The 144,179-nt window shown below is 37.2% G+C and overlaps 11 protein-coding genes and 1 long non-coding RNA gene across 12 annotated transcripts in view; 5 read left to right on the forward strand and 7 right to left on the reverse strand.

Moving 5' to 3' along the window:
• Positions 1-47,485: 47,485 nt before the first annotated feature.
• Positions 47,486-53,936, reverse strand: LOC114526040. Its single transcript, XM_028547534.1, has 2 exons — positions 53,860-53,936; positions 47,486-50,049 (listed from the first exon to the last, which is right to left on the reverse strand). The coding sequence occupies exon 2, from the start codon at positions 50,030-50,032 to the stop codon at positions 47,702-47,704; it is 2,331 nt and encodes a 776-aa protein (XP_028403335.1). The 5' UTR covers positions 50,033-50,049; positions 53,860-53,936; the 3' UTR covers positions 47,486-47,701.
• Positions 53,937-57,469: 3,533 nt separating this feature from the next.
• LOC114526026 lies at positions 57,470-62,660 on the reverse strand. The gene is made up of 2 exons (XM_028547521.1): positions 62,533-62,660; positions 57,470-61,020 (listed from the first exon to the last, which is right to left on the reverse strand). Exon 2 carries the CDS (start codon positions 61,010-61,012, stop codon positions 57,785-57,787), a length of 3,228 nt encoding a protein of 1,075 aa, XP_028403322.1. The 5' UTR covers positions 61,013-61,020; positions 62,533-62,660; the 3' UTR covers positions 57,470-57,784.
• A 2,624-nt stretch (positions 62,661-65,284) lies between these two features.
• On the reverse strand, positions 65,285-66,217 carry LOC114525911 (uncharacterized protein K02A2.6-like). Its single transcript, XM_028547370.1, has one exon. The coding sequence runs from the start codon at positions 66,215-66,217 to the stop codon at positions 65,285-65,287; it is 933 nt and encodes a 310-aa protein (XP_028403171.1).
• Positions 66,218-71,094: 4,877 nt separating this feature from the next.
• On the forward strand, positions 71,095-72,209 carry LOC114525966. The gene is made up of 2 exons (XM_028547433.1): positions 71,095-71,519; positions 71,805-72,209. The coding sequence occupies exons 1-2, from the start codon at positions 71,115-71,117 to the stop codon at positions 72,027-72,029; spliced, it is 630 nt and encodes a 209-aa protein (XP_028403234.1). The 5' UTR covers positions 71,095-71,114; the 3' UTR covers positions 72,030-72,209.
• Positions 72,210-72,224: 15 nt separating this feature from the next.
• On the reverse strand, positions 72,225-74,535 carry LOC114525912. The gene is made up of 8 exons (XM_028547371.1): positions 74,354-74,535; positions 74,159-74,232; positions 73,761-73,961; positions 73,574-73,648; positions 73,109-73,491; positions 72,881-73,023; positions 72,567-72,744; positions 72,225-72,484 (listed from the first exon to the last, which is right to left on the reverse strand). Exons 1-8 carry the CDS (start codon positions 74,378-74,380, stop codon positions 72,225-72,227), a joined length of 1,341 nt encoding a protein of 446 aa, XP_028403172.1. The 5' UTR covers positions 74,381-74,535.
• Positions 74,536-74,618: 83 nt separating this feature from the next.
• On the reverse strand, positions 74,619-76,534 carry LOC114525977. Its single transcript, XR_003687286.1, has 3 exons — positions 75,681-76,534; positions 74,810-74,844; positions 74,619-74,685 (listed from the first exon to the last, which is right to left on the reverse strand). It is a non-coding gene; the product is annotated as an uncharacterized LOC114525977 (long non-coding RNA).
• A 21-nt stretch (positions 76,535-76,555) lies between these two features.
• LOC114525978 lies at positions 76,556-80,679 on the forward strand. Its single transcript, XM_028547452.1, has 4 exons — positions 76,556-77,024; positions 77,742-78,065; positions 78,338-79,186; positions 79,564-80,679. The coding sequence occupies exons 1-4, from the start codon at positions 76,578-76,580 to the stop codon at positions 80,557-80,559; spliced, it is 2,616 nt and encodes an 871-aa protein (XP_028403253.1). The 5' UTR covers positions 76,556-76,577; the 3' UTR covers positions 80,560-80,679.
• A 204-nt stretch (positions 80,680-80,883) lies between these two features.
• LOC114526038 (ATP-dependent DNA helicase Q1-like) lies at positions 80,884-83,147 on the reverse strand. Its single transcript, XM_028547530.1, has 2 exons — positions 82,381-83,147; positions 80,884-82,260 (listed from the first exon to the last, which is right to left on the reverse strand). The coding sequence occupies exons 1-2, from the start codon at positions 82,983-82,985 to the stop codon at positions 81,429-81,431; spliced, it is 1,437 nt and encodes a 478-aa protein (XP_028403331.1). The 5' UTR covers positions 82,986-83,147; the 3' UTR covers positions 80,884-81,428.
• Positions 83,148-83,912: 765 nt separating this feature from the next.
• LOC114525914 lies at positions 83,913-94,543 on the forward strand. The gene is made up of 6 exons (XM_028547372.1): positions 83,913-84,155; positions 89,272-90,791; positions 91,960-92,359; positions 92,612-92,850; positions 93,878-94,109; positions 94,491-94,543. Exons 2-6 carry the CDS (start codon positions 89,280-89,282, stop codon positions 94,541-94,543), a joined length of 2,436 nt encoding a protein of 811 aa, XP_028403173.1. The 5' UTR covers positions 83,913-84,155; positions 89,272-89,279.
• Positions 94,544-105,661: 11,118 nt separating this feature from the next.
• Positions 105,662-111,122, forward strand: LOC114525915 (the record flags this gene model as incomplete). Its single annotated transcript, XM_028547373.1, has 4 exons — positions 105,662-105,686; positions 106,237-107,921; positions 108,150-108,166; positions 110,609-111,122. Coding segments are annotated over exons 2-4 (2,208 nt in total), but the record flags the coding sequence as incomplete, so codon positions are not given.
• Positions 111,123-118,144: 7,022 nt separating this feature from the next.
• Positions 118,145-128,711, forward strand: LOC114525948 (serine/threonine-protein kinase 38-like). The gene is made up of 13 exons (XM_028547410.1): positions 118,145-119,276; positions 121,534-121,617; positions 122,035-122,158; positions 122,888-123,005; positions 123,406-123,442; positions 123,875-123,977; positions 124,309-124,370; positions 125,168-125,285; positions 125,835-125,867; positions 126,199-126,289; positions 126,631-126,726; positions 127,139-127,236; positions 127,729-128,711. The coding sequence occupies exons 1-13, from the start codon at positions 119,169-119,171 to the stop codon at positions 127,842-127,844; spliced, it is 1,188 nt and encodes a 395-aa protein (XP_028403211.1). The 5' UTR covers positions 118,145-119,168; the 3' UTR covers positions 127,845-128,711.
• Positions 128,712-134,724: 6,013 nt separating this feature from the next.
• LOC114525916 (interferon-induced very large GTPase 1-like) overlaps positions 134,725-144,179 on the reverse strand; it is an 11,624-nt gene continuing 2,169 nt past the window's right edge. The window contains exons 2-5 of the mRNA XM_028547374.1: positions 140,959-141,415; positions 138,544-138,704; positions 137,056-137,145; positions 134,725-136,250 (exon numbers count right to left, since the gene is read on the reverse strand). Coding sequence (XP_028403175.1) covers positions 134,725-136,250; positions 137,056-137,145; positions 138,544-138,704; positions 140,959-141,415 — 2,234 coding nt within the window. The remainder of the gene's footprint in view (positions 136,251-137,055; positions 137,146-138,543; positions 138,705-140,958; positions 141,416-144,179) is intronic.

Genomic DNA, 144,179 nt, shown 5'->3' on the forward strand with positions numbered 1-144,179 from the left:
AATATCACCGGTTAATAAACTGCCGATAATCAGCATGAAACAAAAAACATCTTTCAATTTAACTTTTTCGTTTAGACCATCATTGAAAAGTGAATCATATATCTTCAAGTTCCTAAGTAACAGTAAGTACTTCATAAAGCTATAAAAATCTATTATAGTGCATTTGACGATGATATATATATTGAAAGATAACACTGAGAAGCAACGTAAAAAATCCAAATATAAACAACCCACGCAATATAGATGGCGTAAGCTGAAATTCACTCTTTCTATACCCGGCAACGAGCTCGTAAAGTTTTACTGTTTATTTAAATTGTGTTCGTACAATAAGAAACAACACACAATGCAGACCATCAACGCTAAAGAGGTTATTTTCCGTAGTCACGTTATTTCGCACCTCAACGCTTTATACTCGCAAAAAAGAAGATGGTGCAAATTGCAAATAAGGAAATTTGACTGCAAACACCCCTACTTCTTCTACGCAAATGTCTTGCAGCCCTATCAACCTTTCATTTGGGTATACAAATATACATTTTAAGAACGTGGCTTCGATATATATTAACTTCGATTCGATATTTAGAGAAAATCTTCGTTTCATTAAGAGAACATTTCAATGAAGACTGTCCAATTTTGCTCCTTATAATATTTAGATTAAATTGTTATAAATTTCTAGAAACCAGAATGTCCGGATTGCCATGGGAAAGCGAGGAAAGCCAAAACTACATTCGAGCGGAATACATTGTCACTGATGCTGTAAGGAAGGAATTGAGGGATTTCTTTATTCATGAATGGAACAAACGTTACCAGGCTTCTCTCGGAGCATGGGATGACACAAACGTCTGTGGTAGTCAGTTGTTTAATCTCGAGAAAAAACGAACAAGGCCAAATAAGTCCATGCTTCAGTCCAAATTTCAAAATGGAAATACAAATAAGTGGGATTGTACTGTACTTTTTGATGCAATTCTTTATTCCAACTCAATCGGTTGTAGTCTTTGTACAACAGAAAAGACTGAAATCGATATTCTTCGAAAACTGCGAAATGAAATAACTCATAATATACCTGACAAAACGCTAACTAACAAAGACTTTCAAACCATGACAACAAAAGTTGAGAATGCATTGGGTGCATTGGGACTGTCAATCAACGAGGTCGTTCGAATAAAAAACCTGTTTGCGTCATTTACAATTCTTCCCCCTGAACCAGCCCATGAAGTCGTTTACCGTTCTGACAAGATACACGAGATAAGAGAAGACATTGAAAAGTTGCGTAGTGATAACGATGGCAAACTTACATATTTTTACATCTCTGGGAATCCAGGCAGTGGAAAATCTCAACTCGCCAGACAAGTTTGTGAAGATATTTGCAAAGATGTTCATGCGAAGGACGAAGTAATGTTTGTAATGACATTGAACGGAAAAGATTTAGATTCTCTTTTTTATTCATATGAAGATTTTTGTCGTCGGCTGAATTGTAACGAGAGCGCATTGCAAAGTGTTTCAGGTTCATCTAAAACTAAAGAAGAGAAAATAAAAAATTTAAGATCGCAAATATCTTGCAGAATTAAAAATTGGAAAAAGTGGTGGATCATCGTAGACAATGTGGAAAATCTAGAACTCATATCCCCACTACTGCCTCTGAAAGGAGACGAAGTTTGGAAGGACGGCCAAGTTATATTAACAACACAAAACACAAATGCAGTTCCACAAGACAGCATCAACTAAGCATATCTCACTTATTCATGGAATGAATGACCAAGAGTGTCGTCAGCTGCTTCTCCTCTTATCGGGTACCGAAGTCGATAACCCAATACTAGATGAGATGGCGGAGAAGTTAGATCGCCAACCACTGGCAATGGCTGCGGCAGCCATGTATATGAGAGAAGTAACCAATAGTTGCCCAGATTTTTCTTGGCGAGATTATTTACGAAAGCTTGAGAAAGGTAAAAGGGGGTTAACGGAACAACGTCTTCAGCAGATAAATTCAGCAGCATATTCGTCCACCATGAGCACAGCAGTGCTGTTAGCTGTTGAAAAATGTGCAGAAAATAACACAATCCTTGAACATGCTTTCAACCTTTTCTCTTTGATATCGTTTGAACCACTACCACTTGATCTTGTTGTAAAATATGTTCAGCAGCAAGAAGATTTAGAGGCCGAGGATATTATTCCGACATTAAAACACTGCTCGTTGTTTGTTAAAATTTGTAAGGATGGTGATATCCGCCTTCATCGTGTTGTTCATGAAGCTGTCAAAACACTTTTCGAGAAAACTAAAGGAGATAATATTTCCGATACTGGTTCAAATAAGGAAGAAAAAAACACAAATATTAGAAAGTTATTCCGACGTTGTAAAAACGCTCAGTTATTTCAATGATAGAGAAGACCAAAACAAATTAATTCCACATTTGAAAGCATTTAAGAAAGAAATTAGTAATAACAGCATTTTACCTGATCAAGCGCTATACGTCATCAGTTTCGATTTTGAAAAAACTGAAATTTGCAGAATATACGATTTTTTTGGGGACACCATTGACTACTACAATTCGGACTATAAACTTTCCACTGAATTCTATCAGCTCGCACTGAAAATACGGGTAGAACATTTTGGAGAAAACCACACGCACGTTGCTACTTCATACAACAACCTAGGTTGGGCATGTATAACAGGATGTGATCTTGGATGCGCTGCAGATTATTATCAACGTGCGTTGGAAATTGAATTGGATCGACTAGGACCGAAACATACTAATGTTGCTATCTCATACAGCAACCTGGGTAATGTGTGTGAAAGTAAAGGTGATCTTGATCTTGCTAATGATTATTATCAACGTGCGTTGGAAATTCAATTGGATCGACTAGGACCGAACCATACTAATGTTGCTACCTCATACAGCAACCTGGGTAATGTGTGTAAAAGTAAAGGTGATCTTGATCTTGCTAATGATTATTATCAACGTGCGTTGGAAATTGAATTGGATCGACTAGGACCGAACCATACTGAAGTTGCCATCTCATACAGCAACTTGGGTGATGTTTGTAAAAACAAAGGTGATCTTGATCGTGCTAATGATTATTATCAACGTGCGTTGGAAATTCAATTGGATCGACTAGGACCGAACCACACTGAAGTTGCCATCTCATACAGCAACTTGGGTGATGTTGTAAAAAAAAGGTGATCTTGATCGCTAATGATTATTATCAACGTGCGTTGGAAATTCAATTGGATCGACTAGGACCGAAACATACTGTTGCTACCTCATACAGCAACCTGGGTGATGTGTGTAAAAGAAAAGGTGATCTTGATCATTCTAATGATTATTATCAACGTGCCTTGGAAATTCAATTGGATCGACTAGGACCAAACCATACTAGAGTTGCTATCTCATACAGCAACTGGGTGATGTTGTAAAAAAAAGGTGATCTTGATCGTGCTAATGATTATTATCAACGTGCGTTGGAAATTCAATTGGATCGACTAGGACCGAACCATACGGATGTTGCCATCTCATACAACAACCTGGGTAGGGTGTGTGAAAAGAGGTGATCTTGATCGTGCTAATGATTATTATCAACGTGCGTGGAATTCAATTGGATCGACTAGGACCGAAACCACACTAATGTTGCTATCTCATACAACAGCCTGGGTAATGTGTGTGAAAGTAAAGGTGATCTTGATCTTGCTAATGATTATTATCAACGTGCGTTGGAAATTCATTTGGATCGACTAGGACCGAACCACACTAATGTTGCTGCCACATACCGCAACCTAGGTGATGTCTGTAAAAATAAATTTGATCTTGGTCTTGCTAAAGAGTTTTATCAACGTGCCTTGAAAATTGACTTGGATCGACTAGGACCGAACCATACTAATGTTGCTATCTCATACAGCAACCTGGGTGATGTGTGTAAAAGTAAAGGTGATCTTGATCGTGCTAATGATTATTTTCAACGTGCGTTGGAAATTGAATTGGATCAACTGGGACCAAACATACTTATGTTGCTATTTCATACAACAACCTGGGTGATGTGTGTAAAAGTAAAGATGATCTTGTTCTTGCTAATGATTATTATCAACGGGCATTGGAAATTCAATTGGATCGATTAGGACCGAAACATACTAATGTTGCTATCTCATACAACAACCTGGGTAGTGTGTGTCTAAGTAAAGGTGATCTTGATCTTGCTAATGATTATTATCAACGCGCCTTGGAAATTGAATTGGATCGACTAGGACCGAAACATACTAATGTTGCTATCTCATACAAAAACCTGGGTGATGTGTGTAAAGTAAAGGTGATCTTGATCGTGCTAATGATTATTATCAACGCGTTGGAAATTGAATTGGATCGACTAGGACCGAACACTAATGTTGCTATCTCATACAGCAACCGGTGATGTGTGTAAAAGTAAAGATGATCTTGATCGTGCTAATGATTATTATCAACGTGCGTTGGAAATTCTATTGGATCGACTAGGACCGAACCATGCTGGTGTTGCTAACTCATACAGCAACCTGGGTAGGGTGTGTCTAAGTAAAGGTGATATTGATCTTGCTAATGATTATTATCAACGCGTGCTTGGAAATTGAATTGGAACGACTAGGACCGAACATCTTCATGTTGGTCTCTCATACAACAATCTCGGTACTGTGTGTAAAAGTAAAGATGATCTTGATCGTGCTAATGATTATTATCAACGTGCGTTGGAAATTCTATTGGATCGACTAGGACCGAACCATGCTGGTGTTGCTAACTCATACAGCAACCTGGGTAGGGTGTGTGAAGATGAAGATGATCTAGCTTGATCTTGCTAATGATTATTATGCACGCGCATTGGGTATTCAATTGGATTGACTAGGACCGAACCATACTAATGTTGCTATCTCATACACCGACCTCGGTGATGTGTGTAAAACTAAAGGTGATCTTGATCTTGCTAATGATTATTATCAACGTGCGTTGAAAATTCGCTTGGATCGACTAGGACCGAAACATCCTAATGTTGCTATCTCATATAGCAACATGGGCAGTGTGTGCGAAAGTAAAGGTGATCTTGATCGCGCTAATGATTATTATCAACGTGCGCTGGAAATTCATTTGGATCGACTAGGACCAAAACATACTCATGTTGCTATCTCATACAAAAACCTGGGTAGTGTGTGTTTAAGTAAAGGTGATATTGATCTTGCTAATGATTATTATTATTTATTTAAAAGAATTCACAGTCTGTGATTGGCTAAGAGCCATGTGTGAAATCGTCATATCCAACGTGTGACGTCATAACGTGTGATACGACCTTTTTTAGTGTGATAAAGGTGATCTTGATCGTGCTAATGATTATTATCAACGTGGGTTGGAAATTCAATTGGATCAACTAGGACCGAACCATGCTAGTGTTGCTAACTCATACAGCAACCTGGGTCATGTGTGTATAAGTAAAGGCGATCTTGATCTTGGCAATGATTATTATCAACGTGCGTTGGAAATTCAATTGGATCGACTAGGACCGAACCATGCTAGTGTTGCTATCTTATACAGCAACCTGGGTGATGTGTGCAAAATTAAAGGTGATCTTGATCGTGCTAATGATTATTATAAACGTGCGTTGGAAATTGAATTGGATCGACTAGGACCGAACCATACTGATGTTGCTATCTCATACAGCAACCTGGGTGATGTGTGTGAAAGTAAAGGTGATCTTGATCTTGCTAATGATTATTATCAACGTGGGTTGGAAATTCAATTGGATCGACTAGGACCGAACCATGCTAGTGTTGCTAAATCATACAGCAACCTGGGTGATGTGTGTATAAGTAAAGGCGATCTTGATCTTGGCAATGATTATTATCAACGTGCATTGGAAATTCAATTGGATCGACTAGGACCGAACCATGCTAGTGTTCCTATCTTATACAGCAACCTGGGTGATGTGTGTCTAAGTAAAAGTGATCTTGATCGTGCTAATGATTATTATCAACGTGCGTTGGAAATTGAATTGGATCGACTAGGACCGAACCATACTGATGTTGCTATCTCATACAGCAACCTGGGTGATGTGTGTAAAAGTAAAGGTGATCTTGATCGTGCTAATGATTATTATCGACGTGCGTTAAAAATTGAATTGGATCGACTAGGACCGAACCATACTGATGTTGCTATCTCATACAGCAAACTGGGTGATGTGTGTAAAAGTAAAGGTGATCTTGATCTTGCTAATGATTATTATCGACGTGCGTTTGAAATTGAATTGGATCAACTAGGACCGAACCACACTGATGTTGATATCTCATACAGCAAACTGGGTGATGTGTGTAAAAGTAAAGGTGATCTTGATCTTGCTAATGATTATTATCAACGTGGGTTGGAAATTCAATTGGATCGACTAGGACCGAAACATACTAATGTTGCTATCTCATACAGCAACCTGGGTGATGTGTGTATAAGTAAAGGCGATCTTGATCTTGGCAATGATTATTATCAACGTGCATTCGAAATTCAATTGGATCGACTAGGACCGAACCATGCTAGTGTTGCTATCTTATACAGCAACCTGGGTGATGTGTGTCTAAGTAAAGGTGATCTTGATCGTGCTAATGATTATTATCAACGTGCGTTGGAAATTGAATTGGATCGACTAGGACCGAACCATACTGATGTTGCTATCTCATACAGCAACCTGGGTGATGTGTGTAAAAGTAAAGGTGATCTTGATCGTGCTAATGATTATCATCGACGTGCGTTGAAAATTCAATTGGATCGACTAGGACCGAACCATACTGATGTTGCTATCTCATACAGCAAACTGGGTGATGTGTGTAAAAGTAAACGTGATCTTGATCTTGCTAATGATTATTATCAACGTGGGTTAGATATTCAATTGGATCGACTAGGACCGAAACATACTAATGTTGCTATCTCATACAGCAACCTGGGTGATGTGTGTCGAAGTAAAGGTGATCTTGATCGTGCTAATGATTATTATCAACGTGCGTTGGAAATTGAATTGGATCGACTAGGACCGAACCATACTCATGTTGCTATCTCATACAGCAACCTGGGTGATGTGTGTCGAAGTAAAGGTGATCTTGATCGCGCTAATGATTATTATCAACGTGCGTTGGAAATTCAATTCGATCGACTAGGACCGAAACATACTAACGTTGCTACCTCATACAGCAAACTGGGCAGTGTATGTGAAAGTAAAGGTGATCTTGATCGTGCTAATGATTATTATCAACGTGGCTTGGAAATTGAATTGGATCGACTAGGACCGAAACATACTAATGTTGCTATCTCATACAGCAACCTGGGTGATGTGTGTCGAAGTAAAGGTGATCTTGATCGTGCTAAAGATTATTATCAACGTGCGCTGGAAATTAAATTGGATCGACTAGGACCGAAACATACTAACGTTGCTACCTCATACAGCAAACTGGGCAGTGTGAGTGAAAGTAAAGGTGATCTTGATCGCGCTAATGATTATTATCAACGTGCGTTGGAAATTCAATTGGATCGACTAGGACCGAACCATACTGATGTTACTATCTCATACAGCAACCTGGGTGATGTGTGTAAAAGTAAAGGTGATCTTGATCGTGCTAATGATTATTATCAACGTGGGTTGGAAATTGAATTGGATCAACTAGGACCGAACCATACTGATGTTGCTATCTCATACAGCAACCTGGGTGATGTGTGTAAAAGTAAAGGTGATCTTGATCGTGCTAATGATTATTATCAACGTGGGTTGGAAATCCAATTGGATCGACTAGGACCGAACCATACTGATGTTGCTATCTCATACAGCAACCTGGGTGATGTGTGTAAAAGTAAAGGTGATCTTGATCGTGCTAATGATTATTATCGACGTGCGTTGAAAATTCAATTGGATGGACTAGGACCGAACCATTTTCATGTTGCTATCTCATACAGCAACCTCGGTCATGTGTGTAAAAGTAAAGGTGATCTTGATCGTGCTAATGATTATTATCAACGTGCGTTGGAAATTACATTGGATCGACTAGGACCGAAACATACTAATGTTGCTATCTCATACAGCAACCTGGGTCATGTGTGTAAAAGTAAAGGTGATCTTGATCGTGCTAATGATTATTATCAACGTGGGTTGGAAATTGAATTGGATCGACTAGGACCGAACCATACTGATGTTGCTATCTCATACAGCAACCTGGGTGATGTGTGTGAAACTAAAGGTGATCTTGATCTTGCTAATGATTATTATCAACGTGCGTTGGAAATTACATTGGATCGACTAGGACCGAACCATACTGATGTTGCTATCTCATACAGCAACCTGGGTGATGTGCGTAAAAGTAAAGGTGATCTTGATCGTGCTAATGATTATTATCAACGTGCGTTGCAAATTGAATTGGATAAACTAGGACAAAAGCATACTAATGTTGCTATATCATACAGCAACCTGGGTGATGTGTGTAAAAGTAAAGGTGATCTTGATCTTGCTAATGATTATTATCAACGTTCGTTGGAAATTAGATTGGATCGACTAGGACCGAACCATACTGATGTTGCTATCTCATACAGCAAACTGGGTGATGTGTGTAAAAGTAAAGGTGATCTTGATCTTGCTAATGATTATTATCAACGTGGGTTGGAAATTCAATTGGATCGACTAAGACCGAACCATGCTAGTGTTGCTAACTCATACAGCAACCTGGGTGATGTGTGTATAAGTAAAGGCGATCTTGATCTTGGCAATGATTATTGTCAACGTGCGTTGGAAATTCAATTGGATCGACTAGGACCGAACCATGCTAGTGTTGCTATCTTATACAGCAACCTGGGTGATGTGTGCAAAAGTAAAGGTGATCTTGATCGTGCTAATGATTATTATCAACGTGCGTTGGAAATTGAATTGGATCTACTAGGACCGAACCATGCTAGTGTTGCTAACTCATACAGCAACCTGGGTGATGTGTGTATAAGTAAAGGCGATCTTGATCTTGGCAATGATTATTATCAACGTGCGTTGGAAATTGAATTGGATCGACTAGGACCGAACCATACTAATGTTGCTATCTCATACAGCAACCTGGGTGATGTGTGTAAAAGAAAAGGTGATCTTGATCTTGAACCGAAGCATACTGACGTGGCCACTTCATACAACAACTTAGAACAGGTGCGTAATCTGCTTGATTTAAATTTGACGATAATAGAAATTGACGTATTTGCGGCGAGCAATAAATAATTATTGGATGTGGTTGAAACGTTCTTGGAACCTAGTTTAGTCAGAGAGTTCTGCCGAGAGAGTTTAGAATTAAATTATGAAGATTATAAAAATCTCTCTATCGCGCAAATCAAAACGGATTCAATAAAAATTATTATTGTGTTTTAAAATCAGGTCGATCTTCGACGTCAAACATTTGCTAAATTTTAAGCTGTGTCGTCTCTACGACACGGCTTAGATTTAGCCTTATTCATTGAAATATTCATTGCACTGACGCGCTTGGCGCGCGAGGAGCGAATCTATTCGCTCCGTAAAATTATCAAATTTTCTACCTTATTTCTGCGACTTTGTTGGTCAAATTTATAAAAGAATTGTGGATAGGGTATTCACCTTCAGGAAAGTGAACTTGGTTTGTTATAATTTTAAATATTTGCTCTGTATTTTGTTGAATTTATTTCTCAAATTAAAAGAAATTTCACAGTTGGTTTACAAGTACGCGCAACTGGACGGTTGAATTTTTGCGTGTGCATTCGACTACGTTACACGTTTGGGTGCGTGATTCTAAGAACGGTCTTACAAACTACGTTCGACTCAAGCGCGTGCGGAATTACGGTCATCTATTAAAATCAATTACAAGAAAAATTGGTGTTTTAATTTAACTTCTCGAAAAATGCAAATTAAAATGCCTAAATCCAGCCAAACGTTTACCAAATCAGCATCATTTTGGATCGTGTGTCTCCTGGCATCTTTCTGGCTTTCAATAAGATCTAAATCTGTTGTGAACATCATCAAAAATACTACAGGAAAAAATATTCTTATTTCCTCTGAACTTGCCATCTTGCCAGACAAAATGTGTTTCATCTGGGCTTCTACGCGTGATAGAAAGTTGCGAAAGTTGGCTCTTAGCTTCCAGACAAACATCGCTACGGACTGGATTTTCAAATATCTCGCAAATGTTCTCACGTTGTACTACTTATTCTTCTTGCTGGTGACATAGCAACCAACCCAGGTCCTACAGCTGATTCCCGTGTAACGACCAACTCAAAAATACCCGGGTTAAAAGTACTGTATTTAAATACCAGAAGCCTAAAAGCATTTGTTTATCCAACTGGAGACAAATCAGTAAAAATGTGTAAAATCTCGTTACTGCAACAATTGACATATAGCGGTAATTACGACGTTGTATGTGTATGTGAGACCTGGTTAAACAATTTAATTCTAAGCAATGAGATCTTACCAAATTATGGATCTATCTTTCGATATGACAGAGCTGGCAGAATTGGTGGTGGTGTTCTTGTTGCTGTAAAGACTGGTACACAAGTGAATCGCAGACATAATCTAGAACCTGATAATACGGAACTTATCGTGACTGAATTAATGAAATCTAACAACAAACCAGTCATACTTTACACATTTTATCGCCCTCCTGACTCTAAACCCGATGTCCTTCAACAGTTAAATGACTCTATTCAAAAAAACCCTGAATCAAGTCGTATTGTGTTAGTAGGCGATTTTAATCTACCATCAGTTAAATGGTCGTCTGATCAAAATACACCCATCAACACCGGAGGACCTGCTGAAAATGAAACCTTTTGCGAATTAGTAGACGACAACTTCCTTGAACAATACATACTTGGCCCTACCCATATTGCTGGTAATAAACTGGATTTATTGTTGTGTAACTCTCCTGAAATCATCGGCGAGGTCTCCGTTTTCCATCCTGAGACTTGCGGTTACCCAACAGATCACTACATAGTAGAATTTGAAGTCAAGCTGAAGTTTAAAAGAGCTAATCCAATAAAGCGCCGAATATTCGACTACGGAAAAGGAAATTTCGATGAGCTATGTAACTTCCTGACACGTTTTCCTATCAATGTTACCCCAACTGACAATATTGATGATGACTAGGAACAATGGAAGGATACTTTCTTATCTGCTGTGAGAAGGTACATCCCGATGAAAACTGTCAAAGACACAAATAGTCCACCAGACACCGCGGAAATTGGTCTAGGCTTAGCCGCAATTCTCGATACTTAGACTTCAAACTTGGTGAGGAAAAAGATTTATAAATATTCAAGAAAATATGTCTTGCACAAAAGATTTGAAGCTTGCTCACGGTAAAAACGAATCGTCTGAATTAATAACCTTGTGTATACTTTAAGCCTCAAAATGGCCATTTCACAGCGGTCAGTTGTGTATGATGAGCAGTCAAAAGATTGCAGAATGCGTATTCAGAAGAAAAATTGAACTTTTTTAAGATATTCAAAAGGTTTCTCTTTGATAGGGCGATACAGAAATGCACAATTGTGAACCAGCGATTAGATTTTCGGGTTGAAACGTCTTAAACACCAATTTCTGCGGTGTCAGTCCACCATGGATCGATAAAGAAGTGCGTCGTCTAATCCGTAAGAAGTACAAAGCCCTAAAGCAATACCGCATAAACAAATCTGCTGATCGAAAGTGTAAATTACGAAGCGTTACTCAACAAATCAAATACCTGATTCGAAGTAAACACCGAGACTATCTGGGTAAAATAGAAAGTTCGCTCAGTGACAACCCTAAACTATTCTGCAGTTACCATAAATCAATTCTTCACCACCGAACGGATCAGAGCAATGAAATAACATATAATGGTGTCACAGCCAAGACGGCGAAAGAAAAAGCACATCTGTTTAACACTTACTTTTCCTCAGTATTTCGTCCTTCTTCTACCACCTGCAACTACACGCCTCGAATTACTGAAAGTGAAGAGAACATCTCGGAGATAACAATTGATGTAGACGAAGTTGTGCAATTTTTGCGTGCCCTTGATACCTCGAAAGCATGTGGCCCCGACGGCATACCACCTCGCCTCTTACAAGTATGTGCCCTTGAAATTGCACCAAGCGTCTGTGAGTTGTTTAACCGTTCTTTGCATACTGGTCATGTTCCATCTGAGTGGAAATTCGCAAATATCACACCCATCCATAAAAAAGATCTTAAAGAACCGGCGGAACATTACAGACCAATATCTTTGCTGCCCATCATTGGCAAAGTTCTAGAGCGTTGCGTGTGCATCAGACTACATGATCATGTTAGGCACCTTATCACGAAAGCACAACACGGCTTTCTTAGACGGCGATCTTGCGTTACTCAACTTCTATCAGTACTACACGCTATCGGACAATCCCTTGACAAAAACGTTCAAACTGATGTTATCTATCTCGATTTTGCGAAAGCATTTGACTCTGTTGATCACCAAATTCTTCTCCACAAACTTGCTTCATATGGTGTGTCAGGCAAGTTATATGAATGGTTCGCTGATTATCTCCGTGGTCGTCGTCAAAGAGTAGTTGTTGATGGAGCTACATCAAATTGGGCGCCTGTTACATCTGGTGTGCCGCAAGGCAGTCTCCTTGGCCTTATTCTGTTTGTGTTATTCATAAACGATCTTCCCGACATATTACCAGACGAGAAATTGGCAGCTTTGTATGCAGACGACACTAAATTGTACAAGTCAATCACATCAGTACATGATTGTGAAAATTTGCAACAAGCTTTAACAGATCTTGACTGCTGGAGCCGTAACAACAACCTCGATTTTAACGAGTCGAAATGTAAGGTGTTGACAATTACAAGGAAAAAATCCCCACTGACGTACGCATATCACATGAACTCAAAGGAACTTACTCGTGTGCATAAGGAAAAAGATCTTGGTGTCATCGTAAATGACAACCTGTCATGGGACAATCATGTTCATACCATCATCACGAAAGGGAACAAGATGCTTGGGATGCTTAAAAGAACTTGCCCTCTACTGACTAATGCCACAGTGAGGCGTACGCTGTACTTAGCGCTCGTTAAGTCTCAGATGAGTTACGCTACCGAAGTCTGGTCTCCACCTACCATAAAAATAAGATCCAGAGTGGAAAGTGTACAAAGAAGAGCCACATCTTGGATACTGCAAGCTAAGCGCGGAGAAATAACTTACGCAAAACGGCTAATGACACTTGGTTTACTACCCTTATGCTACGACAGAGAAATAAAAGACTTAGTGTTCTTTTTTAAAGCGCTCTATGGTCATATTGATCTTGACGTGCATGCCTTTATTTCATTCGTCAACAATGGCTGAACGCGACTTAGTCATAATCCATCCCTCACACTCAAAGTTCCTTTCTGTAAATCCAAAACATTTCAATCCTCATATTTCGATCGGCTTGTCAAGTTATGGAACCATGTCAGCAAAATTCTTCCCTCCACCACCTTCACCAGCCTCTCCTCCTTCAAAAGATCTCTGAAAGCCACATATACAAACTTGCTTACGACAACATTTGACGTAGACATGCCATGCACGTGGACACTGGTGCGGGACTGCCCGTGCCACAAATCTTAATAAATAGTTGTATTAGACGGTTCCCATTATTGCGTTAGCTGAATACACCACATAATGCTTTGTGAGTATTATCATTTATATATCATTATACCTACTCTTGAATCATTCTTGTGGTGGTGTTCACGGTGTGTAGTGGGGGTCTACTTATTTATGGATATTATATATTTGTGTGTGTATTTGTGAACGTATTTCGTACGTACAGGGTTGCACCTTGCATCGGACTTCGCGTCCCGTTTGTGCATACTCCTTTTGAGTCAGAAACTTACTCGTTATACATAATATTAATAATATATGTAATGTACTCAATAAATATTAAAAAAAAAAAAAGAAATGTTGTAAATAAGGTTTATAAACTTTGGCAAACCACGCAATTTTTTTATCTTCGAAAACAAGATCAAGAATTCCATAAAAACTATAATTTGTAGATATGATTGATAACTACAAATATCGAATAATGATTAAACAATTATTGAATGAGGTTTAATTTCGCGATTCAGTCGCGAAAATTGCAAAATTCTATTTTTTCTGTACTTCGTATGCTAACATGAACAAAAACTGCAGGAAACTAGGGGGTTCATTTCTTCTGCAAACGTACAGTGATATACGTACAAACAATCCGTCGGGCAGAACGAAAATATTAATATGTACCATTTATTGACTAAATTATTCGGCAAGCTTCTCCCAAAATATCAACAAAAAATGCGAAAAGAAATGTGAACAATAAATAGACACATCCAAAATTAAAGGGTTTCAAACTAATCTATAAACAGGTCAAATAACTTAAAAGTGCTCTTCAAAAAATTGCCTTTCCATATAATTATTTTGCATTTATAAAACATAGTACACTGACAGAATTGGTGTCAACTGAGTCAATTTTGCATGGGTATGACATTTTTTGGTACGATAGAATGGTGCTACGACTATATGGTTAAAATTAATGCAAGAATACCTCGTTTATATCATAATTATTGCATGGGTAAAATTAGCATGATGCCGTTAAAGTGGCATAATGGGAGAAAGTTGCAAACTGTTTGAAAGTTTATAAATATGATCAAAGTCAAGCTAATGATTATGATATAAACCTGCAGTAGGAGTTTTTAGAACATTTAGGGCTAAATCATTTCGATGTGTGTAATTTTTAGATTAACCTGGCAATTGAGCGTAAAAAGAATTGTCAACAAACTGCTTCAGTTGCCGTAAAAACAAATGCAACGTCACATGAATAGAGGGGAAAATATTACCCTGGGAGTTGAAGCAAACGTGTTGAAGCAAACGACCAAGTTGAAGATTTAGAAACTGATATCAAGTTATATGGCAGCAGATCGCTGAAATCGCGAAAAATTGGAATAGTCGCAGTATGGTGGCACTCTTTATCTTTATTCTTTACTGCGAGAAGCTGCGCGGAGCTGTCAGTAATATATTTGATGCTATAAATGACCCGGTTATCTTTGATAGTCATGAAAAATTTAAATTTAAGTCTTCTCCCATGTTTTTTGTCAAATGTAAAATGTCCTGATATACCGTCATACTATTGTCGGTGATTTCAACAAAATGCCTAATAAAACATGCGACTTCTTAAAAGTGCTTGACCCAGAGTGCTTGTGATTCGGTTTTTCTTTTTATACCATAATTAGATCGGTGAAAATTGATAGTAGTGAGTTGTAAAATTAACGAATCTCAAAAGAGAATTATAATAATTAAAATGCAATATACCTCTTCCATGTAGGGATAAAAATGAAACGGGCATGTACAGAACAATTAAATATATAGAACTAATCACTCGCCCTGAAGTTTGAACATCTCAGTTTTCCCTACATATTCACGCACTCCGAAATTGTGTGAAAAATAAACCCATGACTTACATATATCAATAAAAGCGTCTTCTTGACGCATGAGTGCTTCCACAGGCGACTTGTAATTTTTACAGTGAGTCAACAACGTGATAGATCAAAAATGGTTGTTAATTAAGAATGAGGTAATTACCTAATGGGAACCGAAACGTTTAAATTTTGATGGCATAAACTTTGCTGTAAATTGATCCCAGTTCAGTAAAGTATTTAATCTATGTTTCGTTCTAGCACAATTGTTTCTTAAAAATAAAGTTACATAACTCTATAATTAGAATTTTTATAACTTCAAATTTTTCGTGGCTTTTTAGCAAATAACAATCTAAATTTGAACTTGTGAATAACACAACAAAATTTGAAAAGCGCTGAAATGGTGCATGGGCGACGGTTCCCTAATTGTTTTGATTGACTTGCCAATCAAAATTGCAACATTGCGTCACAATATTGCAGTGTTGTTCACAAGAAAACATCCGGTTTGACTATAAAGTTCCGCATAATTTAACAGTCATAACATGATTATTCACTTTTGCGTTACTGGGGAAAGACATGTGAATTTACTAAAATGCATTACGAAAACAAGGACGAGCTTTATTCAATAAACGACAATTTTTTTCATATTTTTGTGTTACCTTCTACAGGTTCCCGAATAACGCAATATAATGCAATATAATGGTTAGCAAGTAGCTAACGCGTTGCTGAAATGACATTAGAGAATTACTCACTAGCCGCAAACTAGCCGCACACAAGAGTAACGTGCTGAGCTAACAGGCAGCATAGCTAATAGCCACGCGAGATTTTTAGCTCAGCTATTAGTCACGCGAGATTTTTCGCTCAGCTAATAAAGAGTTTACGAGTCACGACGCGGCTAAGAAGAAGACGCCTTAGAAAGGCTTGGTAACAAACACGGACCAAGCCGCCTCGTCCTATTTTGTTCCTTACACTACGAAACACAACGCGCTCTGGTAAAAAATCAATTTAGGCAGGAAAATTTTGCTCTTTCAAAATCTTTGTTATGCAGGTTTTTGTAAGAGCGAATTTAAATGGGAAACGAACTTCATGGATGAACTTTGGGCTAAATTGCAGAATACCCGTCCACTAGTCATGGAAATGATGTAGCCACTATTTCACTGGATACGCGGATACGCAGTCGAAAATTGTAAAGCAATGAATAGGTCAGCGGTAATTCCATAGATTACGTAATATAAATGTAGGTATTACTTTAAGTGGATACGCGGATACGTTGGATACGCAGTCGGTTAATATTTTAAAGTTCATAGACCTTAAATCAAAGACGCTTCGTCGAGCATGCCGATTCCCGAGTAAAACTTAGACAATGTCAACAGATAAACAAACTCTGAATGATCATATATAAATTGGGAGTAAACGTCTTTACTTCTATTACAAACGCAAATTACTCATTTATATGTTTCGTCTATTGATGTTAAAGTTTCATGCAGTTCAGCCGCACGACTGCCATATGATACTCAAATAAACTTTATTTTAATAACTTAATTAATATTATGAAACTTATCAGACGCTCTCTGGCTGTAAACATTTATTTATTACAAATTGAACCTATACGGCTCATCACAAGACAATAACAACATTATAGTTTCTAACACCATTCTTACTTCATTCGCATCGCTATATTACAGTATGGATAATTCTTAAAAATTTCCATATATATTTTTTACATCTATAAGGAATTTCTCAAACAAGTCATTGCCTTTGTGTTCGTAACGCCACAAGAACTCAGCTAAGTGCGATGAGAACATGGATTTTCTTACGCCAAAATCAGGCATCTTTGCCTTCGCCTGTCGCCAATGACCTTCGATCTTGTTGGTGTGGTCGCCATCTGCATTTACGAATTCTTTAGAATGATTAACACACTTATGAACATACCCATGCTTCTCAAGATTCACATACGCCTTCAACAATCTGAGATGATTGTGCTACCTTCGGCTATGTGGCGCTGAATTAATGGCAATAAAGTTTTCTCGTCACGCTTTTCAACAGCGACCAAAAACATCTGCGGGATTCTTCTTCGATTCCTCCGAATACCCATTGTCCTTCAACTTTATGTCCTCTATGGTACTTTCTTTTCCCAAACTTACTCTCGTCGATTTGAACACTCTTTCCTGCACCCCCGATCTTGTCATCTCGCTCTAGAAGTGTAACTTCGCAAGTCTCTGGGCAAAAGCTGTCCCAATCTGCTGCCGTATGCTCGCTAACGTTAACTTCGTGCCGAATGTCCTCTTGGCTTACCCCTCTGCACCACCAGTATGTTAACTTAACGATTTCTGCAAGAGTCAGGTTGCTTTTTTCGAACCAACTGTCTTTTCGAATCGATATTTCAACCCTGTGTCGTTTCCCTTTGATTTGCCTCCTGCATTCCCACTTGAAACCGTCCGATCTGTCATTTGCGATTACCAATTTCATGATCTCATTGCAATGTCCGCATTTCCTGCTCGTAGCTATAAGCTTTTCATCCATAAGCCAACCAATCAGTCGATCTTTATTGCACAAAACTTCTTCTTTGAGACGGTCGTAGGTCCATTTACTGTTTTTGTTTTTCCGATAGCTCTCGTAGCTTTTTCCCTCGTCAAGGTGTTGTGTAGCAGCATCGTGTGTTGCTAATGCAGTCCATTCAGTTTGTGACTGTGAACTTGTCCTACACGTTTTCTTTTTTTTCGCACAGACTTGAATTCCCTTATCCATGCATGTGCTTTAGTTTTTCGGTTCTTGTTGTATAGCCGCGAGTTTCTCTGTCCAACTGTTTTGCTTTTCAAATGGAAAAATATAAAATTCAAAGAGTGTCAGTTTACAACTGCTGTGCGTCTATTCGTTGCCCACAGCGGCCGCGATCTCAATGTCGCACCTCGCTGACTTAATAAATAAAGTCAGCGGCTTACGTCATCGTCTTCAAAAGTCTCCGTTCTCGAGTATCTGCACGATATGTACTCGTTTTCATTGCTATTTACTGTGAACAGCGTTTTCATGTGTCTGTGGTTAATAAGCTGAGCGTATTCGACCGTACGTTATTAATCTTAACTTATTAGACTATTAGTGTTAAAACACAAGGTTTAAAAACACAACATTATACTTCCTGTGTTGAGCGCGTTACAAATGACTTTGAAGTGAAGTTAAATGAATTGAAGACACAAGAGTAAAAGTTTGGTAATTCCTTATCTTGGGAAACAAGGTGAATTTCTTGAGAAAATTCTAAATAAAAAGCTACAACGGTTTTGACACAACCACTCAAGCTCATTGTTATGTATCTCGTAGTAACGTAGTTTATAACTTTACGTACGTGTCCAGCTTGTGCTAAGGGGTATGTAGGAAAAACGGAAAGGAATTTCGGTAAACGTTTTTCTGAACACTCGTACCCGCTCAAAAATGCCGTCGCCAAAATGTCACAGAATGTGAACACGCAAATTGTATCCTATATCTTTACGATAATATTAATGATGATGACACTAACGTTTCTGGCAAACCATTTTCGTATTCTGATCACTTACAGATCGACTAATACTAAACTCCTTCAATCTCTGCAAAATAATAACTCTTACATCTTACTATACCTACAAACTTTACATATAAAGTTTCGTAAGCCGGAACTTAACAATGGGCTCAAAGCATCGAATAATTATTGTGATAATTCTCGCTTCTACAGTTGATTACGTCATCTTCCTGTATAGAGATCCTAACAAGCATGTAAATAATTTAGTCTGGTTTCACATGATTCTAAAATAGAGTCGAAATATAACCAACTGAACAATTGCGTCTTTTTTTACTTTATATCTCTAAACTTATTCTAAAAGAATTTTGTTTCCGCGTATCCACTAAAAAATAAAGCTACCTCTAGCTTGAGAATCTGATCTCTTTAAACTAACTGTATGCCTCGTTCTTTATAATATTAAACGACTGCGTATCCACGTATCCGCGTATCCACTAAAAAATAAAGCTACCTCTAGCTTGAGAATCTGATCTCTTTAAACAAACTGTATGCCTCGTTCTTTAAAATATTAAACGACTGCGTATCCACGTATCCGCGTATCCACTAAAAAATAAAGCTACCTCTAGCTTGAGAATCTGATCTCTTTAAACAAACTGTATGCCTCGTTCTTTAAATATTAAACGACTGCGTATCCACGTATCCGCGTATCCACTAAAAAAAAAGCTACCTCTAGCTTGAGAATCTGATCTCTTTAAACTAACTGTATGCCTCGTTCTTTAAAATATTAACGACTGCGTATCCACGTATCCGCGTATCCACTAAAAAATAAAGCTACCTCTAGCTTGAGAATCTGATCTCTTTAAACTATACTGTATGCCTCGTTCTTTAAAATATTAACTGACTGCGTATCCACGTATCCGCGTATCCACTAAAAAATAAAGCTACCTCTAGCTGAGAATCTGATCTCTTTAAACAAACTGTATGCCTCGTTCTTTAAAATATTAAACGACTGCGTATCCACGTATCCGCGTATCCACTAAAAAATAAAGCTACCTCGAGCTTGAGAATCTGATCTCTTTAAACAAACAGTATGCCTCGTTCTTTAAAATATTAAACGATTGCGTTTCCACGTATCCGCGTATCCACTAAAAAATAAAGCTCCCTCTAGCTTGAGAATCTGATCTCTTTAAACTATACTGTATGCCTCGTTCTTTAAAATCTTAAACGACTGCGTATCCACGTATCCGCGTATCCACAAAAAATAAAGCTACCTCTAGCTTGAGAATCTGATCTCTTTAAATTATACTGTATGCCTCGTTCTTTAAAATATTAAACGACTGCATATCCACGTATCCGCGTATCTACTAATAAATAAAGCTACCTCTAGCTTGAGAATCTGATCTCTTTAAACAAACTGTATGCCTCGTTCTTTAAAATATTAAACGACTGCGTATCCACGTATCCGCGTATCCACTAAAAAATAAAGCTACCTCTAGCTTGAGAATCTGATCTCTTTAAACTATACTGTATGCCTCGTTCTTTAAAATCTTAAACGACTGCATATCCACGTATCCGCGTATCTACTAAAAAATAAAGCTACCTCTAGCTTGAGAATCTGATCTCTTTAAATATACTGTATGCCTCGTTCTTTAAAATATTAAACGACTGCATATCCACGTATCCGCGTATCTACTAAAAAAAAAGCTACCTCTAGCTTGAGAATCTGATCTCTTTAAACAAACTGTATGCCTCGTTCTTTAAAATATTAAACGACTGCGTATCCACGTATCCGCGTATCCACTAAAAAATAAAGCTACCTCTAGCTTGAGAATCTGATCTCTTTAAACTATACTGTATGCCTCGTTCTTTAAAATCTTAAATGACTGCGTATCCACGTATCCGCGTATCCACTTAAAACTAATACCTACGTTTATATTACGTCTGTCTTTTACGTCATGTATTTCTTATGCCTTACAATCATATGCATTAGCTGACTGCGTATCCACGTATCCGTTATATTTAAAAAGCGTGGCTTGAAAAATTGCGGGGTATTCTGCAATCGCTCCGAACTTTGCGAGAAAGAACAGCATGATGAGTTTGTGCTTGAAATTCGTTTTTTATTAATTTCTGTAATTCTGGATATGCTTGTAAGTAATCGTCAAGTTCTAAGATAAAAATATGGACGCTACTGATGTATATTAAAAACACAATGTGATAATAAAACAAATTCGTTTGTACGAAATGTAACGAATGAATACCACAGAAAGTGTAGTTAAAGGAATAAATGAACCAAACAATAAAAGGTAAGAACTTAATTTCAAATTTTGAACGAAAAAATATTCCATATTCATTTGACGTTCGTAGCGTTGGGATCACAACGTAAAATTAACAAAATTCCGTCGTAGAATCGTAAAGAACGCTCGCTTCGGAATCACACAAGACGGGTTGGTCGGCTTGTCACCAAGCTCTTCTAACGTGCGTTTCTGCCCGTCTTCAATCGAACTCGGCAACTGCAATATGTAAGATAGAAGTTGCTTTAATTGAAATTTTGTCTCGTACTTGCATGAATTTGTATAAGATACAGCAATTATAATATAGCAGCTCCTTAGCTCCATGGTGTCTCTTAATCGTTTGAATGTGCATGTCCACTGTCATGTTTAGTCGTCTCAATAGTTTGGGTTATTACTAGCTATTCAATTATAACCGCAACTAGGTAATACAATGCGAGCAAAGACGTTGGTTCTGTAAGAAATACACTAAGCGGTCGTGTATACGTCAGCGATGGCTGGGGTATGACATTGCCCATGTGTGTATTATGCTGACGAGTCTCACAAGAATCAAAGTCAACAAGATGTCTGCAGAGAGGTGTGCTAATGTGGCTTTATGTCAGTGGTAAAGAGTTGTTCAATCCAATGTGGTGTATCTCAAGACGTTGAGCTGTTTGCATTACGTAACTCGAATTAACTTGGCACTCGCCGGCATTTGAAGAAGATTGAAATTAAATCTGTACGAATAGAAGATGTAGATATTAAACCTATAGCAAATGTTGCTTGGAATTTTAGTACCTGGTTTCACAACCACATGTCGATACATGTTCACTTCAGGAGGGTTTTGAGCAAAGCTTAAATAAGCAAAAAATTAGGACATCAACAATTAATCAGTGTTTTCAACTGATATAAGGATAAAATATATAATTAGATCTATAGTTCTAGTTACTAGTTACCTCTATACGTGTTCAATGGGTTTTTAAAATGCTTATTGACTTGTATGGTTTTTTTCGTGAGGACAGACGATTATACTTCCATTTCAAATGTATTATGAAACAGAGAGCTATAACAGTATTGAATAAATTTGTGTATAATGGAACGACGTCTTTCGTCATTGTTTCTATAGTTGTACTACATTCTCAAAACAATTTTGCTCATCAGTAAAGACCCTGTTACACGGTGCAATTTTTCTTGCAACTTGCAATGCAATTCTACTTTTGAGAGATGTATATTTGCTTGGGAACCGCTAAACTTTTGTGTTTATTACACTTTAGGCATTATTGTTCTGCAAGACTCTTCACTAATTTACATCTCTTAGAAGTAGAATTGCATTGCGAAGAAAAATTGCACCGTGTAACAGGGCCATAAGTGCAATCAGATTGCCAGGACATTCTCAATCCTTTTTATCCCAGCAAGGCAGAGCCACAAATGAAATGTGTTAAATTATAACGTTTCCTTCGAAACTCCGTTATTCGTGGAATGCATAGCTTCAGTGACCATGCAAATTAGCCGTCATAAAAGCGGAATTGTCATAGGATTGTTGAATTGTATCAAAGCAAGGCAGTCAGTTAAACATCTGCCATGACTTAGAATCGAACAATTATGAACATCAATTGAACTAAGTATAGGGAGCTACAAATTCGCTCGGTAAGTTTTTCAAAACAACCAAAATTTTGCATTCACTTTTGATCAATTAAACATCTGCCATGACTTAGAATCGAACAATTATGAACATCAGTAGAACTAAGTATAGGGAGCTACAAATTCGCTCGGTAAGTTTTTCAAAAGAACCAAAATTTTACACATAGCAGTGCATTATGTCGACTGCCGATAATCAGCATGATACAAATAACATGTTGCAATTTAACCTTTTTCCTTTAGAACGTGACTTAAAAGTGAAGAATATATCTTAAAGTTCCGAAGTAGCAGTAAGTACTTCATAAACTTATGTTATAGTACATTGATGCATGATTTGTTCAAGTATAAAACTCAGAAGCAACGTAATATCCAAATATAAACCACCCACGCAACAGATGGCGTAAGCTGAAATTCACTCTTTCTATACCCGGCAACGAGCTCGTAAAGTTTTACTGTTTATTACTCGGGCTACTGTGGTAGCCGAGTCTAGGTTTCGCGATTATTATTTTTATTTTTTATTTTTTTCGTTTCGCAGGCTTAGTCTTCCGCGCGGACAGTCGCGTATTTACAGACAATAGAGGGTATCAATATAGCTCAGTTTCAATGCAGTGTATTTATTGAGCCCGAGTTAACGCCTGCCGGGCGTCTTGTTTAAATTGTGCTCGCGCAACGAGAAATAACACACAAGGCACACTATCAATTTACGCTAAAGAGGTAATTTTCCGTAGTCACGGTATCTCGCAGCTCATGCAACGCTTTATATTCGTTAAAGAAGATCGTGCAAATAAGGAAATTTGACTGGGGAAACCCTCGTGTCTTCTAGGATAATTCAGGCACCTATACGCAAATGACTTACAGCCCTATCAACCTTTCATCTGGATACAAAAATATACATTTTAGAAACTGAGTTGTCATTTGTTTCTTGAATTGTGTAAGTGTTTTTATTGAATTCGAATAAGTTTGATATAACGACCAAACTTGGCATGCAATTCGCAGTCATCTGTGTAATCAAAAATTCCTGCTGATTTCCTCGCTTAGCTTTGAGAAAGACTTTATTAATATTTGAGGGTAAATCAATTATGAATTTTGGCACTTCACTCGATGCAGGCAAATTCCAGAGCTTTAAAGAGTCTTAATTTCGAGTGCAATTATACACACTTCAAATTCAAGCCAGGAACAGTCAATATAAAAAGAAATCGACATACACTTTTTTATTTAAAGAACTGATAGTTTCTTCCAAATTCCCATTTAGCCCCACGGACGTGAGATATTATTCCCGTTAAGTTTTCAGAACGTTCGCGGTTTGTTTATATCATTAAGGTTCAATCTTCAAGTTTTGGCAACAAAACTAACAATGAGAGTCAGGTTATGATGATTTGATTTCTAGTCGTGTAACATCGTTAAAATGATTTTTCTTTCAATAAGTGCGATCAGATTGAGAAAATATTCTCAATCGTTTTTAATCATATCAAACCGACGCGCAAAAAGCTTAAACGACGCCATATATCGTTTGTTTCGAATCTCGTTATTTGTGGAATGCATGGCTTCAGTGACCATGCAAATTAAATAAAAGCAGACTTGTATTATAGCAATGTTGAATTGTATTAAAGTAAAGCAACTTCATTCACTTTTGACCAGTTAATTATCATGTCATGATTCAAAATTGTTCTTGTGTTAATAATAAGTGGTGAGAAGTGCAAATTTGCTTCACACGTTTTTCAAAACGACCAAAATTTCGCACATACTAGCGGTTAATAAAGTGCCGATAATCAGCATGATACAAATAACATCTTTTAATTCAACTTTTTCGTTTAGAACATGATTGTAAAGTGAATGATATATCTTCAAGTTCCTAAGTGACAGTAAGTACTTCATAAAGTTATAAAAATCAATTATAGTGCATCTGACTATGATATATTCAGAGATAACACTCAGAAGCAATACCAAAGAAATCGAAATATCAACAACCCACGCAATAGATGGCGTATGCTGAAATTCACTCTTTCAAAATGCAATTCTACTTTTGAGAGATGTATATTTGGGAACAACGAAACTTTCGTGTTTATTACACTTCATGCACTTTTGTTCTGCAAGGCTCTTCACTAATTTACATATCTTAGAAGTAGATTGCATTATTGCATTACAAGTTGCAAGAAAAATTGCACCGTGTAACAGGGCCTTAAGTGCAATCAGATTGCCAGGACGATCTCAATCCTTTTTATCCCAGCGAGGCAGAGCCACAAATGAAATGTGTTAAACTATAACGTTTGTTTCGAAACTCGTTATTTGTGGAATGCATTGCTTCAGTGACCATGCAAATTAGCCGTCATACATAAAAGCAGAATTGTCATAGGATTATTGAATTGTATCAAAGTAAGACAACTTCATTCACTTTTGATCAGTTAAACATCTGCCATCACTCAGAATCGAACAATTATGAACATCAGTTGAAATAAGTAGAGGGAACAACAAAATCGCGCGGTACGTTTTTCAAAAGAACCAAAATTTTGCACATAGCAGTGCATTATGTCGACTGCCGATAATCAGCATGATACAAATAACATGTTGCAATTTAACCTTTTTTCTTTAGAACATGATTTAAAAGTGAAGAATATATCTTAAAGTTCCGAAGTAGCAGTAAGTACCTCATAAACTTATAGGAATATGTTTTAATACATTGACACATGATTTGTTCAAATATACCCCTCAGAAGCAACATAAAAAATCCAAACATAAACCACCTACGCAGAAGATGGCGTAATCTGAAATTCACTCTTTCATACCAAGGCGTGATAATATAACCGAAATTAAGGGAAGCTCCTAAGAATTTCTAACTTGTAAATTCTCGACGGTGCGTTCAATTACGAGGGGGGTAGTTCGATACCCGGAGACGAGTTTTTTAAATTTTACCGCTAATTCAAATTGTGTTCGCGCAACAAGAAATAACACACAAGGCACACTATCAGTTTACGATAAGGAGGTAATATTATTTCCGTAGTCACGGTATCTCGATCGCATGCAGCTCAACGCTTTATGTTCGTTAAAGAAGATTGTGCAAATAAGGAAATCTGATTGGGAAAACCCCCGTGTCTTCTAGGATAATTCACGCACCTATACGCAAATGTCTTCCGGTCCTATCAACCTTTCATCTGGATACAAAAATATACATTTTAGAAACTGAGTTGTTGTATGTTTCTTGAATTATGTAAGTGTTTTTATTCAATTCGAATAAGTTTGATATACCGCTTTTAAAACGACCAAACTTGGCATGCAATTTGCAGTCATCTGTGTAATCAAAAATTCCTGCAGATTTCCCCGCTTAGCTTTGAGAAAGACCTTATTAATATGTGAGGGTAAATCAATTATGAATTTTGGAACTTCACTCGATGCAGGTAAATTCCAGAGGTTCAAAGAGTCTTAATTTCGAGTGCAATTATACACACTTCAAATTCAAGCCAGGAACAGTCAATATAAAAAGAAATCGACATACACCTTTTTTTTAATGACAGTAGAATTTCTTTAAAAACCCAGTTAGCCCCACGGACGTGGGATATTATTCCCGATAAGGTTTCAGAACGTTCGCGGTTTGTTTATATCATTAAGGTTCAATCTTCCAGTTTTGGCAACAAAACTAACAATGCGAGTCAGGTTATGATGATTTGATTTCTAGTCGTGTAACATCGTCAAAACGATTTTTCGTTCTAAAAGTGCGATCAGATTGAGAAAATATTCTCAATAGTTTTCAATCATATTAAAACGACGCGCAAAAAGCTTAAACGACGCCGTATATCGTTTGTTTCGAATCTCGTTATTCGTGGAATGCATGGCTTCAATGACTATGCAAAATAAATAAAAGCAGACTTGTATTATAAAGTTGTTGAATTGTATTAAAGTTAAGCAACTTCATTCACTTTTGACCAGTTAATTCTCTTGTCATGATTCAAAATTTTTCTTGTGTTAATAATAAGTGGTGAGAAGTGCAAATTTGCTTAAAACGTTTTTCAAAACGACCAAAATTTCGCACATACTAGCGGTTAATAAAGTACCGATAATCAGCATGATACAAATAACATCTTTCAATTCAACTTTTTCGTTTAGAACATGATTGAAAAGTGAATGATATATCTTCAAGTTCCTAAGTAACAGTAAGTACTTCATAAAGTTATAAAAATCTATTATAGTACATCTGACGATGATATATTCAGAGATAACACTGAGAAGCAATGCCAAAGAAATCGAAATATCAAGAACCCACGCAATATAGATGGTGTATGCTGAAATTCACTCTTTCAAACCAAGGCATGATATTATAACCAAAAGGGAAGTTCCTAAAAATTTTTAATTTGTCAATTATTGATGGTGAGTTCACGTAGGAATTAGTTCTATACCCGGCAACGAGCTTGTAAAGTTTTACTGTTTTTTTAAATTGTATTCGCGCAACGAGAAATAACACACAAGGCACACTATCAATTTACGCGGCTAAATTGCAGAATACCCGTCCACTAGTCATGGAAATGATGTAGCCACTATTTCACTGGATACGCGGATACGCAGTCGAAAATTGTAAAGCAATGAATAGGTCAGCGGTAATTCCATAGATTACGTAATATAAATGTAGGTATTACTTTAAGTGGATACGCGGATACGTTGGATACGCAGTCGGTTAATATTTTAAAGTTCATAGACCTTAAATCAAAGACGCTTCGTCGAGCATGCCGATTCCCGAGTAAAACTTAGACAATGTCAACAGATAAACAAACTCTGAATGATCATATATAAATTGGGAGTAAACGTCTTTACTTCTATTACAAACGCAAATTACTCATTTATATGTTTCGTCTATTGATGTTAAAGTTTCATGCAGTTCAGCCGCACGACTGCCATATGATACTCAAATAAACTTTATTTTAATAACTTAATTAATATTATGAAACTTATCAGACGCTCTCTGGCTGTAAACATTTATTTATTACAAATTGAACCTATACGGCTCATCACAAGACAATAACAACATTATAGTTTCTAACACCATTCTTACTTCATTCGCATCGCTATATTACAGTATGGATAATTCTTAAAAATTTCCATATATTTTTTACATCTATAAGGAATTTCTCAAACAAGTCATTGCCTTTGTGTTCGTAACGCCACAAGAACTCAGCTAAGTGCGATGAGAACATGGATTTTCTTACGCCAAAATCAGGCATCTTTGCCTTCGCCTGTCGCCAATGACCTTCGATCTTGTTGGTGTGGTCGCCATCTGCATTTACGAATTCTTTAGAATGATTAACACACTTATGAACATACCCATGCTTCTCAAGATTCACATACGCCTTCAACAATCTGAGATGATTGTGCTACCTTCGGCTATGTGGCGCTGAATTAATGGCAATAAAGTTTTCTCGTCACGCTTTTCAACAGCGACCAAAAAACATCTGCGGGATTCTTCTTCGATTCCTCCGAATACCCATTGTCCTTCAACTTTATGTCCTCTATGGTACTTTCTTTTCCCAAACTTACTCTCGTCGATTTGAACACTCTTTCCTGCACCCCGATCTTGTCATCTCGCTCTAGAAGTGTAACTTCGCAAGTCTCTGGGCAAAAGCTGTCCCAATCTGCTGCCGTATGCTCGCTAACGTTAACTTCGTGCCGAATGTCCTCTTGGCTTACCCCTCTGCACCACCAGTATGTTAACTTAACGATTTCTGCAAGAGTCAGGTTGCTTTTTTCGAACCAACTGTCTTTTCGAATCGATATTTCAACCCTGTGTCGTTTCCCTTTGATTTGCCTCCTGCATTCCCACTTGAAACCGTCCGATCTGTCATTTGCGATTACCAATTTCATGATCTCATTGCAATGTCCGCATTTCCTGCTCGTAGCTATAAGCTTTTCATCCATAAGCCAACCAATCAGTCGATCTTTATTGCACAAAACTTCTTCTTTGAGACGGTCGTAGGTCCATTTACTGTTTTTGTTTTTCCGATAGCTCTCGTAGCTTTTTCCCTCGTCAAGGTGTTGTGTAGCAGCATCGTGTGTTGCTAATGCAGTCCATTCAGTTTGTGACTGTGAACTTGTCCTACACGTTTTCTTTTTTTTCGCACAGACTTGAATTCCCTTATCCATGCATGTGCTTTAGTTTTTCGGTTCTTGTTGTATAGCCGCGAGTTTCTCTGTCCAACTGTTTTGCTTTTCAAATGGAAAAATATAAAATTCAAAGAGTGTCAGTTTACAACTGCTGTGCGTCTATTCGTTGCCCACAGCGGCCGCGATCTCAATGTCGCACCTCGCTGACTTAATAAATAAAGTCAGCGGCTTACGTCATCGTCTTCAAAAGTCTCCGTTCTCGAGTATCTGCACGATATGTACTCGTTTTCATTGCTATTTACTGTGAACAGCGTTTTCATGTGTCTGTGGTTAATAAGCTGAGCGTATTCGACCGTACGTTATTAATCTTAACTTATTAGACTATTAGTGTTAAAACACAAGGTTTAAAAACACAACATTATACTTCCTGTGTTGAGCGCGTTACAAATGACTTTGAAGTGAAGTTAAATGAATTGAAGACACAAGAGTAAAAGTTTGGTAATTCCTTATCTTGGGAAACAAGGTGAATTTCTTGAGAAAATTCTAAATAAAAAGCTACAACGGTTTTGACACAACCACTCAAGCTCATTGTTATGTATCTCGTAGTAACGTAGTTTATAACTTTACGTACGTGTCCAGCTTGTGCTAAGGGGTATGTAGGAAAAACGGAAAGGAATTTCGGTAAACGTTTTTCTGAACACTCGTACCCGCTCAAAAATGCCGTCGCCAAAAATGTCACAGAATGTGAACACGCAAATTGTATCCTATTATCTTTACGATAATATTAATGATGATGACACTAACGTTTCTGGCAAACCATTTTCGTATTCTGATCACTTACAGATCGACTAATACTAAACTCCTTCAATCTCTGCAAAATAATAACTCTTACATCTTACTATACCTACAAACTTTACATATAAAGTTTCGTAAGCCGGAACTTAACAATGGGCTCAAAGCATCGAAATAATTACTTGTGTTTCCGCGATAATTCTCGCTTCTACAGTTGATTACGTCATCTTCCTGTATAGAGATCCTAACAAGCATGTAAATAATTTAGTCTGGTTTCACATGATTCTAAAATAGAGTCGAAATATAACCAACTGAACAATTGCGTCTTTTTTTACTTTATATCTCTAAACTTATACTAAAAGAATTTTGTATCCGCGTATCCACTAAAAAATAAAGTTACCTCTAGCTTGAGAATCTGATCTCTTTAAACTAACTGTATGCCTCGTTCTTTATAACATTAAACGACTGCGTATCCACGTATCCGCGTATCCACTAAAAAAAAGCTACCTCTAGCTTGAGAATCTGATCTCTTTAAACAAACTGTATGCCTCGTTCTTTATAATATTAAACGACTGCGTATCCACGTATCCGCGTATCCACTAAAAATAAAGCTACCTCTAGCTTGAGAATCTGATCTCTTTAAACTATACTGTATGCCTCGTTCTTTAAATATTAAACGACTGCGTATCCACGTATCCGCGTATCCACTAAAAAAAAGCTACCTCTAGCTTGAGAATCTGATCTCTTTAAACAAACTGTATGCTCGTTCTTTATAATATTAAACGACTGCGTATCCACGTATCCGCGTATCCACTAAAAAATAAAGCTACCTCTAGCTTGAGAATCTGATCTCTTTAAACTATACTGTATGCCTCGTTCTTTAAAATATTAACTGACTGCGGTATCCACGTATCCGCGTATCCACTAAAAAATAAAGCTACCTCTAGCTTGAGAATCTGATCTCTTTAAACAAACTGTATGCCTCGTTCTTTAAAATATTAAACGACTGCGTATCCACGTATCCGCGTATCCACTAAAAAATAAAGCTACCTCGAGCTTGAGAATCTGATCTCTTTAAACAACAGTATGCCTCGTTCTTTAAAATATTAAACGATTGCGTTTCCACGTATCCGCGTATCCACTAAAAAATAAAGCTCCCTCTAGCTTGAGAATCTGATCTCTTTAAACTATACTGTATGCCTCGTTCTTTAAAATCTTAAACGACTGCGTATCCACGTATCCGCGTATCCACAAAAAATAAAGCTACCTCTAGCTTGAGAATCTGATCTCTTTAAATTATACTGTATGCCTCGTTCTTTAAAATATTAAACGACTGCATATCCACGTATCCGCGTATCTACTAATAAATAAAGCTACCTCTAGCTTGAGAATCTGATCTCTTTAAACAAACTGTATGCCTCGTTCTTTAAAATATTAAACGACTGCGTATCCACGTATCCGCGTATCCACTAAAAAATAAAGCTACCTCTAGCTTGAGAATCTGATCTCTTTAAACTATACTGTATGCCTCGTTCTTTAAAATCTTAAACGACTGCATATCCACGCATCCGCGTATCTACTAAAAAATAAAGCTACCTCTAGCTTGAGAATCTGATCTCTTTAAATTATACTGTATGCCTCGTTCTTTAAAATATTAAACGACTGCATATCCACGTATCCGCGTATCTACTAAAAAATAAAGCTACCTCTAGCTTGAGAATCTGATCTCTTTAAACAAACTGTATGCCTCGTTCTTTAAAATATTAAACGACTGCGTATCCACGTATCCGCGTATCCACTAAAAAATAAAGCTACCTCTAGCTTGAGAATCTGATCTCTTTAAACTATACTGTATGCCTCGTTCTTTAAAATCTTAAATGACTGCGTATCCACGTATCCGCGTATCCACTTAAAACTAATACCTACGTTTATATTACGTCTGTCTTTTACGTCATGTATTTCTTATGCCTTACAATCATATGCATTAGCTGACTGCGTATCCACGTATCCGTTATATTTAAAAAGCGTGGCTTGAAAAATTGCGGGGTATTCTGCAATCGCTCCTATTTTCCGTAGTCACGGTATCTCGCAACTCATGCAACGCTTTATATTCGTTAAAGAAGATCGTGCAAATAAGGAAATTTGACTGGGAAAACCCTCGTGTCTTCTAGGATAATTCAGGCACCTATACGAAAATGTCTTACAGCCCTATCAACCTTTCATCTGGATATACAAATATACATTTTAGAAGCCGAGTTGTCATATGTTTCTTCAATTGTGTAAGTGTTTTTATTGAATTCGAATAAGTTTGATATACCGCTTTAAGGCGCTTTTAAAACGACCAAACATGGCATGTAATTTGCAGTCATCTGTGTAATAAAAAATTCCTGCAGATTTCCTCGCTTAATATATATGAATTTGGCTTCGATATTTAGAGAAAATCGTCGTTTCATTAAGAGAACATTTCAATGAAGACTGTCCCATTTGCTCCTTATAATATTTATATTAAATTGTTATAAATTTCTAGGAACAAGAATGTCCGGATTGCCATGGGAAAGCGAGGAAAGCCAAAAAAACATTCGAGCCCATTACATTGTCACTGATGCTGTAAGAAAGGAATTGAGGAATTTCTTTATTCAGGAATGGAACAAACGTTACCAGGCTTCTCTCGGAGCGTGGGATGACACAAACGTCAGTGGTAGTCAGTTGTTTAATCTGGAGAAAAAACGAACAAGGCCAAATAAGTCCATGCTTCAGTCTAAATTTCAAAATGGAAATACAAATGAGTGGGATTGTACCGTACTTTTTGATGCAATTCTTTATTCCAACTCAATCGGTGGCAGTCTTAGTACAAAAGAAAAGACTGAAATCGACATTCTTCGAGAACTGCGAAATGAAATAACTCATAATATACCTGACAAAACGCTATCTAATAAAGACTTTCAAACCATGACAACAAAAGTTGAGAATGCATTGGGTGCATTGGGACTGTCAATCAACGAGGTCGTTCGAATAAAAAACCTGTTTGCGTCATTTATAATTCTTCCCCCTGAACCAGCCCATGAAGTCGTTTACCGTTCTGACAAGATAAACGAGATAAGAGAAGACATTCAAAGGTTGCGCAGTGATAACGATGGCAAACTTACATATTTTTACATCTCTGGAAATCCAGGCAGTGGAAAATCTCAACTCGCCAGACAAGTTTGTGAAGATATTTGCAAAGATGTTCATGCGAAGGATGAAGTAATGTTTGTAATGACATTGAACGGAAAATATATAGATTCTCTTTTTTCTTCATATGAAGATTTTTGTCGTCGGCTGAATTGTAAAGAGAGCGCATTGCAAAGTGTTTCAAGTTCATCTAAAACTAAAGAAGAGAAAATCAAATATTTAAGATCGCAAATATCTTGCAGAATTAAAAATTGGAAAAAGTGGTGGATCATCGTAGACAATGTGGAAAATCTAAAACTCATATCCCCACTACTGCCCCTGAAAGGAGACGAAGTTTGGAAGGACGGCCAAGTTATATTAACAACACAAAACACCAATGCTGTTCCACAAGACAGCGTCTCAACTAAGCATATCTCACTTAATCATGGAATGAATGACAAAGAGTGTCGCCAGCTGCTTGTTCTCTTATCGCGTACCGAAGTCAATAACCCAATACTAGATGAGGTGGCGGAGAAGTTAGATCATCAACCACTGGCAATGGCCGCGGCAGCCGTCTATATGAGACAAGTAACCAATACTTGCCCAGATTTTTCTTGGCGAGATTATTTACGAAAGCTTGAGAAAGGTAGAAGGGGGTTAACGGAACAACGTCTTCAGCAGATAAATTCAGCAGCATATTCGTCCACCATGAGCACAGCAGTGCTGCTAGCTGTTGAAAAATGTGCAGAAAATAACAAAATCCTTGAACATGCTTTCAACCTTTTCTCTTTAATATCATTTGAACCACTACCACTTGATCTTGTCGTAAAATTTGTTCAGCAGCAAGGAGATTTTGAGGCCGAGGATATTATTCCGACATTAAAACACTGCTCGTTGTTTGTTCAAGTTTGTAATGATGGTGATATCCGCCTTCATCGTGTTGTTCATGAAGCTGTTAAAACACTTTTCGACAAAACTAAAGGAGCTAATATTTCCAAGACTGGTATTCAAAATAAGGACAGAAAAAACACACAAAACATTAGTAAAGTTATTCACGACGCTATACAAACAATGAATTACTTCCGTGATAGAGAAGATAAAAGCAAATTAATTCCGCATTTGAAAGCATTTAAGAAGGAAATGAATAACAACAGCATTTTACCTGATCAAGCGTTATACGTCATCAGTTTCGATTTTGAAAAAACTGAAATTTGCAGAATATACGATTTTTTTGGGAAAACCCTTGACTACTACAGTTCTGACTATAAACTTTCCACCGAATTCCATCAACTCGCACTGAAAATACGGGTAGAACATTTGGGTCAAAACCACCTGGACGTTGCTAATTCATACGCCTACCTGGGTTGGGCATGTATAACAGGATGTGATTTGGAATGCGCTGCATATTATTATCAACATGCGTTGAAAATTCAGTTGGATCGACTAGGACCGAACCATACTAAGTTGCATCATACTGCAACCTGGGTGATGTGTGTAAAAGTAAAGGTGATCTTGATCGTGCTAATGATTATTATCAACGTGCGTTGGAAATTCAAATGGATCGACTAGGACCGAACCATACTAATGTTGCTATCTCATACAGCAACCTGGGTGATGTGTGTAAAAGTAAAGGTGATCTTGATCGTGCTAATGATTATTATCAACGTGCGTTGGAAATTCAATTGGATCCACTAGGACCGAACCACACTGTGTTGCATCACATACAGCAAGCTGGGCAGTGTGTGTTTTCGTAAAGGTGATCTTGATCTTGCTAATGATTATTATCAACGTGCGTTGGAAATTGAATTGGATCGACTAGGACCGAACCATACTAATGTTGCTATCTCATACAGCAACTGGGAGTGTGTGTAAAGTAAAGGTGATCTTGATCGTGCTAATGATTATTTTCAACGTGCGTTGGAAATTCAATTGGATCGACTAGGAACGAACCATACGGATGTTGCTATCTCATACAGCAACCTGGGTGATGTGTGTAAAAGTAAAGGTGATCTTGATCTTGCTAATGATTATTATCAACGTGCGTTGAAAATTCAGTTGGATCGACTAGGACCGAAGCATACTTATGTTGGTATCTCATACAGCAAGCTGGGTTATGTGTGTGAAATTAAAGGTGATCTTGATCGTGCTAATGATTATTATCAACGTGCGTTGGAAATTCAATTGGATCGACTAGGACCGAACCATACTAATGTTGCTATCTCATACAGCAACCTGGGTGATGTGTGTAAAACTAAAGGTGATCTTGATCGTGCTAATGATTATTATCAACGTGCCTTGGAAATTCAATTGGATCGACAAGGACCGAACCATACTAGTGTTGCCATCACAACAGCAACGGCAGTGTGTGTTTTCGTAAAGGTGATCTTGATCTTGCTAATGATTATCATCAACGTGCGTTGGAAATTGAATTGGATCGACTAGGACCGAACCATACTAATGTTGCTTTCTCATACAGCAACCTGGGTGATGTGTGTAAAAGTAAAAGTGATCTTGATCGTGCTAATGATTATTATCAACGTGCGTTGGAAATTCAATTGGATGGACTAGGACCGAACCATACGTATGTTGCTATCTCATACAGCAACCTGGGTATGTGTGTAAAGTAAAGGTGATCTTGATCTTGCTAATGATTATTATCAACGTGCGTTGGAAATTCAATTGGATCGACTAGGACCGAACCATACTAATGTTGCTATCTCATACAGCAACCTGGGTAGTGTGTGTAAGAAGTAAAGGAGATCTTGGTCTTGCTAATGATTATTACCAACGTGCGTTGGAAATTCAATTGGATCGACTAGGACCGAACCATCCTAATGTTGCTACTACAGCACCTTGGTCGTGTGTGTCAAAGTAAAGGTGATCTTGATATTGCTAATGATTATTATCAACGTTCGTTGAAAATTAAATTGGATCGACTAGGACCGAACCATCCTAATGTTGCTATATATTTCATACGGCAACCTGGTGTGTGTGTGAAAGTAAAGGTGATCTTGATCTTGCTAATGATTATTATCAACGTGCGTTGGAAATTCAATTGGATCGACTAGGACCGAACCATACTAATGTTGCTATCTCATACAGCAACCTGGGTGATGTGTGTAAAAGTAAAGGTGATCTTGATCTTGCTAATGATTATTATCAACGTGCGTTGGAAATTCAATTGGATCGACTAGGACCGAACCATACTAATGTTGCTATCTCATACAGCAAACTGGGTGATGTGTGTAAAAGTAAAGGTGATCTTGATCTTGCTAATGATTTTTATCAACGTGCGTTGGAAATTCAATTGGATCGACTAGGAGCAAACCATACTGATGTCGCTAGGTCATACAGTAACCTGGGTGATGTGTGTCAAATCAAAGGTGATCTTGATCGTGCTAATGATTATTATCAATGTGCGTTGGAAATTGAATTGGATCGACTAGGACCGAACCATACTAATGTTGCTATATCATACAGCAACTTGGGTGATGTGTGTAAAAGTAAAGGTGATTTTGTCCGTGCTAATGATTATTATCAACGGGCTCTGAAAATTCAATTAGAGAAATTCGAACCGAGCCATACTGACGTGGCCACTTCATACAAAAACCTGGAACAGGTGCGTAATCTGCTTGATTTAAATTCTACGATATTAGAAATTGACGTATTTGCCGCAAGCAATAAATAATTATTGGATGTGGTTGAACGCCATAATTTATATTAAAGCCCCGTTTACACTACAATCAATTTATCGGCACGGCACGGCTAAAATTGGTACCCGTGCCCAAATTTATTAGTGCTCAGGCTACGAAAACAAAGGCCGGGCACTGATGAAATGGGCATGAAATAGCCGTGCCGTGGCAATAAATTGAGTGTAGTGTAAACGGGGCTTAAGAATTATTAAGGCAGATGTTGGCCAGCGTTTGCTTTGAAATCGTGAACGTGAAATCCCATCAACTGACGTTCTTGGTTCCTAGCTCAGTCAGGGACTTCTGCATGCTGAGAGAGTTTAGAATTCAATTATGAAGGCGTGACGCCCCGGTTAAAAATCTCTCTATCAAGCAAATCAAAACGGATTAAATAAAAATTATTATTGTATAATAATAGCTAAGCTGTGTCGTAGGGTTAATTCAGTAAAATATGTTGTAAATAAGGTTTTATAAACTGTGGCAAACCACGCCATTTTTTTATCTTTCAAAACCCGCTATTTTCTGGATTCAAGAATTCCACACAAACTATAATTTGTAGATATGATTGATATTTTGTATTTACCGAATAATGATGAAACAATTATTGAATGAGGTTGAATTTCGCCATTCAGTCGCAAAAATTGCAAAATTTTATTTTTACTGCACTTCATGTGCTAACATGTTCAAAAGCGGCAGGAAACTAGGGGGATCATTTCTTCTGCAAACGTGCAGTATATACGTACAAAAAATCCGTCGGGCAAAACGAAAATATTAACATGTACCATTTATTGACTAATTATTCTCCAAGCTTCTCCCAAAAAATCCGAAAAGAAATGTGAAAATAAATACAAACATCTAAAATTAAAGCTAATCTATAAACAGGTCAAATAACTTAAAATACTCATATAAAAAATTGTCTTCTATATATTTTGCATTTGTGAAACATAGCTAACTGACAGAATTGGTGTCAACTCAGTCAATTTTGCAAGGGTATAACATTTTTTGGCACGATAGAATGGTGCTACGACGATAGGGTTAAAATTAATGCACCAATACCTCGTTTATATCATACTTGTGCATGGTTAAATTAGCATAATGCCGTAAAATTAACATAATGGAAGAAAGTCCCAAACTGTTTGAAAGTTTAAAATAATCAGGGCTGAATCATTCCGATGTTTTTAATTTTTAGAATAACCTGGCTATTGAGCGTAAAAAGAATAGTCAACAAACTGCTTCAGTTAGCACAAGAAGACGTCGCCGTAAAAACATTTGCAACATCGCATGAATACCGGGAAAAATATTATCCGAAGAGTTGAAGCAAACGTGTTGAAGCAAACGACCAGGTTGAAGATTTAGAAATGATATCCTGGCAGGAGATCGAAGGAATCGCGAAAAATTTCAATACTTAGTAAAAACTTTATTTATGTACGTTGGCCTTTGTCAGCAAAGCGCTGGTTTCCACGAGGAGCGTCATACAGCTTTTTACAACTTTGAAGTAAGCCAAATAGAATAGAATCAAGAAATTCAGCATATCAGTGAGCATATCAAGCCGCACCAAATCTACGACGTGCTTCTACAGCCTCTATATCATGCAGCAATAGGAATAAAATTTAATTCTTTTTGACCTGATGCTTTGGCATTCTTTATCAAATTGAATCTAAAATTTTGGTTCGTGTTATGTAACTGTAGGAACAAACACAGCTTCTCTTTTCCTCCGCCTCGCAGATTTAGTTTATCCTAAGCTCGTGTTGCTGGCAAAAATATGTGCAATATGCCCAAAATTATTTCTACAACGCTTTCTTTCGCTGCACTGATAGACGTTTCTATTCATGTTATAAGATTGACAAACTGCAGCATGCTGGCACTCTTTATCTTTAATCTTTACAGCAAATGAGAACCTTTTTGATTATTACAGATAGACTTAAAAATCTAATCAGAGAAACACATGAAACTAACGCGCGGAGTTGTCAGTAATATATATGACGCTATAAATGACCCGGTTGATATTCATGAAAAATTTAAATCTTTGCCTTGAAACAGAGAAAGCTGGTCATTAATTATTTCTCTTCTTCTCCCATGTTTTTTGTCAAATGAAAAAATGTCACGATATACCGTCATACTATTGTCGGTGATTTCAACAAAATGCCTAATACATGCAACATGTGACTTCCCACAAGCGCTTGACCCAGAGAAGATTTGTGATTCAGTTTTTCTTTTTATACCATAATTAGGATAATTGTAGTTAGTGGTTGTAATTGATCTCAAAAGAGAATTATAATAATTAAAATGCAATATAGGAATTGTAAACACTTCCGTCGTTATTATTGCAATCACGACTGATTTTCAGATTTGTTTTATGAACAGTCTTTTCCCTCTTCTCTGCAAGCATGGTGGATTATCCAAAAATATTCATTTTCATGGCTTAATCACTTCCATGTAGGAATAAAAATCAAACGGGCATGTACAGAACGATTAAATTTATAGAACTAATCACTCGCCCTGAAGTTAATTTGAACCTTCCTGTTTTTCCGTATCTATACACGCACTCCGAAATTGGGTGAAAAATAAACCATCAAACTGTGTCAGATTAATACAGTAATCGTTTAAAACATCTTAATGAAGTGCTTTGTCTAATTGCGAAAACTTTAAAAAGATGAAGTTCCTCTGCGTTCTCGCCTTTGTTTTAACCGTTGCGATGGTTTGTGGATGGATAAAAGGTATTATGGTTGAAGGTGATTTTTCCCAGGGTAAGTTGAGAATGTAACTCAAGGTTGGAAATCTCAGAGGCGATTGGCTTTTAAAACAATAATAAACTGGTATATTATGTGCATCGTTTGGTGTGGCTTATTTATTAGCAGAAATCTCGTACACGATTGTACGCCGTTTCGATAACAGTTCAACACCACAGTATTGACGTTTACATGTTTATTTGAATATTCTTAAAAAGTTAAAATTCGCCCTCAAAAAATCTCAGAAGTTTATTAATCCAAATAACTCTATCGACTATACGGGATAAACCGGAGTGATTATATTTAGCACAACTAGCAGTAATCACAGATTAGTAATGTGCGTTCGGAATGTGTTGATTTGGGTTAGCGATCATTAACAAAAATGTTAACATTATAACGTGACAGGCTCACAGCGTATGTGATTCGAAAGGTTAGCCGCAAAATGAGTAATTTAACAACAGTGATGGCTCATATGCTTTAATTAACAACAAAATGTCAAAATAGAGCGAGCACGTGGTCTCCAGTTTCTATGACGACACATCAGAACGAGACAAATATGACATCGCAAATCTCGATATGACACGACTAGGAAGCGTTCTCCTTTGTCCAACGCAATTAGCAAACTTTATCTTTCGATGAGCCGCGCTAAGTTTAAAAGATACAGTGCTTACACAGTGCTTCCGAATTCTTAAGACGACTTGGGAGCGATTGCAGAATACCCCGCAATTTTTCAAGCCACGCTTTTTAAATATAACGGATACGTGGATACGCAGTCAGCTAATGCATATGATTGTAAGGCATAAGAAATACATGACGTAAAAGACAGACGTATATTAAACGTAGGTATTAGTTTAAGTGGATACGCGGATACGTGGATACGCAGTCGTTTAATATTTTAAAGAACGAGGCATACAGTTTGTTTAAAGAGATCAGATTCTCAAGCTAGAGGTAGCTTTATTTTTTAGTAGATACGCGGATACGTGGATGCAGTCGTTTAATATTTTAAAGAACGAGGCATACAGTTTGTTTAAAGAGATCAGATTCTCAAGCTAGAGGTAGCTTTATTTTTTAGTAGATACGCGGATACGTGGATATGCAGTCGTTTAAGATTTTAAAGAACGAGGCATACAGTATAGTTTAAAGAGATCAGATTCTCAAGCTAGAGGTAGCTTTATTTTTTAGTGGATACGCGGATACGTGGATACGCAGTCGTTTAATATTTTAAAGAACGAGGCATACAGTTGTTTAAAGAGATCAGATTCTCAAGCTAGAGGTAGCTTTATTTATTAGTAGATACGCGGATACGTGGATATGCAGTCGTTTAATATTTTAAAGAACGAGGCATACAGTATAATTTAAAGAGATCAGATTCTCAAGCTAGAGGTAGCTTTATTTTTGTGGATACGCGGATACGTGGATACGCAGTCGTTAAGATTTTAAAGAACGAGGCATACAGTATATTTAAAGAGATCAGATTCTCAAGCTAGAGGAGCTTTATTTTTTAGTGGATACGCGGATACGTGGAAACGCAATCGTTTAATATTTTAAAGAACGAGGCATACTGTTGTTTAAAGAGATCAGATCTCAAGCTAGAGGGAGCTTTATTTTTTAGTGGATACGCGGATACGTGGAAACGCAATCGTTTAATATTTTAAAGAACGAGGCATACTGTTTGTTTAAAGAGATCAGATTCTCAAGCTCGAGGTAGCTTTATTTTTTAGTGGATACGCGGATACGTGGATACGCAGTCGTTTAATATTTTAAAGAACGAGGCATACAGTTTGTTTAAAGAGATCAGATTCTCAAGCTAGAGGTAGCTTTATTTTTTAGTGGATACGCGGATACGTGGATACCGCAGTCAGTTAATATTTTAAAGAACGAGGCATACAGTATAGTTTAAAGAGATCAGATTCTCAAGCTAGAGGTAGCTTTATTTTTTAGTGGATACGCGGATACGTGGATACGCAGTCGTTTAATATTATAAAGAACGAGCATACAGTTTGTTTAAAGAGATCAGATTCTCAAGCTAGAGGTAGCTTTTTTTTTAGTGGATACGCGGATACGTGGATACGCAGTCGTTTAATATTTTAAAGAACGAGGCATACAGTATAGTTTAAAGAGATCAGATTCTCAAGCTAGAGGTAGCTTTATTTTTTAGTGGATACGCGGATACGTGGATACGCAGTCGTTTAATATTATAAAGAACGAGGCATACAGTTTGTTTAAAGAGATCAGATTCTCAAGCTAGAGGTAGCTTTTTTTTAGTGGATACGCGGATACGTGGATACGCAGTCGTTTAATGTTATAAAGAACGAGGCATACAGTTAGTTTAAAGAGATCAGATTCTCAAGCTAGAGGTAACTTTATTTTTTAGTGGATACGCGGATACAAAATTCTTTTAGTATAAGTTTAGAGATATAAAGTAAAAAAAGACGCAATTGTTCAGTTGGTTATATTTCGACTCTATTTTAGAATCATGTGAAACCAGACTAAATTATTTACATGCTTGTTAGGATCTCTATACAGGAAGATGACGTAATCAACTGTAGAAGCGAGAATTATCGCGGAAACACAAGTAATTATTTCGATGCTTTGAGCCCATTGTTAAGTTCCGGCTTACGAAACTTTATATGTAAAGTTTGTAGGTATAGTAAGATGTAAGAGTTATTATTTTGCAGAGATTGAAGGAGTTTAGTATTAGTCGATCTGTAAGTGATCAGAATACGAAAATGGTTTGCCAGAAACGTTAGTGTCATCATCATTAATATTATCGTAAAGATAATAGGATACAATTTGCGTGTTCACATTCTGTGACATTTTTGGCGACGGCATTTTTGAGCGGGTACGAGTGTTCAGAAAAACGTTTACCGAAATTCCTTTCCGTTTTTCCTACATACCCCTTAGCACAAGCTGGACACGTACGTAAAGTTATAAACTACGTTACTACGAGATACATAACAATGAGCTTGAGTGGTTGTGTCAAAACCGTTGTAGCTTTTTATTTAGAATTTTTCAAGAAATTCACCTTGTTTCCCAAGATAAGGAATTACCAAACTTTTACTCTTGTGTCTTCAATTCATTTAACTTCACTTCAAAGTCATTTGTAACGCGCTCAACACAGGAAGTATAATGTTGTGTTTTTAAACCTTGTGTTTTAACACTAATAGTCTAATAAGTTAAGATTAATAACGTACGGTCGAATACGCTCAGCTTATTAACCACAGACACATGAAAACGCTGTTCACAGTAAATAGCAATGAAAACGAGTACATATCGTGCAGATACTCGAGAACGGAGACTTTTGAAGACGATGACGTAAGCCGCTGACTTTATTTATTAAGTCAGCGAGGTGCGACATTGAGATCGCGGCCGCTGTGGGCAACGAATAGACGCACAGCAGTTGTAAACTGACACTCTTTGAATTTTATATTTTTCCATTTGAAAAGCAAAACAGTTGGACAGAGAAACTCGCGGCTATACAACAAGAACCGAAAAACTAAAGCACATGCATGGATAAGGGAATTCAAGTCTGTGCGAAAAAAAAGAAAACGTGTAGGACAAGTTCACAGTCACAAACTGAATGGACTGCATTAGCAACACACGATGCTGCTACACAACACCTTGACGAGGGAAAAAGCTACGAGAGCTATCGGAAAAACAAAAACAGTAAATGGACCTACGACCGTCTCAAAGAAGAAGTTTTGTGCAATAAAGATCGACTGATTGGTTGGCTTATGGATGAAAAGCTTATAGCTACGAGCAGGAAATGCGGACATTGCAATGAGATCATGAAATTGGTAATCGCAAATGACAGATCGGACGGTTTCAAGTGGGAATGCAGGAGGCAAATCAAAGGGAAACGACACAGGGTTGAAATATCGATTCGAAAAGACAGTTGGTTCGAAAAAAGCAACCTGACTCTTGCAGAAATCGTTAAGTTAACATACTGGTGGTGCAGAGGGGTAAGCCAAGAGGACATTCGGCACGAAGTTAACGTTAGCGAGCATACGGCAGCAGATTGGGACAGCTTTTGCCCAGAGACTTGCGAAGTTACACTTCTAGAGCGAGATGACAAGATCGGGGGTGCAGGAAAGAGTGTTCAAATCGACGAGAGTAAGTTTGGGAAAGAAAGTACCATAGAGGACATAAAGTTGAAGGACAATGGGTATTCGGAGGAATCGAAGAAGAATCCCGCAGATGTTTTTTGGTCGCTGTTGAAAAGCGTGACGAGAAAACTTTATTGCCATTAATTCAGCGCCACATAGCCGAAGGTAGCACAATCATCTCAGATTGTTGAAGGCGTATGTGAATCTTGAGAAGCATGGGTATGTTCATAAGTGTGTTAATCATTCTAAAAGAATTCGTAAATGCAGATGGCGACCACACCAACAAGATCGAAGGTCATTGGCGACAGGCGAAGGCAAAGATGCCTGATTTTGGCGTAAGAAAATCCATGTTCTCATCGCACTTAGCTGAGTTCTTGTGGCGTTACGAACAAAAGGCAATGACTTGTTTGAGAAATTCCTTATATAGATGTAAAAAATATATATGGAAAATTTTTAAGAATTATCCATACTGTAATATAGCGATGCGAATGAAGTAAGAATGGTGTTAGAAACTATAATGTTGTTATTGTCTTGTGATGAGCCGTATAGGTTCAATTTGTAATAAATAAATGTTTACAGCCAGAGAGCGTCTGATAAGTTTCATAATATTAATTAAGTTATTAAAATAAAGTTTATTTGAGTATCATATGGCAGTCGTGCGGCTGAACTGCATGAAACTTTAACATCAATAGACGAAACATATAAATGAGTAATTTGCGTTTGTAATAGAAGTAAAGACGTTTACTCCCAATTTATATATGATCATTCAGAGTTTGTTTATCTGTTGACATTGTCTAAGTTTTACTCGGGAATCGGCATGCTCGACGAAGCGTCTTTGATTTAAGGTCTATGAACTTTAAAATATTAACCGACTGCGTATCCAACGTATCCGCGTATCCACTTAAAGTAATACCTACATTTATATTACGTAATCTATGGAATTACCGCTGACCTATTCATTGCTTTACAATTTTCGACTGCGTATCCGCGTATCCAGTGAAATAGTGGCTACATCATTTCCATGACTAGTGGACGGGTATTCTGCAATTTAGCCGACGACTTGTCCATGTTTGTCGTACGGTTTGATATGTACTGACAGGAAAAAATTGTGCGGATGCATGGGCAACAAGAGAGTGTGAACAACTCAAAATGCACGGGTGCACGAATGCACGAATGTGGCAATTGTTAATGAGGTATTGAAATTCCCAAATCCGTCATTTTTCGCAAATCCGCAAGTTGTCGGTAACACTATAAGTTTATATTTACACCGAAAAGTGTATATTTATACTTTATGGGGTCAATATACACCATATGGTGTATTTGATAACTACTGTATTCACTGATGTGACGATCCTATGTATTTTGTTTTATAATATATTCAGTTAACGCTTGTTGACGTACGTAATGAAACGTGTTCCACAATGGAAGCTCGTTCAAACAAGTCGCATTTCTAGAATTTAAGTACGAATTACTAAATTCTAAGTCGAATTTTGGTCGCATCGGATATATTCAAACAATAGATGAGACAAATTAACGAGGTTTATCATGCATCTCACTATCCATTGTTTTAATTGCATTCGACGCTACTATAAGCGAGGTAGCTACAAACTAGACCTCACTCGGAATGAGGACGTCATGAACGGCCAGACGGTCAGCCAGATTGGTTGACGAAAACCTTTTTGGGCATGCTTTTGATGAAAGCACATCAAAAGCACGATCAATTGATTGATATGCTGAGCGTTGCTTAATATCTTTTGGCTTTCCGCAATTAAGCGAAGTATTTGTTAAAAAAACGCTTTTCGCGCTGTAAGACTTCCTAATATAACAAATTACGACTTTACAGTGTAGCGATCGAGATACATAAAAGAACGATAAAAAACTAACAATCAGACTTACAATTTGTGCCTTCCTTGTGAATGATTATCCAAAATGAATGCAACATGATTCGATTTGTGACTCCGAATCACTTCAAGAATCAATGATACACCATCTTTCTCTCGTTTCTCTTCTCACGTCTTGAGTTGATATCGAAAAACACAAGCAAACACTTCATCTCCTATGAAAGTATCGATATATTTCGATTAATATGGAATGCACTTAGACGTCCTAGTTAGGTTCATTTACCTAATCTTTACGACCTATGATTTGCTTTGTGGACAGTTATTTAGTTGCTACATTTTATTCCTTCCAATCTTTACACCTCGCGCGAACAGATTTTCTGAGTTAAAAACAGATTAAATAGATGTAGGTAAAAATATGCCCCCGCCGTCTTGGAGCACCAGTAGGAGACATAATCATTCTTAAAGATTCCCAGGTTCAAGTTAGGGATATCGAGTATCGTAATGAAAGCATCGATAACCACTAAACTATCCATTCAATTCGGTGTGTAAACGTCTCTCTTAATATAAGTCAAACATCTTTTATAATATAAGTCAAACATCTCTTAATATTAGTCAAACATCTCTTAATATATGGTTCTTCTATACAAAGAGATAGGATTAGCTCAAACTTTATACATTTTGAATTTTTTGGTGAGCTGCATATCTCCCCAAACTGGGATTTCGTTGTGTCCCCATATTGATTGGTATGGGATTTTATCCCAAGCTATCAGGTTTGCACACTTTAATAAAGTTAATAATAATAATAATAATAGTGATGAGCGGACAATTTACTCCTGAATTCAGCCAATATACGGCCGGGCTTATACCCGTACGCCTATAGCTATGGTTTGGGAGACTTCTGCCATTCTAGTCTCTCTCACATTCATGAAGAAAGGGCCAAAATTTGATTTAAAACAGCAGTGTACATACCTCTTCGCCATCATCTGCTTTGCATAGATCGAAAGCACCAATGATCATTGCACTTTCCGTGCAGGCGTGTAAGCCAAGTGATTTATATATTTCATGATTTCAGATTCTTGTTTGATAATAACTCTAATTTGCTTTGTCTTTGAGGGCTACGGATTAATTTCACTTATTTTAAAAAGGAAAGTTCCAAACCGTACTTTAAAAAGTGAATTTACATGCATCAACTGAATTTGTATAAAAGATTTCATATAAAAAAGCATTTCTCAGCTGATAAATATGGCCGTCGCCATATTTGTTTTGAAGCATCATAGCCCCAGGCCACATCAAAAAGCGCGGCAATGTTTAATTTAAATTTAGCCTGCCCAATTGGCGCCCGTTAGGCTGCCTGATTATGAGGGGGGATGGCAAGGGGGATGTCTGGTGTTGCTCAGACATTAAAAGTGAACATGAACTCTTGAAGCTAAAAAATTCGATAAATATTTCCCAAATCTTTGAATCAATACGCATTTTAGATTTAAGCTGTTTAATTCAGAAAATAGCTGTTTAATTTATCTGGATCACTGTTTAATCTAAAATATCAGATGTTTAAACAGTTCGTTCTACATGCTAAGTTCATTAAACACTCGATGACGTTACAATAATTATGCTACGATATATGTGAAATTGGAACCATACTTTAATTATTTTTATTTTTACATTTACAGACTACAGACGTCCTCTTGTGGAACACAATCAAAATCTTTTTATATTTCAATTGTTAATCAGCTAATCCTCTGAATTTTATGTCTATTCGTGAAAATTGTCATTTGAATTAAAGGGAGCTGAGACGCTAACTTTAGCTGGAAATTTGAAACTAAATACTTCAAGTCACGCGAAATCTTTTCACCCGACAGACATATTTATTGGCTGAAGATAACGTTCCAGTGTTTTCCAGTTCAATAACATGAACATATTTCATCTATTAATTTTAGACTTGCAAAAAATGGTGGCAGATATTTCTTTCTCTTAAAAGGATCATTGGTTTAACATTATATATATATATATGTGCAAATTTTCCTTTGTCTTTAAAAGATGTTTTATTTTATTTCTATTGTTATAAGAAACTTGAGCGAACAAAAATTTTGATCACTAAACAATAGCAAAACTTACAGCTTTGTTTCGCCCGCTTACAATTCTACTTTTGAGGGATGGAACTATAAAACTTTTGTGTTTATTACACTCTATACACGCTCCTTTCATTTAAATTTTGAATATTTTTTACCAATTCACATAAGTCTTTGAAGTAGAATTGCGGTGCAAATTTAAAGAAAAATTGCGTCGTTTGGAAAGCCGCCCTTGTTTTTTTTCCACACAAATGCCTGTAATAAAAAAACTATTGCCACGCAGCGGACAGTGGAAAATAATTTATCCAGAAAATTTGCAGAACGTACATACCACCATTTTTCACGAAAAACAACCTGTCAAAAATCACAATCACTTGTTGTAAAAAAAATTACTCGAGTATAATTAAGGTGGGCGGCCGTAAATTTGATGATGCATTGTTACAGATGAAATTGTTATCATTCGCCAATATTCTTGGCCATCTCTTGTATTTTGTCGGTAATATTCTTGGCTTTTGTTTTGTAATATTGCGCTGTCGTTTGCTTGCCGTCTTTCTTATACAGGTCTGAGAGTATGTTGTAAACTTCAAGTTGCCATGGATGACTCTCAGGACCAAACAACTTTTTCATCATTCTCGACGACTCCAGAAGGTTTTCTTTGGCTTCGCTAAATCTTCCTGCTTTGTAAAGACACAAACCAACGATGCCCAGGATTCTAGCAATTCCAGGGTTGTGTAAATCACCTAGATGTTTTCTCATCGTCTCCAAACTTTGTTGTGCATAAGCCAGGGCAAGATTATGATCTTTGTCGCTTAACGACAAGCATCGTGCTAAATTTTGCAACACGATTGAAATGAAAATCTCGTTTTCTGTTTTCTGGTACATTTCGAGAGCTTTCTTTAGATTTTCGTGCGCCTCATCGTAATCACCTTTCTCAAGCAGGCACCATCCAACATTGTTGAGAGACTCTGCAACTAAAGGATCGACTTCATCTTTGGATAGGCGATTTCTCATTTCCTGGGCTTCGCGAATGGACTGGAAAGCTTTATCCATCATTCCAAGATATACGAAACACAATCCAAGGTTATTCATCACTTCTGCTTTATCAAGGGTATCATTGGCTGGAAGGTGTTTGCTTGCCTTCTTATACATTTTGACAGCTTCGTCGAGCTTCCCCTGTTTTTGCTTGCACCAACCCATGAAATTGAGCGCCTTCACGAGTTTGTCCATTTGCATGACGTTTTTGTCCAAGAAATTCTGCAAACAAGTCTCCGCATCTCTATAGCGAAATGTTGAAAGGTAGCAATCTGCTAGGCAAATCAGGGTATCGACAAGCAGTTTAGCACTGTTTTCGTCATTACGGTTTGTGAGGACTTCAATGGTCGGGTTCAACAATTCAATTGCTCTCTGATAGTCTCCCTTTTCTTTCAAACAGTTCGCGATGTCATAATATATCTTGGAAATGGTAAAACTTATGCTGCTTTCACTAGTAAATTTCTTAAACAGACGCAAGCTTGTTTTGTAAGAGGCAATCGCAGATTCATATTCTTTTCTCTTTTTGTAGGCACTTCCTGCACTTCGAGCTAGTTGTGCAGCAACCGTGAGAGAAGATTCGTCATAATCTTTTACTTTGTCGATAGACGTAAAGACGACGTCCATTGCAGTTGCGATCACATCGATAAGGAACATATCGTTTTGAACTTTCTCCTTTTCCATTGCATCCAGCATCTTCTTCGCATCAATCTCATCAAGCTTGAACGCTTTCAATTCTTCCCCTCGTGGCGACAGTCTGTGAAACAACGTTTTTTGGCGACCGTTGCGCTTGACGACCTCTCTGAAAACTGCGTATCCATCGGTCGACTCGTTTACGAAATAATTCAACCAATACTTTATCTGAAATCGATGGGGAATTTCTGTTTTGGATGACCGAGGAGGTGCAACTGATAAAGCTGACGTTATTTTAGCTTCTTGACCATCTTTTCCAAATAGCTCCTTTGCTCTCGGAATGGCTTGTGCCAAAGGACAATTCCCACCGACACCTCCATCGACAAATTCGTTGTTGCCAATTCTGACCGGAGTGTGGAAGTAAACTGGAGCATTAGAAGTAGCAAGCAAAACCTGGTAAGTTTTATAAAGACGATAGTCTTCGCTTCTGGTATCAAACAAAATCAATTCTTCCTCGTTACCAATTTTCCTCGCAACAGCTCCGGCGACGCATTCTGAACCATTGATATTACGGAAATCTTCTAGGCTACTTTCACCAAACTGCTCTTCAAGTGCTTTCTTAACGTTATCTTGTGAATAGGTTGTAACCGGAATACTGGACAAACCAGGAATGTGTGTAAGAAACCAGTGAGACCACGACTTAGCAAAAATCGCTTTGGTCTTCTTCAGATACATCTCAATACACTCCTCGATAGTCATCGATTCTCTTTCACCATCTTCACTCTCTTTGCCTCCAACCAAACCAAAAGCAATCAGTGCGCCGGTGCTGGTACCAACAATCATCTCGTACACGTCTGTGGGATGAATCGGGTCGGTAACTGCTTTCATATCATCGATTAACCGTTTTCGAATTTCAAGAGATGTCAAAGTAGTTTCTTCGTTTTCATCGTTTTCATCGTTTTCATCGTTTTCATCGTTTAGAAGGTAAGACTTCACAGTATCTGGTCGTCTTAACACGATTGTTGCCAATCGGAAAACATCGTCCAGGATACACAATTCCATGATACCTCGGCTTCCACCACCATCAAAAGACAGAATATCAATATTCTTCTCAATGAAATCCATGCTGACTGTTCAGATCTCTGTATAAAAGTATACATAACTTCAACGTGAGTGATGAAATCAAACACCTAATTATGGGAATACTGGATAAAATTTATGTATTAAATTTTTCTCATTGTTCCGAATAATTTATAAATATGTGCACAACTTTTGACGTTTTTCTTAGCGAACGAAAAATCTCAATGCCGTTACTTTTGTGAACGATAACTGAAAAGGTATAAAAGCTAACTTGAGAATATTTTGAGGACTGACTAAACAGTTTTGTCTCGGAGATGAACAAACAGAATTGTATTTCGTTTGTAAAATAGCGACTGTTTGTGTGAGACAGCTCATAAGTATTTTATATTAACAGTTCGCCAAAATATTATTATGGTACCGATTTTAATTGTAATAGTTCAGCAACTAGGCAAACATATATAAAAAGTACCACATGCATATATAATTAGCACTGAACAATTAGTAATAACGATATAAAAGGCAATTTTTGGGTCCATACTTTTTATATATAACGCTCTGGTTTCTAAAATTTGCCTCAATTATTTCTGCGCTATTTCCCACTAAATTTTGCATCCTCAATTGATAAAAAATAATCATAAACTGTTACTTAAAGCCCAGGAGTTTGACACAATTTGTGAGAATCGATGTTGACATGCATTAATGCATGCAGATTATAGATAAAATAAGAAACAAAATACAGTATTGGAATAAAATATGGAAACATCTTATAAAATATCCATTAATAAGACATTCCGTGATATTTTCTGTGACATGCAAACAAATTTTATTGTAACTCAAGAATTGTATGTAATATTAGTATAAGAAAAAGACAAACGCTAGACTTCCACACAGTTGAACTTTAATACTTAGTGTGAAGCCCTTTAGCTTTACACAGTTCATTGACACGACTGGGAACACTGTCATAAAGTTTTTGGATAAAGGCAACAGGAATAGTTCTCCAGATGTCCTGCAACACCTCCCACAGCTGCTGCAAGTTTGCAGGAGCTCTCTTCACTTTCTCCTGCTCCATGTACGTCCACACTTGCTCAATGATGTTCATATCTGGACTCTGGGCCGGCCAGTCTAGGACAGTCAAACTGCCATCTCGTGTCTTGTTTTCCAGGTATCGTTTGACTACCCTTGCTGTATGCTTGGGATCGTTATCTTGCTGAAAAACGAAGCTGTTGCCAATAAGAGCCCGCCCAGTGGGCACAGCGTGGTGGATGAGTATCTGCTTGTACCTGGCTGCCGTTAGGATGTCAGTGATCCTGTACAGACTGCCCACCCCACTGTACGTAATGGAACCCCAGACTTGTAGAGATTCTCCGCCATGCTTCACGGTTGGTAAAACGCAGTTTTCCTTGTACCTCTCCCCTTTTCGTCGCCGCACATACTGCCGCAAATTGTTTCCAAACAGTTCAAACTTTTTCTCATCTGTGAACATGACTTTTCTCCATTGGTCGGACGTCCACTGTTTGTGCTTTCTGGCCCATAACAATCTTTTCTGCTTGTTGCCCTTTCGCAGCAAAGGTTTTCGCACAGCTACATAACCTCCAAGACCACCAGCTGTCAAGATCTTTCGAACCAGCCTTGAGGACACTTTTTTCCCTGTCGCAGCTTCCAGATTTCCTGCCAGCTCCTTACTGGACATTCGTCTGTTTCTTAATGACGTCACTTTCAGGTACTTTTCGTCTGATTTTGACAGTTTTTTCTTTCTTCCTCTTCCTGTGGTGTTTCTGAAATTGCCATTCCGTTCATGACGCTGGACACACTTATACACTGTGCTCGGCGACACATTCATCCTGTCAGCAATCTTCCTGAATGAGTAGCCTTCATCCCTCAGAATCTTCATTTGTACTCTCTGTACTTCTGTTGTCTCTCTCCCAGGGGCCATTCTCTTCTTTGTTGTGAACTTTTACCAATGGGCACTAACGTAGTACATGCACTTAGTATTTATTCACTGAATCTGTGTCCCACGATTGTGGTAGTTTGTTAACCTAATTCATTAGCTAAATTTTGTTATAATTCAAACCTAACTTTAGTGTTTCCATATTTTATTCCAATACTGTACGTGTAGGGATAATCCGCTAATATGTGGGAATATATCTCTCAAAATATATAGGCTACCAAGAGTGCCATTAGTCATTTAATATTATTTACTAAATTCGTATGATTTTCTTATATACCTGAAAACTACCTTTTCCCTTCGGTAATACATTTGGCGGGTACAAAAGTTGACAAGTTAGGGGAAAAATATTCGATCATTGAGAAAACATACATCTAAACTCTGGATTAAAATACCACCTGCACGAACCTGCGCAAACCTGTGACAGCTCGAATATTTTTTCCTGTTTATATTGGACCAGATCTTATTATCGCACTACTATTAATTTGAACGTATTGCAGCCGTTTATACGACCCAAGTATTAAAATAACGTATTTGTACTATGTACACTTTAGGTATACTTTTTAAGGTAGAATATTTCCTCTAAGTTGAATAATTTTAATCAGCTTTTGTTTAATCGTTTGAAGTACTTATCAACTTTGACAAGCTTCGATTTACACTACTGTGAAATTTAAATCTTTTAGAAGACTTTATCCTGTTTCGCTTCGCCGATGGTAGCAAATGTTAAGAATCTAGAAGATATTCAATTTCTGTCTTACTCAAATAGTTACCACAAAGAATATGCTTATATATGCTTAGGTCTAAACGGTTCTTCACATATAAATTGAATCTGCATTATAGCTAACTATATACAAATGTAGCGTTCATCAAAATTTCAGGTAGGAAGGGAAGACTAGAACATCAGTATAGTTATGATAAGGATTGCACATTTATTCCCCGTCATCCTATATCTGTGTATACAACTGCATGGAGGTTAAAGACATGACCGAAAAAATAAAAACAATCAATATTCGATACAAACCTCAATTTCACTTGTAAGAAGTGAGGACGTCTACAGAAAAACATTCATCTAAAGTATTTTAAACTGCGGATTAATATACTACAACTTGTCCCCAACTGCGCTAATCTGTGACAGCTCGAAAATATTTTCCTGTTTATATTGGACCAGATCTTATTATCGCACTGCTATAGTTCTACCTTTTCATTTGAACGTATTGCAGCTCTATATGTCCAAGGTATTAAAATAATGTATCTGTACATACTTTGTGTACACTTTTTAAGGTCAAATGTTTTCTTTAGGTTGAAAAATAATGGAAATAATTTTAATCCGCTTTCGTTTATTCATTTGAAGTACATATTAACTTTGACAAGCTTCGATTTACACTATCGTGAAATTTAAATCTTTTAAAAGACTTTAGCCTGTTTCGCTTTGCCGATGGTAGCTAATGTAAGATTCATGCTTAAGCCAGGCGCACATGCATGACGCGATTTTTGTGGCTTAGAAAGTAAATAAAATCGTACGACAAAAAACGCGTCGTGTGCGCTTGGCTTTTGGTGGCGTGCGTCGGGTTCAGAGAAGCTTAAATCTGCGTTTCACGTGAGTTCTTTGTAGGGAAAACGTGTGTCGAAAATCTAGACTTTATTCAATTTCGGTCTTATTCAAATAGCTACCACAAAGAATATGCTTATATGCTAAAGGTCTTAACCTATCAATTGAGTTTTGAATCTGCATTATAACTACATTATACATTTTAGAGCGTTCATCAAAATTTCGCGTAGGAGGAGAAGGCTGGTATATATAGTTATGAGAAGGATTGCACATTTATCCCGCGTAATCTTATATCTGTGTATACAACTAAAAAGAGGTTAAAGATCACCTCTTCAGACGTGACCGAAAAATTAAAAACAATCAATATTCAATACAAACCTCGATTTCACTTGTAAAAAGCGAAAACGTCTACAAAATTGTTCTTTTACCCAAAATCTTCGCGCCTTTAAAGACATGCAGTGCTCGAATATTTCTAAATTCTAGAAAAAAATTAGGGAGAAAAAATAATCGTCACAGATTGACAAAATAAACGAAACAATTGTAGCTCTGCACTTTCTCACCGGACTCGTCCGGGCAAGTTTTATCGCACGTTTATCACAATCTCTGGCATAAATATATTCCATTCGGCACTAAGAACTGTGCATATTTGTGCATTTTAAAATCGCTGATTAGCTATATCAGCTGTTTAAAATGTTGCTTATTTTTAACACAAGCGGTCAGTCATATAGGTTTGCGCAAGGCAAATATGAAAAAACAATCCGCCTGATCACATAAAGAAGTAAGTAAGTATGAATGCATGTCATATACATGCACGGTTTCAAGCCAAACACGTTTTCTTCAAATTCCCAATGAATTATGTCAAAATGATCCATAACAAAGTTCGCTCCAAATGTTCTTCGAAGCCCACAAGTTTACTGAGAATCGATATACAACAGCTAGTGCCTTTTAAGGAATTTTAAAGTCATTTGATACAGTTTAATATTTTAACAGTCTTTTCATATTTATAATAATTTTGAGTACTTACATTCATTATGGCGTAAATAGCAGAAAATTTTATACTAGCTATATTATAAACTTAAACGAAAAACATGAAACTTAAACGTATGCATGTTTCAAGTTTTTCTATGATAATACAGGCTATATTATCTATCTAATATCGACATTGCACATGCATGGATATCATGTTTCGTATAAATATATTAAAACATTTTAATTCGCAAGTTTCAGGAATATGAAAGTTTAAAATGACAGTTATCACGCTTATATCGATCGTGCAAGACCGAAAATGTTTGAAAAAAGATGTTTACACAAATAACATGTTAACTTTAGAAACATTTCTTTTAAATCATATTCGATGATAAGATATATTCAGAGGTCTGTGGATTTTAATGTCCGCGAGATACATATAACGAGCCCGAACCTGTAACAGCTAATAAATTCGAGAACACAATTTCATATTTATTAGATAATTATAACTATTTCCGCAATCCAATCAAATCTCTGTTTCAAACATCCAAATGCTCAAGTGGCTCAATACAGACGGTTTTTTTTAAAATGTCCGTTTTGCAAGTCGAAGCAAATCTTTTTATTAAACAGATTATATAGCTTATATAATAATATCCAGCGCAAACTGTGACAGGTTCGTTGAAAACATACAGGAGTTTCGTGCCGTTCTGCATGACTTTATTAAGATGACATGCGCGCACTCATTCGATCACTCACTATATGTGTGCATCCCAAGGCCTGATCAGTTTTATCCTGATCGAGACCCGACTAATATTTTTGAATCGTGAAACTACATATATAATACCATATAGCTATATGATCAGAACTGTTAACAAAAGTATATCACTCGGAAGGAGACGTCTTGCAAACTTCATGAATATTATTGTACATTGAATCTATGTATTTGGAAAATGGCGTGAAATTATCGTTGCCAAAGTCCAAGTGGTCATTGCTATTGGTTTGCGATAAGCAGTTTAAAGCTTAACAATAAAGCATTCTGTCTGATGAAATAAAATTAAATACCGCGCGGAATTGATACCAATATATACAAATGCATGCAAAATTAAATCTACAATATCGAATACAATATCTGATATTTGACAGTTTCTAACTCTTTTGTCCTATTTCCCAACAAGTTACATAAAAAATAATGTTCATGGAGATAAAAATCTTTGGAATATTTGAAAGTGATTTCTAAGAATCGATATGCATCAGTGCATGCTGTAAGGAATACTATTCTACATTAATCTGATAGATATCATTAAGTGCCCTCATCGTATTTCATAGAATTATTTTGAAATATCTTTTATCGTGTTTGTTTCGATTGGAAAGGCTAGAATATTTTAGGAAATAATACTGTGATAAATCATAAGATATGCGTTACTCTGTGGATTGTAATCTCAAAACCTGTGTGAACCTGTAATAAATCGAAAGACGCGATTTCATACATTGGAACATAAATCACCGCCGCTCAGACGCCTTTAAATTTTAATGCACTAATGCACACAGACTATGCTTATGCTAAGGCCTGATAAATTTATACCTTTTTTGAGTAGTAAACTCGAGTCTCAATGATATAATTCCACACAATTAATCGCGGATTAAACAAAACATGGCACTGAGTGGGAGTCTATAATAGTTAAAACAATTACTGTCCGAAGAATACATCGTCAAATATATTTTATTACTTCTATAATGCTATAGCTATATGTCCCGGTGACTGCACACAACTTTCATCCAAGTATTTTTCTCAGATCACAACAGACCCCGCATATATTGAGACTTCGCTACAGTAATAATGAAATAATTAAAAAATACTTACCTCGATTTGATTGGAATTGCCTTTATCACGTACACCGAGTTTGGACGTCTGCCGAAAACAATGTTTGATATTCCCCGAAGCTTTAAATATATTACCGAGAACAACAAGGTGGAATTTCGTTTTAGACCAATCAGCAAGTTTGTATACATTTTCAATAACCCAATCAGAATGCATAAGTTTTGATGAAAAGCTACAATATATACCATTTTACATGAAGTATTAAATTAAGTTAAATTTAAGGTATTGTGATTGGCTTTGCCTAAAAAATGTAAACAAATATAGGGATTAGTTTAAAACAAAATTCCTCCGAGTTACCGGTATTTATAGTGTATATATAGCAACAACTCTGAGAGAAATCTGATATAAATCTACGCACTTGTTTCCAAGGAACAAACCTTTTGACAATGCGTGGTGAATCAAATGTGTAACTAAGGATATGTGAACACATCGGTGGGGATATCGCCCGACATCCTTAAGCGCACATGCCCCTTCCCCGTGCCTCAAAGTCAGGACTCTGGTGTTAAGTTCGCCGGTGAGAACGAACAAAAAGTGAGAACAGTGTTGAGCATCTTAAAACTTTTAGTGAACCGATAGTAATTTAAACTTAACATAGTAGATTAACATTATCCTATTTCTTAATAATAACTTATCTGGTCTGATCAACATAATTCAAACGTTGACTGATAACTTGAACAGCGAATAGCTCTGTAGTTCGAAATCCATTTTGTCAGTTTAAATTAACATCGTCAGGTGTATGGCCATATAGATTGAGCCTTCTTCTATTTAGCAGTATTTCTGTTCACAGTGATGTTATTCAGGCTAATGCCTTATATGAATCATGCATGAATTGTCTGGTTGTTCCCAGACTTTATACGCTTGCTAGGAGAAGAAACTATAAAACTAGAAGTCATTTCCCCTACGCAATACAGTGCGTTGCAGCACACGCTATCGTTGTTTGTGGCCGAGGCCTTGTTACACGTTTGTAGGATAAGGTGCATGTGGATATATAACTATTTGCTTACTCATGCGTGTAAGAAACCTGTTCTGAATATAAATAATTTATTTGCTTACTCATGCATGTAAATCTAAGTTTACTAAATTTCATCTAATATACAATATTATAATTACATGATATTACGATATAATGTAACACTGGTTAAAAGCATTCAAAACTGAACATTCAAAAATTATTATGTCATATTATATAAATTATTTCAGCATGCAAATGTAAATTCTAAACGCTAATTGACTAAGAGCAGTTGTGATATACCTCAGTTTTTATATTTCCAGATGATCATTACAAGGATAAAAACTACTTCTACTAGCTAAAATTGGAAAAAGTCGAAATCTTGTGCACATTAATGAATTAGTATGTAATAGTAAATTAATTAGTTTTGTGTTCTGTACATTAAAATAACTTTCATTTCGTAAAATCAGTGGTGAACCTGACAATAATCCCATTTAAAATCTTCCTCATTATTCATCATTCCCATCCTCACTCTGTTCACTCTCACAGGAGGAACCTTGTTCATCAACAGAGGAAGCGCTGGTGCTATGGCTTGGTCCTGGTAATTCTGATTTAATTTCGCGTGCTTTTTGATGATATTCCTTAGCTTTCTCCATTTCACCTTTACGCATGCACGCACGACTTAGGTTCTCATAGGAAGAAGCTACATCATCATGACTTGTTCCTAATTGTTCTATTCTGATTTTCAGTGCTCGTTCATGACAATCAATGGCAAGGTCTAATTCATTCTTATCCGCACACACCATACCCAGGTTATGGTAGGAATCGGCGACATCAATATGATTTGCACCTAATTGTTCTAATTGAATTTTCAGCGCACGTTGATGAAAATCCTTAGCTGTCTCCAGGTCATCTTTATCACTAAACACAGTGCCTAGGTTATTGTAAGAAAAAGCGATATCAACATGGTTAGGCCCGAAATGTTCTAATTGAATTTCTAACGCACGTTGATGAAAATCTTGAGCTTCATCCAGTTCACCATTATCACTACATACAGTTCCTAAGTTGTTCAGTGAAGATGCAATGTCAATATGCTTTGCTCCCAATTGTTCTAACTGAATTTGTAGAGCGCGTTCATGATAATCCTTGGCAGTTTTCAGATCACCTTTGTCACTATATACAGTACCAAGATTGTTGTATGAAGAAGCTACATCGATATGGTTTGGTCCCAATAGTTCTAACTGAATTTTAAGTGCGCGTTCATGATAATCACCAGCCTTCTCAAGTTCACCTTTATCACTGAACACAGTAGCTAGGTTATTATATGAGGAAGCAACGTCGATATGGTTGGGTCCGAATTGCTTTAATTGGATTTCCAAGGCACGTGTGTGATAGTTCTCGGCTTTTTTCAGGTCCCCTTTATCGCTAAACACAGTTCCTAGGTTGTTGTATGAGGAAGCGACGTCAATGTGGGTTGGTTCCAGTTGTTGTAATTGGATTTCTAGCGCACTTTGATGATATTTCTCAGCTTTTTCCAGATCACCTTTATCACTACACACTGTACCGAGGTTGTTATATGAGGAAGCGACATGAAGATGGTTTGGCCCTAATTGGTCCAATTGAATTTTTAGTGCACGTTGATGGTAATTCTCAGCACTGTCAAGGTCACCTTTATCACTAAATACTGTACCCAAATTATTGTACGAAGAAGCAATGTTGATATAGTTCGGTCCTCGTTGCTCTAATTCAATTTCCAATGCTTTCTGTAGATAATTTTTCGCTTCGTTGAAATCTCCTAAATCATTATGTAAAAAACCAAGTTCGTTGTAAATAATCGATAAATGAACGTCTTTTTCAGAGTTCTTCCATAGTCGCATGTTGGAATTTTGAAATTCCATAGCCAGCCTAAACTCGGAAAATACACGTAAAGTTTGCCCAAAAAATAAATAGATCGGAGTAATTTCAGCTGGCTCAAAGAATAAACTTATGGAATGTAATGCATCCTCTTCAAATAATTCATGAACTTCCGTGTTAAATGTTTTCAAATGTGGTATTAATTTGATTTTATCTTCCCTATCCACAAAATAATGCATCGTTTGGACAACATCTTTCACAATATTTCGCCCGTTGCCATGACAAGCTACTTTGATTGCCTCGTGAACAACACGATGAAGGCGGATGTCTCGCTCTTTATTTCCAACGTGAATAAACAAGGAGCAATGCTTTATCGCAAGAAAAATTTCTTCGTCATCGGACTCTTTATCTTGTTGTAAAATGTATTTTAGAACAAGATCGCGTGGCAGTGGCTCAAAAGATATCAAAGAAAACAAATTGAATGTGTGTTTTAAAATCGTACTACTTTCCTGACATTTTTCCACGGCTAAAAGCACTGCTGCGGACATTGTGGACGAGTATGCAGAATTTATTCGGCGAAGAGGTTCTTCTGTTAATCTTCTTTTACCTTTTTTTAACTTTTCTAAATAGTCTAGCCATGAAAAATTAGGATTACAGTCAGGATCGAGAACTTGTCTCATGTACACTGCAGCTGCGGCCATTGCCAGAGGTTGACGATCCAACCTTTCTGAAACTTCATCTAAGATCGGATCTCTGCCATCCGTTTTCGATAGTAGAGCAAGAAGCTGGCGACAATCATGCTCATTCATGCCCAGGCTCAATGAAACATGCTTACAAAACAAACTATCAGGTGGGACTGAAGTACTGTTTTGCGTCGTTAATATGATTTGACCATTTTTCAGAACCCTATCGCCCATCTTAGGAAGAAGTGAGGAAATAAGCTCGAGATTCTCAACGTTATCTATTACAATCCACCACTTTTTCCAGTTCCTAATTTGAACCATCATTTGCGATCTTAGGTCTTTGATTTTCTCATTTTTTGACTTCGACGAGCTTAATATTCCTCCTAATACGCTTTCGTTGCAATTTAACCGACGACAGAAATCTTCATAAGAGTAGAAAAGAGAATCAACGTCTCTTCCGTCTAATGTCATTACAAACACCGATTCAGCTTGCCAATTAATACCGTTCCAAATATTTTCACAGACTTGCCTAGCTAGTTGAGATTTTCCACTTCCGGGATTCCCACTGATATAGAAATAGGTAAGTTTATCTCCGTTATCACAGCGTAACCTTCCGAGAACCTCTATCACCTCATGTACCTTGTCGGAACGTAGAACGACCTCATGATCCGGGTTAAGAGGAAGAACTTGAAACGATTTAAAACTGCTTCTATTCGTTTTCATTTGAATAATTTTTCTTATTGTAAGTCCTAAAGATTGAAAAGCATTTTCCACCCGAGTTATCATGGTTTGAAAATCCGGATCAGCGAGTTTACCTTCAGATATGTGCTTAATTTCATTTCTTAATGCTCTGAGATTGTCTACCTCAGTTTTGACAGTTGGATTAAGACTTTTTTTACCAATCGAGTTGGAGTAAAGAATTGCATCGAAGAGGACAGAACAATCCCAGTCGTTTGTATCTCCGTCGTGAAATTTAGATTGGAATGTGTTCTTATTTGGCCTTGCTCGTGATTTCTCCAAATTAAACAGCTGACTACCACTTATGTTGGTGTTGTCCCATGCTCCCAACTTTGACTGGTAACGACTGTTCCATTCCCGAACAAAAATTTTCCTTAATTCTTCACTTACAACATTCGTAAAAATATCATCCATGAAAATATAGTTTCGTTTTTCGTTGTCTTCCCACGGTATAGTGGACATTTTGGCTTCTAGAAAACATACAGTCAAATCCTCTAAATATCGTAAATAACGTAAGATGAAAGAGTTTAGGAAGCATTCATAGTTTTAAGCTAAATGAATAATATACACCATTCAGTCTATTTAAATGTTTTTGCTCCATTTTATATAACTTCGATGAATATCCTATTTTGATTAGAGAAAAACGGATTTGACGATTCAAAGTTTTTGGCTTGAACTGAAGGTTTGAACTGACTATTTAAACATGAACGTCAAGCAGAACGTTGAAAAAGAGAATAAAATGCCAACATCTCATTCCACTACTTTTTCAACATCTATTAAATTAAATTGCCACAGAGAATATCCTTGTGGTGTATCTAAATCCCTAAAGCAAAGCGAGTTTAAGTCTGTTCTGAAATTCTTCAAGAAGAGTGAGTTATTTCTGTTGTGAACTCATGCGGTTTCTTTAATAATTTGTGAGCAAATTAAAATTCCGGATTTGTCATGGCTAAAACACTACAAGATTCGAATACTTTGATAAGAATCCTTACTCATTTCAAACAATTCAAGATAAAAAAAATCTATACAATTTTGCTACAACTTCTAAATAAACAAGCGAATACGAAAGCCCAAATACCCGGTGCTAAAGAACAGCTTATTATCGCAAAATACGAAAAGCACGTGAAATTAGGACAGGACAAAAAACCCGGAAGTCGAACCAACCGCAAAAATACGAAAGTGAGGCAAATGTTGCATTCATAAATTTTGAAAAGACATAGCATTCAGCCGTGACGTCAGAATTAGAAAGCGAATATGTCCCATATATTTATTATGAAGTTGAAATTATAAATACTTCGCAAAAACTTCCCAGGTGCATGTGTTAGAGTGTGTTTCAAAAAACAACAAATTTTTGTCTCAACCAATAACGAGCATGGTAGTTCAATCTTTCCTCAGTATAAAATGATTAAGATCCCTGCCTTGCTGACATGTCGAAATTTGCCAACACTGCCCAACAGTGTTAAATTTAGTAAAAGCATCAGTACCTAACAGTCAGGTTTTTTATGATACAACTGTACTATACACAATGGCATACTGCAGCGCACGGTACTATATTATATACATGACATACTGAATTTCACAGTACTATATACATGACAATAATTATACCGCAGTTCACAGTACTAGTTATCTATATACATGACAATAATTATACCGCAGGGCACAGTATATACATGACAATAATTATACCGCAGAGCACAGTACTATATAAAATGACATACTGGGCAAATTCTAAATTTGCAATGGCCAACTGTGCAAATAGGACAATGGATTGCTACCTTTGCTAAACTTTCGCCAATGTCGCAAATTTGGCAATTGCGAGATTTGCCCTGTTTTGAACATCAAGTAATATATGCGTGACTACTAATCGAGCAATCGCACAGTATAATATATTTCCTCTAGAAGAAGTGCTATATACTACCCCACCTGTCCTGTCCAATGAGGAAAACCACACAGTAAGTAATCTTACCTAATAAAGCACTTACAATGAATTATAGAGAATCCTGCTGTCCAAATTGACAAAATCTTTGCTTCAACAATCTTGACAAGATGAACTTGGAAACAAGATCATTTTGGATACTATACTCATATCAACCAATCAGCATCCAACATTTTATTGCTAAAAATTGAAAAAAAAATTATTATTTTACAGCTGTATACTGGAAAATTTTCAGTCAAATAGCAATTAAAATGAAGAATAATTTTCATATGTAGCTGCTAATAATACTGTATGATTTAACTTCAAAGAAAATGTCATTAAAATTTACATCTACAGGATCAGCTGTGAGGTCGGTTATAATTCAAGTTGTTCTTAACTCCTCGGTATAGAAAAATGTAAAAATATATTACCGGCTGGCAGATATGTGATAGACGAATGGGAAAAATGCAATTCTCCATCTCAATCCAGGTGAAAGTTATTAACAAATCATGCATTTTGGGACTGTCAATAGACCTTTGAGGTGCTTACGTCATGTCGGTCTCGAACAATGAATCGCAATGCAATCTGGGAAACAAGTGGGACAAAATTGTATAGATAGAAAACTGTGTGACGTAAGCACTTCAGAAGGCTATAAGAGATATGGCAATTGTGGAAGGATTATTAAATTATGCATTAATATTGTAAGCCTCCACCAAGAGCATTATTGGTGAAATTTACTCTTCAGGAGTTGTATTCCTCAATCTTTCTTCTGGAGGAGTTAAAACTTAAACCCCAAGAAATCTGTCTTCTGAGGATTTCCATTTTAAAAAATGCTACCGCTATTTCTAACTATTTCTGGCCAAGGATGTTATAACAATAATTACATGTGTCATTAAGAACGCAGGGTTTAATTCAGCCTGGTTAACTATAGTTTAGGGTTGACATTTTACCAAAGCTTCAATTTTCTATATAAGTTTAAGCTATACACAACTTGAGGGCCTAGACTGGATTAACTTCATTCATGCAGCTATAGCTCAAACTGTTTGACAAGTTATCCTTCAATCCCAGAGATTTATAGTTGTTTGTATTATTAGACACACACAAGCATAAGATATTTAATCCAAGGCTAAAAACGTTCCTTATGTAATAAAGCCCTGACAAATATTTCGCTTCTAGGAATTGTACTCACGTACATTAATGCCCCTTGTGTCTGTAGGTATATGAAAGTCCCACAGTCACAGTGTCGCGCTACCAAGAAATTCCAACTTTGCTGAGAAATCGTATTCTTAAAATCGCGAATTCTGAAATTCCACCAAGGCCAAGGGTTTTCATATTATACAATAATATGCGGTACAACAAAGTATTTTGATAACCGGTTCTTAAATTAATTAAAATAAGCCATTTGGCGTACCCGAAATGATTGTAGAAATATTATATATCAAGTAAAAACAAAAATCACAAATAATAAACACAATAATACAAAGAAAATGACTGAATTCCTCGAAGAGCTGTCCGGTAGTCGAGTCTACCACCACTTCCGGTCAGGGTTTCACAACTTATTTGCATATGGCTGCCCTCATAGGGGGATAGTAATGACAAAAAACAGACTATTAGAGAACAAAAAACTTTTGAAAAAATGCATAATATATAATTTTAATACCAACGGCCCTGTATACCTCGAGATTTCATTTCGTTTTCAGCTAGGGCAAAATTATCGTAAATTTAATTATGTGATATTTTAAAAGTTTCTTGTATCATGCTTCTCATCACCCTGCAGGATATAACCCCTTCCTGTTCTGTTTGATCCAGATATAGAAGGAAAATAATAAAATACAGTACACCCCCCCCCCCCCTCAAACGAAGCGGTATATATGCGGCCCTAGCAAGCATTAAGTGACAATCAGTGATGTGTCTGCCATACTGCGGTCACCTCATCGAAATGCTGATGACGTGTGAGATGGTCAGGGACAGCTGAGTGGTAAAAAGATAGAAGGGATAATGCCAGCACGAAGGGCGGTCCCGTAGAAAATTCGCAGCCACGCGCTTTTGATTAGCCTGCTCGCAGATTGAATTAAAGTGGAAGTTTATGATTTGTCATTGCAATTTGTGTGTGCGTGCCCAACAATCCACCTTAACTTTCCCAATAAGATAGCTGTACATTGGCAATCCCATGAAATTTGGAGCAGTTTACAGTTTTTGAAGTTTGTTCGAAAAAGTTTCACGCCAATTTACAATAATCAAAAGGCATTTGAATGAGATGTTGATTGATACGGTACGGGAATGTTTCGTACAAAACCAACGACCTGGTTGAAACGTACAAAATTAAAAATCAAAATTTTTATATTTAATGAATCAATTTTTAGTGTACGAATCAAAGAACAAAAATGGTAATGGCGACAAAGTATTAATGAAACGATATGAAAACTTCTGTGTAAACTTTTTCATCATCTGCCGGAAACTAGGCCCGTCTTCATTGACATTGCTACAGACGTGACGTTTTCAAGATGGAATATCAAATAACAAGGGGAGTTCCCTGTGCGATATTCAGTTTCATTTTGAAATTATATGACTATAATGATCTCACTCCTTGCTCCGATTTGTATAACTGTATATTTTGTTTCTTTATATTATATATATTACTTTTCATGTGCTCTTACATTTTCTCGCTCTCATACACTTTCTATCTTATTGTCTGTATGTCTCTAACTGTCAATCAGTTCTAATTCTATTGTCCAAGCTTAATTATCTATAAATAGCAGTTATGTATATTACATCACCCTTTTTTTTTTAAACAATATTAACATTTAACAAAACATAATTCAATCATATACTGAATGTCCAAATCTATCAGGTTTTCCTCTGACTCGGCTCGATCGTCGTGTCGGTATTTGATCTTGATGTCCAACATTTTTTGCTGCTGGTAGTGTGATGGTATTGTTCCTCTTTTGATGACGTTCTTTCTCATTATCGTCATCACTGTCCGTATCATCCCTTGGCTTTGGTATGCGTTTAAAAGACACATTTCGTGTGATAACGTGTCCGTTCTTGCTTCTTGCTTTAACCTGTGAATGCGATCTGTGTGTGACTACGTATGGAACGTTGTTGTAATTCGCAGTCAATTTGTTCTGCTTGTCCTGACGAACTAAGACATAGTCTCCTATCTTAATTTCACTCTCTTTTACGTTTCTTTTTTCATTCGCATATTCTTTGTTGTATCGCTGTCTCTCCATTTCATTCTTTTTAGCAATATTGTGTTTGTTAACAATGTTCCGCTTTTTCAATCCTAGAAGCTTTCCTTTCACTGTACGGTTGAATAGTAATTCCGCTGGTGGAACTTTCGTGGAAGAGTGTGGTGTTGTCCTGTACTGTAACAAGAAACGATGTAGCTCTTGCTGCCAGGGTCTTCTTTCAATGTGAGCGGTTCGTAGCGTTTTTCCAAGGGGCTGCATGAATCTTTCCGCTTCTGCATTGCCCTGGGGCCATTTAGGTGTTGAATGAATATCTTTAATTCCAAGAGCTGTCAAATAACGATTATATTCTGCACTATTGAAAGGCGGTCCATTGTCTGTCTTGATAGTTGTTGGGATGCCATGACGGGCGAACATTTGATCTAATTTGGGTATGACCACAGAAGCTTTTGTCGAGCGTACTACTTCCACTTCGGGATATCTGGAATAGCGATCAATTGCGACCAGAAGGTATATTCTCCCGAAGGAAGTGGTCCGTAGAAATCCAAATGTATCGTTTCCCATGGTCCCTTTGGCATTGTTGTCGTTGATATTGGCTCTTGTGGTGGTGCTTTACCCACTGCCTGACAAGGAATGCACTTCTCGATTGTTGCTTGTACCATTTTATCAATATTCGGAAACCAAATCTTTTCTCGGATTAATGATTTCGTTTTGGTAATGCCAAGATGAGTCTCGTGCGCAATGTCAATCGCACGTTGCTGTAGCGATTCTGGTATCACTATACGAGAACCACGAAGAACCACGCCCTTTGTTGTCACAGTAAGTTCGTCTTTTACTTGTTTATAAGGCTTGACTACCTCGTAGTGCCACTTGTTGAGCTTTATAGCTGCCCGAACTCCTCGTAAGGTTTTGTCCTTGTTCGTTGCTTCTTCGATTTCCTCTATCGTCAGTGCTTTCGGAACACTGGAGCGAGCAATAAAGTTTATGTGCTCCTCAGTCATTTTCTGCTGTTCGTAGCTTTTTCCTGTTGGGTGGCGCGATAGCTAATCAGCCGGATTGTTAGCTCCTGGCTTGTATCTTACTTGAAAAGCATAAGGTTGTAAGCGTAACACCCAACGTTCTATTCTTGCCGAAGTTTTGGAGTTTCTGTTGCCATAGATTACTTCTAGTGGTTTATGGTCTGTGATTAGAACGAACTCGTTTCCGTACAGGTATAGATGAAAATGTTCCACTATCCAAATAATAGCCAGCGCCTCTCTCTCGGTTTGGGAGTATCTTTGTTCGACTTCTGTTAATGCTCTACTCGCATATGCCACTACTTTCTCGTCGTCTTTTCCTTTGTTTCTCTGCGAAAGGATTGCTGATATGCCGACTGGACTCGCATCAACCGTTACCAGTGTCTCTTTATTTTTGTCAAAATATGCCATGCACGATGCTGACGCTAAGGTGGAAGTTAACGTGTTGTACGCGTTCTGATGAATGTCGGTCCACACGAAAGGTGTATTTTTCTTCGTTAATTGGCGCAATGGAGCTGTAATGGTTGCAAATTTCGGAATATACTTGGCACTGTAGTTTGCCATGCCGAGGAGACTTCTTACTTCAGAAATAGTTTTGGGTACCGGCGCGTTCTTTAAAGCTTCTACACGTTTGGGGTCAGGTTTGCTGCCGTCTTTGGAAAATATTTGTCCGAAAAATTCCAGTTTGTCATTCAAGAAGCTACACTTAGCTTGATTCAAGCGTAGTCCTTTGTCGGAGATTCGTTTTAGACATTTATTCAAGTTTGTGTTATGTTCTTTCTGTGTTTTGCCATGTACTAAAATGTCATCAGCTATATTCTTTACTCCGACTAATCCTTGCAATTGGGTTTGTAAAGTGTACTGGAAAATCTCAGCAGCTGCATTGGTGCCATAGTTCAGCCTGTATCTGAAAAGACCGATGTGTGTACTGAATGTAGTAATGTAACGACTGTCCTCGTGTAGTTCTAGCTGATGACACGCCTGTGTAAGGTCTAATTTGGAAAAACACGTTGCTCCATTTAACTCAAAACTGATGTCCTCAACTGTTGGAATAGGGTGTCGTACCCGTTTTATAGCTTCGTTGGCAGCGCGCATATCGACGCATATACGAACGTCCCCGTTCTTTTTCGGTACTGCTACAATTGGCGATACCCAAGGTGTAGGTTGGTTTTCTGGTACCCGTTCAATAATATCGTCTTTCTCTAGTTGTTCTATCGCGTTCTGGACTTTCTGACGTATGTGATAGGGAATTCGGCGTTGTGGCTGTGCTCAGGGTGTTGTTGTTTTATCAACGTTTAATTTGATTTTCTCTTGCTTGAGTTTACCCAACCCGTGGAAAACTTTTGAATGTTTGTTTAGAATATTTTGGAGTTCACGATCTTTTGTTTCAGTTACTTTGTTAAGATGAAAACTTACCAGGCCAAGTTCCTCTGCCGTTGTTGCTGATATTAGATTTCTGCTGTCTGTCGTTTCTGCGACGTAAAAAGTTGCCACTGCAACTCGACGGCGAGTCTCAATAGCTTCCTCAAACTTGCCAATGAACTTTACTGGCTTGCTAGCAGTATACGCAAACGCTTTTATGTTCGTTTTCTTTAATTCTATTCCTGGTATTTTCTCATATGTACCTCGGTCGATGACATTGATCGTTGCGCCTGTGTCTACGGTAGCTTTTAACGATCGTCCGCATACTTTAACATTGACTTTGGGGGTCTTGTCATTAGAAACTGTGTATAAATATTCGTTGTCAGAACTGTCCGTCTCGCTCTGAACTTCATTTAGTGGATTTAGTGGTCGTTTGTATTTCTGTTTCGGTTTCATTTCATGTTGAAAAGCTTTTGTCTGACGTTGCATCTTTCCTCGACACACTCGAGCAAAATGGTTGAGCTTTTGACATTTCCGACATTCTTTACCTTTAGCTGGGCATTGTCCTTCGTGAGGATACGTACCACCGCAATTGCATGTGACACGTTTTCGATGTTGTTTTCGATGATACTTTGTTAACACGATCTGTATTTGTGTCTTTTGATTCGATGTCTCGCGCTTGAAATGTACTCATCTCGGCACGGCGACCATCGATGAGTATAGACTTCAGATCGTATGTTGGGTCTCTTAATGCCTTTTTCCGAATCCGTGAAGATGACCCAGCCGTAATAATTTGTTGTTCGATTTCAAAATCTGCGTTGTGGAAAGAGCAAGTCTGTGCTAACGTCCGTAATCGTGTATGGAATTGATCAAGGGTTTCGTTCGGTTCTTGTTTCGCTTGTCTAAAGCGGTAAACTGCGTATCGGCGATTTTCTTGCGGTTGGAAGTATTCGTGAAGCTTTGTTTTCGCGGCTTCGTAATCAGTTGCGTCTCCCGTATCAGGTATTTGTCTAAATATCTCGCGAACCCGTTTGCCAGCTTGATATAATAGCAATGCGCGTTTTCTTTTCTCATCCGTAATCCCACTAGCGAGGATGAACATCTCGAAATCTTGGATCCAAATGTTCCAGCGCCGCAGCGCGTGCCTAAGCTTTCGCCAACATCAGCGTCTGGATTAAACTCTGGCAATGGTTGTAGCGAAACCGATTGCGTATTTACTGTGATATTTTCTTGTGGCTCGGCTTGTCCTTCAGCCATTCTCGTCGCCAATATAATGATCTCACTCCTTGCTCCGATTTGTATAACTGTATACTTTGTTTCTCTATATTATACAACCTCGTACCCAGGGTCTTCTGTGTTCACGGGGCGCGGAACTACGCGACGAAGACCCTGGTCGGGGCTGATGACGTCACCCCCAGATTTTGGGGGTAAACGTACAATTTTACCATGGGTCGGGAGGTAAAGTAACATGCTTGTCACTTTAGGAAATTTCCAAATATTTTATGTTTTGTTTTCAATAAAAAGCTATTTATATTGCGCCAAAATATGGAGTAAAAAGTCGCAAGAGTTCACAGGAAAGCATCATGTATTATGTATCGAGTCTCATATTGCATACCATGCGTCGAATAAAGCTCGAATTTCAAAGAGCACGCTCTATGGGCGGCCGTTACCACCAAAAATGTTACACGTGTGAAATGAATGGACATAAACAGAAATCATTCATAACAAACACGAATGATTCAATGTGTTTAGAAATGCTTGAACATATTGTAGTAATATGACTGGACAAAACAAGAAATGACTCGTTCAAAGTTGAAACGATTCACTTCACTGTGTATTAATTCGGCTATTATTGAACTGATTCGTATGGACCAAGTGAAATGACTTGATGTATTTTGCAGTGACGCAACAAGTCGTATAAGAGTGACCCAGTAAGCTGTCAAATAATTCATGCTTTTTTACAGCCATCCGATGTGTTTTAAAATAGCTCAACTAAATTCGACACCATTCAACCAGATGAGACGCGATTCGATCTAATATGCGACAATGTAACTCAATGTGAAACGGCCCAGTTAAAGGCGGCGTCGTTCAGCTAGATGTGAACAGATTCAAAATCATGTGAAATCACTCAAATAAATGTGAAATCACTCAACAAGATGTGAAATGGCTTCACCAAAGGTGGAACGATTCGCGTCCAAGTGAAATGACACGGCATATTTTGATTTGACGTAACTTGTGCGTTCTTGACACGTCTTGTTGTAAGTTGATTCATCATGTTGTGAAGTGAATCAACAAGATGCTTCCATCTTGTTATTTATACTTCCTTGAAAGAAATTTTACGGAAATAAAATCAAAATATGGAAATTTGCCGCATGTTTATTGAAATGAGATATCGTTCAAAGTCCTTTCCGCAACTCACACTTCGACGTTCGCACACCGTTATTTTGTATCGCGACATTTTCCAAGCTTTTTTGCATTTTGTTGGCAAATATTTTTCCCCTGGAAGATCTCAGTATAAAGGTATGTGTTCAAAGATTTATACTCTGTTCTTGAACAATATCTCCTTGTTATTTAGAGTAAATTATTTTAATATAGGAATTATCTGCGTCAACATACATGACATACATAGTGTTGTAACATTTTATAAAGAATTGTTTAACATTGATATAACATTTGAAAATACTAATCTATTCAAAAATCTTAAAAGCTTAATTAATGTCATGGGCAGGCAACATGGCAAAATTTTTAAATGTATTATATACAGGAGGATCCCCTCCCTCCCCTTTGTATGGAAAAGAATAAGGATGTCACATAACTCACATTAACATTAGATTCCATCTATTTCTATTCCATACCCAATGTGCATACTATATGCTACATTTTTTCAGGGGAGGGGGCAATCACTGATGAATAGTTTTTTCCTTTAGGTCAATTTAATATAGATACATTATGGATTCATTTACAGCAGAACTAATTAATGCTATCAAGGATGTCATTACCATGTTAAGTGAAAGCACGAGTTATGATGATCGTGAGCTGTGTGCAATGCAAGTACTGGGCTTCCATCCAGAGTTAGAGGGGATATGGGTGTGGAAAACCGTGATGTTGCTCATTACATGTTGAGCCATCCAGCAAGAGGACCATCTCGTGGGAGTTATATTACTGGCCGCAGTGTTCACAATTCAAGGATTGAGCGATTGTGGAGAGATGTATATCAAACCGTTCTATCCATGTTCTACGACCTGTTCACACTTATGGAAACGGACGGAATCCTTGATCCCGATAATGAACGCCACCTCTTTTGCCTTCATGAAGTTTATAAGCCTGTCATCAATGATATGCTTACAAAATTTTCAAACGCTTGGATACATCACAAGATGCGCACAGCTGAAAATAAAAGTCCTCTTCAACAATTTATTATGGGCATGCAACAAATACAACACGAGAATGGTACTATTGCCAACGAATATTTTGAAAATCTTTCTGAGGTAAGTTATTCTTGTCGCTATGCAAATTTGCCGCCTTTTTCGAAATAGAGTAATACATACAATTCCATATAAGGCACCATGAAAAAAGATTTTGTGCAGAAGTCAGAACCTTACTAAAATTGATCATGTTCTCTAGATGAAAAGGGCTGCAAACTCTGTTCGCTGGGTAAAAAAGGCATATATAATTATGCAATTTGAATTTGCTCACTTCCTAATATATAAGTCTTATCTATTAGGAATCAATCTACTTAGTTTCGAATTTGGTTTACTTTTTCATTTCTCCAGACCGAATTAAATACTTATGGTGTGGACGTACAGGCAGGTTTACCACAGTACAATGATGACGACGGAGTAGTAGTGCCGGACACTACAAATCCACTGGATGAAACAGCTTTTGCTGATTTTTTACACAGAGTGTCAACAGTAGAGCGCACAGACCCATGGGACACTGAACCGTACCTATATGCGTTGCAAACACTTGACAATTTACTACCCGAGGAATCGCAGTAGTATTTAATAACTGAAAAGTGGGAGTGAGTCTCAACTGCATGATATTCCACAAATTGTGCATATACCACAAAACAACAAATGTAAATATCATGTAACCTACATGATAAATGTCAATACAAATACAAATGTCCCCTTTTTTTAGAATTAAAATAATTTCGGGATAATATTGAAACATGTATTAAGCGGTATTACTTCTCATAAGCTTGCCATTCCAAAATGGGTATTGCTGAAAGCTAAATCAAATTTTTGGAACATTTCATCTTGACTTTCAGGAAGAATTTCACCAATAGCCAGCCGTAAAAGGTTGATGCATGTGTTGGAGGTTGGTAGGCACGAACGCGTGCCGTCACTAAAACACAAAGCAGGCTGGATTGCAAAACCCAGAACAGGCTCATCCTCTGAACCAGTGGCGAATCTTAAGACATCGCCTAGCGATACATTTTCTCGCCTCCCAGCTAAAGGATTAAATAAAAAGTGTTATATAGGTAAAAAGTTAATTAGATAAAACGTGCAGAACGAAAGAAAATATGAACATACCAGCAACCTCTTTGACGTAATTCAAAAAAAGCCTGTATGCCCTGTTCTCTTTCATCCTCTTGTTGGAACCCTGCTCTGAAAATTTTGGCGCCAAAATCTTTACGATTCTCGGATACGTCAACGGATGGTATGCTGTTCTTCGTAATAGGAAGAGCATCGATGGTCTTTCCTTGATGAGCTGAAAATAAAAATATATTAAAATTAAATAGAATTTTTATGATTATGAAAGTAACGGGTACACATAAATCATAAATACACTTCTTTTAATTGTTTCTGTACTCAGTGTTCTATGGCAGTATAACAAATGTAATTACCTCTACTAATCCAAATTTCGAAAAGCCGTTGCGAAGTTGTTCTTCGGCGTCGTTCAGTTGTTCTGCATGAACACCAAAAAGTTTGGTCAGTAATTCTTCGTGCATAAAACACGGTAGCGGTCCGCCTTGTAACATGCTGTAACCTTAAATGAACAGAGTCAGGGTTAACAAAGACATTAACTTGAACGTAGTTGTAAGTTGCAGTTTAATAATAATAAGTTCTCTTACCAAATACAAGACCAGCTCCAAAGAAGTATCTGCGAGTCTCGGCGACAACATCTTGGCGTAAGGTATAGGTATCGCCGCCAACCACAAATAAATGGTCTTTTATCTCGCGGGTCATTGCACCTAGGAACTCTTTCCGAGGACCACCTAGATCCTGTGCGCACTCGCCAGTAAACGTGACTTCTAAAGGAAGACTAGGATCGCTCACACCAAGTCCACCCAACAACTCGTCCATGCCATCTTCGTAAATGTTTTCCCGCGTAACGAAAACATCTGTTGTTTCACCTTCAAGTTGCACCGTTGGGTCCATAACATCGAGGGGACGACCCCGCAGAAAGTGGCAAGAGAAGGTTCGCAGAACTTGGACAGGGTCATCATTTGCAGTTCTGCAATAATATTATAAAAAAATTCCGCTCATAAAAATATCGTTCATTGATGATTACAAGCAAGCTTTGCAATAATACGTACGTTGCTTTTAGTGTTGCGTCGATGGCGTTTCGTAGGTGTTCTTCGTATGGCAGAGCCATAGGATCTACTTCCACGCTAAGAACAGAATTAAAAATGTTTAAATATGAAAGAAATATATATTGGTTTTGATTGCATCGGTGTGGATATTGATTCCGTGTATCATTGAAATTTTCTATTTGGGTAATACCTGTTTTCAAGTTCAGCGCGATTGCTGTCCTCGATTTCCAACGTTTCATTTGGTTGAGGAACTGGTGCTAATGAATCCAGGTCACTGTCTCTCGCGTCAGTATTAGAGACTAATTGTGTCGGGGCGATCTGTTCGTTTAGCGGCAAAGAGGTTGTATTTGAAATTAACGTGTCATCATCCGTAACTTGAACGACGTCGTTTCTAAAGATAAATTCAAGAACAAATGAGATGGTGTACCACCTGTAGCCAAATACCGTATAAAGCATGATTTTTTAAAAATGAAGTTCCATTACTATTGCTTTAATTGAATTTCCAATGTTTTATTGTAAACAGTTCGTACACATAGAGTTGCAAACTATAGTCTTATTAGGTTTTAACATGCTATGAAGAATTGATACCTTTCACTGTTAATTCCATATCGGCTATTCTCGTCTCCCTCTTCAGTTTCATGCTCATTTGCAGAATGATAATGCTGTCGAAATTGTTAAATAGTTTGTTAAACAAAAACATGTTTGTCATTTTCCTTCGGCCGATGTAATTTGTCTTAGCATTTACAATGGGAGCGGTGGATTATCTGAAATATCTAAACTTACCTCGCAAGCTTGTAGATGCTCACTCATTTCACTAACTGAAACGCTTTCACCGCATGATAAGCATATTTCTTTTTCTTCATGAAAACGCACAGTTTCCGTCAAAGGAATACTTCTTTGAAGCGGTCGTATGTATATTCGGCCATTGCCAAAGCATCTCAGTTGCTCCGTACTGCATGAGCCATGCGAAACTACTTTCAACTTCTTTCTTTCCTTTTCCTGACTCACCAAAATTTGAAAGCCACCAGAAAAGCGCAACGGAGGATAAGCCCTATTATAGGATGCAGCATCTGCACAACCTGCATTAATGCATTTACTGTGTCCACATTATTACTCTAAAAAATAAAAAAAATCTTTAAAATAAAATTTTGGTGACACCATAATGTACAATTGTATAATTTTGAGAATATTCAAGCAATTAACATAATTTTAAATGAATATTGAATGTAATATTCCCACCATTGTTGCATACACTTTAAGGATTTTACCAACAGCTGAAACGTAACACAAAGTTGAAATTATTTCATTATCATCTGCTAGGGAGCCTAAACAGGGCCGGATTAACATCGCGCGAGTCCCGTGGCAGGTTTTTGGCGCGGGCCCCCATCCCCTGGTATGAAAACTTTTAAATTCAAAGACACACAAATTTGGTAATTGTTTTTTGTTTTATCTGTTATTCATTTTTTGGATGTAATTACGTCTTAGGAATTGTTTAATGCATTCTTGAGTGTAAAAGAAGTAAATCAGAAGTAACACTGTAGCTGCAACATGATACAGGAGACAATGGTCCGATACAGGACCAGGTCGGCAACACGTGTAAACAGGATCATATAACAGCGCAACAAGAGATTAAATACTAACGGGGATCTATATTTTCCTGGGTTAACTAAAGAGTGTAGGAGCCCTGAATGCGTTAGTCATGAAGACCCTAAATGCGCGAGTACCTTAAGTGCGCAAAGGATATAAAATGGGTGTGTTTTCGTTAAAACGAGCTCGGCACAGTAAAGCGCGATGCCCCCATAAGCGCGAGGCCCGCGGCATATTCCGCATCTGCCACATGGTTAACCCGGCTAGCCCTGTCAGCCTAAATACAATTATTTCAAATGTTACATGGAAAAATCAGTGACAATTCTTTAACGTATAACTTATATTTTTAAGCCATATTTTCCGGCCATATTTTCCCGAATAAACAATTCGCACTTTCTTTCTCCTGAAAGCGCAAACGCACACATGGCCCTTTGCCCTTTACCCGGCCGTTTTCTATAAATAATTTACTCTAAATAACAAGGAGATATTGTTCAAGAACAGAGTATAAATCTTTGAAACATACCTTTATACTGAGATCTTCCAGGGGAAAAATATTTGCCAACAAAATGCAAAAAAGCTTGGAAAATGTCGCGATACAAAATAACGGTGTGCGAACGTCGAAGTGTGAGTTGCGGAAAGGACTTTGAACGATATCTCATTTCAATAAACATGCGGCAAATTTCCATATTTTGATTTTATTTCCGTAAAATTTCTTTCAAGGAAGTATAAATAACAAGATGGAAGCATCTTGTTGATTCACTTCACAACATGATGAATCAACTTACAACAAGACGTGTCAAGAACGCACAAGTTACGTCAAATCAAAATATGCCGTGTCATTTCACTTGGACGCGAATCGTTCCACCTTTGGTGAAGCCATTTCACATCTTGTTGAGTGATTTCACATTTATTTGAGTGATTTCACATGATTTTGAATCTGTTCACATCTAGCTGAACGACGCCGCCTTTAACTGGGCCGTTTCACATTGAGTTACATTGTCGCATATTAGATCGAATCGCGTCTCATCTGGTTGAATGGTGTCGAATTTAGTTGAGCTATTTTAAAACACATCGGATGGCTGTAAAAAAGCATGAATTATTTGACAGCTTACTGGGTCACTCTTATACGACTTGTTGCGTCACTGCAAAATACATCAAGTCATTTCACTTGGTCCATACGAATCAGTTCAATAATAGCCGAATTAATACACAGTGAAGTGAATCGTTTCAACTTTGAACGAGTCATTTCTTGTTTTGTCCAGTCATATTACTACAATATGTTCAAGCATTTCTAAACACATTGAATCATTCGTGTTTGTTATGAATGATTTCTGTTTATGTCCATTCATTTCACACGTGTAACATTTTTGGTGGTAACGGCCGCCCATAACGCTCGAAACCGCTCAGTTTAATCGAGTCGATGGCTAGCAAAGACACGCCGAAAAAATTTTACAAGAAACAAACCGATTCGACTGGTAGTATTTCTCGCTGTAGACTGTGTAACTCTGTTACTAACCCGAAACACTGCAGGAATTTGTTTCGTTCTCAAAATCAGGCGGTTCTACGCAACGCCGAGCGTATTTATGGTGGTAAATTGCCACAAAACGATAGCCTTCCTCACCTAATTTGCGCGCCTTGTGATCGGAGACTAACCAACGCGATAAAGTTCAAGACCGTTATCGAGGAAACTCAGCGCGTGTTACAAGAATCTATCCGAGCAAAACGTTGTGTTGATGTATCGCCTTCGGTCAATAAACCGCCTGCTAAAGTTCATTTAGTTGGAACTCCGCGACGTCGCAGCATCGACTTTAACATCAGCCAAGGTGAATCAGAGTCGAGTCTCACTTCATCGCCACCACCTTTAACTGTAAGTTTACTTTCATGAAATATACATGTATTAATAATAGTCAATATTAGTATTTATTGTTGAATATTTAGCGCTGTAATAATATTTAAAAAACATTAATATTCATGATGACTTAGGATGCCACATGCGTGGCCACATGTTATATCGTTATACTCATGTTTTCCTGTTCCTCCCTTCCTCTATAATAAATCCTGTATTTATAATACTGTGTGTTTATATACTAATCAAAACAACACGCTGAACGTCCCAGCTTTAAAACGTCTTGCCTATTCGGAACTTGTTTATTTTGCTTTATTATTAAATACACGCAGTATAATACACACAGTATACAGGTCATGACCTTGCAACCTGCATCTGCATGTCAAAGCCTACACGGCCAAAAATTGATCAAGTTGTTGCATCAGGGGTGAACAATGTTGTGCTGCACCCAATAAACAGTATTGTTAACAATGTTGTTGAACCTTGTTGAATCATCAGTGTTGATGCAATATTGTTGTAACAAGCTGCAACAGCATTGATAGTTCAACAAGTTTCAACAACATTGTTAACAATACTGTTTGCAGGGTGCAGCACAACATTGTTCACTCCTGTTTTTAACAACTAGCATCAACATGATGATTTTTACACATGTAGATCACAGGCCTAAATACTTATTTAACAGTAAATTTGAAAAGCTGGGAAGAAATCTCATATTTAAATATTATTATTATATTAAAGAGTGATGATCAAATCTTAGCTGTGGCAAACAAAGAACTGATTCATGTTGCCAGAAGGAGTCAGCCATCTGTCCTTAGACAAAGAGGCTTTGATGGAATGTCTGCAGACACCTGGATGTCAGAGGTGCTAGGAGAGTTGTCAACAAGATGTCCAACTGTGAACAACATCCTATGTACTCTGTTGGAAAGCTCCCTATATCCTGCAAAGAAGAATCCTGCTATCTGCCTTATTTATGGCATTATTAACTTCCTGCGGTGCCATGAATCAAGCAGAATTCAACGCATTAATTCAGTTTTGCTAATAGAAGGCCAGGCATCTGTAAATGTGAGTTGTTTTACTTATTTGCCATTGTTTTTACAAATTGCAACCAACTATTTTGTTTTACTGCCTGATGCTTGCAGCTAGCCTATACCTTTGCTACATAATAAATACACTAATGTGCATTAGTGACTAACATGTCATATGTGGTAATTTTAAATTGTATTACTCTCCTTGACATGACTTTGTATTTGCAATGCATTAGACAGGTTCTAACGTAGGACAAAGGAAAAGGTAGGGGAGATGACATATTGAGCATTGTTCATTGTATCATTTAGCTGATTGCCTGTCTACATAAATATGGATTATGCCTGGAGCCGAAAATGAAATACCCAATTCTGGAAGACATTGGCAAGCACTTCATCGACCGAGCAGCAGAATTAGTTAAGAGTGGACTTTCCTTTGTTTATGTTTTGGACAATATTGATTGGGAAGAGAAAGCCCATGATATGAGGCAGGATGTCCAAAACCGAAGTGTTCATGCTGTGGCAACAAGTATTGTGTTCAACCGGGTTCCTGATAAGAGATTGCCTGATTCTGGTCCACAGCAATTTCTGAAAGATTGCGATGTCCATCAACTTGTGGAAATCAATCAACTGGAATCTGATGCAATTCGGAACCGGTACAAAATACTTGTTGCCAACATTTTGTTTGATCAGTTCCCTGCTTTTGCAATGTTCAGAGACTATATACCTGCGAGAACTAACTGTGAGTATGAAAAGGAGATGGCAAGAAAGTCAGAAGTCTTAACAATGCCTGTAGTGATGAAAGACGAAAAAAAGTATTCTGACTGTGTTGATGTCTTGGATCAACTTGAAAAGTGGACACACGAGATCTATGCAGCAGCTGGACTATGTTCCCTAGACCCTGATACATTGGAAGATGTTACTCCCACAATTGGAACCACATCCAGGCCTGACCAACCTGCTTCTCATGTCCCACCAGTTCATTCTAACAGCGATCCATTGCATGGGGTGAAAATCCCATGTTTTGGTGATCAACTCACAAGGGTTCGATTTGCTGGGGCAAAAGATCTAAGAGCTGGGTGCCATTCCGCAAGGCAGAGGTTGGACCATTTATACCCTTTCTGCATTGTCGACTGGCATACAAAGAGAAGTTTTTTGAAGGTACAGTATGCTTACTAATTTATAGTTGTACTTCTTCTGGGACAAAGATAATATTGTTAAAAAATCATAAATTGTTCATGTAAATTGAGTACAAAGAGTGTATTTGTATCAACAGTAGCTATTCTAGTACTGCAGACTCTCTGATGTGATGCTGTGTCTGTATTGATTTTAGCCAATCCTATTTCAAAGAAGGCTAGAGGTTGTAAAATGTTCCTAAACAGTATCATAAGTTTTTATGAATAAGTTTTTTACTTCTTTGGTAGACTTGTTACAACCTCTAGCCTCTGCAATATCCTATATTGCTAACATTTTATGGTACCCTATTGAAATGAGGTTTAGTTCCAAAAATATAAAACAAGGTTATTTTATTTCTTCAGACAATTTTCAAAAAGCTGTACAAGAATTCAGGAAGAGAAAGGGGAACACTTCGCTTTTTTAGAGAGAAGTTAAATCGCAGAAATGTGACGGTTGACGTTAAACACTATGAGGACTGTGAGCAGCTGTTCTTCAGTGTTGGTAAGTGCTTTGTTATCGAAGCCCTATTGGAATTTTTCCAAATGGATGATGCAAAGTGCAAACCAACAGTGAACGGTCCTCATAGTGTTTACGTCTTAGAAGAAAGCTACATGAAGACATACATCAATGAAACTCTGGACAAGTTTCTCGATGAATATATTTTCCATGGGGAAATTGAGGTGACCGATGGTGTTTGGTGCTATGGTGTCAACATTCTTAAATCTTTCATGTTGCTTGCTGATTTCAAGAATGCTGTTTCCTCTGGCAATGGTGAATACATTTCAATCCTTAGGAAGCAGCTGTTGACCCATTTCTTTGCAACACCTGGATTTAATGAATTTGCCATTGAAATGTTGATCAACATCTTCCAGGGTGAGGTGTTATTGTCGGAAGCTGAGGCTCATCGCTGCAAATGGGCTGCCACAGTTAACTGGAGAGGTGGCATTGGTCGCAACATTGAGATTGATCTCTTTCAGGAGAATAGAAACTGCGAGATGAAGAAGTTGATCAGGTCAATGGGTGCCAACAAGACAGAGAGAGCAATTGAGAGAGCAAGTAAAGCATCTGGAGGTGTTGCGAAGATTGTTGAAGCATTTGAAGAGCAGGTGAATATTTCCAAAAAATCAGGATCCCACACCCACAAATCATCCACTGAGGATGAGAAAGTTATTAGTAGGGACTTGAGAGGCTTAAGGCCTTTTAAGGAAGAAGATGGTCGATCATTTGAGAGCTTTGATGGCATCTCACATGATCCAACCCATTCATTGGATGAAATTAAATTTAAGGAATGGATTGATCGCCACAAGAAAAACATTGCAATGCATTATCCAGTTGAACAATCTAGTCAGGATGAGTGAACTGCTTGAAAGAGAATTGTTTCAAATTAGAATGTTTGTTTAACCCATGACTGGTGAAGTGCCCTGTGACCATTTATTAATTCACTATATATATATATATATATATATATATATATATATATATATATATATACCGTACGTCCTGTGTCCCAAGTGCAGGAGTCACCATTGAAATCCCATGCAAATGTAATCTTATGCAATTCTAATTAGACTTTGAGAATCTATCTATCTATCTGCGGCCAACATTTTGCAAATGGGTGTATATATATATATATATATATATATATATTATATATATTAATATATATATATATATATATATTAGTTATGCCAATTAAGCTTCTAGCAATGGCGATGCCTAATGCTTAATCTAACTGACAACAAATCTTACCAGTTTATGGGTAGCACTTTATGAGAGAAGTATGCTGGGTTTTTATTGGCTTTTCTTTGCATGAGAACTAGTTTTAAAACCATTAAACCGTTATGTTGTTTGTGAAGTGCGCATGAACTTTAATTAACAAATATGTACAAGATAATGTAATAGAAGTACCATGATAATTTTTGTATATATTCTTTGTATATAATTCATATAGGTCAAAAGTGCAAAGTATATGGTACTAGAAAACTATTGTTTCATATTCAACTATGATTCAGTAAACACATTAATTGCAATCTCAATTTAAAATTTGTGCAAATTTTGTCTGCTTAACTAAGATTATATTACATTGAAAGAATGCATGATCAGTTACATGAACACTTTTATCATAAGGTTTCGACACTGTGATTTTCTATTCCATGTGCACTGTTTATTGAATTTGCTGTACAACATAAATTTTATTGAAGCTTACAGTTTCTCCATAAGAAGGTGTTTACAAGCAAGTTGAACACTTGCAAAGATTTTCACATACACAACAACACAAGTGTAATGGTTTATGGACTGTATCTAATTCGTAATCCAGTGATTTTAATAATAACTTTCTTAAGCATAAGTCAGTGCTTGAGCAAAAATCACGCATGTCGTCTTGCATTCCAACTCTGTTTTTGCCAATATCCCTGTTGTTGTAATACAATACAGCAAATGATGACCTCCCATCCCTACCAGCACGTCCAGTTTCTTGAAAGTATTCTTTCACAGTGCAGGGGGGTCCAACATGCACAACCTGGCGGATGTCAGGTATGTCCACCCCCATCCCAATTGCTACGGTAGCAAAGACTACGCGAACTGTACTTTTTCCAGAACAGAGCTGCCTCAGGATTTCTTCTTTCATTTGATTAGTCTGTGGAGAATGATACTGTGCAAATAGCCTATTCGCTGGAATTGCAGTTGCACCAGAGGGAAAGTATTGCTCGATTCCAAGAACATGTTCAAACAGCTTATATGCAAAGCCGCACAAACGTAATGAAATGTATATAATAGTTAGAGGGTATGCAATCTTTTGCTGCAAAAGATCACTTGCAATTGGCATCAGGATTGATTCAATGGTGTCAACATCATGCCCGGTTCGAAATACTTTCTTATAGTAAATATTTTTCCTATCTGGATTGCCGATGACATTCTTACATTTCTTTAACCCCAAAGAATCTTTAATACACTTGACGTCTGCATGAGAAGCAGTGGCAGTCATTGCAATGACAGGTACGTGAGGAAATAAGGCACATAAGACACCCAACCTTCTGTAGTCCTGTCTGAAGTCACTCCCCCTAAAAAATGTAAATCAAAATACATAGTGTTAAGTATTGAGTAGTAACAAAGTAAAAGAATAATTTTAGATAAAGACAACAGGTTTAAACAGAATTGAACTTTTTGAATTGTTTACTAACCAGTCAACTATGCAATGAGCTTCATCAATCACAACTGCCACAACATTCTCTTGATATGGCTTGCTCAAAAGTAAATTACGCCCATATTTGCTCGAGATTAGTGTCTCTGGATGGGCGAAAACAATTTGATAGTAACCATCGCATAGCTTTTCCTCTTCGCAATGGCTTAAATCGATTTCAGCGCTAGTTTCTAAGTCATCACTATCCTCTGAACCATACGTTATTTGACCTTCTCTTGCTTCCTTCACGTTTATAATCGACGATCTAATGCCGCTCATGCTCAGGCGAGATACTTGATCACTCATTAAAGAGTTCAATGGCGACACAACGATAACAATTGAGTTCACTACTGTCGCAGAAAGGCCTCGTGATCTCCATGAAAAACGCAAATCGCCAAGCAACTTGAATTTGGCGAACAACAACATTGGCAGCAGATGAAAAATCAAAGACTTCCCATAGCCCGTTGGTAAAACACACATCACATCTTTTTCAAGATAGACGTTCTCCAGACAAATAATTTGTTTTGGTTTTAGAATAGTGTTTTGGTATACACTATTTAAAAGAGCAAATTCCAAGCAAGATAAAAATGCGATGTAGTCTAACATGGCGGAAACCGGAATGAAAGCATGAAAAGTGGAAGCATGTAATATGATATCTTTTCTTACACCCCCTGAGGCGATAGATTCCCATGCTGTGACGTCATCAGCCCCGACCAGGGTCTTCGTCGCGTAGTTCCGCGCCCCGTGAACACAGAAGACCCTGGGTACGAGGTTGTATATTATATATATTACTTTTCATGTGCTCTTACATTTTCTCGCTCTCATACACTTTCTATCTTATTACTCCGGCGTCAGCGACGGAGTTGAAAATTCGCCCCGGTTTTGTTTTGTTTTTGTTTTTTTTTTTTTATTTTTTTTTTTTTTTATTATTTTTCGTCGTCGCAAGTCTGTAATGGCGCGAAATATACTAGTATTTAAAATGTGTATGTGACCGTATTTATCTACGTCCCAGTCTTATCTCCCAAGAGTTGTGGTGCACAGCTTTGGCTAATTTTCCAATGCGCGATTCGATTTCGCTCGCATGATATGGCAATTCCTCCAAGAGGAACAAATAAACCGTTCTTTTCATGCTGTTCGATTAAGTTTAGATTGAATTGGGGTAAGAATATATTTAATACATGTAGACTCGGTCCTATTTTAATAATATCGCTGCTATTTCGCCGTTTAACAAGATGATGTGGTCGTGTATGGGCGCGTTGACACGTCGCGTAGTTTGCACAGGATCGAAGATTTAATACAACTATATAAGCGCGAATTCCAAAGGCAAAGTGTAAGACGAAGCGAATGTATCATGCGGTTTATTTACATTTTTGAACAATTGAACTTCTATACTGCGATGTGCTTCTGAATTTCGCGATCGAACATTTAGGTTCGCAAGGCATCTAAATGCGAATATGTATGCGAAACAATACGCGAGCTGTATTGTTTATGTTCAGAAGCTCTATATTGAAGACTGGCACGTGCGCCGGAGTTAACGCCAGAACGGCGTCTTGTTGTCTGTATGTCTCTAACTGTCAATCAGTTCTAATTCTATTGTCCAAGCTTAATTATCTATAAATAGCAGTTATGTATATTACAATGACAAAACTGTGAAGACCGGGTTTTCCGATTTCTAACTTCTCCGTAATCATTCAAAATTTTATCTTGAGATCATTGTAAGGAACACTTTGGTTAATAGAACAATTCCATCCTGGTTGAACATGAAATAAAATCGAGGTTAGTATTTGATATATATTGTGTTAATTGTTTTGGTCGCGAGTCACATTCCATAAGACAGGATATCAAATAGCTTGGAATTCCCTGAAGGCTGTACAACATTCGTAGTAATTCGTTTCGAAATTATTAGACTGTAAATAAAGACTAACCCTTCAATTAAAAACTGTGTCTTTCGAGGAACACTTTGGTAATAGAGCAATAATATCCTGTGTTGTACAAAACGAGGTTTGTATTTGAATTTGATATTTTGTGTTTATTGTTTTGATCACGAGTCTCAATTGACTCATTGCTTGATTGTATATACACTGATATGTGTGTGGCTGGCTGCGATCAGCGAAGAAGATTTTGCAGTTTATCTTTCCCCGGTGCCCGTGTATATATTTCAAAAGATTGTTGATTCGTCAAAATTTACTCTTACGAATCATTCGCTGAGCGATGATTTTCTAGCCTGCATGCGGTGTAGACGCTTCGAATTACAATTAAGGACACAAGCATAAGCATCTGTGCATTGGAGCGCCGATCCTTGTTCAGTCACGTTAGTATTCCCAAAAGAATGGGATTCGTATGTGACTGCTTGTGATTCGCTGTTAATTTATGAACAAATTGTAATTATTACTCGTGCTCTGGGGGAGTCTAGGTTTCGTCGTGTGAGGGCGCGTTTTGGACCTCGATGACCCAGTAAGGCATTGCGCAGTTGTATCGAAATCAGAAATCTCGCAACATGGGCACTGCTGCAAGGAGTGACGATACCTGACAATACAAGCCACATTTTACAAACAATATACGAAAGATAAAAAATATATATGCACAGAACACATTACTACGGTGCAACGTTTACATATTGTTTGGTGCGATGTTTACTATTAAATTCCGGCTATATGAAAGCAAGATTTATCATCGATGTTTTGGCAGGCCAGGCTTAGACGTTCAAATGTTTATAAATGATACTTAAATACCTGGGACGGGTTGTGTAACACTCTTAACTACATTTAAGTAGATAAATCTTAGTTAACTAGAAAATACATTATTCTGATTGGCCAATTCAGCCACTAACTATAGTTAAACGTTAACTACCTTTTTATACAACCGGGGCATTGATATAGAGGATATTATACAGTTGCGAGAAGATATGGATTTTATGTTCGAGTGGCAAGAACAATATCTCAGGAGTGAGCGCAGCGAAAGAGTGAGATATTGTTCCTGCCACGAGAACATAAAATCCATATCTTCGAGCAAACCGTGTAATGTTCTTTTTATTATATGCATGGACTAAGTTATGAGTGAAAAAAATACACCCAAAGGCGACAAGAAAATTAGCCGCGGAAGACCATTATAAAAGCAATTTTTTTTTAATTATAACCTAAACATTAAAGTAGACTAATTTTTACTTATCTAAGGATGTCTTATGTGTTTTTGTTTGTATTTCTAACGTTAATTTCGTTTTATATACGAACCAAAGGCCATTTGTATTTTCACAACAACAAAGAAAATGGCGGGGAAAATTTTCGAAACTCGTTATGTCACCCCTAAACATGACATACGGAAAATACGCACACCTGGTCCCGGATGTAGTGACGTATGAGTTCTACGAGTGTTTTAGTTCTCATTATAATATAAGTATGATATAACGAGCAATTTGATTGGCTACCGCGCGTGCATTGTGAGGCCATAATGCACGCTCTGGCTTTGAAGTTTTTGTTGCTAAGCAACATCTTAAATAACATGTAAGGAGAATTTCATTATTGATCAAATAAATAAACTTTGTTGTTGCCCTATAATTTCTTCTTATATTATAAAAGAATTAAAAAAGCTCGTCGCGTGCCTTTATGGTGTAATAATGCACTCGGGGAAATGTTGGAAGAATACTCGAGAAGCTTGTAAAACACTCGGCTACGCCTCGTGTTTTACAAGCTTCTCTCGTATTCTCCCAACATTCCCCCATCGTGCATTATTACACCATAAAGGCACGCGACTCGTTTTTTAATTCTTAAGTAAAATACCATATAATATCATCCATATAATAAACAGTATTATCTCACGCCGTGCGGATTGTTAGGCTATACCTATAATCGCCGTACGGCATTTGTGAATTGTGATAATAATGTAAATGTATATTATTTATTTTTTGAGTATTTAGCGTTTAAAACACTTGCGTGATAATTTTTGTCTTGTAAGTTCTGAAAAAGGTTAAAACGATTTTCTTGAAAGTTTTATATTGTAAATATTTATTTGCCTTTCGCTGAGTAGTCAAATTTCATTTGTCAAATTTTTGCCATAATAGTTTATATCAAAGTGACAATCTGACAATCTTAACAAGCAGTGCACAGAGTAAAGACCCTGGAATTGCACCGATCCATGAATTTATCAGAATATCGATGACACAAGAAATGTCTATATACTAAATACCGTACCAACTGTAAATTACCATATAATATCCTCCCAGGCCTAGGTAACCACAAAGCCTTAATTTACGCTATAGGTTTCCCACAACACGACATGATTGTGTCTCACAAGTAATGCTATTGAATCTCTACAGCACGAGTGTTCGCCTAAGCCGGCGTCTTGTTTCATAATAATTTTGAATCATTGTTGTAAACATAGCGTTTATCCAGGGAGTGAAGTTACAAGGTAAATGTTTCGAAGATGCCGTAAGACAAGTTATTTTTTTCAAACCGAAAACCTTTTCGAGGATCAGGTCAAGGTCAAGATCCTTTTTTGAAGGAAATAACTTTTACTTCTGTGCGAGCACTGCATGGGTATGGAAAGTCGATCGTGTTTCGAATATCCCATTGTTTTCTGATATTCTTCTTGACCAAGTCATTGGAACTAGTATAGCGATTATAGTTTGTCCACATTATTCACATGAAGGTTAATATAACAGCATAATACATTATAGAATTAGTTATATTCACTTGTGCAAAATACAAGTAATCAGTTACTCTTTGATATGTTTGCAAATTTGAGGAACATAGTAACATATATGCATTACTTATAACCATGTAGATATTGTTATGGTTACTGGAACTGCATACAAGGGCTGTCCTACAATTTAATATTGCCGTTGTCAGAATAGTAAATGAGGGTGAAAAAACTAGAATATGAAAATATTTTTAATACACTACAGCCAGTAGTAGATAATAGCATACCATCAATCCTGCGTGCTGGATAAAAATTGTGTCGAGTAAATTGTGTACGACTGCATGTCATATATGAAGGGTTATTTTTCATGCAGATTGATTGACAAGGCCATGCACACAGCTGGCATTCAATATAACTGGGTTCTTTCCAAGCTACTTTTGCGGACGCAAGCTGCAATTAAAACACTTCTCAGCAAAGGTGTTCGCTTTTTAAGTTCTCCATCAAGTTTTGTTAAGGAGAAATTAACAATATCCTCTTAACCAGTGTTGCGTAAAATACTTTGATTCTTCCTTGAAAACATGTCCGCACACTCTCGATCTATCCCCTTCAAAAATAAAATGATGATCTTTTCTCTGATCTTTTCACAGAACCAGGCTGCCCGGGCAACTTCTGTGTATGTTCCTCTGCACAACATTTTACCCAACGATTTTAGATTTCCCCGCAAAATTCCAGACGAAGTTTTGCTTTTCCATCGCCCATTAACGGATACAGTGGTACTTGAAGCGTCAACATGTTCATGCTGCCGTCTTCGAGGCGTCGAGGTTGACTTAGGTTGAAAATATTCGACAGGAGACGAAGAACAGTGTGTGCTTTCGCCTTGACGAACAATAGGTAGAGTTACTGGGTCTTCATTTCCATCAAACGACAATGTTCGTTTGGCAGTCGCCTTTGTTTTATCCATAAGTCCCCTTTGTCCTTCTTTTTCACGGTATTGACGCAAAAGATTACTGTTGATATGAATGATATCGTCGAGCTTCTTCTTGCAGTTTTATCTTTGCTGCAGAGTTCTCAGGCACGCACTGTATATATGCTGAGAGGTTGAGTGAACGACAAAAAAAGGTCTTCAATCTCCTTACTTATTGTCGAGTGCCCACAAAATTTCGATCATAAGGTTTTGTTAAAACCGAAAACACAGAATGCACGAAGGGGAAGCAGACGCCATAAATAATCATTGCTAATTATGATATTTGCACGAATATTAATTTCTGAAAGTGTCCATGTGACTGAACAAGGATCGGCGCTCCAATGCGCAGTCGCTTATATGCGCGTGTTCCTTTGTAATTCGAAGCATCTGCACCGCAGACTACGATTTTCATGCAGAGTTTTATTTCCGCTTTGTAGTTGAAATAATCTCTAAAAAATTATTGTGTCGAAATTTTTGTAAGATCTATCATCACCTTTTGCGATAAGCATGATCAAATATATCGAAATGCCCGATGTCTTTTTGGTCAGATACCAATATACCAAAATTACCATGAAAACTATACATAATGAATTGTCCACCCCACGTGCATATATGATGCTCATCATATATACTGGTAGAAAACGTCTAGATACCGTATACTTAATAAAAACAGATAATCAGAAACGAAAACCCAGGAGGCCTGCATAGCCTTTTCAAGATACGGTCTCATTTCTGTCGTTATCTCTGATCTGATAATACGTTAAATTCGACAAATATACAGATCAACGAAGCCCGAATTTATAAGCTGCAAGCTTTTCATAGATTTTTTGAGTTAGTTGAAGTTTTTTCAAAAAGGTTCCCGTCAATTTACAATGATCAAAATGTCTTTAAATCAAATGCCTATTGATACGGCAGCGCAATGTTTCGTATAAAACAAACGACTTTAACAACTTAACGCCACCCATACCTGAAAAAAAGCCGTTCCAATGATTGATATCACAACTATGAATAGGATTTCTTGGGCAAACACCAATTCACTGGTCGAAAATTAGTTTAGAAGAATGCATTTATTTGTTGATAGACAATTCTAGTTTTTCTAATCTTTTAGTAGCAAATATGGCAAAACTCTTTTATAAAGAATTCTCGTGAAGAGTGGTTTAACTAAGTCCTATTTTGTTGAAAATGGAATATTTTCCTTCTCCTGCGCGCGTTTTTTTTAAAGGAAAAATTTTCATGAAGACCGTTCCATTTTGCTCCTTATAATATTTAGATTAAATTGTTATATATTTCTAGGAACAAGAATGTCCGGATTGCCATGGGAAACCGAGGAAAGCCAAAACTACATTCGAGCGGACTACATTGTCACTGATGCTGTAAGGAAGGAATTGAGGGATTTCTTTATTCAGAAGTGGAACAAACGTTACCAGGCATCTCTCGGAGCATGGGATGACACGAACGTCAGTGGTAGTCAGTTGTTTAATCTGGAGAAAAAACGAGCAAGGCCAAATAAGACCATGCTTCAGTCCAAATTTCAAAATGGAAATACAAATGAGTGGGATTGTACCGTACTTTTTGATGCAATTCTTTATTCCAACTCAATCGGTGGTAGTCTTAGTACAAAAGAAAAGACTGAAATCGATATTCTTCGAAAACTGCGAAATGAAATAACTCATAATATACCTGACAAAACGCTAACGAATAAAAACTTTCAAACCATGACTACAAAAGTTGAGAATGCATTGGGTGCATTGAGACTGTCAATCAACGAGGTCGTTCGAATAAAAAACCTGTTTGCATCATTTATAATTCTTCCCCCTGAACCAGCCCATGAAGTCGTTTACCGTTCTGACAAGATACACGAGATAAGAGAAGATATTGAAAAGTTGCGCAGTGATAACGATGGCAAACTTACATATTTTTACATCTCTGGGAATCCAGGCAGTGGAAAATCTCAACTCGCCAGACAAGTTTGTGAAGATATTTGCAAAGATGTTCATGTGAAGGACGAAGCAATGTTTGTAATGACATTGAACGGAAAAGATTTAGATTCTCTTTTTTATTCATATGAAGATTTTTGTCGTCGGCTGAATTGTAACGAGAGCGCATTGCAAAGTGTTTCAAGTTCATCTAAAACTAAAGAGGAGAAAATCAAAGATTTAAGATCGCAAATATCTTGCAGAATTAACAATTGGAAAAAGTGGTGGATCATCGTAGACAATGTGGAAAATCTAAAATTCATATCCCCACTACTCCCTTTAAAAGGAGACGAAGTTTGGAAGGACGGCCAAGTTATACTAACAACGCAAAACACAAATGCAGCTCCACAAGACAGCATCTCAACAAAGCATATTTCACTTATTCATGGTATGAATGACCAAGAGTGTCGCCAACTGCTTGTTCTCTTATCGCGTACCGAAGCCAATGACCCAATACTAGATGAGGTGGCGGAGAAGTTAGATCGTCAACCACTGGCAATGGCCGCGGCAGCCGTGTATATGAGAGAAGTAACCAATAGTTGCCCAGATTTTTCTTGGCGAGATTATTTACGAAAGCTTGAGAAAGGTAAAAGAGGTTTAACGGAACATTGGCTTCAGGAGATAAATTCAGCAGCATATTCATCCACCATGAGCACAGCAGTGCTGTTAGCTGTTGAAAAATGTGCAGGAAATAACACAATTCTTGAACACGCTTTCAACCTTTTCTCTTTGATATCGTTTGAACCACTACCACTTGATCTTGTTGTAAAATATGTTCAGCAGCAAGAAGATTTAGAGGCCGAGGATATTATTCCGACATTTAAAACACTGCTCGTTGTTTGTTCAAGTTTGTAACGATGGTGATATCCGCCTTCATCGTGTTGTTTATGAAGCTGTTAAAACACTTTTCAACAAAACTAAAGGAGATAATATTTCCGAAACTGGTATGCAAAATAAGGACGGAACAAAAACACAAAACATTATTAAAATTATTCAGGACGCTGTAAAAACAATGAGTTACTTCAGTGATAGAGAAGATAAAAGAAAATTAATTCCGCATTTGAAAGCATTTAAGAACCAAATGGATAATAATAGCCTTTTACCTGATCAAGCGTTATACGTCATCAGTTTCGATTTTGAAACAACTGAAATTTGCAGAATATGCGATTTTTTTGGGAAAACTCTTAACTACTACAGTTCTGACTATAACCTTTCCACTGAATTCCATCAGCTCGCACTGAAAATACGGTTAGAACATTTTGGAGAAAACCACACGGACGTTGCTACTTCATACGCCAATCTGGGTTGGGCATGTATAACAGGATGTGATCTGGAATGCGCTGCAGATTATTTTCAACGTGCGTTGGAAATTCGATTAGATCGACTAGGACCGAAGCATAGTAATGTTGCTACCTCATACAACAACCTCGGTAGTGTGTGTGAAAGTAAAGGTGATCTTGATGGTGCTAAAGATTATTATCAACGTGCGTTGGAAATTCAATTGGATCGACTCGGACCGAACCATACTAATGTTGCTATATCATACAGCAACCTTGGTGATGTTTGTAAAAGAAAAGGTGATCTTGATCTTGCTAATGATTATTATCAACGTGCGTTGGAAATTCAATTGGATCGACTAGGACCGAAACATACTAATGTTGCCATCTCATACAGCAACCTGGGTGATGTGTGTTACAGTAAAGGTGATCTTGATATTGCTAATGATTATTATCAACGTGCGTTGGAAATTCAATTGGATCGACTAGGACCGAACCATACTGATGTTGCCATCACATACAGCGACCTGGGCAGTGTGTGTGAAAGTAAAGGTGATCTTGATCTTGCTAATGATTATTATCAACGTGAGTTGGAAATTAAATTGGATCGACTAGGACCGAACCATACTAATGTTGCTATCTCATACAGCAACCTGGGTGATGTGTGTAAACGTAAAGGTGATCTTGATCGTGCTAATGATTATTATCAACGTGCGTTGGAAATTCAATTGGATCGACTAGGACCGAAACATACTAATGTTGCTATCTCATACAGCAACCTGGGTGATGTGTGTTACGATAAAGGTCATCTTGATCTTGCTAATGATTATTATCAACGTGCGTTGGAAATTGAATTGGATCGACTAGGACCGAACCATACTAATGTTGCTATGTCATACAGCAACCTTGGTGATGTTTGTAAAAGAAAAGGTGATCTTGATCTTGCTAATGATTATTATCAACGTGCGTTGGAAATTCAATTGGATCGACTAGGACCGAAACATACTAATGTTGCCATCTCATACAGCAACCTGGGTGATGTGTGTTACAGTAAAGGTGATCTTGATATTGCTAATGATTATTATCAACGTGCGTTGGAAATTCAATTGGATCGACTAGGACCGAACCATACTAATGTTGCCATCACATACAGCAACCTGGGCAGTGTGTGTGAAAGTAAAGGTGATCTTGATCTTGCTAATGATTATTATCAACGTGGGTTGGAAATTAAATTGGATCGACTAGGACCGAACCATACTAATGTTGCTATCTCATACAGCAACCTGGGTGATGTGTGTAAACGTAAAGGTGATCTTGATCGTGCTAATGATTATTATCAACGTGCGTTGGAAATTCAATTGGATCGACTAGGACCGAAACATACTAATGTTGCTATCTCATACAGCAACCTGGGTGATGTGTGTAAAAGTAAAGGTGATCTTGAACGTGCTAATGATTATTATCAATGTGCGTTGGAAATTGATTTGGATCGACTAGGACCGAACCATACTAATGTTGCCATCACATACAGCAAACTGGGCAGTGTCTGTGAAAGTAAAGGTGATCTTGATCTTGCTAATGATTATTATCAACGTGGGTTGGAAATTCAATTGGATCGACTAGCACCGAACCATACTAATGTTGCTATCTCATACAGCAACCTGGGTGATGTGTGTAAACGTAAAGGTGATCTTGATCTTGCTAATGATTATTATCAACGTGGGTTGGAAATTAAATTGGATCGACTAGGACCGAACCATACTAATGTTGCTATCTCATACAGCAACCTGGGTGATGTGTGTAAACGTAAAGGTGATCTTGATCGTGCTAATGATTATTATAAACGTGCCTTGGAAATTGAATTGGATCGACTAGGACCGAACCATACTAATGTTGCTATCTCATACAGCAACCTGGGTGATGTGTGTAAAAGTAGAGGTGATCTTGAACGTGCTAATGATTATTATCAACGTGCGTTGGAAATTCAATTGGATCGACTAGGACCGAACCATACTAATGTTGCCATCACATACAGCAACCTGGGCAGTGTGTGAAAGTAAAGGTGATCTTGATCTTGCTAATGATTATTATCAACGTGGGTTGGAAATTAAATTGGATCGACTAGGACCGAACCATACTAATGTTGCTATCTCATACAGCAACCTGGGTGATATGTGTAAAAGTAAAGGTGATCTTGAACGTGCTAATTATTATTATCAACGTGCGTTGGAAATTGAATTGGATCGACTAAGACCGAACCATACTCATGTTGCTATCTCATACAGCAACCTGGGTGATGTGTGTAAAAGTAAAGGTGATCTTGAACGTGCTAATGATTATTGTCAACGCGCGTTGGAAATTCAATTAGATCGACTAGGACCGAACCATATAAAAGTTGCTACCTCATACAGCAACCTGGGTGATGTGTGTAAAAGTAAAGGTGATTTTGATCGTGCTAATGATTATTATCAACGTGGGTTGGAAATTAAATTGGATCGACTAGGACCGAACCATACTAATGTTGCTATCTCATACAGCAACCTGGGTGATGTGTGTAAACGTAAAGGTGATCTTGATCGTGCTAATGATTATTATCAACGTGCGTTTGAAATTCAATTGGATCGACTAGGACCGAAACATACTAATGTTGCTATCTCATACAGCAACCTGGGTGATGTGTGTAAAAGTAAAGGTGATCTTGAACGTGCTAATGATTATTATCAATGTGCGTTGGAAATTGATTTGGATCGACTAGGACCGAACCATACTAATGTTGCCATCACATACAGCAAACTGGGCAGTGTCTGTGAAAGTAAAGGTGATCTTGATCTTGCTAATGATTATTATCAACGTGGGTTGGAAATTCAATTGGATCGACTAGCACCGAACCATACTAATGTTGCTATCTCATACAGCAACCTGGGTGATGTGTGTAAACGTAAAGGTGATCTTGATCGTGCTAATGATTATTATCAACGTGGGTTGGAAATTAAATTGGATCGACTAGGACCGAACCATACTAATGTTGCTATCTCATACAGCAACCTGGGTGATGTGTGTAAACGTAAAGGTGATCTTGATCGTGCTAATGATTATTATAAACGTGCCTTGGAAATTGAATTGGATCGACTAGGACCGAACCATACTAATGTTGCTATCTCATACAGCAACCTGGGTGATGTGTGTAAAAGTAGAGGTGATCTTGAACGTGCTAATGATTATTATCAACGTGCGTTGGAAATTCAATTGGATCGACTAGGACCGAACCATACTAATGTTGCCATCACATACAGCAACCTGGGCAGTGTGTGAAAGTAAAGGTGATCTTGATCTTGCTAATGATTATTATCAACGTGGGTTGGAAATTAAATTGGATCGACTAGGACCGAACCATACTAATGTTGCTATCTCATACAGCAACCTGGGTGATATGTGTAAAAGTAAAGGTGATCTTGAACGTGCTAATTATTATTATCAACGTGCGTTGGAAATTGAATTGGATCGACTAAGACCGAACCATACTCATGTTGCTATCTCATACAGCAACCTGGGTGATGTGTGTAAAAGTAAAGGTGATCTTGAACGTGCTAATGATTATTGTCAACGTGCGTTGGAAATTCAATTGGATCGACTAGGACCGAACCATATAAAAGTTGCTACCTCATACAGCAACCTGGGTGATGTGTGTAAAAGTAAAGGTGATTTTGATCTTGCTAATGATTATTATCAACGTGCGTTAGAGATTGAATTGGATCGACTAGGACCGAACCATACTGATGTTGCTATCTCCTACAGCAACCTCGGTGATGTGTGTAGAAGTAAAGGTGATTTTGATCTTGCTAATGATTATTATCAACGTGCGTTGGAAATTGAATTACAGAAATTCGAGGCGAACCATACTGACGTGGCTACTTCATACAACAACCTGGAACAGGTGCGTAATCTGCTTGATTTAAATTCCACGATAATAGAAATTGACGTATTTGCGGCGAGCAATAAATAATTATTGGATGTAGTTGAACGCCATAATTTTTATTAAGAATTATTAAGTCAGATTTTGGCCAGCGTTTGCTTTGAAATCGTGATCGTGAAATCCCGTCAACTGACGTTCTTGGATCCTAGCTTAGTCAGGAACTTCTGCCGAGAGACTTTAGAATTCAATCATGAAGGCGTGACGCACGTGTTAAAAATCTCTCTATCACGCAAATCAAAACGGATTCAATAAAAATTATTATTACTCCGGCGTCAGCGACGGAGTTGAAAATTTGCCTCGGTTTTGTGTTGTTGTTTTTTTTTGGTTTTTTTTATTTTTTTTTTAATTATTTTTGTCGTCGCAAGTCTGTAATGGCGCGAAATATACTAGTATTTGAAATCAATGAAATGTGTATGTGATTGGATTTATCTATGTCCCAGTCTTGTCTCCCAAGAGTTGTGGTGCACAGCTTTGGCTAATTTTCCGATGCGTGATTTGATTTCCCTCGCATGATACGGCAATTCCTCCAAGAGGAACAAATAAACCGTTCTTTTGATGCTGTTCGATTAAGTTTAAATTGAATTGGGGTAAGAATACATTTAATACATGTAGATTCTGGTCCTATTTTAATAATATCGGTGCTATTTCGCTGTTTAACAAGATGTGGCCGTGTATGGGCGTGTTGACACGTCGCAGTTTGCACAGGATTGAAAATTTAATATAACTATATAAGCACGAATTCCAAAGGCAAAGTGTAAGACAAAGTGAATGTATCATGCGTTTTATTTACATTTTTGAACAATTGAACTTCTATACTTTTTAAAGTACGATGTGCTTCTGAATTTCGCGATCGAACAACATTTAGGTTCGCAAGACATCTAAATGAATATGAACTGTATTGTTTATGTTCAGAAGCTTTATATTGAAGACTGGCACGTGCGCGCCACGCCGGAGTTAACGCCAGAACAGGCGTCTTGTTGTATTTAAAATCAAGTCGATCTTCGACGTCAAACATTTGCAAAATCTAAGCTGTGTCGTAGGGTTAATTCATTGAAAGCTGTGTCGTAAGGTTAATTCATTCAAATATGTTGTAAATAAGATTTTATAAACTGTGGCAAACCACGCCATTTTATATTTCAAAACCCGGCTTTTTCTGGATTCAAGAATTCCACACAAACTATAATTTGTAGATATGATTGATATTTTGTATTTATCGAATAATGATGAAACAATTATTGAATGAGATTGAATTTCGCGATTCAGTCGCGAAAATTGCAAAATTCTATTTTCGCTGTACTTCATATGCTAACATGTACAAAAGCTGCAGGAAACTAGGGGGATCATTTCTTCTGCAAATGTACAGTGATATACGTACAAAAAAACCGTCGGGCAGAACGAAAAATATTAACATGTACCATTTATTGATATGATAATAATAAAAAACAACGACTAATGGAGCTACTTTTGTGCATAGGTAAAATTAAGATAATGGCAGAAAGTCGCAAACTGTTTGAAAGTTTATAAATATTATCAAGGTCAAGCTAATAATCATGATATAAACCTGCTGAATCATTCCGATGTGTGTAATTTTTAGAGTAACCTGGCTATTGAGCGTAAAAAGAATGGTCTACAAACTGCTTCAGTTGGCACAAGAAGACGTCGCCGTAAAAACATACATGAAAACAGGGAAAATATTATCCTAAGAGTTGAAGCAAACGTGTTGAAGCAAACGACTAAGTTGAAGATTTAGAAATGATAGTCTGGTAGCAGATCGAAGGAATCGCGAAAAATTGGAATAGTCACAGCATGGTGGCACTCTTTATCTTTAATCTTTACAGCGAATGAACCTTTTTGGTTATTACAGATAGACTTAAAAAATCTAATCAGAGAAACACATGCAACCAACGCGCGGAGCTTTCAGTAATATATTTGACGCTATAAATGACCCGGTTATCTTTGATAGTCATGAAAAATTTAAACCTTTGCCTTGAAACAGAGAAATCTGGCCCATTAATTACTTCTCTTCTTCTCTCATGTTTTTTGTCAAATGTAAAATGTCCCGATATACCGTCATACTATTGTCGGTGATTTCAACAAAATGACTAATACAATATGCGACTTTTCACAAGTGTTTGACCCAGAGAACATTTGTGATTCCGTTTTTCTTTTTATACCATAATTAGATGAGTGTAAATTGATAGTAGTGAGTTATAAAATTAACGAATCTCAAAAGAGAATTATAAAAATTAAAATGCAATATAAAAATTGTAAACACTTCCGTCGTTATTATTGCAATCACGACTGATTTTCACATTTTGTTTATGAACAGTCTTTTCCCTCTTCTCTGCAAGCATGGCGGATTATCCAAAAATATTAATTTTCATGGCTTAATCACTTCCATGTATAGGAATAAAAATCAAACGGGCATGTACAGAACGATTAAATATATAGAACTAATCAATCGCCCTGAAGTTTGAACATCCCAGTTTTCCGTACCTATACACGCACTCCGAAATTGTGTGAAAAATAAATCCATAATTTACATATATCAATAAAAGCGTCTTCTTGACGCATGAGTGCTTCCACAGGCAACTTGTAATTTTTTCAGTGTGTCAAACATGATAGATCCAAAATGGTTGTTAATTAAGAATGAGGTAATTACCTAATGGCCACCGAAACGTCTAAATTTTGATGCCATAACCTTTGCTGTAAATCGATCCCAGTTCAGTATAGTATTTAATCTAGGTTTGGTTCTAGCACAATTGTTTCTTAAAGTAAATTTACATACCTCTATAATTAGAATTTTGACTTCAATTCCGTTAGCACGTTTCGTGTGTTTTTAGCAAATAACAATCTAAATTTGAACTTGTGACTAACAACAAAATTTGAAAATTTGAAAAGCGCCGAAATGGTGGGCGACGGTTCCTAATTGTTTTGATTGACTTGCCAATCAAAATTGCAACATTGCGTCACAATATTGCAGTGTTGTTCGTAAGAGAACATCCGGTTTGACTATAAAGTTCCGCATAATTTAACAGTCATAACATGATTATTCACTTTTGCGTTACTGGGGAAAGACATGTGAATTTACTTGAAATGCATTACGAAAACAAGGAGCTTTATTCAATAAACGACAATATTTTTATATTTTTGTCTTACCTTTAACAGGTTCCCGAATAATGTAATGTAATGCAATATAATGGTTAGCAAGTAGCTAACGCGTCGCTGAAATGACATTAGAGAATTTCTGACGAAAAACTAGCCGCACACAAGAGTAACTTGCTGAGCTAACATGCAGCATGGCTAACAGCCACGCAAGGTCTTTACTCACCTAACAGCCACGCAAAATTTTTAGCGCAGCTAATAGCCACGCGAGATTTTTAGCTCAGCTAATAGCCATGCACGCGAGATTTTTAGCTCAGCTAATAGAGAGTTTACTTGTCACGACGCGGCTAAGAAGAAGACGACTTAGAAAGGCTTGGTAACAAACGCGGACCAAGCCGCCTCGTCCTATTTTGTTCCTTACGTTACGAAACACAACGCGCCGGGTAGAACATCAATTTAGGCGGGAAAATTTTGGTCTTTTAAAATCTTTGTTATAGAGGTTTTTGTAAGAGCAAATTTAAATGGGAACGAACTTCGTGAATGAACTTTGCGAGAAAGAAACGGCATGATGAGTTTGTGCTTGAAATTCGTAGTTTATTAATCAATGTAATCCCGGATATGCTTTTAAGTAATCTTCAAGTTCTGGGATAAAAATATGGACGCTACTGATGCATATTAAAAACACAATGTGATAAACAAATTCATTTGTACGAAATTCATTTGTACGAAATTCATTTGTACGAAATGTAACGAATGAATACCAGAGAAAATGTAGTTAAAGGAATAAATGAATCAAACAATAAAAGGTAAGAACTTAATTTCAAGTTTTGAACGAAAAAATATTCGATATTCATTTTACGTTCGTAGCGTTGTGATCACAACATAAAATTAACAAAATTCCGTCGTAGAATCGTAAAGAACGCGCCCGTCGGAATCACACCAGACGCGTTGGTCGGGCTTGTCACCAAGCTTTTCTAACGCGTCTATACCCTATAGCCGCGTCGTGAATCGTAAACTCTATTATTCGGGAACCTGTTAAAATTAAGGTAAGACTGAAAAATATGAAAATTTTGAGAAAACGAGAGTTTCTGCCCGTCTTCGATCGAATTTGGCAGCTGCAATACGTAAGATAGAAGTTTTTATTTATTTATACTCTTCGCCATGTTTGGCTGGTGAGCCCCACAGAGTTTTAACTCCAGTTATGGGGTCCCTTGCTTACAATACAATTATACTAAATAGAATAAGAATATTTACATGAACATTAGTGGTGGACATTATTACAAAATATTATACAATACAAGGTTGTTTCACCATATGTTGAACATGCATGGATAACTCTCAACAACACAACTTTACATTTAGACTATACAAAGGACGAGACGAATTACATTTTACACATACACTCTTAAACGTTTGCGGAATGTCCACGTCATATACATGTTCTGTGAGATAGTTATAATAATTAAACAGTTCAGATTTGAATTTAGAGATTGAGAGTTTGGAGTCGCGGAGATGTTCTGGTAATTCATTGAAAATTCTTGGGGTTCTGCAGTAGAAACTGTTCTGAAAGGTTGTCGTGTTTGCTTTATGTATATTAAACGTGGTGTAACGACCTGTGGTGTCTGATCGTCTTGTGATGCGTTCTGATTGTTTAGTGCAGATGTTGGGGTCACCTTGTGAATGTTGGAATAGGTACATGATGTCCAGATACTCGTGCCAGTAGGTTAGGGGCAGCAGACCGATCTTCAAAAGCCTGTCCTTGTACGTAATATTGGTCCGGAATGGCAGTGATAATATGAATTTGGTAGCTCGACGCTGAACTTTCTCAAGTTGTTGTATTAGGGTGACTGTTTGCGGAGCCCAAACTTCAGACGCGTAGGCGAAATGGCTACGTACAAGACTGGTGTAGAGTGCCTTACGCACGCGTACATCATGCATACCATGGCAAGACCTTTTCACGAATCCTAACATCTTGTTGGCTTTGCTCGACACAACAGACACATGATCATTCCACTTGAGGCTGTGCTGGACGAGAATTCCGAGATCTTTCTGGGTGGTTACGTTCCTAACTGCTGTCCCCATTAGACTGTAGGACGAATCAATCGGGTTTAAGTTCCTTGTGATGCGAAGGTGACTGCATTTCCCCCCGTTTAAATCCATTCTCCAAACATCACACCATTCACAAATGTTGTCGAGATCAGTTTGGAGATCATGCACGTCCTTGTGATGTTCGATGGTGTGGAAACACTTTGTGTCATCCGCAAACATTGCCGAAGATGAAGACGTGGCAACGTTGGGAAGGTCATTCACGTAAATGAGGAACAACAGTGGTCCAAGGATCGATCCTTGTGGACACAGCGTTCGAGAACTTTTGAAACAATTGGCAACAAGGATATGGGGCGATAGTTGGTGACTGATTTTCTGGATCCTCCTTTGGGAATTGGCACGATGTTTGATAGTTTCCAGGCAGTTGGAAATTCTCCCAAAGAGACGGATTTGTTAAACAAGTGGCACAAAGAAGGAGCGATATGTGGCGCACATGCACACAGTAGTAACGCTGGGATTTTATCAGGACCGGTGGCTTTCTCGATGTCAAGAGAAGTTAGTATTCTATGCACTTCTTGCGGAGTGAAACGGATGTTATCTAACGGCTCGCATAATAATGTATCATCAAGAGAATGAGGATGTTGTTCGTATTCTTCGTCAGTCAATGGTGGTTTAAACATAGAGTAGAAGTAGTTATTCAGAAGATCAGCGATGTCCTTGGGGTTTTCAGCAGTAGCTGTAGCATTGTCATTTGTCCACTCAAGTTTATTTGGAGCAGTGGATGTATTGGAAACTGTTTTGAATACTGACCAAAATTGTTTAGGGTTGGATCTCAATAAATTGGGCAAAGTCTGGAAAAATTCATTGCGCTTACGTGAGATTAATTGCTTAACTAGACGACGGAGTGCACGGTATTTCTCTAGATGACAAGTTCTCCCGCTTGATTTTGCTTTTCTTCTGGCCGTTTCTTTCTTTTTCAATAGATGTCTCACCTCGCTGTCAAACCACGGTGGAGTATTGCGCCTTCTGATTGTTTTAGTTGGTATATGGCGGGAAACTGTTTCTAAAAATCGTGCGCTCCAGTGTTGCCAAGTGACGTCAACGTCAATCATATTGGCAGTTGTGCTAGTGTCGACTGCAAACTGTGTATCAACGGTTACGCCACTGTCGTCAGCAAAACCGAGTTGCGCAAGCTCTTGAAACAAACCGTCCCAATTGGCCAAACGATAATTAAAAACAGTTCGATTATCACAAAATAACGATCTTGGATTTAAACAGATGTCGAAGAAAACCAAATCATGATCACTAAAGAGATTCAATTCTCTCGCCGCGACCTTTGATATGTCAGACACAGTTTCAGGACACTTGGTAAAAATTAGATCAATGAGATTGTTCATCCTTGTTGGAAACAAATTCACTTGTTGGAGATAAAGATCCCACATAAGTTCACGAAAATCATTAGAATTAGCCGAGACATTTCCATAACTGTTAGATTTGATATGAGAGTCCCATGTCAGATCTGGAAAGTTAAAATCTCCAGTAATAAATGCTCTGTCATAGTTCTCTGTAACTTGTAAGAACGACGAAAACAAGTCAAGCCATTCGTGAGCGTCACAGTTAGGTGGACGATAGCAGACTGAAACAAGGCTCTTTCTTGAATCATTTTCCACTATTTCAATCGCAATGATTTCCAATCTCTCGCACCATTGTCCTAATGTTATTCTGTTGTAAGTAATATCGCTGCGAAGTGCTAGTAAGACCCCACCGCCACGTTTAAACGACGCACGATCTTTTCGCAGAATATCGTACCCGTGCGGAAGTATTTCTTTATCAGCAATACTGTCTTTAAGCCATGTTTCGGTAACAGCCACAATGTCCAGGTTTTCCGCGTACACCATGTTTTGGAAAGAAGATAAATTGCTTACTAGTGTTCCGTCCACATGCTTGTTAATGCTACACAGACTGCGTGCATTAAATAACAAACATCGTTTCTTTTCGATGTAAGGTTTTGACGCCGTAATTGGACCAGGATTAGTGTGAACATCGCCAGATAATTGCAACAGTAAAGTAGCAAAAAACGCATGTAGCAGTAAACGAGTACCTTTGATAATGATCGTTTGGTTCGTTAACGGTCGCGTTTTGACCGTTGATCTTCGCCGTTTACCATAACACTTGATTGTCACAATATTGGCTTCTATTGTGGTTAATAAAACTGTTGAATTACATGATAAAGACTTACGGAAATATGTGTAAGTTGATAGGTTGCCAAGAATAAGATAAAAATACAGAACATGACAAAGTCTACGAGAGCTGAAAATGCCATGACCAACCGCCATGATATGGCGTGAGTGAGGCCAAATTAAGTTGCTTTAATTTGAAATTTTTTCTCGTACTTCCAGGAAAATTATATAAGATACAGCCATTATAATATAGCAACTCCTTAGCTCCATGGTGTAGCTCCATTAGTCGTCTCAATAGTTTGGTTTATTACCAGCTATTCAATTATAACCGCAACTACGTAATACAGTGCGAACCAAGACATTGGTTCTGTAAGAAATACATTATAAGCGGTCGTGTATACGTCAGCGATGGCTGGGGTATGGCATTGCCCATGTGTATATTATGCTGACGAGTCTCACAAGAATCAAAGTCAACAAGATGTCTGCAGAGAAGCGTGCTAAAATTAATGTGGCTTTATGTCAGTGGTAAAGAGTTGTTCAATCCAATGTCGTGTATCTGAAGACGTTGAGCTGATTTGCATTACGTAAATCGAATTTCTAAAGATATATTTATTTCAAAAACATAATATTTATGCTCGACAACACCCAACCTTTATAGTTGCTTGGCACTCGCCGGCATTTGAAGAAGATTGAGATTAAATCTGTGCGAATAAAAGACGTAAATATTAAACCTATAGTGAATATTGCTTGGAATTTTAGTACCTGGTTTCACAAACACATGTTGATAGATATTCACTTCAGGAGGGTTTAGAGCAATGTCTAAATAAGCAAAAAATTAGGACATCAACAATTAATCAGTGTTTTCAACTGATATAAGGATAAAATATCATATATTCCTCTATACGTGTTCAATGGGTTTTTAAAATGATTATTGATTATATGTTATTGCGGGAGGACAGACAATTATACTTCAGTTTCAAATGTATATTATGAAACAGAGAGCTATAACAGTATTCAATAAATTTGTGTATAATGGAACGACGTCTTTTTTAATTTTTTCTAGTTGTACCACATTCTCAAAACAATTTTGCTCATCAGTAAAGGCCCTGTTACACGGTGCAATTTTTCTTGCAACTTGCAATGCAATTCTACTTTTGAGAGATGTATATTTGGGAACAGCGAAACTTTTGTGTTTATTACACTTCAAGCACTTTTGTTCTGCAAGACTCTTCACTAATTTCCATCTCTTAGAAGTAAAATTGCATTGCGAAGAAAAATTGCACAGTGTAACAGGGCCCTAAGTGCAATCATATTGCCAGGACATTCTCAATCCTTTTTATCCCAGCAAGGCAGAGCCACAAATGAAATGTGTTAAATTATAACGTTTGTTTCGAAACTCATTATTCCTGGTATGCATGGCTTCAGAGACCATGCAAATTAGCGGTCATAAAAGCGGAATTGTCATAGGATTGTTGAATTGTATCAAAGTAAGGCAACTTCATTCACTTTTGATCAGTTAAACATCTGCCATGACATAGAATTGAACAATTATGAACATCAGTGGAACTAAGTAGAGGGAACTACAAATTCGCTCGGTAAGTTTTTCAAAAGAACCAAAATTTTGCACATAGCAGTGCATTATGTCGACTGCCGATAATCAGCATGATACAAATAACATGTTGCAATTTAACCTTTTTTCTTTAGAACATGATTTAAAAGTGAAGAATATATCTTAAAGTTCCGAAGTAGCAGTAAGTACTTCATAGACTTATGTTATAGTACATTGACGCATGATTTGTCCAAATATAACACTCAGAAGCAACGTATATCCAAATATAAACTACCCACGCAACAGATGGCGTAAGCTGAAATTCACTCTTTCTATACCCGGCAACGAGCTCGTAAAGTTTTACTGTTTATTTAAATTGTGTTCGTACAACGAGAAATAACACACAAGGCACACTATCAATTTACGCTAAAGAGGTAATTTTCCGTAGTCACGGTATCTCGCAGCTCATGCAACGCTTTATATTCGTTAAAGAAGATCGTGCAAATATAAGGAAATTTGACTGGGGAAACCCCCGTGTCTTCTAGGATAATTCACCCACCTATACGCAAATGTCTTACAGCTCTATCAACCTTTCATCTGGATATACATTATACAAATATACATTTTAGAAGCCGAGTTGTCAGATGTTTCTTGAATTGTGTAAGTGTTTTTATTGAATTCGAATAAGTTTGATATACCGTTTTTAAAACGACCAAACTTGACATGCAATTTGCAGTCATCTGTGTAATCAAAAATTCCTGCCGATTTTCCCGCTTAGCTTTGAGAAAGACTTTATTAATATGTGAGGGTAAATCAATTATGAATTTTGGAACTTCACTCGATGCAGGTAAACTCCAGAGGTTTAAAGAGTTTTAATTTCGAGTGCAATTATACACACTTCAAATTCAAGCTAGGAACAGTCAATATAAAAAGAAATCGACATACACTTTTTTATTTAAAGAACTGATAGTTTCTTCCAAATTCCCATTTAGCGCCATGGACGTGGGATATTACTCCCGTTAAATTTTCAAAACGTTCGCAGTTTCTTTATATCATTAAGATTCAATCTTCAAGTTTTGGCAACAAAACTAACAGTGCGAGTCAGGTTATGATGATTTGATTTCTAGTCGTTTGACATCGTCTAAACGATTTTTCTTTCAATAAGTGCGGTCTGATTGAGAAAATATTCTAAATCGTTTTTAATCCTATCAAAATGACGCGCAAAAAGCTGAAACGACGCCGTATATCGTTTGTTTCGAATCTCGTTATTCGTGGAATGCATGGCTTCAGTGACCATGCAAATTAAATAAAATCAGACTTGTATTATAGCAATGTTGAATTGTATTAAAGTAAAGCAACTTCATTCACTTTTGACCAGTTAATTCTCTTGTCATGATTCAAAATTGTTCTTGTGTTAATAATAAGTGGTGAGAAGTGCAAATTTGCTTCATACGTTTTTCAAAACGACCAAAATTTCGCACATAGCAGCGGTTAATAAACTGCCGATAATCAGCATGATACAAATAACATCTTTCAATTTATCTTTTTCGTTTAGACCATGATTGAAAAGTGAATGATATATCTTCAACTTCCTAAGTAACAGTAAGTACTTCATAAAACTTTAAAAATCTATTATAGTACATCTGACGATGATATATTCAAAGATAACACTCAGAAGCAACGTAATTAATATCCAAATATAAACCACCCACGCAATAGATGGCGTAAGCTGAAATTCACTCTTTCTATACCCGGCAACGAGCTCGTAAAGTTTTACTGTTTATCAAAATTGTGTTCGTACAATGAGAAATAACACATAATGCAGACCATCAACGCTAAAGAGGTTATTTCCCGTAGTAACGTTATTTCGCACCTCGACGCTTTATATTCGCAAAAAAGAAGATGGTGCAAATTGCAAATAAAGAAATTTGACTGCAAACACCCCTACATCTTCTACGCAAATGTCTTGCAGTCATATCAACCTTTCATTTAGGTATACAAATATACATTTTAGAAACGTGGCTTCGATATATATCAATTTCGCTTCGATATTTAGATAGAATCTTCGCTTTTTTAAGAGAACATTTCCATGAGGACTGCCCTATTTTGCTCCTTATAATATTATTTAGATTAAATTGTTATAAATTTCTAGGAACCAGAATGTCCGGATTGCCATGGGAAAGCGAGGAAAGCCAAAACTACATTCGAGCGGACTACATTGTCACTGATGCTGTGAGGAAGGAATTGAGGGATTTCTTTATTCATGAATGGAACAAACGTTACCAGGCTTCTCTCGGAGCGTGGGATGACACAAACGTCAGTGGTAGTCAGTTGTTTAATCTGGAGAAAAAACGAGCAAGGCCAAATAAGACCATGCTTCAGTCTAAATTTCAAAATGGAGATACAAATGAGTGGGATTGTACCGTACTTTTTGATGCAATTCTTTATTCCAACTCAATCGGTGGTAGTCTTAGTACAACAGAAAAGACTGAAATCGATATTCTTCGAAAACTGCGAAATGAAATAACTCATAATATACCTGACAAAACGCTAACTAATAAAGACTTTCAAACCATGACAACAAAAGTTGAGAATGCATTGGGTGCATTAGGACTGTCAATGAACGAGGTCGTTCGAATAAAAAACCTGTTTGCGTCATTTATAATTCTTCCCCCTGAACCAGCCCATGAAGTCGTTTACCGTTCTGACAAGATACACGAGATAAGAGAAGACATTGAAAAGTTGCGTAGTGATAACGATGGCAAACTTACATATTTTTACATCTCTGGGAATCCAGGCAGTGGAAAATCACAACTTGCCAGACAAGTTTGTGAAGATATTTGCAAAGATGTTCATGCGAAGGACGAAGTAATGTTTGTAATGACATTGAACGGAAAAGATTTAGATTCTCTTTTTTATTCGTATGAAAATTTTTGTCGTCGGCTGAATTGTAACGAGAGCGCATTGCAAAGTGTTTCAAGTTCATCTAAAACTAAAGAAGAGAAAATCAAAGATTTAAGATCGCAAATATCTTGCAGAATTAAAAATTGGAAAAAATGGTGGATCATCGTAGACAATGTGGAAAATCTAGAACTTATATCCCCACTACTGCCTTTGAAGGGAGACGAAGTTTGGAAGGACGGCCAAGTTATATTAACAACACAAAACACAAATGCTGTTCCACAAGACAGCGTCTCAACTAAGCATATCTCACTTATTCATGGAATGAATGACCAAGAGTGTCGCCAGCTGCTTGTCCTCTTATCGTGTACCGAAGTCGATAACCCAATACTAGATGAGGTGGCGGAGAAGTTAGATCGTCAACCACTGGCAATTGCCGCGGCAGCCGTGTATATGAGAGAAGTAAGCAATAGTTGCCCAGATTTTTCTTGGCGAGATTATTTACGAAAGCTCGAGAAAGGTAAAAGAGGGTTAACGGAAAAACGTCTTCAGCAGATAAATTCAGCAGCATATTCGTCCACCATGAGCACAGCAGTGCTGTTAGCTGTTGAAAAATGTGGAGAAAATAACACCATTCTTGAACATGCTTTCAACCTTTTCTCTTTGATATCGTTTGAACCACTACCACTTGAACTTGTTGTAAAATATGTTCAGCAGCAAGAAGATTTAGAGGCCGAGGATATTACTCCGACATTAAAACACTGCTCGTTGTTTGTTCAAGTTTGTAATGATGGTGATATCCGCCTTCATCGTGTTGTTCATGAAGCTGTCAAAACACTTTTCAACAAAACTAAAGGAGATAATATTCCCGAGACTGGTATTCAAAATAAGGACAGAAAAACCCCACAAAACATTAGTAAAGTTATTCACGACGCTGTAAAGACAATGAGTTACTTCAGTGATAGAGAAGATAAAAACAAATTAATTCCGCATTTGAAAGCATTTAAGAAGGAAATGAATAATAACATCATTTTACCTGATCAAGCGTTATACGTCATCAGTTTCAATTTTGAAAAAACTGAAATTTGCAGAATATACGATTTTTTTGGGGAAACCCTTAACTTCTACAGTTCTGACTATAAACTTTCCACTGAATTCCATCAGCTCGCACTGAAAATTCGGTTAGAACATTTTGGACAAAACCACACGGACGTTGCTACTTCATACGCCTACCTTGGTTGTGCATGTATAACAGGATGTGATCTGGAATGCGCTGCAGATTATTATCAACGTGCGTTGGAAATTCAATTGGATCGACTAGGACCGAACCATACTAATGTTGCTATCTCATACAGCAACCTGGGTGATGTGTGTAAAAGAAAAGGTGATCTTGATCTTGCCAATGATTATTATCAACGTGCGTTGGAAATTAAATTGGATCGACTAGGACCGAAACATACTCATGTTGCTATCTCATACAACAACCTGGGTGATGTGTGTAAAAGAAAAGGTGATCTTGATCTTGCCAATGACTATTATAAACGTGCGTTGGAAATTGAATTGGATCGACTAGGACCGGACCATACTCATGTTGCTATTTCATACAGAAACCTGGGTTTTGTTTGTGAAAGTAAAGGTGATCTTGATCGTGCTAATGTTTATTATCAACGTGCGTTGGAAATTAAGTTGGATCGACTAGGACCGAACCATACTAATGTTGCTATCTCATACAGCAACCTGGGTTCTGTTTGTGAAAGTAAAGGTGATCTTCATCGTGCTAATGATTATTATCAACGTGCGTTGGAAATTCAATTGGATCGACAAGGACCGAACCATACTAATGTTGCTATCTCATACAACAACCTGGGTGATGTGTGTAAAAGAAAAGGTGATCTTGATCTTGCTAATGATTATTATCAACGTGCGTTGGAAATTCAATTGGATCGACTAGGACCGAACCATACTAATGTTGCTATCTCATACAACAACCTGGGTGATGTGTGTAAAAGAAAAGGTGATCTTGATCTTGCTAATGATTTTTATCAACGTGCGTTGGAAATTCATTTGGATCGACTAGGACCGAACCATACCAATGTTGCTATCTCATACAACAACCTGGGTGATGTGTGTAAAAGAAAAGGTGATCTTGATCGTGCTAATGATTATTATCAACGTGCGTTAGAAATTAAATTGGATCGACTAGGACCGAACCATACTAATGTTGCTATCTCATACAACAACCTAGGTGATGTGTGTAAAAGTAAAGGTGATCTTGATCTTGCTAATGATTATTATAAACGTGCGTTGGAAATTCAATTGGATCGAGTAGGACCGAAACATACTAATGTTGCTATCTCATACAGCAACCTGGGTGATGTGTGTAAAAGTAAAAGTGATCTTGATCGTGCTAATGATTATTATCAACGTGCGTTGGAAATTGAATTGGATCGACTAGGACCGAACCATACTAATGTTGCTATCTCATACAACAACCTGGGTGATGTGTGTAAAAGTAAAGGTGATCTTGATCTTGCTAATGATTATTATCAACGTGCGTTGGAAATTCAATTGGATCGACTAGGACCGAAACATTCTAATGTTGCTATCTCATACAGCGACCTGGGTGATGTGTGTAAAACTAAAGGTGATCTTGATCGTGCAAAGGATTATTATCAACGTGCGTTGGAAATTCAATTGGATCGACTAGGACCGAACCATACTGATGTTGGTATCTCATACAGCAACCTGGGTGATGTGTGTAAAAGAAAAGGTGATCTTGATCGTGCGAACGATTATTATCAACGTGCGTTGCAAATTGAATTGGATCGACCAGGACCGAACCATATAAATGTTGCTATCTCATACAACAACCTGGGTGATGTGTGTAAAAGTAAAGGTGATCTTGATCTTGCTAATGATTATTATCAACGTGCGTTGGAAATTCAATTGGATCGACTAGGACCGAAACATTCTAATGTTGCTATCTCATACAGCGACCTGGGTGATGTGTGTAAAACTAAAGGTGATCTTGATCGTGCAAAGGATTATTATCAACGTGCGTTGGAAACTCAATTGGATCGACTAGGACCGAACCATACTGATGTTGGTATCTCATACAGCAACCTGGGTGATGTGTGTAAAACAAAAGGTGATCTTGATCGTGCGAACGATTATTATCAACGTGCGTTGCAAATTGAATTGGATCGACCAGGACCGAACCATATAAATGTTGCTATCTCATACAGCAACCTGGGTGATGTGTGTAAAAGTAAAGGTGATCTTGATCGTGCTAATGATTATTATCAACGTGCGTTGGAAATTAAATTGGATCGATTAGGACCAAGGCATACTCATGTTGCTATCTCATACAACAACCTAGGTGATGTGTGTAAAAGAAAAGGTGATCTTGATCTTGCCAATGATTATTATCAACGTGCGTTGGAAATTGAATTGGATCGACTAGGACCGAACCATACTCATGTTGCTATTTCATACAGAAACCTGGGTTTTGTTTGTGAAAGTAAAGGTGAACTTGATCGTGCTAATGTTTATTATCAACGTGCGTTGGAAATTAAGTTGAATCGACTAGGACCGAACCATACTAATGTTGCTATCTCATACAGCAACCTGGGTTCTGTTTGTGAAAGTAAAGGTGATCTTGATCGTGCTAATGATTATTATGAACGTGCTTTGGAAATTCAATTGGATCGACTAGGACCGAACCATACTAATGTTGCTATCTCATACAACAACCTGGGTGATGTGTGTAAAAGAAAAGGTGATCTTGATCTTGCTAATGATTATTATCAACGTGCGTTGGAAATTCAATTGGATCGACTAGGACCGAACCATACTAATGTTGCTATCTCATACAACAACCTGGGTGATGTGTGTAAAAGAAAAGGTGATCTTGATCTTGCTAGTGATTATTATCAACGTGCGTTGGAAATTCAATTGGATCGACTAGGACCGAACCATACCAATGTTGCTATCTCATACAGCAACCTGGGTGATGTGTGTAAAAGAAAAGGTGATCTTGATCGCGCTAATGATTATTATCAACGTGCGTTGGAAATTAAATTGGATCGACTAGGACCGAACCATACTAATGTTGCTATCTCATACAACAACCTGGGTGATGTGTGTAAAAGTAAAGGTGATCTTGATCTTGCTAATGATTATTATCAACGTGCGTTGGAAATTCAATTGGATCGACTAGGACCGAAACATACTAATGTTGCTATCTCATACAGCAACCTGGGTGATGTGTGTAAAAGTAAAGGTGATCTTGATCGTGCTAATGATTATTATCAACGTGCGTTGGAAATTGAATTGGATCGACTAGGACCGAACCATACTAATGTTGCTATATCATACAACAACGTGGGTGATGTGTGTAAAGGTAAAGGTGATCTTGATCTTGCTAATGATTATTATCAACGTGCGTTGGAAATTCAATTGGATCGACTAGGCCCGAAACATACTAATGTTGCTATCTCATACAACAACCTGGGTGATGTGTGTAAAAATAAAGGTGATCTTGATCGTGCTAATGATTATTTTCAACGTGCGTTGGAAATTCAATTGAATCGACTAGGACCGAAACATACTAATGTTGCTATCTCATACAGCGACCTGGGTGATGTGTGTAAAAGAAAAAATGATCTTGATCGTGCGAAGGATTATTATCAACGTGCGTTGGAAATTGAATTGGATCGACTAGGACCGAACCATACTGATGTTGGTATCTCATACAGCAACCTGGGTGATGTGTGTAAAAGAAAAGGTGATCTTGATCGTGCGAACAATTATTATCAACGTGCGTTGGAAATTGAATTGGATCGACCAGGACTGAACCATATAAAAGTTGCTACCTCATACAGCAACCTGGGTGATGTGTGTAAAAGTAAAGGTGATCTTGATCGTGCTAATGATTATTATGAACGGGCTCTAAAAATTCAATTACAGAAATTCGAACTAAACCATACTGATGTGGCCACTTCATACAACAACCTGGAACTGGTGCGTAATCTGCTTGATTTAAATTCCACGATAACAGAAATTGATGTATTTGCGGCGAGCAATTAATAATTATTGGATGTGGTTGAACGCCATAATTTTGATTAATAATTATTAACGCAGATTTTGGGCAGCGTTTGCTTTGAAATCGTGAACGTGAAATCCCGTCAACTGACGTTCTTGGATCATAGCTTAGTCAGGGACGTCTGCCGAGAGAGTTTAGAATTCAATTATGAAAGCGTGACGCCCGTGTTAAAAATGTCTCTATCACGCAAATCAAAACGGATTCAATAAAAATTATTATTGTATTTTAAAATCAAGTCGATGATCGACGTCAAACATTTGCAAAATCTAAGCTGTGTCGTAGGGTTATTTCATTGAAATATGTTGCAAATAAGGTTTTATAAACTTTGGCAAACCACGCCATTTTTTTATCTTTCAAAACCCGGCTTTTTCTAGATTCAAGAATTCCACACAAACTATAATTTGTAGATATGATTGATATTTTGTATTTACCGAATAATGATGAAACAATTATTGAATGAGGTTGAATTTCGCGATTCAGTCGCAAAAAATTGCAAAATTCTATTTTTTCTGTACTTCATATGCTAACATGTACCAAAGCTGGAGGAAACTAGGGGGATCATTTCTTCTACAAAATACAGTGATATACGTGCAAAAAATCCGTCGGGCAGAACGGAAATATTAACATGTACCATTTATTGACGAAATCATTCGGCAAGCTTCTCCCAAAATGTCAACAAAAAATGCGAAAAGAAATGGGAACAATAAATAGAGACATCCAAAATTAAAGGGTTTCAAAGCTATAATCTATAAACAGGTCAAATAACTTAAAATACTCTTCAAAAAAATCGCCTTTCCATATATTTCCATTAACATAGCTAACTGACAGAATTGGTGTCAAGTCGGTCAATTTTGCATGGGTATGACATATTTTAGTACGATAGAATGGTGATACGACGATAGGGTTAAAATTAATGCAAGAATACCTCGTTGATATCATAATTAAAATCATTAAAAACAACGACTAATGGAGCTACTTTCGTGCATAGGAAAAATTAGCATAATGCCGTAAACGTGCCATAATGGAAGAAAGTCGCAAACTGTTTGAAAGTTTATAAATATGATCGAGGTCAAGCTAATGATTATGATAACCTGCAGTAGAAATTTTTAGAACAATTAGGGCTGAAATCACTCTGATGTTAGTAATTTTTAGAATAACTTGGCTATTGAGCGTAAAAAGAATGGTCAACAAACTGCTTCAGTTGGAACAAGAAGACGTCACCGTAAAAACATATGCAACATCACATGAATAGAGGGTAAATGTTATCCTAAGAGTTGAAGCAAACGTGTTGAAGCAAACGACCAAGTCGAAAATTTAGAAATGATATCCTAGCAGCAGATCGAAGGAATCGCGAAAAGTTGGAAAAATTAGTAAAAACTTTATTTAAGTTCGTTGGCCTTTGTCAGCAAAGCGATTGTTTCCACGAGGAGCGTCATACAGCTTTTTACAACTTTGAAGTAAACCAAATAGAATAGAATCAGGAAATTCAACATATCAGCGAGCATATCAAGTCGCACCAAATCTACGACGTGCATGTGCAGCCGCTATATCAGCAATAGCAATCAAATTTAAATTTGTTTTACATTATGCTTTGGCATTCTTTATCAAATTGAATCTAAAATTTTGGTTTGTGTTATGTAACTGTAACAACAAACACAGCATCTCTTTTCGTCCGCCTCGCAGATTTAGTTTATCCTAAGCTCGTGTTGCTGGCAAATATATGTGCAATGTGTTCAAAATTATTTCTACAACGCTTTGCGAGTCACTGATAGACGTTTCTATTCATGTTTTAAGATTGAGGAACTGCAGCATGCTGGCACTCTTTATCTTTAATCTTTACAGCGAATGAACCTTTTTGATTAGTACAGACAGACTTAAAAAATCTAATGTCTCTAATCAGAGAAACACACGCAACCAACGCGCGGAGTTGTCAGTAATATATTTGACCCTATATAATTGACCCAGTTATCTTAGATAGTCATGAAAAATTTAAATCTTTGCCTTGAAACAGAGAAAACTGGCCCATTAATTACTTCTCTTCTTCTCCCATGTTTTTTGTCAAATGTAAAATGTTCGGATATACCGTCATATTTTTGTCGGTGATTTCAACAAAATGTCTAATAAAACATGTGACTTCCCACAAATGCTTGACCCAGAGAAGATTTGTGGTTCAGTTTTTCTTTTTATACTATAATTAGATCGGTGAAAATTGATAGTAGTGAGTTGTAAAATTAACGAATCTCAGAAGAGAATTATAATAATTAAAATGCAATATAAAAATTGTAAACACTTCCATCGTTATTATTGCAATCACGACTGATTTTCACATTTGTTTTATGAACAGTCTTTTCCCTCTTCTCTGCAAGCATGGTGGATTATCCAAAAATATTCATTTTCATGGCTTAATCACTTCCATGTAGGGATAAAAATCAAACGGGTATGTACAGAGCGATTGAATATGTATAACTAATCACTCGCCCTGAAGACTGTTTGAACATCCCAGGTTTTTGTACCTATACACGCACTCCGAAATTGTGTGAAAAATAAACCCATAATTTACATATGTCAATAAAAGCGTCTTCTTGACGCATGAGTGATTCCACAGGCGACTTGTAATTTTTTTAGTGTGTCAACATGATAGATCCAAAATGTATTTTTTGCTTACATGTATATCTAGTATATCTTATCTTTATAACTTTTACTTCTTCAACGTATAATTAAATAACCAATTAAAAAAATGATATCTGTCGTAATAAATCTGCCATGTTTACAAATGGATTGAAATTAGTTATGTTCAGTACATATATGTTTGGCCAAAATAAAAAAAGAGAGACAAAAAGGACACGCATTTGACCATTAAAACAGCTTGGTTATCTATGTCAAAATATTCGACGTCATAACCAAAGCATGGTTATGTTGTTTAATGTTTGTATATGAGCACCAAACATGGCTTGCAACTTTACATAGGACAAGCTTTTGACCTTTAAAATAGCGTGGTTATCCATGTCAAATATTTGACATCATAACCAAAGCATGGTTATATTGTTTAATGTTTGTATATGAGCACGAAACATGCTAGAAACTTTACATAGGACAAGCATTTGACCATTGAAACAGCGTGGTTATCCATATCAAAATATTTAACATCATAACCAAAGCATGGTTATATTGTTCAATGTTTGTATATGAGCACCAAACATGGCTGCATGGCTTGCAACTTTACATAGGACAAGCATTTCACCATTAAAACAACGTGGTTATCCATGTCAAAATATTTAACATCATAACCAAAGCATGGTTATATTGTTTAATGTTTTTATATGAGCGCCAAACATGCTGGAAACTTTACAAAGTATCTACTATTTCCAGGACTCTCCTAGCAGGCGCGCGGTTCCGAGCCCCAGAAATACGAAAAACGCTCCGCGGTCCCTGTTCTTATTGGACCAGGAACTGGTCCCTAACCGCTGCTTATCTTCTTGTTGTGTTGGTTGTTGTGTTAGGGGCGACGCTCTTTAAAAAAAACCCTAAGGCTATAGCATTACTTGATCGGAATGAAACTTGGCACAATTCTAAGCAATATTCCGCATCGATTGACGGAGTTTGAATTTTACTTTCACTTTTGAAGCAAGTTACAAGCAATTCTTGATATATTTGCAGCAAATAATATATACATATCATTAATATTCAGCCTATATACAGGGTGTCCCAAAAAAAGTCCCCCCTATTGAAATGAAGCCTTTGTTGATTTGAATGCATGATCACCGCAGTAGTGTGTAAATAGCATAGTTATTAGGTTGAGGCATTCAAATAAAGCGTCTTGCTTTCAATTGGGTTTATCATAAAGGCTTGATTTCAATAGAGGGGACTTTTTTGGGACACCCTGTATATAAGTAAACGGAAAAGATTAGAAATACATTGTCCTCTCCATTGTTATAAATACAATGCAGTTCAGAAATTAAACTCGGTTACGCAGTTCCTGGTCCCTATAGTACGATCGTACTTGTTATAATATCTTTTGGTTTTCCAAATATTTTAATTTTCGGTCCTTCTGATGATTCCATTGTAAGAAAAGACATTTCAATTGATAATTTTAAAATAACTTTAATTTTTCAGAATTTCCTCACTAAATATCCTCACGATGTACAATCACTGCAGTCATTTATCCTGGTTCTCCCTACTAATAGCATAAAGAGCAAAAAAATCAGTCTTTATTTACAATTGAATTAGAACTATGGTGAGAAACAAACGTGCTTTCATATAAAAGTAAAAAAAAACACTTTGGAAAAACAACCCCCCGGCGAAGTCATACGTAATGAAGGAAATAATAATTCGGTTTTGTCGAGGATCTTATTTCCGATGAGTTGATTTTTATTCAGAGATCAGATGGGGCCGGTTGTATCAAGCCCGTTTAGCTTAAACGGTGGATAAGTTCAAACCTACAACCGGCCCCTGGTCGTTATAATTTTTGCGTCACGACACTATTAAGCGAAAATATATAGATCAGCGGCTGAGCTAAAGCGAAGAAGCGCTCCAGTCAATGACACCAGTTGAAAACTACCCATTTTCATTCTCTCTATATAGAAGCCTGATTCCAATAAAGCGCCTGCGCACTCAGCTAACGCACAAGGCGTAAAGGGATAATATAATAATACTGATCTGATACAATTGGATAATTTTACATTCGTATTAAATTCGCCGTCAAACCGGAGCAGGACAATCACAACAATCGCACTAGCGTTTCACATTTGAAACGACGTTGTTTTCAGATTTCACCTAAATAAATTTTGTTTTGAATTTGTGTCGTTTCCAAAACATTTTTGCCGATTTAGGCCGAAACATAAAAAAATTAATCAGTGTTGTATAAACATGGTTTTATGGAATTTATGCGGCCAAAAACCTTCGCAAATTTCCAAGTCGATGCTCAAATCAAGTCATCGCCTCATCGGATTGGTCGATATGATCACGTGACAGCTCCAACTTCCGCTGAATATATTTAATACCAAAACAACATGAAATGTTTCAAATGTATTCTTATAACTTAAATAAGTTTCGTCTTTTAATAAAAATGGCTTAGTTTACATAGAGTATAGGAAACGTCCAGCAATATGTCGGCTACCACGTCAAATCCTAGTGGCTCGCATGAACGCTTCTCACCTCACACGCTCGAGAAAGCGGCGAAGACGAAGGTCTCTCTTCAGTCGTTCTATTCTAATCTTCTAGCACAGCATAAGGACAGAAAGTCAAGGTATTTTAATGAATTTCGTCAGAGATACATCGTTTCTACCGTTCCCACAGTCTGGCGGGAGATTATGTGCATCGCTTTATCCCCGTATATTTAATTTTTATAGACTATGTTGTCTCGAAGCGGCAATGGAAGAGCAAGGTTAACCGCTCAAGAGGTATATATGTATAATATACGCAAACAAATTGTCTCGCTGAGGTAATTTATCCACATGATTGCCCAATTTCACGATGACATAACATATAATGGTTTTAATAAGGCGTATATCTTTGTAAAAAACTTAATACTCAAGTGTCGTACACTTTAATGCTGTAAAAACATTCTGTTCCTGACGTAAGATTCAACATGGCTTTTTAGTAAATTATTTTCCATGGTTGCTACGTGCTTGCAAAAATATGCAACAAAATGACCTGCTAATCGAAAGTATTATCGTTTGTGGTCAGGAAGGCAGTTCTGAAGTGCAGCTTACACAGTACTTATTCATTAAAACCTATTACTTATTGGATTCAATTACAAATAGATAATAAAATATGCAAAGAATAATTGTTCAAATTTATTAAAGACTTGTTCATCCCTTAAGTGGCTGTTTACATAAAGTTTTCATGTTCTGTTGAATTCCCCCTGTGTTCAGATGGAAATCTCATCTCTCTTATTTGAGAGACACTAAAATTTAGCTTAATTCTGGCACGCCATATATTATATATATTATGATAAAGACCAAGGTCATATTATGTTAAGAAAGTATAAAATGAACTCAACAGACAGCTAATATAGTTTAAGAAGCTATCTGCATTAACAAATTTAATTGCTTGAAAACTTGAGTTTATGCTGCAGATCGGAAGCTTTACTCAACCCCACCATGAGAGCTGGCATAAATTTTTTTTCACTTTCCAACAAGTTCTTTTAGTGTAATTACACATTTTTTACACCACAAATCATTAGCATGGCAAGTGTGAAAATTGCATTCTATGTCTATACATGATAATGTAACTATAGACTCCAGACTTTAAAAAGAAAGTGCCATATATGTTAACATTGTGAGAAACACATTTCCTTTATACATACTCGTCAGAAAAGCTGCACGTGATATAATTAAAAAGATTACACAAAGTCCCCATGTTAACATATACCTAAATTATGCCAATAACAAATTTTGTACAGGATATAAAAGGCTGTATGTGATAAAATTATCAGGCAGATTTTATATGCATCCCTTTGTGTAATTACATTACTTGAAATTTGTAGAAAATGTATTGAGTATATTAAAAAAACTGTAATATTGAGTACAAAAAGCTGCAATATTATCACAGCTAGGTTGCCAAACAACCAGGTTTTTAATATTAAAATAAAATTAATTAAAAACTCATGCCAGTTTACATCTATCAGACCTACCAAGCACCTCCCATACCATATATAATATTAAAAAATAGATAGATTACTGCAAACATTAGCTATGTTCCACTCACACTGTTAGCATAACCTGGAAAAAATGATCTGATCTTGACAGCATGGTAGGTACATTATAACTAAAGCTTACAGTATTGTTTTATTCTTAATCAAAATGCTGTGTTCTCTATTTTCTAATATAAAGCATCATTCAATCTGCTCAACCATGATATAAATCCTGTGCATACTAGGCATGTTATTGGCATGTAATCTTATATTATATTATAATTGGCAGCATCAATGCACTTCAGCATTTTGTCTCATATAATTTATACAACTTGTTAGGTATTTTGACTGGAACGCCCGGGCCATGTTTTGTGATATAAATACACTGTAATCTTTGAATATATAATTTCAACATATTTTTGGCAACCAGAGAGAGGAAAGGAGGATGCTACATGCACAAAAAGAAACAGAATTTCTCCGACTTAAGAGGTCAAGACTTGGCGTTGATGATTTTGATTCACTTAAGGTGATTGGAAGAGGGGCATTTGGTGAGGTGAGTGTCAATGAAACATGGAAAAGTACCATGTACAAGAGTACCATGTACATTTAATTTTAGTAGGAATGTACATAATTTAGTAGAGCATCATTTATGAGATCTCAGCCAAGATCTTGGCTTCAGAATTTAATTGGCTTTTATTTCACTGGTAATATGGTATCTCTAGAAATCAAATCATGCCTGCAGCAGTCAGCTTCAATATAGGATGCTATAGCAAAAGGTTTCAATCTCAGATTCCTGAGAATTTTATTACTACTACCCAGCATAATATTATCCTGCAAAAGCCAGCTTAATATGAAAAACCCAAATCAATTTTGTTAGCCTGATATAGGCCATGTATGTTGAAACTTTAAACTTCAATGTTGTTAGTTTCATTATTTGTTGGCAGCATACAGCTGTGTAGTGCAATATCATAATATATGTATCATATATTATGTTGACTATTTTACTGTCAGTATGGGGTCAATAACCAAGCTACAACCCACTGATATAATATACGTGTATATAATAACGGTCCAGGTTTACAATGCAATACACTTTGTATTGCAGTGGCTGGGCAACGTTTATGAAATGGACAAACACCCTTACCTGTATTTATCAAAGCTGAAGCAACTTTTTTCCCACGAGGTTCGACATGAAATTGTCATACCACAGATGAGTCAAACGCCACATCCCAATACCTCGTGGTTTTAAATCTAATTTCCCTATGCATTCCAGCGTTGTCTTTCTATATTTGTTATTTATTGACCTTTATAAAAAAGGAATATTCGTAAACAAATACCCTGAGGGGATGAAATATCGCGAGGGCCGGCCCGTCTATGACAATATAACTAGTATATCATGCAGAACTTCGTTTGAAACTCGGAAAGTCAAAGACACGTACCCACTATGTTAAATGGTAATGAACAAATTAGTTCCAAGGAATATCGAAAAGGTTCTAATTGTTTTCCACAGCAATTATCGCAAGTCGAATTGCTAGTAAATGTATAGTATACTATAATTCCAACTGAATTTCCCTTTGAATTAATATTCATGAAATGCATGAACTCGGGGTGCAGTAATTTGGCCGTTGAAGTTATACATGTACATTGCATGCTTCTGAAATACAACTAAAAGTTATCTAAAGATTCTTTAGGAGACGTTGTGATGACTACGAACCAAAATGCACTCACAATTCTTTATGAGTAATGTAAATTTACCTTGTTCATGCCGGTTTATTGTTCAATAATCCTTTTATTTCGTGGTGGACTTGCTGTTTACGGTTTGCATGTCCCGCCATTTTCCCGCCAAAATGACAGCCTAGTCCCTAGGCCTCATTGCGTGGGTTTTAAAAACCCGTGACGTCACCGAATGAACACGCGCCAGAGGCCTAGCACAAAATGTTTGCTAATGTTAACGGCGTATAACCGCCCATTTCGTGTTGTCTTTTACTAAGAATTATTATTTCAAAGTGAATGTTTGCAATTTACAACAAAAACCGTTTTAAAAGAAGCAAGAATAATTGAAATTGGCGGAACTAGCGACGTCGAACAAGGTCAGCTAACCACGTCGTAGATCGTAAACTGACCTCAATACAGAAAGTGACAAAAAGTCCCCACTTTAGCCAAAATAAAACATTTTGTTCTAGCCTCTCAGTTCCCGTCTCGCCGCGTGTTCTAAAGAACGTATAAGAGGCCTAGGAACTAGATGCAAATATGAGATGGAAGAGTGAGATTGGGTGCAAGCGCGGTATATCACATGACAAACATGCCCATACTTGTCTGAAGCCCAAAGCAAAATGGTTAATAACTTCGTTCTGATTTATGAGCTAAAATATTTGACTCCACGTGTTCGAAACTTCGAGAGCCAGTTAGAGAATTTTTTTTTAAGTAAACAAAAATAACTGAAGAAAACAGATTATATTTGGTGATTAATTTGTCTTTTTCATGCACACTACGTACTCGGTCCACTGATGCTCATAACTCCGGAAATGTAGCGAAAACCAGTGTGCCCCTGGATAACTACAGTACTATGCATGTTTACAAGTTGCCTGGAGTATGATCTTCGTTTGAAAGTTTCTATTTAACAATAATCACAAGCTCGAGTCGTTTGATATAGCTTGTTACCTAAATAGCATTTCATTATAGAAATATAAAATTAACCAAACTGATTTAATATTTATGATATTTGAAATATTTGTATATTAATATATTAATATATAAATATAATATTTCCCTTCTCCATGCATAACCTGATTGTAAATCTTACTTCTTAGGTTCGTCTGGTTCAAAAGAAAGACACTGGTCATGTCTACGCAATGAAGATTCTAAGAAAAGCTGACATGTTAGAAAAGGAACAGGTGCAGTAATTACATACCAGGTTATATGTGGCAATAACCAGCTTTAGCAAGCGACGGCGAGAATAAATATGAGAAATATACTCATATTCCCTCCCGTAGGCCTCTTCATTTAGACTTTAAACCTGTGATAAATACTGGGAAATATTGCGCGTATGCTGCATGTATTGTAAGCCTGTCACAAAGGTTCTTTTCCTCTAGTTTTGCACGCGGGGCAGAATTTTGTCTATTTCAAAATAGTCTTGTGTTCACGAACAAAGAAGAATTGCATTCGGCATGGAAAATACCGCCTAATTAAAAGCAGCCTTTTGCATATGACAAGTTTTAATATCGTCTTTTTATGCATGATCTTTGTTGCGGTTTACATCCAACATGATACCTCCTTTCCAAGAACTGAAAAGCTTTTCATCTTCACCGCAGGTCGCTCATGTGAGGGCTGAAAGAGATGTGCTGGCAGAAGCAGAAAATCCCTGGGTCGTTAAAATGTATTTCTCCTTCCAAGATGCTCAATTTTTGTATTTAGTTATGGAGTTTCTTCCCGGCGGTAAGTGCTTTGATCTGTGCATTACTCGTCACTCCCTTTAACATTGAAGGATTGAAATTCTTTAGAGAGATGGCAAGTAGTATTATTTGGGTCTCTAAGAGGAAGTTGGCCTTTCTTACGAAGTCTTGTTGCAAAATCGTTCATATCAGCGAAAAACATATCTGCGACCAAAATAACAGCTATCCGTCATCTTGCCTTAAAACGACTTCTACTTCAAACACTCAAAAATCGCAACTACAAGCTACAGTAGCCCTCGCATAAGTTTCGTTTACGAATAAGTTCAGGTTTCAATAACATGGAGTTTGCATGATAATCTCTCGGGAGTTTAAAGTTTAAATTTGCCCAGGTTATGAAGTTATGCATGTCATTTTGATGTTGGCTGTTAAATTTTTTTGATGAATTTATCTTCTAAAAATGCGTAAACTTATTTGTGAATACATTAACGTTCTTTCAAATAAGACACCTTTTGATAAAAAAATTAGTTTCAAGGCAAGTTCACAAGGGCAAATTTATAGCTGGGAAACGATTCGAAAATAATGGTGTCTGGCAGCAGGTAGAAGTAATATCGTATAGAAGTAATACCGTATAGAAGTAATATCGTATAGAAGTAATATCGTATAGAAGTAATATCGCATAGAAGTAAATCGTATCCAAATTTTCGGGAAGGGTGGTTCGTGTTTAGGGGCGTGTCGATCACATCCGAATATGTTGATTTTTTTTCCGTTGCAGGAGATTTAATGACGATGTTAATGAAGAGAGATACTTTCACTGAGGAAGAAGCCCGGATGTATATTGCTGAATCAGTGTTAGCCATCGACTCAATCCATACACTTGGATTCATACACAGGTAAATTACATACGAAGTCGATATTTACATCAGCCCTATAAAATTGTGTTTTGTCCATTTATCTTGGTTTTTATCTCTCATGCCCAATGTGAAATACCAAGTACGTTCAGAGAAAGAGAGAGAGAGATCTGACCGATGACCGAAACCGTGCAAAACCTCCCATAACTGTCTTCAGTTCTATTGACCGATTTATTATTATTTTAACTTTATTTAATGTTAAATTACACTTCAGCGCTTTCGCTTTCCTGCAGCTTTGGTCTGTGCTTTAATTAAGTAAATTATAGCGTTACCTCATAAGTCCAGTGCTTTCTGCCAATTTTATCATCGTAAAGTTATATACATGTTTGATATTTTAAATTACATGGTGCTGTATGTCTAAGCAAGTGTTTATTTCTTTCAGGGATATAAAACCCGATAATTTGTTGTTGGACAGCAGGGTTAGTATCTTTTTTACCCGTACCCATTTGCCCAATAATTCGAATTTTTACTTCACTTGTCGATTGTGACAAGTTGTCGTGATTCTTAAATAATATATAAATTAAGCCATTATCATGGCTAAATTCAATTCTCTTGGTAACTGCATGGGGACATCATAATTGTAACTGCACATCCTATATACAAAGGCTTTAGTTCATTAATATTAGGTTCGGCTCATGAAAAGTTCAAGGTCTGAAATAGGGTGAGGTGGTTAATCGATAAACAACAAAATAATTGACTCAGCCGATGTTCTTTTAGAGACAGTAGTATATTGATTACCTGCGTTAACAGTGCGACGTCGTCCGATAGACTACACACTCTCATACTCCCTCATATACCTTTCTTTGAATACAACTTCATCGTTTCTAATATACAGTTTATTGTATTTCTAGGGTCATATTAAACTTGCTGATTTTGGTTTGTGCACAGGCTTGAAAAAAGCTCATCGAACCGATTATTATAGAGAACTTCAACCGCAAGACATGCACGATTTTGGTAGGGATTTCGAAATTTCTTCCCTAAAAAATAAACAGTGATTTCTATAATATTAATTATCATACTATAAAAGTGAGATGACCACCCATGTAGAGTTAAATGCGACTGCGATGTTTGTCCAATTTTGCAACTGTCAACTTTCTAATGCTTTCGCATTCCCAAGAACAAGTGTGTAAAAAAGACATGTAGTTTAGATTGCCAAAATCCCAAATGCATTCAGCAACCATTCGTACAAATGTTTTGAAAATTCTATCAAGATGGAGGCTAATGTAAAATGAGATTTAGCTACGCCAATTTCATATATAATTCTGCTGCTTTCCTTTCCTCTTAGTTAATGATCCATTGGACTCGAAAAGAAAAGCCGCCACGTGGAAACGGATGAGAAGAGCATTGGTAAGTCCAAACGCAAACAAATCAAAGCACATCACTATAGGCTTGCATGTTTTTGTGTTTAGTGCACCGTAGTTCAATGGCGACGGAAGATCGTTAGTTATAGGGAGGGGGGTAATATTCATATATTCACGTTAAGCACTATTAGTTCCTTTTGAAATTTATCGCAATCAGATTTAATAGCCGTGCAGAATGAGACCGTCCCAGGATTTAATTATTCTGGCGCGTTTAAAAACATATTCGCGTCGCGTCCGCTATTATTAATCTAGTTTATTAGGGCCTCCACCGACTAGGGATTTTAGTTGTCGACCACTAAGAGTTATCGACAACTAAATAAGTCCGATAAAGGATTCCACACACTGGCGCTCTAATACTGATTTAGCAACCGAAATAGCGCGGATATTAAAACTTAGTCGACAACTAAAACAAAAGTTTTCACACACTAGAAAAACGCCAAAAAATGAGGCAGTCGGCAACTACGAACTTTCGCTTTTCGAAAAGGGAAACTGCTTAGTTGTCGAGAACTAATAATTTAGAGTTTAGTTGCCGACAACTTGCGAGACAGACTACGTTTTTTAGTTGTCGATAACTTTTAGTTGTCGATCACAAATAGTTGTCGACAACTAAATCCCTAGTCTGTGGAGGCCCTTAATATTAGGCTAAATTTGTAGTACATTCCTACTCTACCCGTGTGTGGGAAGACTGCATTATGTAGTACTCGTGCTAACGGCGGCTATATACAAAAGCGCTGTGTAAGAAATCATAAACCGTGTTTGCAAACATGAATGTTTTGTCTGCAGGCATATTCTACGGTGGGAACACCTGACTACATTGCTCCTGAAGTATTTCAACAAACTGGCTATACTAAGACCTCTGATTGGTGGAGTTTAGGAGTTATACTTTATGAAATGTTGATTGGTATGTTTTCTATAATAAGCTAGTGTTGACCATCTGACAAGAGAGTAGAAACTTCTGCATTTTGTAACCCCGCGTTTTTGGATGCACCACTGGTCACGTCATTTTTTTCTTGAGTAGCATTTTTCATAAATTTTCACGGTTTTTTCGTAAATATTATTGGCAGCATGCTACTTACTACATGCGTAACATGTTTCTGGTTATTGGTCTTGATTTGATAGAGGAGCATACTGCTTCAAGCCTCTAGCTTTTCAGACTCAATAAGAGTCAAAGACTTGAAGGCACTTCAAATGGCTGTCATTCTATTACTTTTGCACAAACAAAAATTCACGCTGGAAAGAGTCTTTACTGAGCACCCTGTCATTATTGGGGGGGGGGGCACCGCAATATTATAGGGGGAAGAAAACCGACGAATTCAAGTAGGAATTCAGTCTGCAGTGAAAAGCTTCCATTAGTACCTAGATCATGATGGAAGTCTGTTGTCCTAATGACCCCGCTACCTCGACCCAAGTATCGTAACATTTTGGTATTTTTTTATTATTATCCATATAGGTTATCCTCCGTTTTGTTCAGAAACTCCTCAAGGTTTGTTCAACTTAAGAAAACTTGTTAAGAAAACAAATGATCAGGGACAGATTGTGAAAAGCATTAACTACATTTTCCCTACTTAATTTAATCGTAGTAAACTTAGAAATACACGAATCTGATTGTCCAATTACGTCACAAACTATACTTATAGCTTCCTTTTCATACAACCGGCCCAGAGTCAAGGAGCGCCTTATCTGTACTGAACTATTCTAGAGGATCTGTTCTCAATTTTTTTCAACCTTTCCGGCTTAAGATAAGCTTCAGACGATAATATCAAAATCCTTCAATCTTCAATAGCTTTTTACAAAAACATTTTATCAATGCACAGAAACGTACAAAAAAGTAATGAATTGGAAGGAGACTCTCGTCTTCCCGCCAGAAATACCAATTTCCCAAGAATCCAGACATTTAATTCAAAGGTAATTTGAGAGTATAATTTACTGTAAACACTCTTCCTTAGTGTGATGTCTAAATTACTTTGAAAACTCTGTGCATGACGTAGTCCTTTTAGTGATGTGAGTGTGATTCTATTATTGTCTGCGTTAAGCAGACAAGCTACTTACATCTTAGTTGGGTAAATTTGACTATCAAAACGGAAAGCAGTTATTGGAGTGTTTGGGGTCGATCATAGCTCTTTATTATCTCTCTATCATCTTCACTGGCGTGGTTCACTGAAAACTTGAACGCGTCACCTTGGACAGTATACTGTACATTTTCTTACTTACATATATTTCAAAGAGATAACGTGCGCTTTGTTTAGACTATGTTGCGAATGCGATCACAGGATTGGTACAAACGGAGTGGAGGAAATCAAAGGGCAAGCGTTTTTACGAGGAGTTGATTGGGAACACATAAGGTACCCAGGAATTATACTGTTTGGCAGTGCCATGTCAGCCTAACGATTTGTTCCAATATGCTAATATTTTGGTGTTCATTGACCATGTGAAAAAAGTACTAGTTAAATAATGAGCGGCTGATTTCTAAGCCTTCGTAATTGCCCATACAAATCAGCCGCGAATATTTTAGTGTTCTTGTAAAATGAATAGGTTTTTTTTAGACTTAATAGACTTCTATCATCTATCAGACTTCTTCTTATAATAATTAAATAATTAATTAATTGAATAATTAATTAATTAATTAAATAATTAATTACTAATTGATAACATGCATAACATTGCATTGCGCATTATATACAGTCGTGCATGGGATATTTTTAGGTTCGGTCGGGCTTTCTGTAATTTTTTCAAAATATTTTGTTTATGCTCTAGAGATCGACCAGCCCCGGTACCCATCGAAGTAAAAAGTATTGATGACACATCAAATTTCGACGAGTTTCCTGATTTAGATATGAATTTTGAAACATCCGGTAACAGAATTATTTTCATGTTTATTACTTTCACGACCCAAGGTTTCGGCACTCGATCTTGTGTCTTAAAAAAAAACGTTGATCTTGATATACGCTCAACATGACTAAAGTGTTGAAACGTTGGGTCGTGAATGTATACTTTGTGTTCTAATATTTGTACTTTTATTATTAAAACCAGTGTGGCGATATACGTTTGTTTGCCATAGTTTTTCTGCTTACTTTAAATATTTTCTACAGAGTGATTATTCCTGAGCAACAACTTGGCCGCGCCGGCCCATTTACGCTGCATTTTTTGTTCTCTGCATGTTTTCGTTTCAAATATCATCTTGTAGAAAGGAAACTTAATGAACGCCAAAGGAACTTTGGCAAAGACGTCTATATAAATAAAGCTTTTTCAATACAGCAACATTCAAAATAAATGAAGTGTATGTATTTGTTTAGAATAGCGCGAAATTTCATGCACTAACATGTGTAACTATCGTTTCTTTGTAGACGATCCGGCCAAAGTTGGAGCAACGAATAGAAAAGACTGGGTTTTTCTAAATTATACGTTTAAACGATTTGAAGGTCTCACGCAACGAGGTCGACCTCTTGGTCTTCCAATGTAGAACAAGAGGATGGAAAATTTATGTTTTGTATATCGGCGTTTTTCGACCGACCTGGGTGTAACTCAAAAGAAAACCTGTTTCAAAGTCGGATATTTATAATTGTAAATTTGTAATCCTACAGAATAGATAGCTGAAAACATAGATTAATAATAAACCATCTGTGCTTTAATAGTTCAAACGCTCCATGTCAACAGTACTCCTTACGCACAAATTAAGGGTCAATTTTCTCCTGGGTTATCGCATACTATTAAATACAAGCGAGCACGTGTTAAATATGAAAAATCCGTCAGATTCATCTGACTCATTTTTCCAAATCTGGTACAAGACAATAAATTTGGATATGATATATATTAATATTAAAACTTTGTAGTTGCGAAGTGGCTGCTGATTGGTCGGATAATTATGGAAATCGCGAAAGCTATTTTCCCCACCGAATTTTTTTTCCATTCAAAATTCTTCGAAAAGGATTAGGTAAAATAAAAAAGCGTGGCTATTCGCCACCAACTCTGGTGGTCTAGTGGTTAAGGTTACGACCTACGATGCGGGTTACTGGTTTGAATTCCTGCCAAGATTTTGATTTTTCCCACACCATTATTGACGGAACTGATTTCGGATACGAAGTTTTATTGACTACACATCCAGACGATGAGAACTTAGTAATTAAACATTGATTCTCAAACTTGGCATGGCAGGAACTGTATAAATAGCTTGGCAAATAGCTTAGAGAAGATTTAAAATTGTCGGAAATTTGCGACCGCCAGAACTTTTATGTTAAAATTAAATCCGCAATTGTTTTAAATAATAATAATTTAGGCTGGAGTATTAATAATATTTATAAGACTGAATCACAACTCAAATCACTAATAAAAATTCTCATTAAATAACCTACCATTTATGGCACTGTTTCACAAGAAAATATCAAAATTTATTTCATATTATTTCATAGATATCTAGATCAAAATTTTTGTCTACTTTGCAGACTATAGTATAACAAGAATCAATACCTAACTATTACAATATAATGATTTAAAAGGCATGCACCAGTGGTTATCTGACATGTTGAAATATTCAACTGATATTTTTCATCATTTTGTGAATAATTAACAAAACATTTACTTTTTTTATTTCCAAACTTTTTATTTCCACACTCTTCGTGCACAAAATGCCAGGCAACAAGAAATATCATAAGAAAAAAAGCCCAACAAAAAGTGGTTCACGCATTGCTTGGCGGCCGTTGGGACTTAATTCTAGTCAATAAAAAATACCACAACATTCTACAAGAAGCAATTTACTTGTGCTCAATTTCAAGGGGGGAATAATTCATTTCGTTGCTGTATTTTCACAGCCGCCATTTGCGAAATTAGAGATGGCCGTAGCATATGTCTTTGTTTGTGTATTATATCAGTTAATGGTCCGTTGTTTCCCTCATATTTCACCGTATACACTATATATAGAGTCCATATTTTCTTTTCAAACTTTTAGACGTCGAAGTATGCACAAGATTAGACCACAAAGTTCATAACGTCGACGACAGTATTTCAGGTTTAGGCAACTTGACTTTTCCTTTATTTCGATATAACATGCCAGAGAGCCATTATTGAATTGCACAATGAACTTTACAAAGATTCTTTATTTTGAAGTGTCCCTTTTTATTGACGCGGTACGTCTTCTGATTATTATTGTGCAGAGTTCCTTCCATCTCAGACACTTCCTCATGATGTACTCTAATAAATACATTGTTGACATCCTGGAAAGCTGCCACGATCCACATGTAAACGCACGAAACGCCAAATGAATAATCTTTCCTGCTTCTCTCAGATTGCCACTTTGTTCATAAACATTGCTCTTGAATCGAATTTTTTTTGTGTGATTCTTTCGCTGCTCTTTGAGTAGATATGAATTTTTTCATTTCAGAAAGCCTCGTACGATACGTCCACGAAACTACGAGTCTACATGTCTTGAACAATATGTAAATAACTATGTGTCGAAACAAAACGACAATGGCTTTCCAGATGATGCATGTCAACATGAAAATTTTGCTGTTCACCAACACATTGGAACTTCTCAATCAACCCTGCACGCATATACTGTTACATCCCAGAAAATTATTGAGCACAAGAAACATAAATTGCAGGATGTTGTGAAGCGACAATAAGTATAACAAAATTTTTAAAACATGCTTTACGTGAGTGACATATCTCATAGCCTGGCCGGGTTTTTTTTTCAAAATAGAGCAATTTTAACACACGAAGTCCGTATATTTCTTGAACTCGGAATGCATGCGACGCGTGTTTCCGAATATCTCAAAATATCGATGAACCACTTTTTTTAGTCAACATTCCTAACGATATCAAAAAATCACTAAATCTATATTAAAAATGTTAACAAAATAGTCATCAAATTAAATTCATGCATATGGAGATTATTTAACTTTACAGACTATAGCTATAAAAAATGAAAGGATATAGCCAATTTATGTCTATTACAATTGCTTGTAACTATATAGTCACAAACTTCTACATGGTCCCTCCAGGTTAAAAGGAATTCCTTGACGAGCAAAAAGGTTACTAACGCTTCCAATTGGGTCAGCAAACTCGTTAGTTGATCGATGAGCCAGAACTGACTTACATGGGAACAGCAATTTGTTGGTGTATTTGCATTGCATACATTATAATGTCAGAGGTTATTGCTGTGTACATAATGCATGTATGGATTGATAATGTTTTTCATTATGCACGGATGGTATGTGCACTGATCGAGATCAGAGGCCTCTCGTGGCAAATAATATATTTGATTTAGTTAAAATCATTATTTGTTTATAATTATTTAATGTATATAGCAATTATATGCATTATACTTTTATACAGGATGAATAAAAACAACCTTAGTAATCCCAGTGCGCCTACGGTCTTTTTTTTTAAAAGAAGCGTTTCGATAAATATTCAGTGGTTGCGTTTTTTTATACACCCAAAAAAGATAACTCACAATGGAAAATTGGCTTTTTTCCAGCTTTATGACGTGATATATAATAATCTATTATGATAAATTAAAATATATAGCTGAGTTATCGAAATAAATTTTAGTGAATTACAATAATAATAATAGCTTTCAGTAATAATTGAGAGCTTACAGTACAGTGATTTCGTTACTTTTGAGAGCTTACAGTACAGTATTTTCGCTCAACTGAAAGGATGAGCTATGCTTAAACTGCTAAATAAAGATCTAAATATTTGATGAAATAGTGCAGCTGCGTCTATTGCGGCCTGAAATGAAAGTTTTATCGTTTTGAAATCAACTGATATTTAATATTTAAATCATGTATATATTGTTGGTATAACAGTGCATGCATGTATTAATGGGAACAGTATTTCAAGCTACAATTTATATCTTCGCGTATAACAAGAGACACTTCGATCACCAATATCTTTGTATGTAGCATTATGATGGCTTCCTCCCAGCATTAACGTACAGAAATACACGTATTTGGGCTTCTAAATCACGTTCACTAAAATTAACACGAAGTTCATGCAATTGAAATGCATATAGATTAACGGGAAAAAATCCTTGTCGATATTTATATTAATTATGTATTACGCGAAGCGGCCGATAGTTCAAAATTCTACTTACTACTTGTATTGAGTTATCAGCTGTTCTTTCGCCATTTCAAACGAAATGAACTTCCAAAAGAAATTAGGTGTCTCAGGTGTTGCCCCATGTTGCTCCGCAAGCTCCTTCCAGAAGGTTGCCATAAACCACTTCCAATACATTGATTGTTTTCTTGAAGTATCTCCAGTGATTTTCCAGGATTTGTAATAACTATCGACCTCACGGTAATCCTTAAAACGGTACAGTTTTCCGGGTGACTCGATGATATTAAAGCTGTCATCTCCAACGACTTCCTCTGTGCAAATACCTGTGAATAAGCTTTTCGTCTTTGAATCCTTCATACCAAAAATTCCCATCGGACGATGACAAAGCGTGGAGTGCGTTTCATTTGTGGTGTTTGGATGACTTTCATCACACAAAGCATTGCAAAATGGGCAAGAACGTTCACAAGCAAACATGTTTTTGAACACCACTTCATGCAGTGACGGATTCCATTTTCGAAAGATGGCATAATTAACTCCATGAATGATCATAGATTCTATATGCGCGGTTAAACAATCGTAAACTGTTAATTGGAACACGTCAATTTCATCCAGATCTTCAATGACGACTGCAACAAACATTTCATTCTTGAGCACGAGTGTTTTACATTCCTCGACAAATTGCTGAATCCAAAAAGTCAGTTTCGCGTTCTCAGTAGTACTTGCTTTCCTGTTTGCGTGTTCAAAGGCATCGATGACTTTTTCTCTGATCTTGTTGATTTGTCTTTCGAAAAGCGTGTTGACAAAAGGCAGGTTTTCATTCAGACAGTAGTTCTCAATTGCTTCCATTAATTTCGCTTTCATAAATTGAACTTGATCTTCAAGATAAGGAATGTACGATTCAAACTTGCCCTTTTCTCCCAGTTCAATAAGGACTCTTGCATGGAATCGACCTTTGTTCTGGTACTCTCCTCTCTTCGATAATTCTTTTGCCACGCAAAGACCCATGTTAGACTCTAGCACCGATTCAATTTGCTTTGCAATTACATCAATGAACAAACAAGCAGCCAACTCCTGTTTTGCCTTCTTGGAAATATTTTCAAAATAGTTTTGTAACACTGGTCGCAGGTTTTTTTCAAGGTTACCTCTTATGTCTCGTTCTTTTAAAAAGCGCATCTCCATTTCTTCAAAGAGTTGGTACGACTGTGCGAAAGTATAGAGTAATATATCGAATGTTAAAGAAATTTTAAATTTGAAGTGATATTTCATGGTTTCATCATCTATGGTGGTAACAACAATTTGGTACATCTGCTCAAGGTAACTGCGAGTAAACCTAACACCTGATTCTGACTCTTTTTTGCTAAATTCAAGAGCCATCTTAATAACATCTTTCTTGATTGTTCTAGCATGACGAAGACATTGTCTTCGAATCCATTCTTCGTCGTAGAGAAACTTTTTAAAAATGTCTATGTTGTATGAAAGATCATCGCTGACTATGTTAGGTTCAATACTAAATGACAAGACGGTGTTTTTGTTTTCTAATTTCTCTTCACCTAGAGCAGAGTTTTTCTCCCGAATGAAACTCATCATTTCATTGTTGATGTCAATTTTCTCCTCCTGTGACGGTGGAACTTCCGCAATCCATAACTGCCATTTTTCTTCAAATAACTCCCTCAAATTTTTCTTCTCTTTGAAGTCGGGAAATGAGGCAAGTAAGGCTTTAGCTTCTTCCACGATTTGCTCTTCATAGACTACTTGTTTTTCTTCTACATCTTCAAGTTTCTGCAAATACACAAAGGCTCTTTCGCAATCCTTCGTCACCTGTTCCACTTGCATTTCTCTTTCCTTTGTTATTTTTCGCTTATCTCTCTTCTCCACTTATCAAGACTCGTCTTATCTTCATTGTTTTCAAAAAAGGCATCCATTGCTTCTTCCATATCCTTTTCAAGCTTTTCTCCCGTATCACTTATCTCTCTCTGAATCTCATTCCATTTCCTCTCCCGTTCTTCACGCTTTGAGCATCTTTTTAGAGTTACATTAATTTTTCCTTTAAGTTCGGCCATTCCATCAACCATCACAGTCAGAGAGGTCTTTGTATATTCTTCGTTCAGGGATCTCCGAGCCCTAAGTTCAATCGTATTCCGAAAACTAAATATGAAATGCTCTTTTAAAATTGCTTCCCAAAGATCAGAGACTCTCTTTCGAAAATAAGCCAGTGAATAATGGGTACTTCCTTTCAAGCACATCAGGTCAATGATGGCTTGTTTGATTTTCTGAACACTTCTTCCGTATGAGGGGTTTACCGGAGCCATTGGTGGATTTCCTATCAGCAGGGTTGGCAAATAAAACACGTCTTTTTTTTCATCAAATGAAATGATATCATTAAATTTGGTAAATTTATTCTCGCACTTTTCCTGACTTGCCGCAATCAATGTCATTTCATCCAGATATTTCTTGAAATTCAAACGGTGACAACCTAATATATCTTCAGCATCAACTGCAACAACATTTTGATGGACAATCAGACACGATTTCTTCTTCTCCTCCTCTACAAGCTTCATTTTCAACGAAAGCAGACACAGCCATGCCCAAGAAGTCTTTTATTTCGTTATGACTTTCACCGTAGATATTCACAATAGTCACATCAGCCAAACCAATAACGAAGGTTGCTAACTCATTGTCGTGTTGTCGTAATAGGGGATCCGAGTTTCCTATTAGACCTTCAGTATCAACAACCAACACATAATCAAATTTTGAATCAGACTTGAGGGAGTCACTAACATGAAGAAGACTCGCAAACACACCGCGAGTACATCTACCAGCACTGGCTGGAAAATCTAAACCGAACATTGTGTTTAACATTGTCGACTTACCTGAACTTTGAATTCCTAGAACAGAAATGATGAAAATTTTGGCATTTTTGGTCTTGTCTTGAAGTTTACCATATACAGCATCGAACCATCGCAGTGGAATGTAAAAGGAATCTCCATCCAGTATCTCCAGAGGTTGCCCAGAAAGCAACATGTCTGCAGCAGCACCTGCATAGTCGTTTGTAGAGATATTTGTGAGCTGGTATAGCTGCGCTAGTTCCCGGATGATGTGCTCTAAACCAAACGAGAACTTTGGTTCATCTATTTGTTTTGATTGTTCAGCCCGTGACGTGGCGTGAATCTCCAATTTTTGCTTTTGATCATCTCGAAACGAACAGGTTTTGAGCTCCAGAGACATCTTGTCCAACTGCTGCTTTAATTTATTCAAGGCGTTATTTCGTTCCCGTCCATTCATCGTTGCAATCAAATTAAGACAGTGAAGAATCTTTCGTCTAAGTCACTGAAAGATGCTATTTTAGCCTTTTCGCATTCTTCAATCTTTTGAAATACTTCGTCATTCCTGGAAGATTTTGGACGATGCAATTCGCGATCCAACTTCGCCAGTTCTGGAATATGCGTTTGTAACTTCATAAGAGTTTTAGCTTCTTTGATGCCCATTTGCAACCAGCTGTCCACAGTTTTCCAGAAGTTTGGATCTGATTGGTCGTAATCAAGTGAGATACCGTGTCCACCAGCGACAAGAGCAAGGTTCACTAAAGGTACTGCTTTCACCCCTTGGATAGCCTTTTGGATAGCTGCTCGGATTTTATCCAAAAGCTTGTGATCATTGAACTTGCTGTCGTTCATTACCAAGGAAAGCTTATCGCTGTGTTTACTTTTTAAATCTTTGAAATAATTCTTCGTCTGTGCCTGTTTCTGTTTCTGTGTTGCTTCCGGAAAGATGAGATAAATCTTTACTACTTCGCTTTGTGTTGCTTTATTCAAGACAGCCATCGTGGTTTCATCCGGACACTGCGAGGTTAGTACACATAACACGGACGAGATCTTGAGAAGGAAATTTAATTGCTTTTCAAAATCTCTGGCGTCTCCTCGAAGGTTTAAAAAGCAAATTTCATTTTGCAATTTTTGTCCCTGTCCACTACTTGGAAGATACCAGCTCAATTCAACCAATCCACCGATCACTTTACGCTCGACGTCACCACCCTTCATTTCTCTGTGAAAAAAAAAGTCGTGATGATTGCTTCCATCACTCATAATTTTATTAATTAAGAATGATTTTGACTTGGCAATTTCGCCGATGCGGATGAAGGAAACGATTGGAAATGGATGCTCTGTCGCAAACACTTCGTACACGCTTTTATTTTCATTAGAACCAGTCTTCCAAGACTTCGTGATGCTCTCCAAAGCTGATAGAAACATTGTGACGTTCTCCGTAGGCGCTGCCAGGTCAGGCACAAGAAACGGAACGCTAAGCTGACATGTAGACATTCTATTGGCAAGATAACGTCGTAAAGAGTTATCGGAACAATGAAAAGTACCGATTAAGGCATCCATCGAATTCACAGCTACAATATCCTCGTCATCTACATCCTCATCGTCATCTGAATTATAGGAATTTCTAGCGTTATCTTCATTTGAGTTTAAAGATTTTAATTTAAGTTCACGCAAAGTGTAATCTGCTATCATGAGTTTACTAAAAATATATTCAGGTATATGATCTGAAGACGTTAATTGATCATCCATTAGCGTATGGTTATCGATTTTTCGAGCATGTTTTAAAGAATATTTTCGATGAGGCCTCAGGTTACTATCAGTGGAGGATTGTGACAGTGTGTTGCTTGTGTTTGCATCCTGTGTGTTTGTGATCTCAGGTGCATGCGCAGTAGCTGCGGTGATTGTATTATTGGATTGACATGTTTGTTCTGGTTGATCCACTTGCGCTGTTGAAGCCAGAAGACCCTCCTGGCCAGGAATATTTATTGTTTCTACTACGGTGAAGAAACAAAAAATGGAATTTTAAACTTTGTTTCATCAGTAAGCAAATAACATTAGCCTCGTTTCCCAAGTCTTTAATAACAATATATTAAAGACGCATTATCTTAAATGTCTCAATGATATACTTAATTCTCGAAATATTTGGTAAACAAAGTTTAAAGATGACAAAATGATTAAATATTAACCTCAATAACTTTTTATCACAAGTTATATCAGGCCACAAAACGTGCAACTTCGAAGAGGTAAACTATCGCATCCGTTCGTTCCATGACCGGAACTATATATTTATATATTTTTAAACTCTTACTTCCCCAGAATAGTTAAGTCCGGTCCATGTGTTTACATGGTATTTTACATTTCTGTAGTATTCAAAAGGGGAGGAATGTATTCAAAAGAGGAGGATTTTTTTGGGGGGGAGGGTTCTATCTGTACGTCATGCCTGTATATTCATATCTATATTTATGTGACAAATTCTAATAGACAATAATAAACAATAAGATTTCATTATTTTGCTTTGCATGGTCGTACATGCACAACCATTTTCCAAAAGTCGCATGTTTTAACAACAATTAATTAACAATTATTTTTCAGCTGACATTGCCAGTCTTCTAATCAGATATAAAAATGCTAGAGATCAAGTGAGAACGAGTTCCTTGGGATAAATTCGCAATAAAAGCAAAAAAATGCTCTATTATTCCTTCCAGCAGTTGGTAGGCAAAACCGCTTTTGAATGACAAATTAATTAGGCATTTAGGAAATTTTTAAGCGCTATAGCTATAAAAAATTTACAGCTCATACCACTCTTTGAATCACTGGTATGCCCAATTTCCAAATACTCTGTAGAAAGTGAGTGTTCAGGATCTCTCTGAACGTTTTTCTTTTTGTGTACTGCAAAATATTGAAATAACTCAAAATCAGTGGGCAAAATTGGAAACACAACATGGGAAAAAAGTAGGGGGAGTTTTTGAATCAGGAAATAATCGTTCTGTAAGGTACACTTTACATCCACCGTTGAGGTTTAGGCAGATTATTGTCACGAAAAATGATACTTATAAATATAGGCGAATTGGCTGTATATGGAATCAAACGGGCAAGTAGGAAATGCATGATCAGTACTATATGACAGAATCTTCATTCTTACTTCTATAGTTAGGTATTGGACACACTCAGCAATTTTAACGAAGAAACTATTCCTGATGTTTCGATTAATGTTATGTGGTTATTGTGAATTGGTGATTGGTTATTGTGAATATTCAAAAGTTGTCCTCTATTAGACATTATTATCTACGTCAATTTATTGAAGACTATTACAAGAAGCACCACTCAACCTCCAAGCAGCTGGTATAGAAGTAAGGCTACCATCAGCCGCACACACCACCGAGTTGGCTTCTACTCTCGTTCCCCGAGAAAGACCCCTATGCTAAAGCCAAGACACATCAAAGCTTGCCTGAAATTTGCGCAATAGCATGTCGATGAAGCAGCTAGATTTGGGGAAAAAATCCTGTGGTCGCGGATGAGACGAAAATGGAGCTATTTGCATGGAGGGAACAGCTAGTGCATGGCATGTTTAGAAAAAGAACGGTACGGCGAAACCCGATGCCAACTATGAAACACGGCAGGGGGAGCATCATGCTCTGGGGATGTTTTTCATTTAGTGGTACAGGTAACCTTCATGTCATTGAAGGAAAAATGGATAGTATACAATGTACCATGAGATATCGCTTAAAAGCATGGCTCCTGTAACTACCAAAAAGCTTAGGTTATCAAGAGGTTGGATCAACGATCCAAAATACACAGCAGTGAAAACAAAGGAGTGGTTTAAGGAAAAAGAGTCAGGGTTTTGGAGTGGCCGAATCAATCACCTGACCTTAATCCAATTGAACATATCTGGAAACATGTAAAAATTCAAGTTCATGCAAAAAACCCACAAATATGAAAGAACTTAAGAAAGAACTTATTTTTTCAACAGGAGTGGGAGAAAATTCGGGTGATTTTTGCAAGAAACGTATTTCAACCTACCCTAAACGTATGGCGGCGGTTATTGCATGCAAACAAAGAGCATATGTTACAAGATATTAAACTTTGTCTTTCAGAATCTGTCTAATACTTTTGAGTTTTCATTCTGAGGAAGAATTTCATTGTTTGTTTTGCAATTTCAGAAAATAAAACAAAATGAAACAAAATAAAACAAAATTAAACAAAATTAAACAAAATGAAACAAAACGAAATGAAACTTTGACATCACCTCGCCTTTAGCAAAAAATTGTAAAATTTCTCGTACTCTACCTTTTCCATTGTCTCCATTTCTTGGAACCTCAAATTCACTAATTGAAGAATAATTCTCAGAATCGATATTCTCGGGTTTCCCAGAATTTTTTGCGTGCACACACTTTGCACATTCCCTTGGTTTCTTTCGTAGATTTTCATCTTCTGATTTCTCCATAGTACTAAAAATATAAATAACATTTATGTACTTCCCAAAAAATTTTATTTACTTTCCCAAGCAATAACACAACGGTCAAACGAAATATGGCCAACAAATTCATACTCAAAAACGAATGAAAAACAGCCAACAAACATATACTCAAAAACCCAGCGAGTACGAGCGCTGGCTGATGGCGTAGGCTAAGCAAACAACACGCGAGAATGACGAATCTCGTGCTTGTAGTCACTTCTAAAACTCCCTAATAACAAGGGGGTCTGTTAATGTTGTAGTCAGTACAAAAAAAACATAGAGATGTAAATATTTACCGATCATGTACACTGTATGATAAGTCTCACAAAATTAATGTTGCAAATCTGCAGTTAATAAGTTTAAGGTTAGGTCTATGCCAAAATGCAGAACTTATTTACCTAAACTGAGTAACCAGCGTTGCCCAAATAATTAGTTTTGAATTCCCACGGGAAAGAGACCAATGAGAATGTAGCCCGAAATGTTTGCTTATGACATAACGAAGACAATATGCCGCCGGTATATAAATTATTATTGCTATTATAAGAAAATGGAATGGGTTATAATTTGTGCGAGAAAATACATGTCAATCAGTAACTTAATGCGTCAGTCGTCACTAACTTAATGCATGAGTTGAATCAAAAATGCGAAGAGAAATTACATAATGCACAACGCTAGACGTCTCTGCAAAAGGCTGCAGCGTTCTTCGTAAAGGCACTTGCAAATTTAGGTGCGATGTTATGCGCGATTTTCGTCTTTTGGTAGATGTTAACGAGTGACTAGTTACGAATGGTCCGATTTTTTCGAAGAGCATTTATTCGAACATGTGTAACTAACTCACTCATTCACATCCGTGAAAAGAAGAAAATTGCACATAAAATCACAGCAAAAATCGCAAGTGGAAACCAGTCTTAAACCCTGGTCAAACGAGAATGTTAGTTGATGAGAGTTGAGAAGCGAGAGTTCACACGAGAGTTTTCCAAACTCTCGATGCGACGGTCAAACGAGAATGAGAGTTGATGAGAGTTGAGAACGAGAGTTGATTATTATTATTTAACTCTCATCAACTCTCATCAACTCTCATCAAAATTTGAACCAGTTCAAAGTCGATGAGAGTTGATGAGAGTGCACGAGAGTGTATGAGAGTTTATGTTTTCTAAAGAACGAAGCTATGCTATTGAAATAGAAATGTATCGTAAAGTTTGGCCACTGAAAATCATTCTTGCGAGGAGCTGGGACCCTACCCACTATAGTATTAAGAATCCAATATCAACTTGTTTTACATTCATACCGCTATCACATCGTTTATCTATAATAGTGTCTGAAATGTATATCTGTATCGTGAAAGAGGAATAGTGACAGTATTTCTTTACGACGAGGTCGTGACATAAAATACAGGCGCTCGCGTTGGAAAGCAAATTTTAAGTGTTATGCATATGGGCTGTAACATTGTTTACCAAAAAGAGCCTATTATTTTTATCTCTGTTGTAAACTGTTGAAATAACGAAAGTATAACTTCCGTTCGTATCGTAGATTTGGTGTTCCTAAACTCGCTATATTTCATCTTAACCTCGCTTTATGTCGCAAAGTACCCCAATGGACGACTTGCGCTTTAGACTAACTTTTGATGGAAGTAACTAGAGGAAAATAAATCACCCCAGCTAGAAAGATCTTACTTAAATTAGTAAAACTTCCAGTTTGGCTGCGAAATCTTTTAAAATACGGAAAATATAGCCATGCGAAGTTAGCAAATTTTGTATACTTTTGTATTACGGCCGGAAATGTGTAACTAAATTAGCCTTTCTCACGATGACGTTTTGGGGTACTTTCAATTTTCTGAAATGGGTTTAAAAATTATGTTTAAACATCAAAAGCAACTTTTTTAGAATAAACAGACCATTAGAAGAATAAATTCAGCCTTAAATTAAAGACAGTCGCCTTTACCAAGTCTTACGCTCACGGTTTTTGAAAAAAGTACCCCAAAAATGGCGGCATATTCGTCATCGTGAGAAAGGCTAATTAGTTACAAACTTCCGGTCGTAATACAAAAGTATACAAAAATCGACAACTTCGCATGGCTGTATTTCCCATATTTTACAAAATTTGGCTGTCAAACTTGGCAGTATAACTAATTTTAGTAAGCTCTTTCAGAAAATGTCATTTTTATTGCCAAGGTAAGAAATTAGTCTAAAGCGCAAGTCGTCCATTGTTTTTGGCATTTGAAGAGCTATTTGGAATTCTTATTTTACCTCGTGACAATCGCCGCTGCTCTTTCTTCTACTTCTTCAATGTTTCTTATTTCAACCACCAATTCTTCCGTTTCAATACCAATATCCAAGAACTCCTTTTCCAAGCGTTCTTTTATTCTACCCGATTTAAAATCGTTTAAAACTTCCAGGAATCTTTTGCCCGTGAAACATTGCAGTGCAACATGAAGCTTTCCTGGTAAGATGTCGCTGACTTCCTGGTCTTCTCTCTCCCCACCAAGGCCTTTATCAATAGCCCCCTTCATTGTCAGTTTAAGTTGACGTGATTTATACTGGTATATCGCATATATTCCGCTTAGTGTGACTACAGTTCCTGCTATCACGGTAGAAGTCACTTTGTCGGCGTGGATAATAAACTGGAAAACACCACTAATGCTACGGGAACATGTAGCACATACATGCTGTCCTTCGAATACTGCTGCCATGAGAATGCCTTTGCCTAGATTTAAAAATGAATAAATTATAAACACTGTTAAAACCTCTTTAAATTGCAAAAGGATTTCCCCATAAGACCTCTTTGCCAGCCCATCGTAAAGAATTCTACGTCAAAATGCTATATAGCCTAGGTGCATATCCAACGAACTCACGTACTCTACACGAGCAGACCTTTATAATTGTATATTTTTTAAGGAAAGCTTCAAACTTCTGTTGGCAGCGCGTAAAATGTCTTACGTTATCACGAAATAAGAACAATGGCTATATTTCCTGTTTTATAGGCGCAGTAAGATTTAGGGGAAAAAACTATATGACTTGCAATAATGATTCTCTGTTATAACAGCCGACGTAAAAATGCAACATGTACACCTTTCCAATGCAAGGATGAACATCATCAACAATTGTTTGTAATAGGCATGCAGCTATATACTGTTTTAAAATCATTATTCGTGCAATTCATCTTTTTCAGCTCTTCGATGAAACTTATATTGCATGTATAAGTAAATTCACAAATTCCCTGTTTAATTAAATATTGTGATATAAACACAACCAAAATGGAGCAAGTTCCCGTAGTATTGTTGGCATAGAATGAAAATTTGAGTAATTATCCTCATACGTTTGGAAACAGACTTTTTTTCATCGAATGTTTATCGGTAGTCTTGATGACAATTGTTCTACTAACACGCAATAATGTTCTGTATCGATAAAATACGAACGAAAATAGTTCTAGGGTGTTGAAAGAGGTAAAAAATGACGGAATACCAAGCGTAATGGTAATATTTACCGTCAAGGATCTATGTCACTGCCTAGAATTTCGACATTGGCTAAAGCGCGTTTTCCACTAGGCAGGCGAATTTATTCGCGCGACGCAAAGCGATATCTGAAATCCCGTGATGTGATTCGTTTGGGAAAAAATTGCCGCAAGATAGTACAATGACTTCCTACTTTTTATCTGATCCGCGAATAAATTCTGGTGTAGTGGAAAACAGTCTTAAATGGCAGCAAAACATTGAGCATATTAGCAGCAAGCAATGTGGAGTGCTTTGGGAAGAAAACATAATTTGGAATATAGACAGCAAAAGTTGCAAAACATTGTGGAATATTAGCAAAAAAAGCTTATTTGTTTTGAAAATCTTAAAATGACGTCCAGCGCATTATGACACGTCAGTCAAATCAAGGTCACGTGTGGCGTTCGAGTAACTATCGTCACCAGACGACTTCTCGAAACGACTAAAAATAAATTTGACCTTTACATATCGCGGACTTGACAAACAAATGTTTTTACTTGGGCATCATTGCATGTCCAGCCGTATGTCGACAAACGGACCAGACATTCAATCCGAACTAAACGCGGTATTTTATTTGATGTAAGGCTAGTTTCCACTCAGGAAAATTCTCCTTTGGATCGGATAGGACAGGAAAGTTTCCTTTGTATAAACGCCACTTGAGAACTCACCGACAAAGAAAACTTTCCTGTCCATTCCGATCCAAAGGAGATTTTTCCTGAGTGGAAACTAGCCTTTAATCACATCAAAAGCACTCATCTTTATGCTCGTCTTCCCGTGTCAATTTCCCGCACGTGCATGTACGTACTAAATATATGCACTACTAACGAGTCTAGTGTTTTTGAATAGAAAATTTCCTTTACTAAAATAATGACTGCTAATATATCAGTATGGCAGGTATCGAAGTGGTGCCGCAGTTACGAAGTCGAAAGATGTGGTATGCAAACGCACGATAAAATCCCGTGGTAGCACATATTTTGAACTAATTAGCATCAATTGTGGTACAACAACTGCCTAAATTAGACAAAATACTTCTCGACGTTTCGACCTGAGGGCCTTCGTGATATTTTGAACTGCTAAGCCCTCGCGGTTGTGATTAGATGCAAATCGAAAGTTCCCTTTCGAAGGACTGGAACTTCACATTTTTCTGCGAAAGGACCCAATTATACTCTAGGCTGATTTGCGTAGTCGTATTATGTACACCCGGCTAAATAGATATGAGGAGAAAGGGTCGTACAGAGTCTATATACGATAATGTAGAAGCGGTTATCAAAATACTCACACACAATGCACCTCTCTTCGTCTAAATTCCTTTCACCATCTCATTTTAGACGCACAATTAAATAGTTACATCCAAGCTGTGGCCGTCCGCCGTTGATATTGATAAGATGGCCGTAGTTAAAACATTTTCCGAGGATTTTCGCGAAAATTTTTATCGTCTATAAATATGCGACGTCTATATTATTAGTACTGCTGTGCCGTCGATTCCTTTCGTTTAGTGAAACCCAAAACCGGTCTTGAAATTCGATACCGACACAAAAATCACACACGAGCCTGTTGTCAGTGGTCGGTAACTTTGATTTGATTGTTAAATTTTCATTTTTGGATACGTATGACCAATATAAAAAAAATCGTGAAAGAAACAGTGAAACACAAACAAAACTACAAAAGTGTTGCTCCCTAAATATATCATGCGATCTGATTAGGAGGACCAGTCCTTAATTCCTTGGGGAAACCCGCGCGCGGGACATCACGAATGGGGCGCGCAGCAGTTTCCACGCACGCATCGCGCGACCGCTAAGGATGCCAAAGCGCCTGGATCCGAGGTTAGAATCGATCGAAGATAAACGATGGATCACGTTTACGAACTTCTTGAATATCTGTGTCACAATAACTCTACACCAATTATTCAATTCTAAAATAATGGTAACCTTGCATACGCGTCCATCACAAATATATGTTAAAAGTTGGTCAGTTGATATA

The sequence above is a fragment of the Dendronephthya gigantea genome, unplaced genomic scaffold (assembly GCF_004324835.1).
Source record: "Dendronephthya gigantea isolate DGI-Jeju-01 unplaced genomic scaffold, DenGig_1.0 000036F, whole genome shotgun sequence".
Classification (NCBI taxonomy): domain Eukaryota; kingdom Metazoa; phylum Cnidaria; class Anthozoa; order Malacalcyonacea; family Nephtheidae; genus Dendronephthya; species Dendronephthya gigantea.

Coding starts and splice junctions, on each gene's coding strand:
- LOC114525911 (XM_028547370.1), bottom strand. CDS start 66,217: ATGGGAAACGATACATTTGGATTTCTACGGACCACTTCCTTCGGGAGA.
- LOC114525978 (XM_028547452.1), top strand. CDS start 76,578: ATGGCTAGCAAAGACACGCCGAAAAAATTTTACAAGAAACAAACCGAT. Junction 77,025..77,741: donor CATCGCCACCACCTTTAACT/GTAAGTTTACTT, acceptor ATTATATTAAAG/AGTGATGATCAAATCTTAGC. Junction 78,066..78,337: donor AAGGCCAGGCATCTGTAAAT/GTGAGTTGTTTT, acceptor TGTATCATTTAG/CTGATTGCCTGTCTACATAA.
- LOC114525912 (XM_028547371.1), bottom strand. CDS start 74,380: ATGAGTGAGCATCTACAAGCTTGCGAG. Junction 74,233..74,353: donor AGCATCTACAAGCTTGCGAG/GTAAGTTTAGAT, acceptor CAATTTCGACAG/CATTATCATTCTGCAAATGA. Junction 72,485..72,566: donor TTACGTCAAAGAGGTTGCTG/GTATGTTCATAT, acceptor TTAATCCTTTAG/CTGGGAGGCGAGAAAATGTA.
- LOC114526038 (XM_028547530.1), bottom strand. CDS start 82,985: ATGTTAGACTACATCGCATTTTTATCTTGCTTGGAATTTGCTCTTTTA. Junction 82,261..82,380: donor GCTCATTGCATAGTTGACTG/GTTAGTAAACAA, acceptor TACATTTTTTAG/GGGGAGTGACTTCAGACAGG.
- LOC114526040 (XM_028547534.1), bottom strand. CDS start 50,032: ATGGATTTCATTGAGAAGAATATTGATATTCTGTCTTTTGATGGTGGT.
- LOC114526026 (XM_028547521.1), bottom strand. CDS start 61,012: ATGTCCACTATACCGTGGGAAGACAACGAAAAACGAAACTATATTTTC.
- LOC114525948 (XM_028547410.1), top strand. CDS start 119,169: ATGCTACATGCACAAAAAGAAACAGAATTTCTCCGACTTAAGAGGTCA. Junction 125,868..126,198: donor TTGTTCAGAAACTCCTCAAG/GTTTGTTCAACT, acceptor ATCAATGCACAG/AAACGTACAAAAAAGTAATG. Junction 126,727..127,138: donor GTTGATTGGGAACACATAAG/GTACCCAGGAAT, acceptor TTTATGCTCTAG/AGATCGACCAGCCCCGGTAC.
- LOC114525966 (XM_028547433.1), top strand. CDS start 71,115: ATGGGTGTGGAAAACCGTGATGTTGCTCATTACATGTTGAGCCATCCA. Junction 71,520..71,804: donor ATTTTGAAAATCTTTCTGAG/GTAAGTTATTCT, acceptor TCATTTCTCCAG/ACCGAATTAAATACTTATGG.
- LOC114525914 (XM_028547372.1), top strand. CDS start 89,280: ATGTCCGGATTGCCATGGGAAACCGAGGAAAGCCAAAACTACATTCGA. Junction 90,792..91,959: donor CATTTAAAACACTGCTCGTT/GTTTGTTCAAGT, acceptor TTGGAAATTCAA/TTGGATCGACTAGGACCGAA. Junction 94,110..94,490: donor GGAAATTCAATTGGATCGAC/TAGCACCGAACC, acceptor TGGATCGACTAG/GACCGAACCATACTAATGTT.